Genomic DNA, 144,179 nt, shown 5'->3' on the forward strand with positions numbered 1-144,179 from the left:
TAAATCAAGCCTTCTGAAACATGGAGTCAGATCCTCGTCTCCTCCCTCATCCTCAGACCCCTGTGAACACTGTCACACCCCCTCCCATGGGCAGCTCTTTGGGAAGTGCTCCAAGTGTCCCTCTGAAGCTCATCCCAGAGACCAGAAGCCAGCAGGGATCCTGAGCCAGCTCCGCTGCCTTTGGCAGCACTTTGGCAAATGAGCTGCAGCAAGGGGGAGGCAGCAGTGACTGTGACTGCTGCAGGCTGGGGATGAAGGAAGGGCCATGGATACAAGTGCTGAGATGCCCCAAAATCTAGAAGGAGGCTGGAGAACTGGGAATCAAGAAAATCTCACAAGTGCTGAAATGATGGAACTTTGTGTGAAGTTCCCTGGAGGAACTGACAGGGAGTTACTTCTAGGATCAGCAGTAGCAGGAGGCAGCAGGATCTGCTCATTTTCCAGGCTCTGTTTTCAGGACACAGGCTGGGGTGGCCCCTGCTCCCACAAAGGCCTTGCCCATGGAGGCTGCAGGGCAAAAGCAATCCCATTGCAAAGAGAGGCTTTGCAGTTTGTTATAAATGAGAAGCTTGACTTCTCATTTATATTCAATATTCAAGCAGCAATCAATTTATTAATTGTTATGGTAAAGAATGAGCAATACAGCGCTGGGTACAGTGGGGGAAGTTTTCCCTCCAACTGCACACCAATAGTTGAGGGTTACAGGTATTTATAGGGGTACTCATCAGCTTTCTCAGCACTTTCTATTCCAAATTTTTACGTCAAAATTCTATACAATATTGTGATTTAGTTTTTCTCAGGATGTATCCCAGAAAGGAGTATCCACGGATGGTGGCGGTTTGGTTTCCAAAAGAAGGAAGAAGTATCCCATTTGGTGGAGTCCAGCTCTCCAGATGTGGGTCCACCTTTTAATTGCAAGGATTATAAATCCCAGCTTCCCTTGGTCAAAACTATTAATTCTTGAGTTGATGTTCATCTTCCTGTTTCAAGCTGCTTTTCACTGTTTTGTTAAGGTGTGAGATAAGCATGTTTCCTTTATATATATTCTAAAGCTATAGTTTCAAAGATCCTTACTACAAGCAATATTCTAAAATTATACTTCAAAAGGTTATTATTGCAAAACTCTTTAAGACTTAGCTTGAAGCAGAAAGTTCCTGTCAAAAAGCAACATCCTTAACGCTTTAATTCAAATGCTCCTAAATCAACTTAAGACTTATAAAGGTTAATTGCGAACAAAAGATAGGTTCAAAGGCCTTCTTCCATGCTTTACTTTCCTTAGTTATTATTAGAATTTGTCTTTATAACTGTCCTGTAGTCAGTTTCCACACATACCACAATCACAAATACACATGTTGCCTGTATGTACCTGACAGGAGACACAGCTTTGTATTTCACAAGTTGAAGTCCACTGCCCTTGTGTTGAGGGGATGAATGACTGCCCTGCCAAAGCACAGCAGCTGCAGGGCCCCTCTCAGCTCTGTGTGTGCGTTGCAGGCCTGCCTGACGTGCCCATGCTGCAACACCTGCGAGCAGGACAAAGTGACCTGATTGCATCGTTAGCACAGCTGCTGCTGGATCTGGTGGCACACTTCCCGACCAGCCAGGGCCAGGCCTCGGCCACAGCTCAGGCCTGGGCTGGGAGGAGTTTCCCCTAAAAAACCCTACAGAAGCCCGTATTCATGTCAGTTGGGAAAGTTTCTTAAAGTGATACATTTCTTGCAGATAACTTCACAAGGTTATGCAGAGCTAGTATAAGTGTCTTTGTAGTCTATTTTTAGCTAAATACTGATGGGCTTGATGACCCCAGGATTCATCTTGTAAGTCAGCTCTGGCTTAGGCTTGCTGCTCGGGCCTCAGCACATCAGACACTGAAATTAGAGAACCTTTTGATAAAGGTATAGCCCAATACTTCTTTTAGCCCGATACTTCTAGTCCTGGTAAATTTGAATTCTTCCTGTAATTTCTGGCAAACAGACCATCTAAAATTTTCACTGCTTATCAGTGTTTAAATTCTATCCACCAAAAGAAACCCAGTCACTTCCAAAACAAGCTTGAAATAAGCTACTATTTTAAAACAAAACCAAGACTTTTTTCTTGCTAAGTGAGAAGAGGAGTTTCCAAAACTCCTCTGTGAAACTAATGCAGATTGTTTGAAGTATCCATTTCCTACGAGGAGCAGAGGGATGGCAACCTGGGCAGAGTGCACACAAAGCTCATTTCAGTAGGAAGGTGATACAAGAGACACTGGGGATGGACAGAAGGGCTTTGCAGCTCTGCTGGGGCTGTTCAATTCAGGTTGCTGTTCTCAGCTGTAAAAGGAACTCTTGCTGCTGTAGCAAAGCTGTTTGAAGATTCAGACAGTTTGTTCATGAGCCAGATCCTGGTTGAAGAAGCATTTGTACCCCAAAATCTACCAGCAGCATTACCACACCATTCTTTAGCCAACTTGCTGCCAGAACCTGTAATCTCAGGAGCAACGTCCAGGGAAAAGAGAGTGGGTTCTACTCTCATTCCTTCTAACAGGTCTTATACCATGGCAGGAACTCCCAGCAGCCCAGGTTCCCCTTGGAAAGGCAGTTCATTCTCACTTTTCAGGATTCCTCATCATTTACAAACTTTACTCATACATTCTGAATGTTTTCAGCAAGATAATGAATAGTGTATGAGCCTGTGATGAACTCCTTTCACTTTGTATCTGGTATTTCCTGCAGGGAGGGGATGGAGGAAGGCAGGAGATTCCCTCCTTCAGGGAAGGGAGACAAACCTCTGACAGGTGCACCTTCCATGCAAATTAGGTTAACAAGGAAAACACTACACCCTAGGAAGAAATCAAAAACTTCCCATTTTGAGTTTAGGAGCAGACTTCAAATGCAGCCTCCAAGCACAGGGAGCACTGAGACTTTAAGCCACATGACATCTCTGCCAGAATTCCCAGCAGCCATGACAAAATGACTGCAGAAATAATGCAGCATCCTGGCTCTCCTGGGGGCCTTATTCCTGTTGTGTCAGGAATAAGGCACTGGGGATACAGCCAGAGGGACAAAAGTTGCTCTAGCTGAGCATATTTTGAAAGGAGAGGAAGGAAGAAATTGTGTCTCTGCTATTGAAGTTTAAAGCTTGTGAGAAATGTTTTGAAGAACTGGATAAAGAAAGGGAGAACAGACAGACAGTACCTAAGGCAGGAGAACAAGAAAAATAAACCAAAAAATAGCTTTAGTAAGAATTTGTGCATAACACGGTTAATCTTTGTGGTAAAGCTGCAGCAAAGGGATTCTGAAAGCCCTTTTCTGAGAAGGACAATGACAGCAATGCCTCAGCCTAGGGGAAGGTGAGCACATCAACCAGGGCTCCTGAGTGGAATGCTATTTCTAAGGGTCTCCAAGATCTCTCCTTTCTCCTCTTCTGGACATTTAGATGTGTTTGTTTGGGGCTAGGGTTTCCTAGTGCACCGGCCCTTAGGGGTTCTTGCCCAGGCTCAGGAAGATCACAGGTACCTAAGGAGTTGCTCCACTGAGTCTACAGATTCATTTCCTTGGCCTCTGTTGGACCTGGTAATTGAGAAACTCTTCCTTTCCAGGAGCAGTGCCATTCCTTGATGGGATTTAATTAGCAGAGCTCTCAAATGAAGCTCTCACAGATCTCTGCTGCAGCTCAGCTTCCATCCCACCAAGGCAGCGGCACGTTCCCACCTTGGCAGTGTGAAAGGGAGGGATGGGAAATTTCCTCTCAGGCACAAAGAACACACAAAAAACGAGGGCAAGACCAAAGGGACAGGGCCAAAGGGACAGAAGCAAGATCAAGAGTGTGTTTCTTTCGAGACCCTGAAGGCCGCTGCCAGGAGATGCTACAGCCCAGGCAGCAGAAGCTGAGAGGGAGGGAGGGAGGCTCGGCAGCAGCAGGGGCTCAGAGGCCTCAGCCGATGTTGATCCTGTGGGAGTCGCTGGCCCCAAAAGCCGCGCTGCACTTGGGGCACTTGCGCTGCCGGGGGCCATAGCGTGGCCACACGCACTCCAAGCAGAAAACATGGAAGCACTTGTTGAGCACTGCATCCTTCTTGTGCATGCTGCAGCACGGGCACGTCAGGCAGGCCTGCAACACACACACACACACACACACACACACACACACACACACACACAGAGACACAGACAGACACACTCAGACAGGCAGACACACCGACACACACAGACAGACACACACAGACTCACACATAGACACAGACACACACACACACACATACAGACACATGCAGACACACACACACACAGACACACACAGAGACACACAGGCACACAGACACACACATGCACACACACACACAGACACACACACACGGACAGACACATAGACACACAGACACACTGACAGAGAGCTGTGAGGGGCGCTGCAGCCCAGCTGCTGTGCTCAGAGATGTCTCAACATGAAGGTCCTTCCAATCCTCAGAAGGACAATGTGGTTTCTCCAGTGCCAGAGTACAGATGAGAGATGTCAGATACTGGAAGCGTGTCTGCATATCTTCTGACTAAGGTAAAAAGGGAAGCTGAGGGACACAGGTACTCATCTTGCAATCCTTGTTTTCCTCCATCAGGATCTCATCACAGTTGGGAACCATGTCAGGCTTCTTTGTGGTCTCCAGCCTTCTGCGCAACCCAGAAATATCTTCCAGCACAAAAACAGGAGACCAAGAGAAGGAGCAGTAAATTCTCTATCAGCTTCTTCAGGGACAAAAGAGGATATGCATCTGGCTAAGTCATACCACCCATAGTTTCATCCTCTATAATCCAAGAGGCAACATGTTTCTCTGATGCTACAAGTATTGTCAGTTATCAGGGGACAAAATCTGAAAGAGCCAAGACCTCCTGAAGCCAAAATCAAAGTGAAACTGGACACCAAGAGCAGTTCAGCTGAAACCCTCGGCAAGCTCAATGTACAAGAAGGACACCAAGGCAAACCGATCTTGAAGGAGTGTGCATAGGATATGTACCTCAGCCCTTTTGAAGTTGAACATCTCTTTCTCTCTAGTTACTCTGTTTTCCTCAATCTCTTCCTGAAAATCATGTAACTTCTTCTGAGCCAGTTCTAGCTGGGCCTTCAGATCATCTGCAAGCTGGGCTGCATCCATGGCCTGAGAAAGAAAACCAGTATATAAGGACCAAACATAGAAGAATAGCTCTAGTGGCTTCTAGTCCCTTGTTATTACCTTATTATCAACAAGTTTTAATCATTTAGCTTCAAGATTCCTTTGGGCAGAGCCAAACCTTGGCATGCTGCAAAGCACATCACTTAGAAAAACACTAGTGATCATCCAAATCTCTTCTCAAGGTATTTTCAGCCTTCCAGCTTCAACATCTTCTCTAATAAATTGTTCAGAGGCAGTTCTATAGCTGAACTAGACAGAACTGCAAGATACCTATTTCTAACAATCTTCTCTCTTCACCAGCTCTCTTCTGACTTTATAACCAAATGCCCTAATAACACTAATTGTCATATTAAGCACAGGTGACTCTGCTGAATTCTCCCTAGCTCCTCCTCACAGTGATATTCTAGCTTTTCTTTTTGCCTGTTTTAATGTAATTTCTGCATTTCTACTAAACTTTAACAACAAAGGCAGCACAAGACTTGGTCTTATTTTACTGGTAACACACCTACTTTACTATCTTAGGAATTTGTTAAAAGTGTTCATACTCCCCACCTATATCTCCTTTTGCTTACCCCATCTTTGCTATAAAAGCTTTCACCCCAGTTCATTAGGCTGCTGTCTTTTTCTTTACCAGAAAAACATATAACCTGCTTCTCCTTACCAAAACAAAACATCAGTCTCCAGTGCTTTAATCATAATTTTCTCCAGGACTCCTCAGCCTTCTGATACACTCATCCAAAACCAGGGAATACCAGGTTCTGTAATGCCAGTGAGAGCTCAGAGCCTTCCCTGCCTCCCCAAGCTCCCCCTCACAGCCCAAGAGGAAAGGAAGACGTTGCTCACCTTGTGTTTGTTCATTTCTGGGGCCTGTGTTTGCAGCCCCAGCTCCCTGTCTCCTGTTCCAATCCTGCTCTGCAGTAAGTGTTCCCTCTCCTCCAGCTTCTGATCCACCTGCCGCTGGGCATCCATCTTGGAAAGGGACACGGAGGGAACAGAAGGAATGAATGAATGCATGCTCTGTAGGTCTTCAGAGCTGTCATTCAAGCTGCAGCTAAAACTATCCCTGCTTCCCCATCACCAGGGAGCACATCTTCGGCTTGCCTTTTTCTCCCTGAACAGCTGTGCTTGTATCCAGAGAGCTGTACCCAGCTCTCTCTGGTCAACACTTTAAAAGTTAGCAGTCAAATATTTGCAACAAAGTCTTAAATTTTGGGCAGTGGCTTAAAGACTTGCTGTAAGGCAGTGAACAGTTCCACTTCTTTTGGCAACGTCTAGCAGTGCCTCACCACCCTCTGAGTGAAGAATTTCTTTCTAACATCTAATATAAGCCTGCCCTCTTTCAGTTTAAAACCCCTGCCTCTTGTCCTGTAATTGTATGCTCACATAAAAAGTTCCTCTCCCTCATTTTCCTAAGCCCCCTTCAGGTACTGGAAGGCTGGAATGAAGTCCCCCCTGAGTCTTCTCCAAGCTGAACAGGCCCAGCTCTCTCCGCCTGTTCTTGTAGCAGAGGGGCTCATTTCTTCTCACCATCTTTACAGCCTCCTCTGGAGGAGGAGGAGCCCTCCAGAGGTCCATGTGTCTTTCCTGTGCTGAGGACCCCAGAAGAGCTGGATGAAACACTGCAGCTGGGCTCTCACAAGGGCAGAGCAGAGGGGCAGAATCCCCTCCCTCAGCCTGCTGCCCACGCTGCTTTGGATGCAGCCCAGGATGCAGTTGGCTTTCTGGGCTCCCAGCATGCGCCGCTGGGTCAGGTCCAGTCTCTCATCCAGCAGAATCCAAGAGTCCTTCTCTGCTCTGGTGCTCTCAGTGATTTCCTCTCCCAGCCTGTGCCCATGTCTGAGATAGTTCAGACTGAACCATCGTTTCCTGTAAGAGCCAAAATGAGAGATGCAGGACTCCAAGCAGCTCTCCAAAATGCAGTTTATTCCATCCAAGATGTTACAGCAGTCCAGGTGACACGGGTGACAGAGCCTGTGCCTACAGCTGTCAGCTCCAGCTGTAGGCAGGCCTGGAGACCCTTTGGTTTTGGTTACAATGCATTATATACTTTTCTTTGCTGAGCATCTTAATACAATAGAACCAATTTATACCTTAACTATTATCTATAGTCTATCATAACTACTATAATTACCATATTTATGTTACTAGTCTCCAGTCACTAAAAGTTAGTATGTCACAGTTTAAGCTAGAAGTTGTTTTCCAGTTTTCTTGCAGTGGAAATTCTGAGACCATTTTTCTACTTGTAACTTTGCTGACTTGTTTGCCTGTGCTATCTTTCTTCTTGGTAAAAACACCTTCTTGTTTGAGGTGGGTTTATCCTTTGCTCTAAGTCATAAAAACCTCTTCTAATTAACATACCCTTTGCCTCCTTGGTTATCCAGTAAGACTGGCTTAGCAATTCTTTTCTTCTGTGGGAAAAGGGCTGGTGTTGATTTTCAGGGGCCTGTGACCTGAAGTGGCTGCTGCCTCCAGAAATTCCACACTGTGCAGGATGCCTCCCAGGCCCATGCTGGCACCAGTGCCAACTTGGGCTGCTTTGACAGCAATAAGAAATGAATACTAATAGATGAAATTTGGGAAAAAAACCAGCACTTTATTAACAAGCAGAATGCCTGAAAAGCAAGAAAAAAGGCCAGTAGCTTCTAGATATCAAACTGTCAGACCTCACCGTCCCCCCACTGGAACAAAGACCCAAAATTCCAGAGAAAAATCCCCTCAGGACATGCGTTACAAGATGGCACTGGGTTCTCCTTCAGGAAGAGCAGGAGCTATCATGGAGTAGTTCCAGCAGCAGATGAAAGTTCAGTGGCTTGTCCAGCATTGACCTTCTCCCAGTGCAGAGCTCCGTGGAGTGGGCACGGCAGGTGAAGCAGCTGGGCTGGAGCCCCTCAGTGTCTTTTCTCCCCGGTGTGGCTCAGCTCACAGACTCTCGGGCTGGGAGCAGGGCTGCTCCGCTTCTGCCAGCACCATATCCCTGGGCTTGGACAAACAGATTTCTGCCAGGAGAGCCCTGCAGACTGACACACATATCTTTCATAAAGGCCACAAAAACAACTACAAACTCTCTGCCTACAGCAGCTTTCAGAAAGGGCTGCAGAATTCCAGGACAGCTTAAAGTGGGAGGCAGAAGGCTTTTGTCTTGATCCTGCCTGCAGAATTCTTGATGATCTGATGCAACTTTATTCAGATGTAACATGAGAGCTGAGTTTCTATATTGGAATATTTCATGATGAGTGACAAGCCTTGGGAGGACAAGGTACAGGACTGACGTGTGAAACCAAGAGCCTGTCCTCCAAAACGACCTGCTTAACTGTCCATTTTATTACTCTCATATTTATTCCACATTAATAAGCAAAACCAAGCTTTCCTTGGAGGTAAAACAGGCATGGGATACACTACAGTCCCTCGCAGGGTCACCAGGGCTGGCAGTGACAAAGCAGGCAGTCTGCTTCATTGTGAACCACTACAGAGCTACATCCCACTGTGTTTTTAAGTAGCATGGTATTATTAAGACCTTCTTTTCTGCATGAGATACAGAATGGAGGTCCCAAATTATTTTCATGCAAGCATGCAGTAAAGAACTTATCCTGCTCTCCTAATGAAGCTTTGGCTTGGGCAATTACACTCTTCCCATTCATCTTTTGATGCAGACACTCCAGGTTTTCCCCCACACCCCTGCAAGGCTGGCAGTGTCTGTTTTCCATTTACTCTTCTTCCCTAGAGCCAGTACAGTGGCTGCTTTGAAACTAAAAGCTCTGAGATCTGGATATCATGAAGGAGCATGAAATGCTAATTAAGTGCTCACATTGGTAATCCCCAGCTCTGCCCTTCGCAGAGCTCTGAAGCAGCGGCAGGAGGACCATGCATCATGCATCATTGCTGTTTATGGATGTTCATATTTCTTGGTGTGCAAGAGCAGTAGCTTTGAGGAGGGCCAAAAATGTCCCTCTTCAACCACTGGCTGTGCAAGGAGATGTGAAGTTTCACAGCCATTTTTAGGATATTTTAGAAAGATCTAAGAGACTGTTGTGGCATGGAGCAGGCCCCCAATCTTGTCTCCAAAGAAATCCCCAAAGGACACATTCACTCTGCTGCTGATGGCAACCCCATAAGCTCATGGAGCAGTTTTCCCTGCAACATGCCACCCTGCCTGGGCTTTACTAGGCCAGGACTAGACCCATAGCTAAGCAAACACATGCAGGCACGTGGCACATAGAGTTTTTCCTGCAGAAAACCCAATTAACCCATTCACATGCAGTTCCTTCTGTAACATCTGAAGCTGGCAGCCATGAGGATTTTGCTGTTAAAAGGTTACAGAATGCTCTGGGCCCAGAAGTGGTTTTCCTAAGGCAAAGCAAATTGAAATGTGAAGTATAAAAGCTTCAAATTACTATGAAAGGAAACTGTAGAATAATTTCTGGAAAGGCAGCATTGTCAATGATCATGCAGCCCACCAATAGCTGGAGTGAAATACAGAATTGCTTGTTCCAGCTATGCAGGAATTCATTACCCTGGCAAGCACTGGTCCATGGGAACAAATGATCCCCTAGCTCTGGGCTGAATGGCACCCAGTGGAGTGTAAATAGATTGGAGGAACCCTTGTCACTCATTATTGGCCTCACAGTCCACTCATCCCTCAGCAAGCAAGTTGCAAACAACACAGTTAGACTGCTGTCCTGGGTAAATATACATACTGGTGACTTTTCCAAAGCTGTGCATCATTTTCCAGTGAAATACACAACTTCATCTTACCTATGAAATTGTGATTGAAGACACCTGTGAGCCAGATCTGTGTGAGATGGAAAAGGAGCAAAGCTTTGCCATTTGGGCACACTCCTCTTGGTTTCTTTGCTCAGGCCTTTGGTGAGCACAGAATAAATCTACAAGGAAAACTTTTGACTGGACAGGATCTTTTGGGTCCATTGTCCCCCAAACATGTGAACAGGTGGTCCCATTGTAATGCCAAGTAACAAAGAGCAGCACAAATGACACAAAGAAGCCATGGTGGAAGAGGAAGCAGAGCGGCCCAATGAGGAAAGCATGTGGTGAGACACTGTCACATCGAGTGAGCTGCACTCCCATAACCTCTAGGCTAGCAGGTCCTGGTCTCACATTCTCCTTTTGGTTCATTTCAATTTTATTTATTTATCGAAAAGCAGGGCACCCCCAACCAGAGAATGATTGGCATAGACTCCATTGATTCAGAAGGCTAAACAATTGCTTTATTAAAAGTACATGATATTCTATTATACTATACTATATTAAAGAACACTATACTACAAATAATACTAAAGAAAAACCTGTGACTGTCTGGAGACAGCCAGGATACAGCATTGACCCAATAGGCCAATTAATATGAACCACCGTCACCGGAATCCAATTAGAAACTCAATTCAAGTAAACAATCTTTCTAACACATTCCACATGTGCAAAAACAACAGGAGCAGCAAGCAGAGATAAAAAATGTTTCCTCTTCTTCTCTCTGTGCTTCTCCAGCAAAAATCCTCTGAGAGAGAATTCTCTCTCTCTCTCTGTTTAGAGAATGTGAATGCCACATTTATTTAACTTTTTTAAATCATCAAAGAAAAATACAATTAAAAATAAGTAATCAAAATTTCAAGATACAATGAAAACACAGTTATTCAAAACTACAATTCTAAAAATCTGAACATAGGTACACCTGTAATTGTAAAGCCTAACATATAAATTCTAATCTTCAGTCTTCACACAGGCGGCAGCTTCTTCCTGTGCTTGGAGGAATGACAGCTCTTCCGACAGGATGCAAGGACTTCCTGGTGAAGAGACAACAGGAAGCGTGCAGAGAAGACTTCTTGGTAAAGAGTGTAGCCAGTCAGGCCTGCAAAGTGGAAACACAAAGTGTAACAGAGGCTGCAATGTAAACCTAAAGCAGCTAAAGGTACATGTTTCATGGGATACATATCCTGGAAATTTATAAATAGTTGCGCAGGGAAACATGCCCCTGATGGCAGAAACTTGAAGCAGGCCAGGGCAAAACCCTGCCCCACTTCCCAAAAGATACCACAAGAACAGCTTGGTCTCTGGGCTGCCCTGGGACAGCAGGGAGCCCAGAGCCCTGTGCTCTCCAGGAATGCCTCAGATGCACATGCACCCTCCTGCTCCTCTCCCTTCCCCACAGCTCAGCAGCCCTACAGCTCTAGGGGCACTGGCAGCAGCACAGCTCCTTGCAGGGGACACATGCAGGGCACAACTGTTCCTTGGCAATGTGCACACCTCTCTGGGCTGCCACAAGACCCTTCTTCCCAGCAGAGAGCCGCCAGGCTCCCACCTCACCTCTGTGTGAGGCTGATCCATGCTTGGTCTTCAACTTGTCCTCAGTCTGGAGTTGCTTCAGGCCCCCCATGCCATGACTAGGAAGGGTGATGGGCAAAGCGGGGGCAGATGCACGCCCTTCCTTAGTGTTTTATCATTTTCAGCACAGCTAAAATGTCACATCCGGTGGTGTCCAACTCAGCACTTGGTCAGCTTTCTGGAGAACATCAAACCTTCACCAGCCCAAAAGGCTGGAGAGGTTTTGCTGCACCTGTGGAGGCTTGCTGTCAGCACACTTGATCAGCTGGGTGCTCATCACCTTGCAGAGGGCACAGGCCAGCTTGGTGACCACAGCGCAGACGTTGGCGCTTCACACAGGCAGCACCTTGTTCTCCAGGCAGGACCAGAGCACGGGCAGGGCGTAGCGCTGCACCATTTCAGGGCTCCTGGCATGAACCCATTCCACAAGCACTGCCGGGACAGACACACAGCTCCCTACCCACCAGCCTCGATGCAAACAAGGATCTACCTCTGCTTTTGCTTCTCGGGAGCCTCTCTGGCCAAGATCAGTGAAACAGCACTCAGAGCCCCATTACCCAGAAATGGGCATTGCAGCTGATCATCCTTGAAACAGAACCACCAACCCCTCAGGACTAATTTCTCCAACCAGAGCCTGTGGCAGATTTTGTACCTTTACTAAATCATTTCACAATCTGTTTCGGCGTGAACAACGACTGAAATGTCAAACTTCCTTTTTTTCCATTAAGTTGTCTAAACCCACACAGAAGATTTGGAAATGCGCCCTAGAGAGGCAATTGAGAGATTTCTAATAAATTCTAATAAATTATTCCATTTTTGTAACTTTGATGACAAGAGGCAAAAGTCTTATCTGGCTTTTGCTCTGTGGCACACAGCAAAGGGCAGTATTAGAATACACTTCAAAACTCCAGCCCACCAGAGATGGCTGCTGCTTGACAGCTGGATGAGAAAGATCAGTGACTAGCTGGTGTCTTTAGCAGAATGCTTTTGTGACTTCCAGCAAAGAGCTGTGGCAAACCTCAGGGTGTCTTAAAGAATTACTCAGACCCCATTGCCCTGGCATTTGAGCATCTCCACATTTTTATGGCATTTCCCCTCTCAATGTTAATAGCATTTTCCCTTATCATGTCCACTGAAATAGGGGCAATAGAGAGAGAAAAATAATACACAGGGGACTGAAATTTAACCAAAACACAAGTGTTCCCTAACATCATTGTCTCTGAAATCTGCTCTCTGCTCATTTTCTGAACTATATCAAACACAGACAAAAATTGACTACCAACAGGTTTCTTGCATGGCAGATTTGGCTGAGAGACCAAAAGCTGAAATATGCTCTGGAGACCGTTCTTATTTTCTGATCAGGCAAAATGTTATGCAGTAGCCATTTATTATTCTGTGGTGGAAGAGACTTCATTTTCTCTATGATGTTAATCCACCAGCACCTTAATGTAACAATTCAACACTGAAACATCTCCTGAAAGTACCCCAAACCAATTCTGCTAAGCAGAAAAAGGGTTATGGTACCCATTTTATATTGGGAGTTCATTTGAATTTAAATGTCATTTAAGAAATTGGTGACTACGGAACATGAGGAAGGAACAGCTGTCTGTTCCTACTAAATCTCAGAGAGAACATCTGCTCTTTCTAAAGCAGTCCTAATTTATGCTTAATTCCTTTCTTTGAAAAAGAGATCAAAATAACTGCAAAACTAAATTCCCTATTGCTGGAGATCTACTTTACTCAAATGTTCTTTAAAGGGCCTTTGACATCCTAATCATTGAACATGCCCTTTTGAGATTCCCAGTGAAGACACCAAGTGTATTACACCTTGCATTTAAAGATGTTGGCATAATTAGCAGTGGATTTAGCCCCAGTTCATGCAAGGCTATCAGTTATCTTCTCTACTATCTATTGAGATTATAATTTTTCCATTCCTTGGCTACTGCTGACATAGCAAGCTCCTCTGAGGAATCAATTATCAGCTGCATTTGTAGCACTTTGGACAGTGCAGACACAGGAAGACACAGTTTGCACACCCTGAACTGCTCAGTCCAGTGCCACTTGGACAGCACAGGCAGGGAGCCCCAGCACTCTGCTTCTGCCCCCGTGCCCCCAAAGCCTGCCTTGCACTAAATCTGTGCCTCTATGACCTGTGTTGAGTTTTGACCTGAGCTGTGACCCCCTGGCTCTGCCAGCTCTTCAGCTTCAAAACTTTGCAGGAGAAAAACAAGGATTCTGTGAGAACAAAACAAACCAATTCCCTGAAACAGCTTTTGCCACCATTTTCCCTTAAGGACCACAGACATCCTCAGGCTTCCAAGAGAGGAGCCAGCTGGGGTATTTTTAGCCCCTCCCTCTCCTGCAGGTGGGTTCTGAGATGCCCCAGTGAGAGCTCAGCCCTGAGGCTGAGCGCTGCCCCCATCTCAGATGCTGCCCAGCTCTGCAGCAACCAGGGAAAACCTGCCAAACCCACCTGCCTTGGCTATTGGGCAGCAGGGACAAGCTCAGCCCCTCCTGATTAGGAGGAGCTAGTCTGCTGCCTGTTCACAGGCATTCCCTGTCAATACTCCCTCAGAGACCTCTTGCCTTAGAAGGGGAGGCCATACCTGTGATATGCTCTGTGACATCCAGCAGGGCTTGGCCACTCAGTTTGCTCCATTGGTGGCTGAGCTCTTTCATCAGTGACACTTCATCTACAAGTGAAACACACGTTTCTGCTCACTTGTGTGAGGTCATAGCAGAAAGGAGAGTGAGGAGGAGGAAAAGAGGAGGAGCAACCCCATTTTATACAATAAAATAAACTTCTGCTTATTTTTGAATCCTTTTTGTCTTTCCTTCCAGCCTACTTGGCAGAGTTTTAAATTCCAAAAGAAAAGCTCTCCTTTCACATTTGTAAATCCAAAGTTGTCTGCTGTACCAGGAGCTATGTTAAAATATTTCACATCAGGGACCTCAACAGTTCAATCACATGGAAGCACTGAAAAGGTTTTGCATCCCAGAGCAAAAAGGAAGAAACCCATATTGGGACACAGAAAGGCACTGAGTCAGGCAGTTTGTGAGTTCACAGAGCAGCTGAGGTAGAGAAAGTGGAAACTCCCCTTGAAGACCTGCCTCTTCAACACTCCATTTTTCAGGTGTATTCCCCCAGTGTGGCATTTTCAGAGCTGACATAAATCTGTGTGGCAAAGGAATTTACAGCAGCCCTTGCCTATGCAGGTATTTGCTGTTGCCATCTTGCCCCATGCAAAACAACATCTGGAACAAGGCATCATTGACAGCTGGATTGAGACCTGTTTGTTCTAAAGAAATTAACTTGGTGAATCACCAGTTCCTCTTTGGAAAAAGAAGACAAAGAAGAAAAGTGGGAAATAGGCAGCTAATGCCTCTAATGTAGAGCCTTCCAGGTGGCTACTCTGCAGAAGCTCTGATGGGCCTGTGTCCCTTCATACCAGCAGGAAAGCTGTTCATTTGGGAAGTCAGATGGGGCCCAAGCAAACTCCAAAACCCCTTTGTCTCTGAACTGTAGCAAAGTTCTAGTCCACGACTTGCTCTTCAGACCAGCAGCACAGAGCCAAGGGAGCCTGGGACTGTTGGGAAATGCTGCTGCACATTCCAGCCTGTTGGGGACTGGTACATAAGGACTGCACCAGCACAGCTTCTGGTGGGTGTCAGCTGGAGCGTTCCACAGACAACAGCTCCCAAGGCACTCAGCGCTCTCTTGTGTGGGACAGACAGAGACACAGTTGAGAAGAGTCCATGTCAGGGCTTAGCCTTACCTAAATGAGTAACAGATTTGTCCAGTGCCTTCACAGCTGCAGCATGAACCCCGGAATCCTTTGCGTTCAGGTTCCTTGTTATCCCTTCCACCAAACAGTTCATCACCGGGTTCAGGGCACCTTCCAGGAGTCCTATGATTTCTGCCAGCACGTCCAGTGCTTTCTCCTTCACTCTCTTGTGGGTGTCATTTATTCTCAGGACAAAATAATCAAAAATCTGTGAAGAGAACAAACAACATGAAAGCTGGATTAAAATGACCTCGTTTGAAGAGAGGATGTAGAAATGAGCACTTGGCAATATAGAAGATGAAAGTGATCCTTTCTGTCAGGTCAGCCCTTGCTTGCACAATTTCACTGTTTTCCTGTGGGCCACTCACTGGAATGGTTGCTCAATCTGATGCTGCTGGAAAGATTTTCTCCCATTTTTAAGAGGTTTGGTTGGGGACAGAAAAGTTCCTATGATATTTCTCTCCATCTATAAATCATTAAATCAATTCCATTTATTACTGTAAAAGTCTACCTTTGCTTTACAAGTATGGAAGCAGATATTTACCGTGCCCATTCTTCTATATAATTGCCTCAAGTACTGAGGGCAGTTATGATTTTATCAAAACTATGGCTGGAGGAAATTTAAGCTTTATTTTGTTTGTCTCAGAACCTGTGTCTAGAGAAGGACAGGCCTCTGATCAACTCTTCCAGGATCCAGACCATTTCTCTAACAGGTGGATTTCTGAAATGTAATGTGCTGTACAGCTCTCATTAGAGCAGGTTCAGTCCCTTGACAGCCACATTATCAGGCACCATTTTCTGGAAAGGGATAAAAAACAGCTACTGGGAAGAGAAAGGATAGATCTGTCCTTAGCTGTTTTCCTCCTTTTCCAAAGAAAAATAGCATCCCCCCCAAGAAGAGTGAGCACCATCTTTACCAAGAGGAATAGGGATGAGGTTGGAAATGAGTAGCCAGAGTTTTGCCTGAGCAAGACAAGATGGAGTTTACAGAAGTACCCTTTTAAAAACATTTCGTTTAAACCAACCCAGCCTGAAACTTCTCTTCCCCATGAAAAACTATTTTTTGTGTAGAGAATAATTGCCAGGCTTTCAATGGCTGGATTCCCTTCACTTCACCCAACTAGCAGTAGGAGACAGCAGCAGTTACATCAGCAGAAAATTCTGCCATCATCTGATAAATGGCAGCAATAGGCACCTGTCAGACAAATACAGCTGGACTGAAATAACTTGTCCTGAAGCCTGGACCTGAATTAAATTTTTTCTGGGTAAGAGGGACTAGCCAGTCCCAAAAAGCCAGGATGTAGTGCCAAGACACACTGAATTAACTTTCTTCTGCAGGCTTGGGAAAGGAGCAAAAGGAAAGGAAAAATGAAGATACCCTACATACTTGGACAATGTTAGTGGAGATCAGCTGGGGGCTGGATTTGCACAGGTCTAGGAGAAGTGCCACTCCTTCCATCCGTGTCTGAAACCCCTTGGCTTCCAGGAGGTGGTAAAGCTTCTGGAGTGACTCCCTTCCTTCCACAGCTGCAGGTAATGTGATCTGGGCTTTTGCACAGTGGAGGAGGTGTCCACCAGGGGCAGACTTCACCCTGGAAAACAAAACCAAATTAGGAGCTGTTGCCCATAATACCTTCAGTTAATTGTGAGCCAAACATCCTGACAAGCTTTCCTAATGACTTCAAGCTAGAAAATCATGAAGCTCTGAAGAACAACGTGGACCTCATGACAATTATTACGGGAGACAATCTGCAAGTGACATTCTCACCACTGCTCACTCAGGAAAACCAATGATGAGATGCATCTGATCTATCTTCAGATGCCTTCCAAGGCACATAGGTCACATTGCTTTGTGGAGAAAGGAAGACACTACTTCCAAGTTTAAATGCCTCCTCATATGGCATGTGTGTGTCCTATAGTAAGGAAACTCATCACTCTGGAGAAGTGTCTCTACAACCAGGCATGACAATCTGGAAAAGTAGTTCAGATGCATCTGAACAGGTGAACAGGGATATATCTGAAGGATCCAGAAAATCAGTAACAGAGATAGAAGCAGAAGCCAGACATCCCACGACTATGCTCACATTTCCTTTTCTTCTCTAGAGACTAGATGCAAAGCTTAACAAACCCTCTGGGAATAATCCCCTTGGATCAACCTGTCTCTTCCATGAGCACAGGAAAATGCTAGCCATGCTACTGAGGCATGTGGTCACTTTCCTGCTACCGCTGAGCAGGACAGAGCTCAATAAATTCTCTCTCTTATCAGAGGAGAAGTAGGTCTGCCAGTGGCATGAAGAGACACCAAGGACCAAATTCCTGTCTTAAATGATAATTGCAGCACAGGGGAAAATAAACCAAACATGCTGTCCATCAAGCAAACTCTATGAAGGAAAGGAATACCAAGATAAAAGCCCACATTGAAACATCTGTTGACCAAAATGGCTCAGGAATTGACTTGCTCCTTACTACTCAAACTTGGCACTGTTTGAGGGTAAGAAAACCATGATTCAGCCAAGCCAAACCACATGGATGGGAACTGCTTGTTTGGGGAATGGCATCTTGCTTTTAGACTGGGACTTCTCATCAAAACACCCATCTAAAAAGGGTGTTTTATTTATCATTCCACTTGGATAAAAAAAAAACCTGTTTGAATTTACTTGTCTCAAGTCAGGCAGCAGAAACTCTGGCCTCTCCTAACCTGCACAGCACTGCCCTTGCCACTGCACTGGATCATCTGAGCTGCAGCCAATGGGTATCTTTTTGTTGCCCAATTTTTGTGGAAAGCCCTCTAGAGAAGTTGTGTTCAACACAATGCAGAAGGAGACATTTTTTATCCTAGAGCATTTGTAGAGAAAGGAAGCAATCTCTGGCACTTGTCATCTACAGCAGAAAGATTTTCCTGTGGAAGAGGCATGTAGAGCTTGTCATGTGCTTTGTTACATCTGACAAAAGTGCTCTGTACCATTTGCTAGAAGGCAATGGGGACTGGGGCTCCTTTGAGCCATCGTTCCTCTCCTTCACTGGCTCCTTTACAGATGGGCATTCAGCCTTCTGGTTTTCCATCCCCTACAAAGACACAGAGAAACCCCACGAATCTTTAGAATATAAAATAGGAAATTCCCTCTTTAAAACACAAGTTAGAACCAGGATCAATGTAGTACCAAGGCTTAGGGAAACATTTCCTAACTTACAGAAATAAACAGACCAGAGATTCATTGGTGCCAACTCTTGGTTTTCAATAGCCCAAGGCAGGTTATGGGTGCTAGCACACTGAGCAGCAGTCTAAAATCCCAAATTCATTAGTCTTGAGCATAAATGGGAATAATGCAAACTGATAGGGGGTTGGCCCATTGTGTTGGAAGTCGATTTGGTTCAACGCTCACTCTCCCTGCTCCTGCACAAAGGCACACTCCCTTCTGTGATGTAGATAAAAAGAATAAAATCCCACTCCAAACAAACAAATGATTTTCCACTGGATGCTGCTGAATTCACCAAGCTTCTTTCAGCTCCACAGGGCTTGATAGCAGGGCAGTATTCCCAAAAGACAGACAGCAATTGTAGCAACTAGGATTGACTTGGACATCTTTTGTATATTTGGAAATTTTCTTGGCACTACTACTTCCAGTCTCTTTTGCAAAGACAGTTATGTTCAGAAGCACTATTCTACTTAATTGCTTTACTGGGGGCAGAGTAGGGAGAGAGTGGTGGGGCTGTACACGTGAGTGTAAACCAAATTTTCTCTTCTTTTCCTCTCCTCTTTGTGACCAATATTCAAAGTATTGAAAACCCCACATTTCCCCTAATAATAGCAGTTCCTCTGTGGTCTTCAGATGAACAGGCTGAGGATTAACAACTCATTCCCAGGAGCAAAATGATTCAGCAGAAGAGGAATGAGATAAACCACATTGGGTATGTTTGATCTCATATTAGCAGTGGAAATACTTGCACAAAGGAGACATTCCTCCTGCCAAGCACTTACTTTCTTCTTAATTCTTGTCAGGATATCTTCCAGGTAATGCGTGGAAAGAGATTGTTCCAGAAGCATTTTAAATTTTTGATGACTCAGCAACATCTACACCATCTCCTGTCCATCATGCCTAAGGGAGGATGGAAGGAAGGAAACAAAAGAAAAGTGAACAAAGGAAGAGTTTTAACAGAAGAGGCTGATGCCTTAAACTCATCAGGTGCAATGCCTGCATGAGAAGGCACTACCTACTCAGCAAAGAGGGAGATTTACCTCACTTGACACTGCACAGTGTTGTCAGCCGAACACAAGAGGGAGAAGGAGAATGTAGGGCAAGAGAAAAATACCATTTCCCATTTCTCTCTGAAACTGGGGGTGTGCTTCTGTGGGATCAAAGGATCCCAGAGAATAAACAAACAAATCTGCTTTGCTGTCACAGACTATTAGCAGCGTCCTGCTGCCATTGCACAGAAATTTACCTTTCTTTAACTGTCAGGGTATGGAGAGTCTGGTTCAAGCATGGCTTAAAGAAAAAGGCCATGAAGGCATACAGTTGAGAGAAAAGTAAAAAGGTAGTTGTAAAGCAGTTCCCAAGCTTGATTCTATAAACAATTAGGCTCTCTCAAGCATCACTTTATGAACAATAATGTTCTCAGACAGTCTTCCCATAACAAGCTAAACACTCTGTCCCTGGGCTCTCTGGGAAAAGATAGCTCCCTGGGAACAGATACGGAAGTTTTGGGAACCTTTCATATCACAGTGGGAATGCTAGTCCTGTTTTTAATAAACATTGTAAAACAAAAGGAGTGGTTAGAGTTTTCTCTGTTAACCTATCGTGAGCTTGGATTTTGCAATATGCATGAAGTTAATTAACACTGTTATATAAAGTGGCTGATCGATCAATAAATTGGAGTTCGATGCATCAATCGGATGGTCGTCTCCCTTCACTTCAATATCAGGGAAGCCAGGACAAGACACCCCCTCCTTGCTTTTGATTATTCTATACTAGATGTATGCACAGGGACAGCTAGTTGTTCTGGTGTTCTTGGCAGCTATTAATGGGAATTTCATCATCAAAGTAAGGGGATTTTGGTGGTTTAGGGTGATTTTGCTGGTAGGAAACCACAGTTTTCTTCAACAAGAAATTTGGATGTCACTGAGCCACAGAAAACAGCATTCTAGAAATCTGCAGAAGTGGCTTAGAAAGACTGAATATGTAGCCTAAAGACCTCTGAAATATTTCTAGGGAAGTCTTAAGTTAATGTGAAATAGATGTGTGGGATCCTTCAGTGATGGACATTAGCCAACACTTTGGCTTTGTCTTGTGCAATCAAAACTGTTAGACAGGCTAATCTGATCTCTTTTGATCTCAGTAAAGAATCCTTCAAGTCACAAGAAGTTGGCAATGGTCCTTCTTGCTGGCCAACCTCAGGTTACCCAGTACAGCCATTTCCCCAGGAAACCCAGAGCAGCAGTCGCAGCATCAAGCCTGACAGAGCTCAAGAAACATTTGGACAATGTTCTCAGGCGCATGGAGTGACTCTTGGGGTGCTCTGCACATGGCCAGGAGATGGACTGGATGACCCTGATGGGTCCCTTCCAGCACAGCATATTCCATGATTCTATGACCCTTAGCCACACAGTGAGGTCACTTATTATTTGCCTGAGTTTCCACTCTTTTGTGCTTTTACCTTTAAAGCCAAACACAAAATGGTTTTCCTGGTTTTGGAGGTGAAAGGGGGATCGTTACCTTGTGTCCTTGTGACAGTCCTGAGCAAGCTTCCCTGCCACGTGTGCCAGCCTCTCAGCCCTGGGGGTGCCTGCGAGCTGGGTGACTCCCATTTTCTCCATCAGGAACAGAAGGAGTTTGGCCACACGCTTCCACACCTGGACATGGCATCTCCTGGGAAGAAGAGAGCAAACCCTGGGCACAGGGACAAAGAGCAGCAGCAGCGGTGGCCTTGGCCAGAGCCTGCTCCCTGCCCTTGCTGGGGAAAGGAGCCTGGGCTCTCCCTGCAGCTTCAGACACCTGCAGAAGGTTCAGTCCTCAGATAAATACTAAGTTAACATTGTACAGAAGGCCTGCCTGCACGGAAGAGGGAAGAATTCAGTCTCCCTGCACTAGCTGATATTCCATTTCTTTCCCAAAATTTACTCGGAGAAAGATTCAAGTAATAGATCCCATATGAATAATTTAGAAATTAAGGAAAATTCATGCTGACCCATCAGAGGGCACCCACTACACAGAGCTGCAGCAGAATAAGGCTCTTTCCACCCGCTTCTCCCCACATCTGCAGACCTCTGGGATAAAACAAATGCAGGGAAACCACACTCTGGGGTTTTGAAGTGAAGTTGTGGAATATCCAGCAATGCAGCTTGTTTCTTTTGTAAAGTTTAGCAAGGGGTATGTCTGAGTGTTTTACCCTATTCTAAAGCTGAGGAGAGGGTGGCAGTCAGTTTAGCCTGGTTGTCCTGTTCTAGAGACTGTCTCTTGAGAACTATCAGGCCCAGCACCGACACTTAGGGCAGCATTTGCTTCAGCTATCCCATGGCACTTGGCCTGTGAAGGTGCCTGTGAAGTGATTCATCATCTCAAAGCCAACATGAAACTTCATTTTGAACAAAAAGTCGAGCTCTAAGGCCAGCACAGTCACACAAGGCTCCTTTTGGCAGGAGCTGCGCCTGCTGTGCAGGCTGTGCCACACCCAGCATATTCTCCCCCATGTGCTCCACGCCCCAGCAAGGACCCTCCTTATTTCTCAGGTTAATGGCATCATGAGGATACCTGGTTTTCCCCACGGCATCTGTGGTTAGTGCTGTGAAATATGCAACAGTGCTCACAGCTGCAATTGCAATTGTCCCTTTTCCCACACAAGCACAAGGCTCTATCCTTAGCCTTTGCAGGCATTTGCACTTCCCCACCATTCACATCTAGGAAACTGACAGACTGGGAGAACTCCAAGAAGCAGCAGGAAGTTGACTCAGAGGAGCTTTAGTTTGGATATCAGGAAAAGGTTTTTCACCCAGAGGGTGGTTGGGCACTGGAACAGGCTCCCCAGGGCAGTGGTCACAGCACCAAGCCTGATAGGGTTGAAGAAGCATTTGGACAACAATCTCAGGCACACAGTGTGACCCTTGGGCTGTTCTGTGCAAGGCCAGGAGCTGGACTGGATGGTCCTGATGGGCCCTTTCTAACTCTCCATATTCTGTGATTTTGTGACCTAATGGGCTGTGGAAGGGCAGAAATAGGTGGCAAGAGGAAAGAAATGAGATTGATCGGAGAATCGAGTCCCTGAGTTCACAAAAGATGCAGGATACAGGACCCTTCCTTCCAAGCATTCCCATTCTCTCTCTCGGATCCCTTCCCCCACGTGCACACTGGAAGGTGAAGGATAGCACTAAAAGAAGAAGAACCTACTTGACTCCCCTGTCCATGAGGGCAGTCATTGCTTGTGCAGGAGTCACGTTCTCTACCATCATCCCCAGGCTCTGACAGGCTGCCTTCTGAATAAACTTGGGGAGTTCCACACCATGGGGAGAAGGACCCCAGCAATCTCATCAGCCTCGGAGTCCATGTCCTTCTTCAAGATTCCAAAGAGCTCTCCCAGAGTGATGATTGCAGAGCAGGACACCTTGGACTAGAGGTTGGTCACCTGGGGAAGTCATGAGGGGAAACATAAGAATCACCTTGAATAGAAAACCAGTTTCCTTAGCCAAAACTCCCAGGAAATCACAGCATGTCCCGCTGTGTATAGAGGAACATAAAAGCACAGGAAGAGCAGAAGAGCCCAAGCACAGAAAGGCACTTACTCTGGCACCAATTTCTGGCCTCTCACCTGCTTACTGCAGGCATAAAAAATATGTTTCACTAAAGTATTCTACTTAACCCTTCTATAATGTCAACTGCTTTGATTTTAGGCCCTTGGATTTGAAAAACAAAGAAGGATATTAAAGCAAGGGATGCTTTCAAACCCTAAAGGCACAAGTCATAAAAATAAAGTCAGGTGCTCCTGTTCAAAAAAGCAACACCTGTAGCTGAAGCACTCAGACAGGAAACAGAAAACACAGGCTCAGGTCTACAGACTCATTTGCAGTGTTGAATTACAGCTTGGGCAGAGACTGGGACTCTGGCATATAATGCCATTAGTGTCTCAGTTTCTGCCTTGCATTATAATGGCACCACACTCAAAGATAAGTGCCAGATACCCGACCTGCCAGTAAATACAGCTGCATGTACACAGAGATTCCAACAGATAGCTGACAGACATTAGAAGTAGAAGGTCTAAAACCAGAAATTAATTCAGTCCCTGAGCACACATAGAGATGAACAAGCACATATCTACTCTACAAGCCATGTATGAAGTATGGGGAACAATTCAAAACAATGTTCTCACCTCACTGGTAACTGCCAAGCAAATCTCACTAAGTCAACAAAGCAGGACTTTTGCATGCGACTCAGCCAGGCGTGTGATGTTGAAGAGTCCCTTCTTCTTCGGTTCCCTGAAAGGCAAGTACCAAAAAGATTGATATTCCTTTCCACCCAAGAGCTAGGCAGCACCCTCTGAAATGATCAGGCTGGCAGCTCAGTCAAACAATGGGAGGTACTTTTCAAGGAGGACTTAATGAAATCATGGAACACATTGCCACAGGATGCTATGGCTGTCAAAAGCGTACACAAATCCAAGAGGCTTTCAGAGTCCTCATTTGTGGCCTTTCTGAAAATCTCTGCTATTAAGTCCCTCTGACACTGCTTCCTAGAAGCTGTGAGGCTGGGCCATGCTTCTGTTTCTTGTCACCTCCCTGTACCTGTCCCTGAGACACAGTCCCATGGGGCTGTTAATGGGACATTTTCCTTCTTTGTCAGCCCCAGCATGCAGTTCAGCCCTGAGAGTCTGCACTGCCACTCTGGAGCTGAGTTTCCACTCTGCAATCTAGGCCTGAGTGTCACCCACTCCACTCCACCTCACATATTCCCCAAAAAGCAGCAGAATGTCCCAGAAGACTAAGATTCCACCCCTGGGAAGAACTGTTGAAACTCTGGCTTTTCCCACAACACTCCTACCTTAAACCATCTCCACAACAGCAACGTTATTTAAAAGGTGCAAACAACTCCATCTCTCAGCACTTGCTTTGTGCAAGCCCTCAGCCACAGGAAGGTATATGAGGCATCAGGGCTGCAGCACAGGGCTGGCAACTGATCCCACAGGCACCCTTGACTGTCATCAGGACCCCCACACCTGCAGCAACTGTCTGCACCTCACAGGGCACCAAAGAGAAATGGGGAAGAGAAAGCAGAAGAGAAAGGGCAAAGCAAAGGAGATGCATCGTGGCTGAATTTTCATGCTTATCCCTGTGAGAATAAAGCATCCACTAGTGAGTGGATGCTAACCCAGACATCAAAAAGATAACCAATATCACCTCATACTTGTAGGGTTATCACCTCTGGGCTTCCTTCTGTCTGTGTAGAATTTTGGGACACATTGTTGACAAAACATCTCAGGCCCATATGAAGCAGTGAAAAGGAAGAGTTGAACTCCAAAATGCAAGATCCCTAGAGGATTTTATTTCTTTTTCCTTCTCTTCTGCCATGAGCCCTTCAGGAGTAATGGCAGGCTGATGGACTTGAAAGCACAACTCAGTCAATTTTTCAAAAAGAGGAGCTCCCTGGAGCTGCTCCTGGGACTCACATGCAGGAGTCCCTGCCATTGTTGTCAGCAGTGGGAGCAGAGACGAATCTTGCTCAGCCCCGCTGGGCCAGTGGCCCAAGGCACCCAAATCTCTACACCCAAAACTGCTGCCATCCTGCTTCTGCCTTCAGCCAGCAAATCATCTCATCCCACAGCTTTCTCTCTTCCCACAACATTTCCTTTGCAGCTCCACGGAGCAGCAGGTAAAGCCAGGAAACAGCACGGGTCTGCTGCAGCACTGCTGCAGAGCAAGGCCAAGAAAAGGCTGCTCTCCAATTTTTATGCTCTCCCTGCTCTGCAGGGGTATCACCAGTGCCCTTTGGCCCTCTGGGGTTTCAGAGCTCCAAGGCACGAGCAAGACATGCTTCTGACTGACCTTAACACTCAGAGGGACACAGAGGGAATGGGGCCTTTCTTACCAGTCATCGCTGCCCAGCATGGAGAGTGCCTCCTGCAAGGACTGCTGTGGGTCTGAAGAGGCTCTGTCCTTCTGCCCACGCCCACAGAGCAGCTCCTCTCGGCGCTTGGCGCCAGTGGCCGTCTGTGGGGTCACTGTTAGGAGAGGGTAGGCCATGGGCGCTGCAACCCCAGGCACAGCACCCGCCATGGCGCGGCCTGCAGCCCCATCGCCCAGCCAGGGCTCCGTGTGGCACACACTGCCACTGCCTCAGAGACTTCCCTGCTGGCTGGATCCTGAGGCTCCTTGCTTGCTCCCAGCCTCCCCCAGCTGAGCACAGCTCCAGGCTGAACCTGACAATTGCCCCCACAGTGCCAGCTCCCAAGAGCCACAGGTGCCACCGCCACTGGCAGGTTCCTGAGGCCACAGAGCTCCCACTCCCTGCCAGACAGTGCCCACAGCAGGACTGGCCAGCCCAGGAGGGAACCCCTCAGGGCCTCTTTTGTCTCAGCGCCCTCATATCCCCCAGCCCTGAGGACAGGGGCACTCTGCAGTTCCCTGATTAAAGACCTGCAGCTGCCTTGTGACAGCACCAAGCTAAGCCTGAACAACCCAGCCCTGCTGGGCCTGGCTCAATCCCCAGGGAACAGCCATACCTGACCCTTTACACCTGACAGCACCTCTGTTTCCATTGACTTCAAATATTCTGGACTATCAACTTTTGAAGTAACTCAATAGTAGATTTGCTGTTCATTCTCAGGACAGGCTATGGACCAAGATCCCAGCTGTGCTGGCTGAGGCAAGAGGCAGTTTGTGCTCCTTGTGCAAAGACAAACCCATGCAGGAAAAAGCTGCCACGGAGCAGGCTTACCTGAGGAGCTGCGTGGGAAGCTGCCATCCCCATGGAGGGTGGATGTACTGGGCAGTAAGGGCACGGTGTCCTGCTTTCTCACAACCGATTTCTTCATGGCACTACCAGGCAGATTCCTCTGCACACTAGGAGCTGTGCTATTGACAGGTGGTAGGCTAAAGTCTGCAGGCACCAAAGAGTAGCTTGTAAGTGGAGAGTGCTGGACAGGGTGACAATGGAAAGGGCCAGAAAAGTTGCTGGAGCTGGGTAAAATCTCTTTGTTATCCCAAAGAACTTCAAGTATAACAATGGCACACTAACATGGGACAGGGATCACAGAATCACAGAAACCTAGAGAGTTTGGGTTGGAAAGCACCTTTAAGCACCATCTAGTCCAAACCCTGTGAGCAGGGACATCTTCATCTAGATCAGGTTCCTCAGAGCCCCATGTAAACTGGCCTTGAACACCTTCAAGGATAGACCAACTACAGCTCTCTGGGCAAATCCTGCCAGCTTTTCATTCCCTTCATTAAAAAAAAAAAAATCTCCCTAATATCTAATCTAAGTCTACTCTCTTCTAGCTTAAAAGCAAACTGCAGTGATGCTTCTCCTAAGAAACAAGAAAAAGCCAGCATTGCTTTGCTTTTGTTCTGTTGCACAGGCAGGCAGAGGAAGTTCCCAAAGAAAGTGCAGATAACCCTGCGTGATGCTCTCGGGCTGAGTGCTGCCTCCTGAGGGCACTGCAGCCACGCTCAGGCAGCGCTCACAGCCCTGCAGGCAGAGCCCCTCCGCCGGGATTCATTTCGGAACACTGCTTGCTCCTGGGGCTACAACAGAAGCCCGGCCTAGGGCTCCAGCACAGCTCTGCAGCGCCAGCTCCTCAGCAGGGAGTGGCAGGAGAAGGACCTCTGATGTTTACATCAGAAGGAATTGAATTTTGTTTCTTCTAGGTTGCAGCCTGGTTGAAAAGCATTCTTTTGGACTTACCTTCCCTGGAGGCTGCTCTCCAGGAGAGAGTCTGAAGCCCCAGTGTACTTTGCAAGATAGAGTTTTCTACTTTGAAATAATTTAGAGGTGAAAGTGGGAAGCTGCTATTCTGTTACTGACTCAGTGAGGCCATGGGCAAGACACTTCATGCCTCTGTATTTTTCTTTAGGAAACAGAAATAAAGCCTAATGCAAGCTTCCACTCAGATGCAAGGAGAACAGCCCCCCACTCTGATTGCAATATTGTGCAAAGGGCAAGTAAGTGGTCAAAAAGGACCACCACAAGTGTAGCCTCCACTTACTTGCTTCAGCTGCATCCCCAGGCTCAACTGCTTTAGGAAGAAGCTGCAGGGATGTTTTATTTTGTCTCCTCTGTTGCCTTCTGATGCAAGGCAAGGCGACCTGGTTCTGAGGAAACGGCACGGCGACCCAAACTCTCCAGGGTCACTCGGGCCAAGAACACACGCAGGCACCAGTATGGTGGACGGTCCAAAGGCCTTTATTGTCTCATCTCATCGGGTTTTATACTCGGGAAGGTTTTTCTCTACGTCAGGGGGTCTTACCTTACTGTAATTGGTTAATAAGGAATCAAAAGTTATTAATGTTAGGGGGGACTACATTCTTGGGTGATCCCTTATCACTAGGCGTTAGTGGGAGAGGAATCCTGCTGCTTTCCATGACATCGTGAGATTTTCTGAGCGCCTGATCCTATCTACTACATCTCCCCCCCTTTTTCACAAATGAACGAAGTAGTCATATACATAGGTACTGAAATGAGGCATGAGGTTGTTGACAAAGAAAGGGTTTGGTAAACCTGGGTAGAAAACCTTGTAACTGGCAGTGTTCCCTGGTCAAATTCACAGCATTTGTTGCCAGCCTATGAACAGGATGTTGGCCCGCTCTAGGCGGGTCTGAATGAATGAGACTAGCTTGTTCAGCAGGCATGGTCCGAAGGTGACAGCTAAAAGTAGCATTGCCAATGGACTTATGAGGGTAGAAATTAGGGTGGTCAGCCATGGTGATCGATTGAACCAGGACTCGAACCAACCCTGTTGGGCTTCCCTGTCCTTCTGTCTTCGAGCCAGTCTGTTTCGGAGTTCTGCCATGGAGTCTCTCACGACTCCCATGTGGTCTGCAGAGAAGCAGCACTCCTCCTTCAAGGCAGCACACAGGCCCCCTTGCTGCATGAACAGGAGGTCTAGTCCTCGCCTGTTCTGCAAGACTACTTCTGAGAGTGAGGAGACTTGACTTCTCTAGAAAGGAGATGGATTTCTCGATCCTCTGCAGGTCCTCGTCAATTGTTGCCTGCACCTGTGACAGTCCTTGGTGCTGTGTCGCTAAGGCTGAGACTCCTGTGGCCGTCCCGGCTGCTCCTAGGCCCAGCAGCATTGCGACAGTTATACCTGTTACTATTTCTCTTTTGTGGAGCCGGCTGGGTTCCTCAAAAAGGTGGCACACTTCTTCATCTGCGTGGTACAGGACCCTAGGAACAATCAGAACTTGGACACAAAAGTTGTTAGAGTCATCAAATTTGGCAAGGAACAGATAGGGACTCACTCCAGATCGCTGGCAAACCCACATCCCAGATGTGGATGGGACTACCCACTTGTTGTTTTTCCTGTTGGGTTTGACAACTTTGGTGCAGACATTGCCTTTCTGCCTAGCTAGGGTTGCATTGCCAAAGCATCTGCCCTGGCCTGTGACTTGACTCAGGGTGATTCCTTTGCGGGGGGTGTCCCATCTACATTGGTTGGGTGCATCTGCCGTGGAGTAACTGAAGGGAGTGTTTAAAGCGACTCCTTCGTAAAAGGGAGGTTCGACATCATAACAAAGCCAGCAGGATTCGGTTAGGTTAGGGTTAGATTCGTTTAGGGATAGGAAGGTAGCTTCTAACATACGAAGGATTGGGTCTGAGTATGACTCGGCTGAACGGCCTATCTGAAAGGCTTCTGCATGGCCGGTCGGGATATCAGCGACCCTCGTGGGCAAGGCTTTGGGGTGGGTCGCGTTTCTCCCTTTCGGCACGCTTTTAATCACTTTGTTGGGTCCGACCGCTTGGGGTGCCGACGGTTGGAACCTGATAATTCGCACATTCACTCTCTTTTGACCCTTGAAGGACTACTGTCCACATTTTGCCTATGGCCCAACTAGGGTGATCTGGCTGCAAAACTGTCATGTTGTAGTCTGTGCATTTCCGAAATTTGGTGATTTTATGGCGATATCTGTCGACGGAAGGAGACCCAGACATCCGTTTGATCATCACAGGCCCAATTTTATTGATTAGTACGGCGGGTTAAATACAGTTAATAATGAGCTTCATACATATTGCAAAAGTTGAGCTCAGGATTGGTCAGCTTACATATCAGCATCTACGCCTACTTCTACATTCCTATGGTTCTACTTTTGATACTTTCTACATATTCTCAGGATATTTCAGAACTAATCTCAACTCCCTATCCTCATGTTGCAGCAAGGTCACTGCTGACCTTTCCTTTTAGCTTGCTGACTGCTGACTTTTCTCCTTCAGCTTAACCAGCGGCATTATTTCAGCGTGGCCTTTCTCAGCTAACCAATTATTAATAATACTCTCCACATTTCCCCCGTTTTCTTCTTGCGCAAGGAGATTAGTTTGCCATGTTTTTGCTATTGTATGGCTGACCATGTTTTGAATACAGTTAAAGATACAAGGCAAAATAAGCAAAAACAGTAAGATTATACCCAGCAGGCCTATAGCATAGATCACAAGGTTCCTCAGCCACGGTCCAAGTCCTAGGCCTTTAAGCCATTCGTCAATTCCTAAACCGTCTTCTTCCTTAAGTTTGTGAAGTCCCTGTTGCAATTCTTTTATCTTAGTGTGAATGGACACCGAATGATCAGACAGATTCATGCAACACATTCCCTCAAACCCTTCACATCCATGCCCTTGTGCTAAGAGCAAAAAATCTACAGCAGCTCTATTCTGCAAAACAGCATGGTTAACACTTTGCACATCTGCAGTTAACATGTCTAGAATTTGTGATGTCTTGTTCAGCTCATCCCTTGCCCAGCATCCTAATTGTTTTGCTAAATTCATAGCTTTATTGGCAGATCCTCCTGGCAAGATAGTTGAAACCACCACCTGTTTGAATGTGCCCCAAAACCGTGGATCTCCTATCTTGCTGCAGTCTAAGTCATGTATGCTACGTTTTTTCCTGTTTGAATTTTGACTCAACTGCATTAGCAAGGACACATTAGGGTGAAACAGTGACAATTTTCCCAAAAAACAGGGTCCACCCTGTGGTTTAGCTGGTATACCATTCCACGCCCTGTCTCCACAAATCAAAAATATTCCTGTGGGTAATTTCATTGGTGCTGTGATATTTGTGCTGTTACATTGACTGTAATGCTGTGGAGAGAATTCACTCACATTCAGGGATGAATCTAGGGTGGCCCATGTTTCTTTAGGTTGGTTTAAATTCTGAGCACCCAAAAGTCTGAAGCTAAACCATCCGCCAGCTGTAGTGTTAGATACGCTGGCATTTGTACTTCCAAAAAGATCCAATTCCTCAGGAGGAGAATGCAAAGAGGTGTTAAGTGATTGGATTAGTAAGCATTGACGATAGCCATCACTCTAACCTGCAGTATACCCTTGTTGTGGCAATGTGATGTTTGACATGCTAGACATACATAAGGTTTGATTGTTTATCAAACTGCAAAATTCTCCAGGAGACCACACCGGAAGTCCCACCAGGCATGTTCGAAATGGGTTAGTGACTCCTCCAAGACTAAGACAAAGTGATGATTGGTTAGTTTGATTAGCAAGTGTCACCCATAAATTTTCCCTTGGTTGACTAAAGTGTGTTATTCCTACTGCTTCACTTGCTACAGCATTGAGAAGTATAACAAGAACAAACCTCATTTTTCTTTCTGCTTGCTTTGCTTCTCCCTTCCTTCCTTCTGCTTGCTTTGTTTTTCCTTTCTTCGCTGTCTTTTCCCTGGTTTGTTAGATTGTCTATTGTAAGGCTGAGTTAATTTTTGAATATACTGATCTAATTCTAAATCAGCATCCTTGCTCACAGGTATAGCATGAGGTAAGTTTGAAGGCAAATCAGCTTTACAGCGAGCTGCTATGATGCGTGAGGCTTTAGTAATTTCAAATACTCTAAGGTTTTCCTGCAACTTCCACCTAAGATATGCTATAATCACTTGTTCTGCACTCTCAAAAAGCTGTAATCCTGTCCGTCCTGGCAGGCCAGTACTTTGTTCAAGAGCTCTAACCCAGAAATAATTTCGAATCCACCTTCAAGAACAAGGTTTACACCATAAATAATCTACTAACCTCTGTGAATACCAATAAACCTGATTACAATCTGCACAATGCAAAGCTACCCATGCATAGCATTTATCATTATCCCTTTTGCAAACATAACAAGGAAGTGAATATAAGTAAGGACCAGTATGAAATTGTGGTTCTTCAATCCAAAGCAACCAATTCAATGGCGGTGATCGCAAAGCCTCTTCTGCCTTTTTACTGTATGAGGCTAACAGCTCAAGGTCTCTCTTTAACACAAGACGTATCTTATTTCGTAATCGTAGTTCTTGTTCATTATCCTCCTCAACAACTATATCTTCCCGAGGGTCCCACAACTGTAAAAGTGTTCTAATCATAGAAAATTAATTAGCAATCACTGATACCCTTATTCAAATGAGACCCTTCCCCTTTTGCCTTCTTTTTCTTATCTGTCTTTAATCTTGCTGCTCCTGATTTCACTGGTCCTGCCACTTGCAAACTCAATTTTTGCAATTTGTCAATGCAGCAATCTAATGCTCTATCAGGATCCCCTTTGAAGGGTCCTACAATTGAATGCTGTGTTAAAGGCACTAATTTCCTACACCTTATAGAAACTATACGTGATTTACTTTGAACCTTAATTCTATTTACAATACATTGTACTTCCCATCGATAATAAGCAAGAATTTTCTGTTCAGGAGACTCATAAAGATTTAAAGCTATATATGCATTTTGCCCTGTTTGTCTCCTTAATTCATCTTGCCAGCTTTTACCCCACGTGTGCTCGTGTTCACAAGTATGACACCACAAATCCCACAATAGTGATTGTTCTATCCAAAAAGTTCTTTCACAACCCCCACAACGTAGGGCTATCCAGGCAGCACAATGTGGATTGTAACAGTCAAGGCAATGTAGTTTCGCTGGATTCATTAAATGAAAAGTTGATAATGAGTCAATAAAACCAATCAGCTCCTGGGCTGTCCGATAGTGACGTGTCAGTGCTCTGTCCAACGCTTCCGAGTACCCCTTCAATTGTAACAGTAGCGGTTGTAGGACTAGAAGCAGTTTCTTCCCCAGTCGCTCCCTGTCCTCCTCCGTGAGGCGATCCACCAGAGGCTGCATCAAAAACAGGTTTAGTCCACTTAGCAGGCACCCACAAAGGTCCTGTAGGTGAGGAAACACAAAGATACCCCCGACCCCAATATAATAATTTTGCAGGGTTTTCCCATAGTCCTGCACTCGGGTTCTTATACTTAACCCAGACCTCTGTTTCCTTAGTATTTTCCTGACCTGACTTTGGATGATGTTTCATTGCAGGAGGGGTATCATCTTCCCCAAAAATGCATAAATGATTAATCACATACAAAACCTTAGCCAAACATGCCTGTGGATCTGCCAAATCTTGATGTTTTTCAATACACTGCTTAAGGGTACCGTTTGCTCTTTCCACTATTGCCTGTCCAGTAGGAGAGTGTGGAATACCTGTCACGTGCTTAACAGACCACTGATTCAAAAATTTCTGAACCCTAGCACTTACATAAGCTGGACCATTATCGGTTTTGATACTCTTTGGAACTCCCATAACAGCGAAACAACTTAACAGGTGTCTGATAACATGTGTAGCTTTCTCTCCTGCCTGAGCCGTAGCCCATATGTAATGGCTGTATGTATCTATGGTGACGTGCACATGCTTGACTTTACCAAATCTGGCTATGTGTGTAACATCCATTTGCCATTTCTCATTTATTTCTAAACCTCGAGGATTTACCCCGATGCCTAGACCTATCCCACCATTATGATAACTACATGTTGGACATGCTCTGACAATGGCCTTGGCTTCTGACAAACTCAGCTCAAAGTGTTTTGCTAAACTTCTTGCATTTTGATGATATCTACTATGTGCTTCTCTGGCCAATGTGTGCTTGTCAATAGGACAAGAATTATCAATGAGTAGGGTAACCAATTTATCTGCACGTTCATTCCCTTCTCCTAAACCTTCAGACCACTTATGACTCCTAATATGAATCACAGAATATGCTGCATTTCTTTCTCGTAAAGCCTTCCTTAACTGTATCAGTAACTCATACAATCGTTTATTATTCACTTCCTTAATTGCTGCTTCCTCTATTCGTTTGACTACTCCTGCAACATACATAGAGTCTGTGACCACATTTAAAGGCTCCTGTAAGTTGGACACCGCCCATACTACTGCTAGCAATTCCAAAGTTTGTAAGCTATCTGCAGGGTCTGCTGTGAGGAGTTGATGCTTCCATTGTCCCTTTTCTTGCCAGGTAACAGCAGCACGCCTTGATTTCTTTCCTGCATCCGTAAAAGCTGTAATAGCTCCTTCTATGGGGTTTTCTTCTCTCAAAGGTCGAGTGATCCAGTTCCATTCTGTCATCCATTGCAAAACTCTAGGCACTAATTTACTAGTCTCTACTTTAGCAGGTGACATCAATAATGCTTCTTGTAAATTCTTTGAATTAATCAAGTACCAGTCCAAGGTTTCTTTTTCCATAGGCAATCTAATAGTAGCAGGTTCTCTACCATCCACTTCAAGAATTCTGAGACGCCCCTTTTTGATTAATGCAGCCAATTGTTCAATTTTTGAAGATATTGTTTTCTTATACTGTAGTGGTGGTGATAACCATTCCAACACCCGTATCTCCCCCGTTTTCTTTTGCAACTGAGAGAGAGCACCAAGCAAGTGGCAAGGGCTATTCCAGATAGTAAGGTCAATGGGGTGGTCGAGTTGTTGACGAGAGACATACCCTTGCTGTACACAGTTACTAATTTGCTGCAAGGCAAGCTGATGCTCCTTTGTCAGGTGTACAGGAGTAGTAGGGTCCACGCCTCTTAACAGAGGCCGTAGGGCTTCTAGTAAATGATTTGGTATTCCCACAATAGGCTTCAGCCACTGTAAGTCTCCCAGCAACTTTTGTGCATCATGTAGAGTTTTAATGTCCAATTGTAATTCCAATTTTTGTGGTATTACTATTTGATCCATCAGAGTCCATCCCAAATATTTCCAGGGCTTTGTAGTCTGAATTTTCTCTGCAGCAATAACAAGCGAATATGCAAGGGCTTGTGGATAAACGTAGGTGTCCCTTTTGTATATTGTTCCTGTACCAATTCATGGGCATGCATAAGACTCTCCCCTTTTAGTGGCCATTGCTTAACCATCACCGGTGTATCCGTTTTCCAGGTGAGTGGAATGGGGAAAGTCCAAGCAATGGCAATTACCCCAAAGGGTGATGGTTAGTTAACACCACTCCCAATTGTGTTAAAATGTCCCCTCCAATTAAACAAGAAACTGTAGGAGGCAGTTGAACAATTGAAAACACAGCAGATATTTGTTGATTCTCAATACACACAGACAAAGACAGAGATCTGCTTGCCAACGTAAATCCTCCCACTCCTGTGAGCATGTTTGATGAAGGAAATAGAGGCCAATGTTGTGGCCATGCTTCTGGAAAAATGATGCTGGTATCTGCTCCTGTATCCAATAATCCATAAAGGGTTATGCTTTGATGCCCATAAGTAATTTCAACCTTTTGTTTAGGTCTATTTTGTAAATCCACAGTTAAAAGTGTAACACCAGTAGAGCCAAAACCTTTTTCATCCCGTGTTTGTCCAGTAAATGATTGTATTCCCGATATCATTTGTGACAGTGGTACCAATTGTGCAATGCGTTGTCCTTTTGTAATTTTAATCGGAGGATAAAGGGTGTAAACCATGATTTGTATTTCCCCTGTAAAGTCTGCATCGATAACACCAGGCAAAACAAATAATCCCAACATGGTTGTAGAAGAACGTCCCAGCAATAATGCTCCACATGTTTGTCCATTTAATATAAGAGGGCCCTTTACTCCAGTGGGTATCCTCTCAGGCCGGTTCGTCCTTAGTGTGACGTCTACTGATGCTGATAAGTCCAACCCGAGGCTCCCTGTTGTTGCGGGTTGCAGACAGGAGGTAGCAGCGATGTTACGGCAGCAGCTAACACCTGACTCTGAGTAGACTATGCTTTTGCAACCCTAATCCTAATTCCTTTAAGGCTTCTACTATAAATGCCTGTGAAGCTGTTGGCATTAATGCCATTCACTCTAATGCTTCCTCAATAGCCCAATTTGCCCCTAAAGCAGCTAACACTCTTTGGGTTGCTGGATTGCTATTTTGCAAGGCACACTACTTCAATAGCACCCTGCAACACCAACCCGATCTGTAGCAGTAGCTGTTCTATCAATAAAATTTCCAAATGATTCTTCTCTACCTTGTTTAATGCCCATATAAGCCGGTAACCCTCCTGGCTCTTTAACCATGTCAATTGCAGCACTCACTAACCACATAGACTCCCTAAGTTTATCTTCTCCCGATATCATCTGTGCCTCTGTACGTAAAAATGCCTCTAAGCCCATCAGCTCCTTTACTGTTACTCCATGTAATGGGTCATGTGCATTACACAACAACTGCTGATGCTGAGTGAATATCAACCGAACTATTCCTCTTAAATCATTAGGACATAAAACCTGAGTATTAAAAAGATAATCTAGCATTTGCTTAACAGGTTCACTTTTTACTCCAAACTGACTAACCGTAGAACGCAGCTGAGTTAACAGCTTCCAATCTAAGGGAGTATATTCTGCTATATTATGCGTAAGGTTCCCCTGTGCATCATACTGTGGTGTGTATGTTACCGGACATGCAAGACTAGAGGCTATTTCCACCGCTTCACCATCTCCCATTTGCATTACTTCTTTTGCCAAAGCAGCCCAAGCTTCCCTCCTCTGTTTAGCCATCTCCCCCCATGGATCACGGTGTGCCCCTGGGATGGGATCTGGCTCTTTAAGGGTGCTATGCTGCTGGCGCTTCGGTGCAGACACCGAGTTTTCGCACGGGGAAGGCAGTGAAGCAGAGGCTAGCTCGCGCGGGGGAAGCACCCCCCCCCCCCCCCCGCTGGAGCTGACAGTGAAACCGGAGCCGGCTCAAGCTGAGCCGGGCTGCGGGGGGCAATCAGCCCCCCCGCTGGAGCCAACAGTGAAACCGGAGCCGGCTCATTGAGGGGAAGCGGCGGAGGCAAAGCTGGCGGCGGAGGCAAAGCTGGCTTGCTCCCACCCCCACCGTCCGACCCGCCTGAAGCTGGTGGCGGAGGCAAAGCTGGTTTGCTCTTACCCCCACCATCCGACTCGCCCTCCCCCTCTGACAGGAAAGGTGCAGACGGTTCCACTGCGCCTATAGGAAAATCCTCCACACCACTTTGAAGGGGACCCTTAGGCATAAGTATCTTAGTTACAGAAGGTGCCAGGGGATCATCCTCACGACCATACCCTATATTCCTCTTATGAGCTTCTGTTGCCCTTTCTGCTTCCTTCCTCTCAGAGACCTGCTGAAGTAACGTGTTATACACCACCCGCCATAACTTCCCGAATTTCTTTGCTGACTTATCATCGTCTAACACTGTATCCCACAATATTTCATCAAACTTCTTCCACTCTGCTAGCTCATGAACTGTATAAGGATTAGAAAAGATACCCTTAGCATGGCCATAGGCTAATAACCCTGGTAACTCCTTTTTTAAATCTATCCCTTTTATCTCTCGCCACTCTAAATATGGGGCAAATAAATCATATGCCGCTTGCCTATTCATACCTATTAATCAGCGCGCGCTGTTGCAGCTCTCCAGGCTCCGGCAGACACGTATTGGCTTAAGTCACAGTTGTGAACCTTAAGGGTGCTTCAAATTCCGGCACCGTCCCTGCTGCCGGGACCCAAACCCAACTTCCTCGACTGTGGCGTAATCCCTTTTTCTTTTAATCCGAGAAAAAGGGCAGAGATTCGGTTATGTCCGCATTCTCCACCATTTGTTGACGGAAGGAGACCCAGACATCCGTTTGATCATCACAGGCCCAATTTTATTGATTAGTACAGCGGGTTAAATACAGTTAATAATGAGCTTCATACATATTGCAAAAGTTGAGCTCAGGATTGGTCAGCTTACATATCAGCATCTACGCCTACTTCTACATTCCTATGGTTCTACTTTTGATACCTTCTACATATTCTTAGGATATTTCAGAACTAATCTCAACTCCCTATCCTCATGTTGCAGCAAGGTCACTGCTGACCTTTCCTTTTAGCTTGCTGACTGCTGACTTTTCTCCTTCAGCTTAACCAGCGGCATTATTTCAGCGTGGCCTTTCTCAGCTAACCAATTATTAATAATACTCTCCACAGATATCGATGGAAGTTTCCATGAAAGAAGAGGGGTGTTTTGCAGCCGATGGGTCCCCAGGTGAATTGTAAGAATTTGTCGAGCTCTTGTGGATCCCACCCAGGCCCCGATGGTCTGGCATCTGTGACAATGGTTTCACAGCCCCAGTGCCCACAATGTCCCCACCCTGGGTGATTGCAGTAGCTTTTCCCAGGGTTTGGAGCTGGGCACCAGTAGGATAGGTACATGTGCATGGAGTGTGGGGAATGGGGGTCTACCTTTGGTTGTCCTGGAAACAGGTCGGTGATGCGGAGCACGAAGGATGGGGCATTCGGTGTGGTGATTTCTCTGAGCACCTTGTCACTACTAAGGTGTTGCATGACCCACCTGAATGGCCGATGGGGGTAGTGATCTGGGCTGGCTTGCCCTCTGGCAACAAGCCCCAACAGCAAAATCACACAGAAACACCGTTGATGCTTGGGTCTCACCCGTGCGGGTCTCTCGGGCGCTGCCTGACAGCTTGGTGGTCTGTCTCTTTCCTCTGGAATGGGGATGTACGCATCACGAGGACATCCCACGAGCATGTCCTGTAAACAGAAACTCGCAACTCTCATCAGTCTCATCCTGCTCGCTGTGGAGGTCCGGCTTAATTGACTTAAGTGGACACCACCTGATCTCGCCTACCCTCTCCCCGTGAGCATCAACCTCCAACCCAGTTCCCATTCACCTAGCTCATTTTTAATTACAATCTGAGGGCCCTCCTCTAGCGTTTGGGTGGCCCAGTGTTTTTGAACGGGACTGTTTGTTTCATCTCCCCTAGGGAATTGATTCAATGCCAGCAGAGCGGTTGCCAGTATACGTGCCTGATCTCCTGGGGAAATGGCATTGGCAAAGCCCTCTGCTTTCACCAACACTTCTATCTTGGTTTTCAGGGTCTGATTTGCTCTCTCGACTATGGCCTGCCCGGTACTGTTATACGCGATACCTTGCACTAATGTGATGCCCCATTTTGAAGCGAACTCTTGCACTGGTTTAGAAGTGAAATTGGAACCATTGTCAGTTTTGATCTGCTTGGGGATACCAAGCCAGGCCATGGCTGTCAGCCAGAGCTGAATTGTGGCCTTGGAGTTAGTTTTATGGTGCCGTGTGGCTATGATCGTTCCGCTTTAAGTGTCTACTGTCACTGCAAGCCATGCTCGGGGCTTCAGCAGTTGACACCAAGTGAAGTCCCACTGCCAGATCTCTGAAGGCTTGAGACCTCTCAGGTTGACCCCGCAGGTGCATAGGGGTGACTTCTGGCAATGAGGGCAGGTGGCTACCATATGTTTCGCGTCCGCTGTCGAGATTTCGCATCTCTTCGCCAGTGCTTTGGCTCTGATGTGGAGCGACTCGTGCAGTTGACGGGCTTCCTGCAACATCCATACGCCTTTCACTGCAGCGTCCGCTTTGTCGTTGCCGATCTGGAAGTAACCTTTGACTGGGTTGTGGCTGTTGACGTGAATGACTGACACAGTGCCCTGTCGCAAGGAGAGTGCTTCTTCCAGCATTAGGGCTGCTGCTGATGTTGACACTCCTGGTCCTTTTTTTGTGTGAAGTGTTAAAGCCACCAGCTGGGTGCTTTTCCACGCCCGGGACTGTCCTCCCACTCCATTCACTGGAGGGACTTCTTTGAATTGCCAATGTCCAGGCCAATGTGCTTGGGGAAAAATCATGCAGTCTGATCCCATGTCCACCCAAAACTGGAGTCCTATGATGTGGGGATCCTGACTGCTGTAAAGGCGGCATGTCCCCCACACCATCAGGGGCTCCTTCCCTATTTTCATGGCCAGGCCACCCAGGGATCCCGCACTGGGGTGTCCCCTGCTGGTCCTGTGACACCGGCGCAGGTTGTGGCGGTGGGGGGTGCGAGGGTACTGAGGGTGCTGCATAACTCTGCCATTGTGCTGCTGGCGGGGATGCGAAATTGACTGCTCCCTGTGGGGGCATTGGGTATGAGGTTCCCCTGCCCCACTGGGGGATGGCATAGATGGACTGTCTCGCATTTGCAGCAGGAGGAGGCTGAGAATGGCCCATGCGCCCCCTCCCTCTCCCGTTTCCCCGGGGCCGGGATCTACAGTCCCTAGCGAGGTATCTTCCCACAGCTCCTACAGGTCCCCCTCGGGTGTGCTTGGAGTGAGGGTGCTGCCAGGGAAAGCTGTGCCGGCTGGGGACAGCTCGCTGGGTTGCTGCCCTTCCCCAGAAGCCTGGGCTAACGCGGTCGTCCTGCCACTCCTGCTTAAATACAATCCGCCCCGCCCCATCAAAAAGCATGCGGCTTATTTGCGTAATATCAAAAGTGAGCAGATCGTTATTGCTAGAAAGTTCGTCCTCAAGAGTGGGTACTACAGCTGAGTTGACCCCTTTTTCTGAAATCGCTTTGGCTTCTTTTGGGTTAACTGGCGTATATGCCCTTTGTTGGTTCCCCCGCGCTCTGGCAACCCCCACCGGGAAAGCGTGCATGGAGGCTGCCGGTGCCCGGTCCCCACAAGCTGCTTTTATTTTTCCCCAATCGGTGAGTTTGTGTTGCGATTGTTTCCCGATATTGTTTAAAGCTTTATTCGGTTTCGCTCGAAACCACATTAATTCTGCTCTCTCGGTTTGCGAGTCCCAGCCGGACTCGGTCGGCTCTTCCGAGCTGTCTGAGCAGCTGTTACTTGAAACAGGGAAACATGTTCCTGCTGGCAGACACTTGAGGCAAGCCAGGGCAAAACCCTGCCCCACTTCCCAAGAGATACCACAAGAACAGCCTGGCCTCTGGGCTGCCCTGGGACAGCAGGAAGCCCAAAGCCCTGTGCTCTCCAGGAATGTCTCAGATGCACATGCACCCTCCTGCTCCTCTCCCCACCCCACAGCACAGCAGCTCTGCAGCTCTAGGGGCACTGGTAGCAGCACAGCTCCTTGCAGGGGACACATGCAGAACACAACTGTTCCTTGTCAATGTGAACAGCCTCTTTGGGCTGCCACAAGACCCTTCCTCCCACCAGAGAGCAGCCAGGCTCCCACCTCACCTCTGTGTGAGGCTGATCCCTGCTCACAAGGGAAGAAGTGAGTTAGGTGAACTCCCACCTTTACAATCAATCCATCTAATGGATGAGGCATCCAAGGGGTTTTTCACTATTCAGAAGATCATTCTGTTTTTATTTTTCATGAAACTAGCCTCACTAGAATTCTTCTGAACTGTATGGAGATAGCAAGCCAAGACAGAAAGCTTCTACAACTTTGCCTATGTGTTGTTCCTTGCTCATCAACTACTTTGAAATCCCTTTCCTTCTAAACTATTGTCAATCCACAGTGGTCTCTAGAATTCGACAATTACACCTAGGAAGTGATTGCTTTGTGAAGCAAGTGTTCATGGCCTTTGTTTCTGTAACAATCCACTCAGTTCTGGGTTGGGTTTTATGGGTTCATTGCATTTATTTCTCTTCAAAACGAAGGAAGTGCTGGCACATAAGCAATGGCACCTCATGCTGGAAGAAGCTTTGCAATCCACATTATATATCCACAGGGTTCAAGGAGTCTGTATCTGCAGGGAAAAAAACTGGCCATCCAATTGCAAATTGCCACTTTTGCTCTGCTTCATTGTAGCATGGGGGTTTTTTTCCTGCTTTCTTTCCTGCAAAGACACCCAAAACCAACATAAAATATGACCTGCCTCAAAATTTCTGCTCTTGGCTAATTCTGGCAATTCAAAATTTTCTTAATGGAAATAGCAGAGGGCAGGTCATTCTAAATTACTATCCAACTGAGCTGTTAATATTTAGAGAATTAATTTTTACATGGTTTCGCAAAGGATAAAATCATGTGGCATCCGAGCTGTTAGAGAGGAGCATTAATCTTAAAACTGGGTTTCTTTCCCTCTGAAGAATGTCTCAATCAGGATTAAAAGAGAGACAGTTAAGGATTAATGAGATAGTTCATTCCTGATCTAGAAGTAATCCAGCAAAATTGGCAATTCCTTTGATGAGCAATACTACTCCCTACCAGAATTAAGCATTCCAGCCGCAGATCAGCAATGAAGTCAATCCAAGGGGGCCATACCCAGGAATTGGCAGAACTAAGGAACCAGAGGATCTGATCCTTTTTTATCCATCAGCAGGATTATTTCTTCAAGTCTCATCTCTCCTATCATTACCAGCCCACAGATGCCAAAGGAACAACAACAGTGTCAATGAGGCTTCCAACTTGAAAGCATTGCCTGACCCAGAGGCACCAGACACGGCATTTTGTCTGGCACAATTCCACTTGGCAGCGATCAGACAAGGCAGGAACAGGGACAAGGCAGAAGGCATCTCCTGCCCCAGCCTCAGCCTGCAACACTGACACAGGCAGAGACAGCCGGGGAAGAGATTTGTCACTGTGAACCTGCCACAGGTGGCGTTAGGCTTGTGCTGTCAGAGGATGACAAACTCACACCTTGCCTAGGCCACATCCATTTGGAGGTCTCCTTCTCCTACACTGGAAAAGCCAAATGGACTTTGTATCATAGGAGGTTTCCCTCTTCCTCCTAGTTCAAAACCAGGCAATATCCATGAATCTCCATCACATCTCAGAAGGTTCAGCTCAAAAACAGCCCAAAGGAAAGGTTTTCTGCTTTAAAAGCAGGAGGAAGGAATGGGAACATTTCTCATTTCCTGCTAAATGCCTTCCTTTTCTCTACTCATTTTGACACTAGAAAGGCTGCAGGGAGATAAAAGGCATGTGCAGGATGGAGAGGAATATTACCTTCTCCTGCACAGCATTTCCAGGACACCAAGGTACCCCTCCTTGAGGCAGGCCAGGGGGAAAATCCTGACCCACTTCCCCAGAACTACCAGAAGAACAGCCTGGCCTCTGGGCTGCCCTGGGACACCCACCCCCAACTCCACCCCCTTCCATTCCCTTCCCAAGGGCAGCCAACCCTAAGCCCAGCCAAGCTAGGCCTGAGGCTTTCACACTGTCTAGGATATAGACCTTTTCCAAAGCTATTTTCCCAGGCCTTTATTTCTGTAATTCACACTCAATTCTGGGTTGCAGCTTGTTGGTGTGGGATTTGGTTTCTTTCTCTTCACATCAAACAAAGTGCTGGGACACAAACAATGGCACCAGGCAGTGGAAGTTAAAGCAGCTTTGCACTCCCCAGTAGATGACCCCAGAATTCAGCTGGCCGAGAGCTGTAGGGAACAAATTCACCATACAATTGTTCCTCTTTTGCTCTGCTTGATTGTTACAGGCATTTTTTCCTGCTTTATTTATTCCAGAGACAGCCAAACCTTACATAAACATGATCTGCCTCAAAACATTTCTGATTCTGGCAGTTCCTGACAATTCTAAATTTCCTTAATGGAAATAGCACAGGGCAGGTCATTCTAAAATGAGCAGATAAAACTAATCCTGCTTTATTTGAGAGAACTAAGCCTGAACCATGGGATCTGAGGTCGGATCCCTTTTTCTGCATCCACAAAATTATTTCTTCAAGTTTCATCTCTCCTATCTGTTCAAAGAGGCTTTGCACTCTGCATCAGATCCCCCCAGTGTTTAGTGGGCCTATATGATCATTGTATCTGTAAGGGTGTAAACTTTCTTCTATATCAAAACTTGCTTCCTTATCTATTCCTTCATCCAACTCTACATTTAAAAATCATTTGCTAAGCATACATATCTGTGAAACTTTCTTGTCAAACTGTCATCCCTCCCAACAGTTTCCAACTCCTCCTGCTTGTTACCAGTATATACAGCTATAGGTAGAATATACAGGCAGAAGTACTAGCTATAGGTAGAATATACAGGCAGAAGTACTATTCCAACAGGAAAAGAACTTTCCACTTTTCCTCACCCATCTGCTCTCCATAGCAGTGAACCTGTAGGACATTGTAATGCCCATACAGCAGCTTCTGTTCCCTACAATGACAGGCTCCTTTGAATCCTGATGCATTCCCAGGCTGGTAAGAGGAACACACCATCCTGAACTGATTCTGGTGAGGACAGTTAATTCTCTTCAGAGTAGCTCACATGCTGCTATGTTTAGCATTTTGGAGCAAAACACTGTGAGTAACACAGCACTGTTTTAGCTGCTGCTGAGCAGTATTTACACAGCACCAAGACCTTCTGTGTCTCATGCTGCCCACCAGCACGTAGGCTGAGGGTGCCCAAGAAGCTTGGATGCCACACAGCCAGGACAGCCGATCCAGCTGGCCTAAGGGGTGTTCCACACCCTACAAGGCTGTGCTCAGCAATAACAGCTGGTGGAAAGGAAGTAGTGGGAGGATGTTCAGAGCTGCAGCATTTAATAACAGTAAGACCTGATGAAGCCCTGCCTTCCTGGAGATAGCTCAACTCCTGCCTGCCCCAGGAAGTAATCAATTAATTAATTCCTTGTTTTGCTTGTATAGACATCTCTGCTTTAACTGTTAAACTGCCTTTATTCAGCTCACCTGTTTTCTCACTTTGTCCCTTCTGATTCTCTCCTCGTTCCCTCAGTGGGGGAGAGAGCAAACAGTTGTGTGCAGATAACCCACACTTCCATCTCCCCACCATCTCTCTTGTCCTCTCTCCTTTTTCCCTATGACCTGTTTTTCAGTGTCAAAACTTCTTCTGCCAGCTCCTCCTTTTCCTCTTTCAGCAGCTTATGGATCTGGTTGGACTTGATACATTCTGACATCAGCTTGAAGTTGGCATCATCCTTCTTCTACATCCAGCTGCTACATCAGGCAGATGTTCTGCTCTTGCATGTCTTCAAAGGCTTGGCCTGTGACATCCATTTCTGACAGCAGGGCCTCTTCCTCCTGCAAAAGAATCACAGGCTCTGGCCAAATTGTGCTCTGGTCCCCCTAGAGTGAGCCTAAACATTTTATTCAGAGACACCAAACCTAGCAAAGATGGAGGAAGATTCTCGGTGTCAGGGAAGACCGAGAATCCCAAAGACCAGAAAAATGTATTCTCTACAAGTCTGCACCACAGCAAAGATAGTCTGAATTGAATTTGAAGGTGCAGAGAAAAGATGGTCACCAGTCACTTGTCTGGCAGAATCAGGTTTGACACAGTCGTTGCCAGAGCTGGGCAGAAACTAACACCCAATTCCCAGCAGCTGAACAGCTGTCAGATACACCAGGGCAAAAATTCTACATGTGCACAGCTTTACAGCTTCCAACTAACAGGCTGCCAAGCTCCTTAAACTCACTTTGGCCACTTCAGCATTGACAAGACAGAGCAGTTCTGTGCTACAATAACAAGAATCCAAATTCTAAGAAAGTACGTGTCAATTCATTGGCTTGCCTCTATCCTGCTGAGGCGGTTCTGCTCTCTCATTGGACTGAGCCTTTTTTAGCAGAAGGTATGTACCACTTCCATGCAAACATATTCAGTAAATATTACAGTGACCTGATGAGGTCTTCAGGGTGAGAGAAGTGGACGAGAATCTTGGTTCATGATCAGAAGGCTGGATTTATTGATATATGATATATAATACATTATAACTATACTAAAAAGAATAAAGAGAGAAGTTGCAGAAGCTGCTAAGCTAAGAATAGAATAGGAAAGAATGAATAACAAAATTCTGTGTCCAGCAGAAAGCAAGGACAAACTCTCCTGTGAGTGGTCAGCAAATCCAAACACTCACAGAAGACCAATCACTGCTGCACCTGTTGCATTCCACACCAGCTGATAACAATTGTTTACATTCTTCTTCTGGGGCCTCAGCTTCCCAGAAGATGAACAAATCCCAAAGAAAGGATTTCTATGAAAAAATGTCTGCGACATCTCACCTTTCTAAATTGTATAAATTAAAAAGAAAAATGCTGATGTGAAATGAACAGGAAATTTCTTCACCTGTAAAATATACAATACTAACAAATCACTAAAACAATCCTACAATCTAAGAAAATGCAAAAAACAATGCAAATAAAATTCAAGTCCAAGCAGCTGAGTTTCAGGAACAGTCCATGAGCTGAAGTTGTTTCTCTTGGACAAATCTGAGAGTCCTCTTTGGTCCTGAAACAGACTTGCTGCAAAAGTCCCATCAATAGTTATCAAAAGCCGTTGACAGTCTTATAACAATTTCAAACAATTTCAAACAATTTGAACAATTTTTGGAATGTCCTTTTCTGGCCCTTCAATGCTTCAGTGCTTCAGAGCTGCTGCCCGCTATTTTCAATCTTTTTTACTTAATTTTACTTTTTTTTTTTTTTTTTTTTTTTTTTTTTTTTTTTTTTTTTTTTTTTTTTAATCAAAAAGAGCAGCAGCAGAGCAGAGCAGTGCCAGAGAAGAAAAGGCCCTGGGGGCCCTGGCCCATGATGGACCAGGAACCCCAAAACTGGCCCACAAAAGGAGGGGGCCAGGACCAGTAGGAGAAATCACAACTCCCAGAAACATCAGGAGGCCAAGTGATGGCCCTGGCCCAAACCCATGAAGCAGGCTCTGCATTCCCACAGGCCTGCACCCTGCTGCCAGTACAATGGCAGCACGGGTGGTGACACGCTTCCTTTCCCCAAAACCACTGAGGCATGCCAGCAGCAGGGAAATAGAAGCCTTCCCCAAAAATCCCATCTGGGGTCTGGAGATATTTGTTCCCCACAACAAACCAGCTATGGTCTCCTCCATCTGCGCCCTCTTCCCCTGCAATGCAAATGCATCGGGTTTGTCTCTCATCTGCCCCATGGCTTCATCCCCACCCCATCCGGGCTGGGGACCAAAGGCAGAGCTTTCGGGATTCACCTGCACCCCGCCACTAGGGCGCAAGAGAGGTGGCAGAGATGGCAGCCTCCATGGGACAATCCCTGAAAAAACACCCCCCAACCCGCCGAGAATGCTGATCTTGAACACAGGCAGACGCACTGCCTCTGCCCCCAGCTGTCATGCACCCCCCGCTCCACGGAAGGGTGACCAGCCGCCGGGGCTGCTGCAGGGGCAGTCCCGGGACAACCCAAAACACTCGGGGGGGGGGGGTCACGCTGGGTGTAGGAGCAGCCGCGGGTTGCTCCGAGAGTCCCGTGGGTTCAGCGCCGTCTTCAACACCATCCTGAACAGGGACTGTCTGGGTTTGAGATGGCGGGAAGGCCGGTGGAAGCGGCGGGGGGGGCCAAGGGGGCTGGAGAGAACTCCTCCTCCGCTGAGCCAGAAGCTGGAGACGCATCGTTGTTGCCTAGCAACAGTGACTCAGGCGCAGGAAGCGCTGTTTCTGCATTCTCAGATGCAGGCGGGGAAGCCAGTGAAGCCGCAGGTGGGACCGCCTGGAGAGGCGGAGACGGGATCACCCGGAGTGGCGGCCGCGCTGGTGGGGCGGGTCTTGGAGGCAGCCGCGGGGCTGGCAGGGGCGGGGAGGCCTCGGGGACTGGTGCCACCCCCATCTCTGAACGGGGTGGGGTCCGAGAGGCCGGCTGTGGCGGCGCCGCCTCCTCCCATCCCCCCGGCGAGGGAGAAGGGGGGGGAAGAGACAGTTCCATCCGCACATGCCCCAGAGAAAAAGTAAATAAAACTTCTTCACGTGAAGTTTCATACCCCCCCCGCCGCGAAGCAGGGGGGGCTGGGAAGCAGAATCTCATCCCCCACCGGGTCTTCTCCGGCTGAATTTGGAGGGAATGGAGCCAACCCATAGCAGTTAGAAGTCCATGGAAAAATAGCTGATCTCCATTTCAAAACTGGGAAGAGCTTTCTAAATGCTGGGTAGACAGGAGGGAAATCACACCCCTGACCCCAAACGAATCGGAAAATGGAGTCCATGCATTCCCACACGAAAACATCCAAAGCGTATAGGACATCAGTAAAGAACCCAAAAAGCTTTGCCCATCGAAAGAACTCATAGAGATCTGGTTTTGACAAGAAAAATCCGTCCTCTCCACACCATTTTTGCCAGAGGGCAATAAGATTCTCCTCTGAAGGAGAGAACTGAACCTCTTCCTCCAAGGCATGTGTCCCCCATACGAAGAGCCACAAACTTCTGAGGGCTGGTTCATCAGGAAGGGAAAAGCCAACAGTACCTTTTGAAAGAGTCCAGCATGCTCTGGCCTGCTCCACGGTTCTGCTGCTCTTTCCGAATATCTCCCAGAGGATTTTCAGGTTCACTTTGTGGTCAGCCTTGGCTGTGAACTCTGTCCAACTTAGGATCTTCAGTTCTTCAGCTCCTGGCTTGAATCCACTTCTGTGGTCACTTCAAAGCAACCATCAAATGCTACACATACAGGATTTTACCCACTGCAGCAATTTTGCTCCTCTGGTCTTATCAAATTAATTTTTCCTCTGACACAAGGGGTCACCAAATATTACAGCGACCTGATGAGGTCTTCAGGGTGAGAGAAGTGGACGAGAATCTTGGTTCATGATCAGAAGGCTGGATTTATTGATATATGATATATAATACATTATAACTATACTAAAAAGAATAAAGAGAGAAGTTGCAGAAGCTGCTAAGCTAAGAATAGAATAGGAAAGAATGAATAACAAAATTCTGTGTCCAGCAGAAAGCAAGGACAAACTCTCCTGTGAGCGGTCAGCAAATCCAAACACTCACAGAAGACCAATCACCGCTGCACCTGTTGCATTCCACACCAGCTGATAACAATTGTTTACATTCTTCTTCTGGGGCCTCAGCTTCCCAGAAGATGAACAAATCCCAAAGAAAGGATTTCTATGAAAAAATGTCTGCGACACTAAACGAACTGAGGAGGTAATAAATCTTAAAAAGAAATTGTAATCTCTTCCCTTAATGGCTGATAAAGCCAATTTCTCCTCTGTGTGCTTCACCACGGCCACATGTTTAACTGTTTATTTAATATTTAATTGTTATTAAACATTTCCCACCATGGCCTGCCTGTGATATTCCAGCACTGAGGGTGGAGGGGGTTATTTTGCTGGTGGTTCTTTTGCTTGCTCAGTTTTCTTCCTTTTTGGTAAACAAGCACCAAACTCCCATCTCTGGCCCATACAGATATAAATTCCTTCTCTCTTCCTGGACGTAACCTGAAGGCTGCTCCTCCAGTTGCCCCAGCCAAAAGAGGAATTTTTCATCAGGAATTTCTCACCTGCTTAGCCCTGCCAAGTTTCTTCTGTAAATATTCAATCTGTTCTTCCACTGCTCAGATCTCATGGAGAGCATTCTCATCAGCCATCTCCTTACTCTCCTTTTTTTCCTTGTCTTCCAATTCTTCCACCCTCTGCCTCAGTTTTTCAAGATACAAGAACCAACCAGAAACAACACTAAGCTCAAGGATATGCACTGAGCATTGTTCAGAGCCTGTTTTCTCCAAAATTATCTGAAACACTCAGGACTGCCTTCAAAGCATGGCAAGAAAACCCCAGGTTCTCATGGGAAAGATGGGCAGTCAGTACACAGTTGTCCGGCTCAGCCTTGCCCACAATCATCACAGCCTGTCCTGTCCTAGCTTCTTGTATCTTTTACTAAGTACTGCCATGTAATCTAAGTCTTTACCCCATGTGTGTGTGCTGCACAGAGGAAGTGCTGCCTATAGGTGAGACCTGCTTGTGAACAAGGCAAGAGGGGATTGGAACCACAGGGGTTCCTTTCTCTCTTTCCCCATTGGCTTAGGTACTTGACAGGGACAGACTCCCTGATACGCCTGATACCAAAAATTCCTCTCTAATGGATAACCCTCCCTTTTCACTTTTAATTCTTATGGAATTTAGGAGTTTTTCTTCCCCATTGTTTCTTTCATCTTTCAATGTCTAATTTAATTTATCAGCAAACATGAAGTTTATTTGTAAAGGCAAATATCTTTTTCCATTATCTACCAGTGGAATCCTTCCCATTGGTTTTTTTATCTCCCAGTGCTAGCTTTATCCACCAGCAGACCCACAGCTTGTTTGTAAAGACAAATCCACTACTCCTCTCAATATGGAGTCATCCTTGGGTCATCTTATCCTGGTAACGTAAAACAGCAGCTGAATACAGGCTGGAAAAGAAACATGTTTAGGCACATGGGATGAAATGCAAGAAGTAGGCTGGAGATAGGTACCCTAACAATAAGATACAAACTATCCACCTCTTCTTTGGGAACCATATAGGACTGGGAACACAGCTGTGTCCTCTATTAATAACCTGCTGCTGTGAACTTCTATCCTATTGTTATGACACCAATAAATCAACATTACTTGACCCACACTATGAAGTATCTTCTTTGGTAATTCATGCTTTAGGCTACTGCACTGACCACATCACAATCAGATACAGAGGGTGTCAAGAAACTCTCTTGGTTCCAAATTGCAGTGATGCTGATCCCATAAAAGCAAGAACATGTAAACACCCCAGGCTTGGGGACTGTTCACACAGGAAAGGGAGAAACAGCAACTCTTACTTGAGCTCAGCCTTCAGCTGCTTGATCACTTCATCCTCCTTCTTTCTTCCATCTTTATGCTTCCCTTTCTCCTTCTTTTTGGACTCTCCTTCTTTGATTCCTTCTGCTTCTGCTTTTCCCGTTCGCACTCCTTTTCCTTCTCTTTCTTTTTTTTCTAATTCTCTTTCTCCTTCTCCTTTTCCTTCTCTTGTTCCCTCTCCCTTTCCCGTCTCTCCTGCTCCCATTCCTCTTCATCTCGCCTGGCCTTCATCTCATTAACATTTTCAGAAGCAGCCCTGGGAACAGTCACTTGGGCAGAAGGATCATCAGGCTCCTGCTTGATCTCTGCAGGTTTCTCCTTTGTGTCTTCAGTGCTGGACTGGGACTGGAGGAGAGCACTGCCACTGTAAGAGCAGATCTGGCGTGGAACAGCAAGAGAGATGACCAAGAAAACAAATGTTAAAGTTCTTAGCCAGGAGTCTTCCTCACCCCCTTCTCCCTTGTCTTCCCAGATCCATGCTTCCATGCCCCCTTTTCATGGAGCGCTACACAGCTACAAAGGAAAAGCATTCATTTGGTCAAAGGAAGCAGCAGAGTTCAGAGCTCCACAGAAAATTTCACTGCATCCTGCACAGCGTATCAGAAAGGTTGGTACTCCTGGCAAGGGTGACAGCATTCCCCCTTCTCCTAAGCCTTTCCCCTCTTTTCTGGCATTTCCTGTTGTGTTACCTTGCTCAGGTCAACTGGGCCTCTCTCAGTTTGCGCTTGTATCTCAGCACCTCTCCCTTCAGTGGTGGTTGTGATTCTGGAGGCTGCTGATGAGGTGACACATCTCCCAATTAATGCGCCCTGCAAAAACAGAAACACCTCTGCAACAAACCACACTTCTGCCAACCTTCTTGAGGATTGTCATGGAGATGGAGAGCAAGCTAAGTGACAATGACAAAGAACAAAATAAGACTGTTATCATTCTGCCACATAACAGAGCAACACTTTTGTCTGAAAAGAAGTCATGCCAGTTTTACACCCAACCATGGCCTCCCAATAAAACAGGTGAAGAGCTTTGGTTTTTGAGATGAAGAGACCTGCCAGAACAAGTATTTAACAGTAACAAAGAATCAACCCAGATGTTCTAGTGCACTGTAGCCCCTAAAGGGCAGTGTGGGTGAGGTAGTGGTCATTCTTAAGCACAGCACAACTCCATACCTTCTTGCTCACTGACAGCCTTGGACCTGCGATAAACAATATTCACCTCATCAACAAAGATGGACACATAGAAAAGTGAGAGAATATAGAAAGTGCACGTGCAAGTAGGCATTATAGTAGCCTTCTACCAGTAAGACATAACAACTAAAAGGAAATTAATGAAAAAGAAGTACAGAATCTGAATCCTCCTTAAAAAGACAGTGAGCAAACTATTGTGGACTAGCAGCAGTGAAACAGACACATATATACATGCATTCACCTTAGAAGTAATTAGGAGGGAAAAATGTTGTAAGCTGAAGGCCACTTATCTTTAAACAAACTCATGCAGATAAACAGAATTCAGAGGTGCCTCAAGACAGTTTCCAGCATCAGATCTCTGGATTTAGGTTATGGGGATATTTCTTATAACTGGCACTGACCACTAGGAGGAAATTTGGATTATTCTCCCCACCATATATTTACATACCACAGCATCACAGCTTATAGTGTTACCATCTTTAAAACATCAAAAACCCACAGGCTGTTTCCTATCTATCCATCCCCCACAGTGGGAAAGACAGAAATTCTTTGACTCTTTCAAGAGCCTCTCTCCCCACACAAGTTCCCTGATTGTTTCTGTTCTCTAGTTCCACTTGCACAGGGCATGGGGAAGGTGGAGGAGGGATCACTACTTGTAAAGACATGAATACAGTTTTAACCAGACATGGTTAAAATGGACTCAAAGATCAGAACGGGACACGGACAGGAAACCATTACAATTTCCAACGGTGGCCACGCGGTGTCACCAATGCACTGAGGTGCAAGTGGAGCCACAGACCCGCTCAATTGTACCTGGAGTAAAGAGCAGGCTCAGAACAGACACTGCAAATGAGGTTTTCTGCACACACAGCACCGCAAAGCTGAGGGCAGCCCATCCCACAAAGTTACAGATGTCTCACCTTGAGCTTTTCATTCTGTGTTGTTACTTCCTCAAGATCATTTGTGGCACAGGACCTAACAATTATCTAAAATAAGTATCTAAATTCTTTTCAATTTGTGGGCCTTGTTCTCCTTGAATGTATTCTTCCCCTTGACCACAACTAAGCTCCTGACCTCATCTTGTGGGCATTAATGGTGACTGTTCCCCCACAAAGGCTGCTCCCAGCTCCATACACCTGGTAGCCTCTGGAATTTACCTGCAAAAAAATGCAAAAGATTTCTTCAAGACCCAATGAAACACCTACAAGAATAATGCAGCAGGTCAAAGACCGAAGAAGGAATGCTGCAGGTTCTCAGCTCTCCCAGCAATGTCTCAGAGAGGATGTCACACACCCATCCAACACCCTTCCCACTTCCCAGGTCTCCTGGCCAGCGCCTTACTCATTCCAGGACATCGCCAGGTGGTGGTTGAGCCTCTGCTCTCTCTGATCTCTCATTGACAAGATCTCTTGTGGATGTTGTCAATGTCCCACTGAAGGTCATCAATCATGGTCTCCAGGACAGACACCCAGGATTCTGCTGTCTCCACCCTCTCCTGCAGCTTGGAGAACTGCAATCAAAGGAGTGCTTCAGCCAGCACTTTGCATAGAGCCAACTTTTCCTGATGCTGCTCAGAAGTAATTTTTCTCTTATCCATCATGTGCTTTTCATCTTTTGTGGGGTGACAGACTATTCCGTGAACTGTCCCAAATTTTACACTGGCCAAATCCCAAGACGGCAACAAAAATAAGACAAAACTGAAAATGGAGAAAGAGCAGGAAGCTGGTAATATCTGGCAGAATACAGATGCAGCCATCTCAGCTAATTCAAAGGGGTTTTTTTGGTTTTTTGATTTTAATCTTTTTAATCCCTATGTCCACCCCCTCAACAGAGCACCTAAGTGCTCAGAGGTCTAAGGCTAAGCAAGACCATCATAAACACAATTTTTAAATGAACTGAAATCTCTCAAACATATGCTGCTACTAATGTGAATCCTTTAACAACTGGGAACATCTTGAAACTGGTATCACTGTCAAATGACACAGAGAAAACCAAGGAATTCAGAATGACAGGTGCCATTTTCCTTCTTTCAGCAGCAGCATTTAGCTGCTGGAATTCCAAACTCAAGTTAGCTTGGTAGTAGAATGTTTCCATATTCCAAGTATGCTCATCGGTTCTACATACATTTGGAAAGCTGGGAGGAGTGAAGTTTGCTAACTTGCAGGGAAAAACATTCTCTCCGGAGAACTCAATTACTCACCTGAGGTAGTGAATTTGCCTAAAGAGGTAGAAATAAGAGCAGTTAAGGGACATCAGGCAGGGTATTCAGAAGGGACAACAGGTAGTCAACAGCTCAATGGAGATGTTCAGAAAGCCGTGCTTCTGCCAAAGGTCTCTGGGATCCCCCCTTTGCCCCCTGTGACTGAGCTACTTCCTGAGGGGGAGGGGGGAAGGGGTGGTGCTGGTGCTGTCTTTTCCACCAGAGGAGTTGGAGATAATTAAAGGTAGTGGGGCACAAGAAAGAGGGGAGAACTTATTAATAAAGGGCAGTAAACAGTGGATGCCAGGAGCTTTGACCCTGCAGGTGTTGGGACAGCCTTGTAATATGTGGTAGGGATAATTCATGCTATTAATGTATGGTATAAAATTTTATAAAATCCAAACCAAATCTTTTGACCACCCCAGCTGGGAGCAGCTGTCTTATTTAGATTCAACTAGTGCCAGGACACAAGTTAAGATAACAATTGATGCCTTAATGTAAGAATAGAAGCTTCTAGGATGATTATCACCGGTTTCCTGAGTTATTGGGAGCCACCCAAGAGCGATTATCACCTTGCCAATTGCATCTATCAAGACAGTCAGTGACGCCACGCCGATGGCACACCTGGACTCGGCCTTTGTCCAGCCCTGCACATGGAAAGAAACAGCAATGCACGTGAAGAGACACAAAGGAAATTTGGTCATCTTTGCCTTGGTCAGAATAAACTGTATAAAATCTTGCCGTGCAAAGCACCGAGTGTGAACAGGGGGGACTCTGACACTCAGGAGGTCAGATCCGTGTTCACCCAGTGCGAATCCCGGGCTCAACGCTGTCTCTTTGGCTGTGGTGGTTTCAAAGACCAAACTTCAGTATTGCAGACAAATTAATAAATATTCGCTAAATATTTTTAAAATTTTGGTGAACGATTTGATAATTTATAACAGCCTCATGGGGTGAGTCACTGAGACTTTCAGGGATTGGCAGAGACATTCATCAAGATGATGAACAAAAAGCCTTGGGTCTTTTTGTTTTAGCAAAACAAGCTATTAAGGGGTGCCTGGCTAAAGTTCATAACCAGACTACAAAGGAAATTGCAAGGCAAGGAAAATTACCTTGGGCTCTATGTCCTTTCCAGGGATGCTGGGTGTATTTTACTGAGATGCTCTGGGCAAGAGGGCTTAGATATCCTCTGATAAAGGTATGCCAGCTGGCAGAGTGGCCAGAAGAGTTTATAGCAGCTTCAGCAACTATTTGATCAGTGTGAGAAACGAGGCTCACTCTTTGAGAGAAGCAACTGCCTACTTTAAAAAATTTAAAAGGTTTATTAAACCTTAACAAAAAGTACAACAAAAGGACCAAATAAGGAAAAACAGACCTGGGAGCCCACCCTGCCCCCACACCATAGCTACCTACCACGCAGCTCACTGCTCTTCAAGATGGTACTTTGCCTTTTATACCCCTGGGGGTTGCATCAGCCAACCCCAGCCCCTCCCAAAGCCTGTCAGTAAACTCTTCTTTGCCATTTATTGGTGGAGGCTACTTTCTTGCAACTTGATTGGAGGGTTGGGTATTGTCATGCTTTGCCCCTTCTAGCAACGAGCTTTTCCATTCTCAACTGTCCAAGGTGTTATAGATGGATAATGAGATGATTGGCTCTCGCAATTAAAAGATAACTATTGTATAAATATTAGGAAAAGCTTTAGTGATGTACAGTTATGTTATTGTAGTTTAGATGTCCCCTGTTCTCCCCATAGTTCCCTTTTCTCCCCCTGTATTGTGACCATCAGACAGCTGGTGTTGTCTAGGACAGGCAGAAATAACGTGTGCACACGTGCCCCTTGTATGGGGAAGTTGGGAATGGAAAAGCTTGTGGGTATTGAAATAAAACAAGGGCCAGGAGACTTCTTCTCCTGTTTAATGCCTTTATTAAAAGTGATCAGCTCAGGATTGGGTAGCTCGGCGGGGCTGCAGTCTCCCGTCGTCTCTCCCAGGGCGACTCAGAGGAGGAGGATATGCACAGCTCTGTCTGCAAGGGGCAGAGCTGGGGGAATCCAGGCCTCGCTGGGAGCCTTTGGGGCGTGGTATTCCCGTCAGATCGTACCCCTCCCATTCCGTCAGCTTGGTCTCACCACTGGGGTCAACTCCCATGGTCAGGGCGAGAGGGTCCGAAGGTGTTCCGCGTCTCTGCAGGCTCAGCACTCGGCTCCTCACGTCCAGACATCACTCCAGTCTCTCAACTCTTAGGTGGCTCGTTGTTTTTGGGGTTTCTCCGTGGGTTTGGAGTCGGGGGTTCCACAAAGCATTCTGGTCTTGGGAGTCACTTTGCATAACCCCCCCCACCCTCTCAGGTGTCTTCACTATTCTGGGAAAGGTACAACTTAGCCTTGGGAAGGTCCCCACCCGTTACAGTCTCAGGAGAAGGGCCGTTAACTCGCCCCAGCCAGGGCTTTTACTAATACAAAAACAACCATTAACGACAACGACCCGTGATTACAATAACAAAGGCAGCAGCCCAGCAGCAGTGGTAACTTTTTCTCACAGAAAAAAATATTAACTGAATTTTTGTTCATAACAGTCCCCTCTCTTTTTCTTTGATCGAGCTTAAATTCTAAGCTCGCATCAACTCCCAATTTTTGTTTTGAATCTACTATAAATCTCTTGTGCACTTTGGTAATCATGGTTACTTAACCTTGTTACTTTCCTTGGTTTCTTCAGGTTGGTCTGCACGGCACATACTATTCTACTAAAACAGATAAATAAGCATAGTAAAAAGAGCAATCCTCCAAGTACACACACAGCGAGAAAAACTACCTTTTCCCACACATCCTTTTTGAAAATCTCCAGGTTCTCCCACCCACTGGGATCAAGTGTAGGAGTTTGTTCTTCATTATTTACACATGCTAACCTTTTTATTTCATTTGAAATGTTCCTAATAATTGAATTCTTTATTTTTAATACTGCCCGGAGCCGGATAACTTTGTTTAACATAGATATTGGGATCCGAATTTGGCTTTTACAATTTTGGATTTTCTCAATTTCTATTCTACTTTGCTTGTTCTGTTTAATTTCTCCCAAATCATTATATATAGGAACTCCCAAACTTGATCCAGTTTCTTTGGGTAATAAGAAAATTGGTTTTATCACTCTAGTGGTGCACCTGCCAGATACGATCAAACCTAGGGGTTGAGATCGCCTGAAATGTGTTCTAAAGGGGTTTATCTCTTTTCCAGTACACTCATATAAATACTTGTAACAAACAATTTTTCTTACCATTTTCACCATTTCTTTGCTTTTCACTAGATCTGCTGAGCTTGTTTCAGCAGCATCACATTCAAAGCACAACCAGGCTTCCCCTATAGGGCACTCTCCTAGGAGTGGCTGCCTAAAAGTGGCAGTATTGTATGCTCTCCAATACACTCTCATTTTTCTGATAAAAGACCAATTGGGAGAGGTTAACAAAATCAGGGTTAGAACTGATGTGGACTCTCGACAAGGAGCTTACTTCCTCCTCACAGAGGGGTTGGTAGCATTCATTGCACGGCTCAGCTGGGCTCCCCTGAGCACCACCAGCAATCAGAGCCATCAGTACTACCCTTCCCAAGAGTCCGGTATGGGCCATCTGCCTTCCGCCTGCCCACCCGGCCTTGCCTCTTGGGGAATTTTACTGAGGAAAAGCTTCCAAGCTCTTTAGAGTCCCTTCTACCCGCTTCTCTGCTTAAACCTCTCTTGGTCTGTTCCCTACCAATTTTGGTTTCCCCTCCCAGGGGAGTGCTCTGTAGAGGATTAACCTGGAGTCTTTAGAATTAAATTGGGGAACTTAACCAGACTTACTTATTTACAGTCTTAAACTTTTTACCAACATAGTTTACACAAAACAGTCTTAAAACATTTTAAGCAATATTAGAACTCTTAACAAACAATTTTTTCCACACAGTTCAGTCTTTTTGACTCTTCCTTCTGAGAGTCAACTTTAAATCTTTTGGTCCTTTTACCACAGTGTACTCAGGTGATTTAGCTTGTGAAGCAGATGAATCTTGTCCAGCGCCGGGGGGTGAGAGTGGTGTGGACTCTGGTCCAATGCCAAAGGGGGAAGCTGATGTTGGATCCGGTCCCATACCTGGGGGTGAGACTGGCCCTTTTATTCTTGTGATATGAGTCCAACCTTTTTCTTTGGTCCGCACAGCTGAATTTGTGATCTGGAGCACCTGGAAGGGGCCTTCAAATTTAGGCATTAATGTTCCCGTAGTCCATGATTTTATCAAAACCCAATCTCCTGGACTAATGTTGTGAACTTTTGTGTCGAGAGGGGAAGTTTGAGGAAGGTATCCTTTCTTTCTAAATCCCTCCAGAGTTCTTCCAATTATTTCTAAATACTTTCTGGTAGCTTCTTCCCCTTCCAGATAGTCTCCTGTGCTATAAGGTGTTAACAAGAATGGCAGCCCAAACATCATTTCATAAGGTGAAATTCTTATGTCAGCCCGAGGTCTTGTTCTGATGCGCAATAGCGCTAGGGGCAAACACTTCAGCCAATTCATCTTTGTTTCCTCAATCAATTTAGTTAATACATTTTTGAGAGTTTTGTTCATTCGCTCCACCCTCCCAGAACTCTGGGGGGGCCACGGAGTATGCAACCTCCATTTCATTCCTAAAGCCTCAATTATATTTTGTAATGTTTGGGACGGAAAATGTGGACCTCGGTCTGAGTCTATGGTGTTCACAATACCATATCTGGGGATAATATTCTCTAGGATTGCTTTTGCCACGACTTGAGCTGTTTCCCTCCTGGTCGGGAAGGCTTCTACCCAGTGTGTGAGATGATCAACTATAACCAGTAAATATCTGTACCCTTGCACTGGGGGCATTTCAGTGAAATCTATCTGTATGCTTTGGAAGGGTCTCAAGGCTAATTCCCTTCCTCCAGGTGCTACTTTTCTCATAACTTTCTGGTTCACTTTTTGACAAATGATACACCCTCTGGTAACAGCTTTAGCCAGGCTATATACCCCGATGCATAGGTTATTTCTTAGGAAATGATCACATAGTCCTTGGACTCCCCAGTGAGTTAATTTATGTAGTTCTGTTAGCACTGTCCGAGCCAGTGCTTTTTTCAAAAACACCCGTCCATCTGAGGTTAACCACTCTCCCTGTTGTCCTTGATGTAACTTTAAATCTTTTATTGCTTCTAATTCTTCTTCACTAAATATAGGTTCTTCCCCTTTTTCAGGTGTCATTTTTTGTCTTCAAAATTTTTACTGGATCCCCTGGTTCTAGAGCTGCTTCTTTGGCTATCTGATCAGCCAGTCGGTTTCCTTTAACTTCTAAACTGTCTCCTCTTTGGTGCCCCTTTATATGGACCACTGCTATTTCTGTAGGTTTTTGTAGGGCTTCTAGTACTGATAGGACTAGGTTCTCATGGGCGAAGCTCTTTCCCTTTGAACTTAAATACCCACGTTCCTCCCATATTTTCCCAAATGTGTGAACTGTCCCATATGCATATTGGGAGTCCGTATAAATGGTGCCCCGGTCCCCCTCCAGTAAGTCCAGTCCCCTTTTCAGGGCATATATTTCACAACTTTGGGCTGACCAGCTTGGGGATAGTTTCCCTTTTTCTTCAATTTGTAATGTTTCTCCATCTATAATGGCATAACCTGAAGCTCTTTTTCCATTTACTACTCTCGAAGAGCCATCTATGAATAAGCTTCTTCCAGTAGCTAGAGGCTGATCTTCCAAATCTTCTCTTACTTTTGTTTGGAGATAAACCAATTCTAGACAATCATGTTCTAAATTCTCTATAGGCTCTCCCATTAGGAATTGTGCTGGATTGAGGGCATTTGATGTGATAAATTCTAAGTCCTCTGTATTCATTAGTATTATCTCATATTTTAATATTCTAGCATCGGTTAACCACTGCGGAGCTCTCTGTCTCAGTACTGCCTTAAGATCATGAGGAGTATGCACTTTAATTTTTCCCTGTAAGGTCAATTTTTGAGTCTCCTCTATCAGGATTGCGGTTGCTGCTACTGCCTGTATACAAACTGGCCAGCCTCTAGCCACTGGATCTTACTATTTGGAGATGTATGCCACGGGTTTCCTGCACCCTCCCCATTCTTGAGTTAATAGTCCATAGGCAATACCTCCTTCTGCACTCACAAACAGGTCAAAGCCCTTCCTGAGGTCTGGTAAGCTTAGGACCGGGGCAGAAGACAATTTGTTTTTTTAAGTTTTCCAATTGTTGATCATCTTCAGCTGTCCAAATTAGGGGTTCTGGATCCACTAGTTTATTATACAGAAATTTCACACTCTGTGTGTATTGATCCAACCATAACTTACAATACCCAAACAAGCCCAGGAGTTTTCTCACATCTCTTTTTGTTTTTGGGGCCGGGAGAGCTAAAATACCTGAAATTCTGTCAGGGCTCAGTTTCTTATACCCTCCCCCTATTATGTGCCCCAAGTATGTTACTTCTGATTGCACAAATTGTAGTTTCCCTTGGGAAACTTTTAGTCCTTTCTCCCCCAGAAAATTCAAAAGTTTAATACTAGTTTGTCTGACCTGATCTTTTTCCTTTCCTGATACCATCAGGTCATCAACATACTGCAAGATCTGCACTTCTTGTTCAGGGACAAATTGTTCCAACAAACTCTCTAAAGCTTGTCCAAAGAGATTGGGGGATTCAGTGAACCCCTGTGGTAATCGGGTCCACCTTAACTGTTGTCTCCTTTTCGTACTTGGGTCCTCCCATTCAAAGGCAAACCAATCCCTACATTCTGTTGCCAGAGGACACGCCCAGAAAGCATCCTTCAAATCTATGACAGTGAACCAAGCATGTTCTCTTGGAATTCTGCTTAGGAGACTATATGGGTTGGGCACAACTGGATGTCTGGCAATGGTTCTTTTGTTGACTTCCCTCAAATCTTGTACCAGCCTATATTTCCCTTCAGCCTTTTTAACTGCCAGTATAGGGGTATTATGTGGTGACATGCAGGGTTCTAAAATTCCCTCCTGCAACAGTTGCTCGATGACTATAGCAAGCCCCTTCTTTCCTTCTAGGGAAATTGGATACTGTTTAACTCGTATGGGTGAGGTATCATCCTGCATTTTTATTGTTATCGGTGGAATGTCTAATAAGCCTCTCTTTCCCCCCTCAGCCCATACCTCAGGATTTATCTCTGCAACATCTCCTTGAGACAGCTTCATCACTTGTACTACCATCCTCCCTTCCCTTGGAACAATCCCAACCCCCAAATGGACTTGCAGATCCCTTCCTAACAAACTTTTTCTAAGTTAGGCAGATAAAGAAAATTAGCTTTACATTGCCTTGAGTTTCCAATTATTTTCACTTCTTCAATCACTGATGCTCTAAATGGTCTCCCCTCTGCACCCAATACTTCACAAAATTGTCTCCCAATTTCCATACCTTGTAGTATTTTGTTGAGACAGGACTTATCTGCTCCTGTATCAACCAAAAATTCAAATTCCTCATTTAGGGGTCCCACTTCAAAGTTTACCAAGGGCTCTTCTAGATGTTTCATCGGGTCCCCTATAGTAAAAAGCCCTTGACACCCCTAGTCCTCCCCCTTAAGAATCCTTCCTAAATTGTCCTGTTCCTTGGCTATTGCCTCATCGAGACTGAGCTTTTTACAAAACCTCCTGATGTGTCCTGCCTCCCCACAGTAATAACACTGTCGTCCTCTCAAAGGAACTTCTTGAGGTCTCTCCGTCCTTCGTGCACCGGTCAGTACTGGCCTATCCTTGCCTCCTCCTGGTGGTGGACCTGCCCACCCTGCCCTTTCTCTAGCTACAGCAACCATGATCTTAGCCTTGGCCTTTGCTTTATCTTCCTCCCTCCTTAAATACACCTTCAATGCCTCCTTTAATAACTCATTAATGTCCTTCTCTTGCCAATCTTCCATCTTTTCCAGTTTTCTCCTTATATCAGGCCAAGATTTGGTAACAAATTGGACTTTTAGCAGCATTTGACCTTCTGAGGTGTCTGGGTCTATTCTAGAGTACAACTGGAAGTTCCGCCTTAGGCGATTAAGCCAGGCAGCAGGAGCTTCATCCTTCTCCTGTGTACCCTCAAATGCCAATTGGGTATTAGTTCCTTTGGGAACTGACTCTTTGATCCCCCGTATTATCAAAGACCTTTATTCCCTCATGGCCTTCCTCCCCTCCTCCTGGTTAGGGTTCCAGCTGGGCTCCGTTAATGGCAATTTCTGTTCACCTGTTGGCACCTGGGGTCCTGGACTGTTATCTTTCTCCCATATTCTTATGCCAGCCGCCCTTATCATCTGGACCTCTTCTGGGGAAAATAATATACTGAGGATGGAATTCATCTCCCCCCAAGTAGATATTTGGACCTAGAAATTGATCCACTTGCTTGGCTATGCCCACTGGGTCCTCAACTAAATGCCCCAACTCTTTCTTGAATCCTCTCACCTCAGAAGCAGTTAGGGGAGCATTCACAAAGCCAACACCTCCCGCCACTCCTCCCATAGGAACCTCTCTGAGGGGAAAGAGTCTCTCTGTCTTCGAGGTCTTGGATCTGGTGCTACAGTATGGCCCATCTTCAGATGCCAAACTACTTTGAGGGATATCTGGGTTACCCTGAACATTCTGCCCATCAGCAGGTGTATTTGCTGATAGCTGTTTATCGGGCGAGGAGGCATTTGTGTCCCAACTAGGAGGAGGTAAAGGGACAGCAATAGGAGGGGGAGAGGGACCTGAGTAGATATTAAGCAGAGCTGGAGAAGGGGTGGAGAATGCAGCAAGTGGAGTAGGCACTTGTGATGCAGAAGGAACTGGAGGAGATACTGGGTTCATCATAGCGGAAGCTGAAGAGGTAGAAGGAGGAGTTTGAGCAGGTGGCAATGAGATGGCAGCCGGGGGAGGAACCGGACCTGCCATTTGAGGTGCTTGAAGAAGAGGATCATAAGGTGGAGGGGCAGAAGGAGGCAAATAATCCAGTGGGTCCCATCTTTTACTAGTTCTATCATCCCCTCCTTCATTCCCCTCTTTCTTCCTCTGTACCTTACAAATTCGCACCCCTTCATCCTCAACAGCACTCTTTAACCAGCAAGCCACATACAATAATTGCTCAGGATCAGTATCTCTCACATCCACTTATCCTTTGTCCCACACCAAGGCCATCCTCCTTGCAACTCTAATTCTGGCCACACTTCCATACAATAATGGATCATTTTCACTTTATCTAATCCCTCCGTGGCCTCTATAGAATCCCATTTTACTAACAGTTCTCCTAAGGGACTACTAGGAGGTATATCCCTCAGTCTCTTGCCGGTCTTTTTACTACTACAACATCCCATTTTTCAAGTCTCAATAAAAAAAAGTCCCAAAGGTGCCTCTACTGACCGGGAATTTCAAAAAAAACCTTGTTTGAGGAGCTTCAGCCTCCTCCACTGAACTTCAAATTTCTGCCTGATGCTCAGGACTTTATACTGAAACAACTGCCCAATCTCTTGATTGCCCAACTTCCCAACGTCAGGTCTTATATCTATCGGGACTTAAACACACGAAGCCCCGGCCAAGAATCCGGGTCGTGCCTGACTCCCTCAGTCAGGAAAACAACTGCCTGATTTTTTTAGTTCGCCTAACCTGCCAATTCTTAGGCTTCACCGTATCAGGACTTAAAAGCAAACCACAGCCTCCTTCGCTGGGGTTTGTGCCTGACTCCCTTTGCCAGGACTTACTTTGCCTGCAGGGCTTGTGAAACACCCGAATCCTTCTCGGGACTGACAAATCTTACTTGAATCCTTCTCGAGACTTACAAAAGTGCCTGACCTCCCTTTGTCAGGACTTTGGGGTGCGTGCCACTCATACACAGTAATTCACTCCGCACGCCCGGAGTGGGGGGGCCCTTTATTCCCCCTTGGGAGACGACTCACTCACACTAATTCCACTCGCTTTCCCCTGTTTCCGGCCTGCCCCTTCGCAGGTGTCAGGAAACGCGGTACTGAGGGGTCCCTCTCACTTCGAAGGTCCGGCTACCAGCCCTCGTCTCACTCACACACATGCGCACGTCTCCCACTCCCGCCACCGGATTTCTCACCAGTCCGGTGCTCCTCTGCGTCGCTGTCCTGAGCCGGTCCCTGGTCCTGGTAGCCAGCTGTCCTCTGAAGATCCAAGATGGCCAGTCCTGAGTCCTCTTGCGGCGTGGCTATTCCCCACGAGAGCCCCCAGCTGAAATAAAACAAGGGCCAGGAGACTTCTTCTCCTGTTTAATGCCTTTATTAAAAGTGATCAGCTCAGGATTGGGTAGCTCGGCGGGGCTGCAGTCTCCCGTCGTCTCTCCCAGGGCGACTCAGAGGAGGAGGATATGCACAGCTCTGTCTGCAAGGGGCAGAGCTGGGGGAATCCAGGCCTCGCTGGGAGCCTTTGGGGCGTGGTATTCCCGTCAGATCGTACCCCTTCCATTCCGTCAGCTTGGTCTCACCACTGGGGTCAACTCCCATGGTCAGGGCGAGAGGGTCCGAAGGTGTTCCGCGTCTCTGCAGGCTCAGCACTCGGCTCCTCATGTCCAGACATCACTCCAGTCTCTCAACTCTTAGGTGGCTCGTTGTTTTTGGGGTTTCTCCGTGGGTTTGGAGTCGGGGGTTCCACAAAGCATTCTGGTCTTGGGAGTCACTTTGCATAACCCCCCCCACCCTCTCAGGTGTCTTCACTATTCTGGGAAAGGTACAACTTAGCCTTGGGAAGGTCCCCACCCGTTACAGTCTCAGGAGAAGGGCCGTTAACTCGCCCCAGCCAGGGCTTTTACTAATACAAAAACAACCATTAACGACAACGACCCGTGATTACAATAACAAAGGCAGCGGCCCAGCAGCAGTGGTAACTTTTTCTCACAGAAAAAAATATTAACTGAATTTCTGTTCATAACAGGTATGACATGGCAACATCTGATCTCCAATCAAGTTCCAAGAAAGCAGTTTCCACCGATAAATGGCAAAGAAGAGCTGACTGATATACTTTGCGAGGGACCAGGGCTTGATGTAACCCCCAAGGGTACAAAAGACTGAGGATCCATCTTGAAGATGAACTGGCCATGCGGTGTGCATGAGGGGTGTTTCCCAGCAATGTAGCTTTTTCCTTATGTAGTCCTTCTGTTGTATTTTTGTTAAAGTTTAATAAACCTTTTAAAATTTTCAAAGTGAGCAGTTGTCTCTCACATATGCAAGGGATATTTGTGCATGCCTTCTTTCTACCTATCCTAGATACCCCAGACTGTCTGACAGCCACAGTACAGAATGGGGGGGGGGGGGGTGAAGGAACTATGGGAGAACAGAGGACATCTAAACAACAAACTACAATAACATAATTATACATCAATAAAGCTTCTCTTAAAACACGCACAATATTCATCCCTTAATTGCAAGAGAAAATAATCTCATTCTTTATGTATAACACTCTTTACAATTTTTAAAGGTTTAATAAGGGAAAATACGGGATAAGCAAAAGTAACAGCACTGGGTGCATAGCCAGAAGCACATGGTTAACAACTCTTATATACTTTTTCAACAGCTCTTATATACTTATATACTTTTGCATTAGTCAAATGCATATTTATGAGAATTACACATATTCAAACATTCCTTCGAGTTTACATGTTCCAGGAATTCTTTCTCTTAGTTCAACCCCTGACTTCAACTTCTTAGAGTACATGCAACAATGCAAATGTGATTTTGAGAGTCTTGTATTTTATTTCCTCAAGAGGCCCCCTGGTGTGTGGTTATAGTTATTGATAACCAAAGGGTCACTGGTAGATTGCTCCTTGCTCTTTTGGTGTTATGTGCCTGATTCTTTTCAAAGTTATCCTATCACACAGATGTTCTAGCCATTTTTACGAGTACTTCCAATCAACATTAGCTATTTCATTACTTGTCAGTTAGTTACAAAAATAAAGGCATTAGTTATTATTTCCCAGCTACAATTACTTCTGCAAAAGTTAATGTTATAATACACATTATATAGCCAATATTTTGTCAAGGCCTAAACTATAATATATATCACACCAAAGTATACTATCTACACAGGGATTAGGATATTAACCATAAAAGCCTGACAAATTATACTATATCTAAAGCAGTTAAATAGAGATTACAAACTGTACTACATCAAAATAGTTTACTGAAGCCAATAATAGTGAAAGCCAATAACTACATAAATTATTCCTAACAATCAGTTAACAAATGGTTTCTGAATATGAGATTGTGAAGGCAGTGCACTTGGATGGGGGAAGCTCATTTTACAGGGGGATCCTTCAAGGGATTATGGCTGCTTTGAGATTTCAGTGGGACCTCCATATTCCCTGGCACCCTGAGAATTCAGGTCAAGTATGAAAAAATGCATATTTTATGATTGGCTTTTCACAAATATTAAAATGAATATTATATGTGTTATGTTAGAAAGTTATGCTGTAATAATTCTCTTAACTAGTGTGTTAAATATAGTTTTAGGTTATAACATAATGTTAAAATAGAAACTATGCTATGTAAGATACTTTTCAACTAGCTCAAGAAAAGGATGAGATAATCAAGAAATTCTTTGCACAGAGATAGCAGCAACAAGACACTAAAAGAGAAAAATTATTGCCTCTTTATTGTGAAGAACTAGTCTTCTTGCAGACTCAATAGAGTCTGACCATGATTTACAAGAAGAAGGAGAGGAAGTTGACAATAACCAAAAAACACCCTTTGTTTGAAAAGAATTTTTGAATAATGTATGAGATGTATGAATATACAACAGGCTCTTGCTTTTAAGAGTTAATCCTTTGTTAGCGAGCTATGCTTTCAAGAGGAAAGCATCCAAACATACATAATTCTTTGCTTTTATCATCCTTTATTGTCCTCTGATTGTCCAAAATCTTATTGCTCTAATTTGTATTACTGTTTTTATAACCATTTTAGTACTATTAAACTTTTAAAATTTTAAAACAAGTGATTGACATTTTTCACAAGCAGAAAGGACGAACGGAGGAATAAACACCCTTTGAAGCTGGTGACAGAACTAAGATGCCCTGGGCATGGCTTTTGCCATTAGCTTTGGCAAGAATAAGAGCCAAAGCTGAGGGAACATGCAGTTATTCCCCTTTTAATTGTTTGGGATTCTTACCTTGTTCATTTTCAAGCTAGCAGGGAGAAGAAGATGTATATTTAAACCAATGTGTGGCTGTGTTTGGTGAAATCTCTATTGACACAATGCCCAGTTAGCACAGACACTGCCTTTGGACTTTGCAGTTCATAACATCCAACCAGGACTGCAGAGAGAGCAGCCAGGAGAGCTGAACTCATCCGCAGATGGAGGCGCAGGCGGAGCCGCCCCCACCCACACGTGGCCCCGGCAGAGCGGCCGCCTCCCTTCTCGCCCCTGGATGGAGCCATGTCCCAGCTGGTGTGGGTGGGAAGGGCATCCCACATGGTGAGTGTGGGCAGCATGTTCTGTGCCAGCCATGGTGTGGCGGCAGGGCCAGGGCAGTGATTGTCCCCCTGCATTCAGCAATGGAGAGGCCATGCCTCGAGTGCTGTGTCCAGTTCTGGGCCCCATAATCCAAGGACACTGAGGGGCTGGAGTGTGTCCAGAGGAGGGAATGGAGCTGGAGAAAGGTCTGGAGCACAAGTCCAATGATGAGTGGCTGAGGGAGCTGGGGGGCCTCAGCCTAGAGAAAATGAGGCTCAGGATAGACCATGTTCTCAAGAACTCCCTAACTGGAGGGTGCAACCAGGGAGCAAATGACAGGAAAAGAGGAAACAACCTCAAATTGTGCCAGGAGAGGTTCAGGTTGGGCATTAGGAAGAAATTCTTCACAGAAGGGGTGATGAGACATAGGAAGAAGTTGCTCAGGGAGGTGGTGGAGTCACTGTTCTTGGAGGTGTTCAGGAAAAGACCAGACGTGGCACTTAATGCCATGGTGTGGTTGACAAGGTGGTGTTGGGTCTTAGGTTGAACTCCATGATCTCAAGGGTCTTTTCCAATCTAAATGATTCTGTGATTCTGCGGAAAGTGTGAAACAGATACATGTGCATACACTAGACAGGTTAGCTAAGACTGAGCTAACAGATAATGCAAGTCTGAAGTGAAATTTTAGTGGTTAGGTTTATTATCCTAATCTTTGCAGAAAAACATGAAAACACCTGTCAACAGCATCAGGTTGACAAGGTTCCTGATTTATTTGCATTTCCCAGAGATGCTGGAGATGTTCCATCCCTGGAATTGTCCAGGGCCATGTTGGATAGAGCTTTGAGCAACCTGGTATAGTGGGAGGTGTCCCTGCCCATAGCAGGGATTTGGAAAAAGATGAGCTTTATGTTCACTTTCAACCCAGACCATTTTGTGATTTGATGTTTAAAGTTTGAAATAGGTTTGCACCTCCTAAGCAGCACAAGGTTTTTGAGGAAGTACAAAGTTTGCTTTCACCCAGCTCCACTGTAACTGTCAGCACTGATAATGCCAAAAATAAGTACAGTGCCTGTGCTGCAAATCACAATATAACTTGCTGCTATGCCCAAGAGCCACAGACTAACTGAATAATACACAACAAGACTTCAGGCTGGATAAACATCTGAGTTGCAACACAGCTGTTGCAACTTTGTGAGTAAGTGTGAGAGCAGCTGGAACATAGATGTTGACTAGCTTGGCTGAAATCTGTTTTTACACAATACTGTCTAAAAATAATAAATAAAATAAAATAAAATAAAATAAAATAAAATAAAATAAAATAAAATAAAATAAAATAAAATAAAATTCATATAGCAGGGCTGGAAAGCTGGATACCTTGGGGATTTCTTAAAAGGTTGTATTCAGACCTTCACTAGTTAAAAAATACAAGCCACAACGAATTACAAAACATTAGCAAACATGTTTTCCACCTACAGCATTTCTTTACAGCTGGAGATCACTTACCTAAGTCAGAAGTGGTTGATAAGTGATTGATTCTTAGTGCGGTCAGTTGTTGACCAAAATGTTTGAAATCAAAAGGTGCTTTTATGCTTCATAAAATGGACTCCAAATGAGAGTTTCCATTCAGCACACCTTTCAGTTCTTGCTTTTTTCTTGCCCTTTCTTTATATTTGTTTTTCTGTCCTGCATATTTTTGTCTCAGGTGTAGGATCCATGCAGAATAGATTTATGTCCTTTCTGCAAAGCTCTAAGTGAAATGGGGACAGCCACGACCTTTTATTTAATTTCATGCCAGTGTCTTTTATCTCTGTGCACCTTGGCATTTCCTCTATTTCCTGCATAGCACTCCTACCCTCGTACATTCAGTTCCATATCTGTCTTAATCACCATGCTTTAGATAAGCATACAAACAGACTTTGAAGCCACATTTTTATACAGCACATACCACGGACCAAAGTGTTTGGGGAGGCCCTAAAATGGGACTTAAAAGGGAAAGTTCTAGCTGCCAGCTGGATTGCGATGCTAAAAAACAAATGGCTATGCTGCAGGATACATGTGGATTTTCCACACAGCCTGCAAACTCAAGACTGAGGCTCTTGTATCCCTCCAGTAGCAAGAATGTTCTGCTTTCCTCAGTGTTGTTGCTAGATTAACTGTCACCTCCTTGCGAATTGTTGTGCAGAGATAACACAGCAGATGAGGGAAAACAATACAAGAAAAAACTGAGTGGTAAAGAGACAAAGAGAGGGATTAATAATACTTGTATTAATACTTGAGATACTTTTGTGAAGAAGATGGGAGAACCCAAGCAATCCAATGCCAGTGCAGAGGAACTGCAGAGAAAGTCTTGCAGCAATTTGCAATTACTTGGAGTCAGGAGTGTGACAAATGCGGCTGCTTTTTCCTGAACCTCATAGTCCTTCACTTGCAATTGCTACAAGAAAGAGTGGAGCACTTTACAAAATTACAGTTGGTTAAGAATTGTAGTGACTGAAGCAGACTGTTTCTTGGAAAGGATGTGCACATGTTTTTAGCATAAGCAGAGGGGAGCCTGGTATTGAGAAACCACCAAAGACCCAGAGATGAACTGATCTTGTGTAAGGAACAGCCTACAGAGGAGACAATTTTTAGCTTGCAGTGTTGGTGTGCTCAGGCTGCGGCCACAAAAGGAGACTTGGATGGACTGAATCTCCTGTAAACAAGAAATGCACAGCCTTGTAACCAGGGTGTGCTGAGCATCACCCATTAGCTGTTCCAAACCTCTGTTCCAAATTAAAAGGACCTACAATACCTCAAATACTGTCTTTCCCTCAAGATGCAGGAGTAGTAGTAGCCACCAAATTTGCTATGAAAGCCCAACACATGGGTGTGAAATGCATCCTCTTTGGTAAGGTAGGGAGGTAGAACACAGCATTATGAACTATTCCCATATTACCCAGATGTGTCTGCAGATGTGCAGGTAAATTTGGAGCTTTTGCATACCTGGGATGGTACCTAAAGTGATCTTTGATCTAGCAGAACTGTGCTGCTTCCAAGAGGAAAGGCCCTATGGGAAATGGTCTGGGAACTGATCTCTCTCTCACCTGTTGCTGAACCTGAGGTTATCTTGAGCAGAAGGCTCTGCCCTGGAGGGCAGAGGGAAATCCTCTCTTTTGTGAAAGATTTTGTGTGCCTGGAATCTCCTGAGGAAATAGCAGAGCACAGATTTCATCCCAAAGGTGGGAACAGAAGAGCTTTCGCCAATCAGCTCCAGGTGCTGTCAATGGCAGATGAAGAAAGGGATTGCAGGTTGTAGGCTCAAGGAAAAAGGTTGGACAAATGGGCCCAAGAACACAAGAAGCAGCCATCCTAAGATAATAAAGAGAAAAAGTGACATTTTCAGGCAACCAGTGACTAGGAAAAACAAAATAGCAGACCAACTGTGTCGCAGATATTTTTAATGTAAAATCCTTTCCTTAGGATTTTTTTTCCTCCTGAGAAGCTGAGAGGCCTCAGGGACAAAATGTAAACAATGGTTATCTGCTGCTGTGGAATGAAACAGGTGGATCTTTGGTTGGCCCATCTTGGATGTTTATAATTAATGGCCAATCACAGTAAAGCTGTCTCAGAGAGAGTCTGAGACAGCTGCTTTTATTATGATTCTTGCTGATTCTATTCTTAGCTTAGCTAGCCTTCTGACATGAAATCTTTTCTTCTATTCTTTTAGTATAGTTTTAATGTAATATATATCATAAAATAATAAATCAAGACTTCTGAAACATGGAGTCAAATCCTTGCCTCATCTGAAAACCCCTGTGAACACCTCACAGTTGGTGACTCTGAGTGAGGAAATTCATCACTTGGTGAGACCCCAGATGAGCTGCTATACTGGGTAAACCCCGAGTGTGTGGCATTGATGGTCACCTCACAAGTGACCACAGATGTGGATTTGCTGTGATGCAGCAAAACATGAAGCGATGCTTATGTACACTACAGGTTCCTGGGCTGGCTTCTCCCCTGCAGTCACTGAGAAAATAATTTATGTACAACCATTAGGGCACATCAGATTCAGCAAGCATTTGCAAGCACAAAAGCCAGGAGGAACACCCTCCTGCACATGTGAAATCTGCTGATTTCTTGTCTGTCCAACAAGGGCATTACTAATTGTACCACAGATTATTTTTCAGCTTCTGCATTTACCTCATTTTCTCCCCTTGGGGCTCAAGCAGATCACCAGGATCCCCCAGAACCAGGGCATTCCATTCACCACACCTTCCCGTGCAGCATAAACACTCTGGCTCTTGCGCTGTGGGAGGAGGGGAGGAAGAGGGTGCATATTCCTCACGCACAAGTGGTGAATACAGGGAAATCAATAGTTTAGCAATAGTAGAGAGTCTCTTCAAAGAGGAATGCTTTTTATCAATATGATGACACTTTTTTCTTTCAAACAGAGTTTGAATCAGAATACTCTGGCTGTTGTCTGGTACAGTTTTGCATTTTGATTGTTAAATAGCCCGGTCCCAACGGGAAATTTACAGGTGTGTTGTCAAAGACCTTTGTTCACAAATATTCTGTTTCCTTATTCCTGTGCTTTATTCTTCACAGTCATAAACAACAGTAAAGCTACAACATCTGCTACAACATCAGTGTTAGCAGCCATCACCACATCTGTTTCGTTTTCTCTCCCTGCATTCTTACACCTGCAACTCTACTGGCACAGGTGAATTTTTAAGATAATTCATCATTGTGGGAATAACAAAAAGGTGTTATTAATGATTAGATAATAATCAAATTATACTTAATGATAAAAAATGCAGATTGTGATTAAAGAATAATTGAATTATAATTTAACGGTGATTTAACAATAATTAATAATTAAGCTGTAACTAAATGGTAATTAATTGAACCGTGTTTTAGTTTCTGATTTCAACAATGATTTAAACCGTGATTTAAACTCTGCTACTTACTACACTTCTACACCTAAAGCTATAGCTGGCTATATAAATGTCATGAGGATACAATATACATTTACACTAAATGTAAAATGTGTTACCTCATTATAGACATCAGGTGTTGGGTAAGGTGGTCTTAGCCTCCAGGAGTATCCTTGAGCAATGTCCCAGCTCACGGGGTGATTTCCACCTGGCCACACAGGAGACCTTGGTGGGCTTGCAGGGGTCACAGGAATCCACAGCCCACAGGGACTGAGGGAGCCAACACCTCTTTTGTATAGGTGCAGGGGTGAAGCTGTTGCAGCTCCAGTTTTGTCTAATCCCAGCTTAGGTGGGTACCTTTAGCTCCTGTAAAACATGGCCTAGACACCTGAATTCCTGGGAAGACAGGCCTGGCACAGTCACAGAATGAGACAGCTTGGAAGGAACCACAGTGAGTTCCAAGTCCCACCTCCCTCCTCCAGCAGGGTCATTCCAGGACACATTGCAGGATTGTGCCCAGGTTCTGAAATGTCTTCAATGAGGGAGACTCCACAACCTCTCTGGGAAATCTGTTCAGTGCCCAGTCATTGCAGAGGGAAGACATTCTTCCTTACATTCAGGTGGAGCTTGCCAGACATCAGCTCCTGCCTGTTCTTCTTGTCCCACTGCTGGACCCCATGTCCATCCCCATCCATCCCCCAGGCCCCTCCCCCAACCTCTCCCTGGAGAAACTGACAGACGTGGATCAGGTTCCTCTCAGCCAACTCTTCTTGAGGCTGAGCAGCCCCATCTCCCTCAGCCTTTCCTTACATGAGAGATGTTCAAATCCCTTTATCATCTTCTGGAGCACAGGTAGCTTTTCCTCCAGCCTTTCCAGTCAAAGGGAAGGGGATTTGAAATCTGGCAAACAAACAAATGGTCACAGGATTGGTGTCACAGCCAGGGGTGCATCTTGGACCATAGGAAGTACTTGCAGAAACCTGTTGGGACTGCTGGGGTCCTTTGACACAGAGAGGTAATTTCAGTGACAGACTCACCAAGTTGGTAAGGGCCTTAATTTAAACCTGCTGTGGCAGGGGAACTTCAAGCATTTCAGTTTAAAGCCAGGGCTAGCAAGAGAGGCCCAGAATATGGGGAGGGATCACAGATCAGCAGGAGGGCATCTGAATGGCAGCACAAAGGAATTCCAGCCACTCCAGCCACTACTTTGCCTTCATCAGAGTCCAACTTACCTGCCTCTGTGCCATGGCATGAGGAATGAATATGGGAAGCTGGAGTCACAGGCACACCTGCAGGGCTGGCAGCTCCTTGGGATCATGGCAATGTGCTGGGGTGGATCCTGAAACTGCAGTGGTGGAATGGAAGGATACAGAATCTTTAGCAAGGGCAGGTGGGGGAGATAAGGAGGGGTCACTCTCTATGCCAGTGACCAGCTGGAGTGAATGGAGCTCTGCCCAGCGTTGGATGAGGAGCTGTCCAACAGATGATGAATCAGGATTAAGGAAGGACAGGGACAGGTGACTTTATTATGGGGGTTTGCTACAGGCCACTGCACCAGAACGACCGAGTGGATGAGTCCCTCTATAGATAGACAGACTCTTGTGATCACAAGCCCTGGTTCTCTTGGGGCACCTCAACCCCCATCCACACCTACCAAAATCACAGATGGCCCTCCAAAGTCATTGCCTTAAGTCTCTGTGTTTAGCTATTACCTTGCAGACCTCTTCTCAGGCTCTCCACTCCCAGTTCCATCTGATCTGACTGCTGGGTAGCAGAGGGAGCACTGCTTTCTCATGGGATTGCCCTGCAGGGAGGCAGCCAGATGAAATGGCTGTGCATGTTTATGTGACAGAGGAAAATCAATAAACATGAGAAACAAGACAGAAGTTGGGGAAATATCTGTAGTGAATATATATTGAGTTCACAGCTTCTTTCACTGGTGGCATAGTCTTATCCTTTTAGTTCAAACAAAATGGGCAAAGTGTCATTCACCTGCCACAGCTATGTCCCTTGTTTCTTAGTTCAGTAGCTTTCAAACTGTGCTTCATGGATCTCCAGGGATTTATGAACAACCTGTAAAAGTTAACTACACTCTGATGAGAAAAACAAGCCAACCTATGACGGAATTTACATTCAAGTTTTAACCCTGCAGTTTCCTGTGTTACCTAATTGGTCACGGTTACACCCTGAATATTTGTGCATTTTTACTGTTCCAATAGTGCTTAAATTCCATCTCCTTGGACAGAGGAGGTCTGTACATTCACTGACAGGCCTTGAGGAATGGCAGATCAAAACAGACAGCAGTGCCTTCAATTTCTATCTCATGCACCACATAATTTTTGCAAATGGCCACGTCCTCTGCGCCTCTCTAGCCACTTCTCTTACGCTTCAAGCTGTCATTAATCTGTTAACTGTGACAGTGTTACATCTATAGTACACAGACCATAAGAAACAAAAGTTCTAAGAGAGCTGAGAGCTTAAGTGCAGGAGCCCTGATCTCTTCCTGGTTTACCTGATGATAAGATAATAGATGCCACTCATCATCTACAAACAAGCAAGGAACAATTGCTTTCAGCAGTGCTTGAGGAGGTGAGAGATATATTTGGTACCTGCCACTAAAATGGAATCAAATACCTACTGGTCTCTTACCATTAAGGTTCCTCTGAACATTTTTAGTAGCACAGCTATTGCTGGGATGGTTGTATTTTCTGGGGAGTCCAGCTCCCAGTTTGGCATGGAAGTGCAGCAATCAGATCTGTGGATGCTTGGCTTCTGCTGGACACTAGTGTTGTCAAGGGAGGCCTGACACATTGCAGGAATATTATCTGGCAACTGACCTACTAAAAGCTGTCAGAAAATAAAAGGAATTGCAGATGAGAAAAGCTGGCCATCTGGCCCAGTAATAGGGATCAGTTCTTGGCAGGGACCTCAGGTTTTGGAATTTGAAGATATCTGTACAGTCCCTGTCAGCATGCCCATATGTTACAGGAGATCTCTCTATGGCTCCTTGGGAAGCTTCCACTGACTTCCTCAGATTCGAGCAGGACATTTGTCACAGCACCACAAAGGCCTTATCTCTGCCAGAGAGGGTTCATCAGCAGGGGAGCTGGTCCTGAGCTGGCAGCTCTTCTGCATGGTGTTAGGCTGGGGTGTAGAAAAGCTTTTCACACAAAGGTTCCAGCTTGGGTGCTGCTGTAGGTTCAAAAGTGTAAAGTACCATTTGTGTGAGCACCATTACTCCCACTACTGCTATGGCTGAGCTGGGACTGTGACAGCCCATGACATTTCCATGACATTTTCCAAGAGCCTGCCTTTGTTTCCCTCTTTCATCCCTTTGTAGAGAGATGACTCAATGGCTCTGACCAAATGACTTCATCCAGCTGTTTTTATGTTAGGAAAGAAATGGCTTTTCCCACTGACACTGAGAAGAAGTGTAGATAGGCCAAAAAAAACCATTTAATAATGTAATTGTACAGGAAGAGTTGTGTCTCTGTCTCATGGTGCAAGAAGGAGAAGGCAGATGGTCTCTCTTATATTCTGGAGGAATCTAAAATTTTGCAGCTTTGAAACATAAAGGGAACATTTTTTTTCCAGGAACAATCCAGCAGGTTAAAAGCAAGATTAGTGACATAAAGGAATTCATGTGAACAGTCTAATTGCCCAAATTTTTGTGTAAGCTTCTGAAAGCCAGGCTGTGAGGTGTTCAGGGCAGCCAAAGAAACAGAACAGAAAAGGCAAATATGGCAAACTCTAACTTGTGTGAAGGTGAAGGTTTGCTTAAAGTGAGTGTGCTTGTATGTGCGTACAAAAATATTATATATTTATAGAAATGTTTCAGTTTAAAATTCAAGGCATATACTTTTAAATTGCATTCTTTTAAATAAGAAGTAGGAGTCAATGGCTTAATTACATGTTCATGTTGCTGTGCCCAAGTATTTCACAGAGTCTAGTAAGGAGGAGACATCTGAGAGAAACAGGCACACACATTATCCTTAGCATACATAGACCCATGCTTCAGACTTTGGGGAGGAGAGTGAAAAAAAACCACATTTGGAAGTGTGTGAACAGCAACAGGGAAGCATGTATGTCTCCAAAGAGGTAAAAGTTTGTCTCTCCTATATGTGCTAGACTAAGATACAAGAATTCTGGCTTTGCTTTGTGGCTGTGATCTAAACATTATTATGTCACTGTCACCAGAGAGGGGTACCTAACCTTTAACAGAAAGGGATTTCCACACACCCTGCATCCACCTTGCCTGTTGTTACATGTTTGAAGCACAGTAACAAACACACTAAGTCCTTTTGAGCTTGGTTAGATCAGAGTTCCGATGTGCTAAAAAAGCCTTAGGGGTCTATTGCCGGAAATTAATTTTGGCTCATCTGTCCTCAATGTCCCAGGACTATTCTGTGATGCCTCCACCATACAGGATTCCACAGGGGCCTTGTATTTTAGCTTACCCAGAGACTAGTCCCCTGCTTTCTATTTTCTCTGTCAGTTCCTATTTCACTAACCATGCTTTTTCTTCCTTTCTAGCCTTGGACAACCTGTGCAGGTTTGGCAGCAATGGCTCCAGTGGTATCCTGCAGTCCAGGGAGAAGGATGCATTGGAGGTAAAGGATTGAGGGCATGAGCAGTGCAGGAGTGCTCTCTTTCTGCAGTAGTTATGTTCCACCGAGCCTGGCAGCTCTGTGGGAAGTGGTGCTATTGGTCCAGCCCTTTCATTCATCTCCTCACCCTGACTGTGGTGACTTTTGGTGTGCTGGCACCTTTGATCTGCCACCTGCGGTGCTGGCACCTGAACCCCATGAGCCAGGAGTTCCTGGAACAGAACCAGCTGGAGGGCCAGGATGCTCTCCATTACTTTGAGAAGATGCAGATGCCAAATGCCTCCAAGGCCTCTGGCAGTGACACCTTCCAGCCCTTGCTGCTGACCACCATTATCACTGTGCAGAGGCAGAATGTTTTCCACTACATCTTGCAAGTGGCCTCCCATTTCCACTGCCTCCTCCAGAAATGTGGGGCGCATTGCCAGAGCCACCGCATGCTCCTCAGTAACATGGAGGTGGACCCCAGCTGCTGAGCAGCCTCTTTCCTACGGTCAGTCATGACAGAACGGGAGAGAATCCTGACCCCGGCCTGAACCAGTTTGAGAAGGAGAAGCAGGACTACATTTTCTGCCTGGAGCAATCACTGTTGATGTACAGCCCAGAGTACATCCTCTTCATGGAAGATGATGCCGTGCCAGAGGAGGAGATATTTTCTGTCTTGCAGCACCTCTTCTTGGCCCAGTTCTCCAAGCCCTACCTCAGAGACACTCTCTACTTCAAGCTGTACTGTCCTGAGAGGCTCCAGCACTTCATCAACCCTGAGCCCATGAGGATCCTGGAGGGACTGGGCCTGGGCATGTTCCTGGGGCCGGTGCTGAACTGCGTGTACTGCCGGGCTGTGGGGCGGGCGGGCCCCGGCTGGTGCCTGGTGGCATTCTTCACCCTGTACAGCATGACACTGTCGGAGCTGGTGGGGCAGCACTACGGGCTGGAGCTGCGCCGCCTGCACCCCATGGTCTACAACGTGGCACTGGCCAGTGAGTGCTGCATGCCCGCCATGCTCTTCCCCACTGCCTCCGCCCGCCGGGCCTTGGGATACCTGTGGGGGCTGCACTGCCACAGGGCTTTGCCAAGGACATCGCCCTCTACTCGCTGCTGCAGGGCAGGGTGAGAACGTTTTCATGGTGGAGCCCAACCTGGTGCAGCACGTGAGGATGTACTCCAGCCTCCGACTGAACAGCGACCCTGCTGTGAGCTGCTCCTGCCTTGCTGCACAACAACACCCAGCGCACTCACCATGGGGCAGAGGGACAGGTGCAAACTCAGAGTCTGTGCTGCTTGTCTTCACATGGACAAAAATAACTCTCTCTAAAAGTACAAGTTTTCTTAAAAAATCAGCTTTTGTTTATGGAGACCCTATTTAATATGATCTTGGAATTAATGCATCACCATGCAGCACCTGGGAGGGAAGTGAAGGATTCCAGCTTACTCTCCTTAGCCATTCCAAAAGAAAAGCTCTCACACCAACATGCACAGCTTTCCTGCCTACTCTTCCTGGACAGTGGTTACAAAAATCCTCACCTTAGGGCAGCAGCAATGTTGGACAAAGTGAATGTTTCAAATTTAAGCTACTGATGAGGGGAAGGCCTTATTTCCCTGTCCTTACTAAGGTCTTATCTGTGACCTGTCTCCGTTTCAAAGCTGTGGTTTTGAGCAGACCCATCAAAAGCAGAAGTCGTTGCCGGAACTTTCCCACAAATTCTGCCTAGATACTTCAAAGTTTTGAAGTTACTGTCTCCCTATCTGTGCCTTCACCATTCCCACTTCTTTTACTTCAACCAGAGGCTTTTAAAAACAAAACCTCTGCTGCTTCATTAAAGGTCACCTCTGAGAGTAGGGATAGGAAAACAGAATCAGAGCCACTGATGTCACACAGATGGGCTCCAAAGGCACATTTTCATTGATACACAACACACATTCTACACAATGTTTGCTGTGTTGGTCAGGGTCATCACTCATTGTTCTGTATCCATTAAAAGAGGTCTTGTCAGCCATTGAGTGAACTTATACATTCAACATGAATTTACCTTGACTTTCCATCAGCACAGAGGCAAAGGAAAGATTCAGTCAGGTGCTGTTGTGCAGGATCCTTGTTCATTCTGGAGCTGTAATTCACAGCTCAGCTGGAGTGGTTCATTCACTACTCCTGGCAGAAAGCAAAATGATGGTGGGAAACAAAGACAGCTGTTCACAAGAGCAAGCAACAATAGCACAGCACATCAAGGGGCTGTCACTCTGACAGTGACCAGTCTCCTGGTTGTTAGGCATCTGGGAGAGGTACTTTGCACCAGGGCTGTGGGCACAGTTAAATAGAAAACCTTGCAACAGACAGGAGATCTCATACTGAATAAAAAAAGGCAAAAATTGGGTGTATCTGATGAATAGCCTACTTTGGCTTTAGTTAGTTTTGAATCAAATTCATTTTGAGGTGGCATCTGGTTGAACAATTTTAAAAACCATATTCCTTGCTTTGGAATGAACCAAGAAAATATTTTTGTTGAATTTAATCAATGGGGGTTGTTTGGTTTTTTCTTTTTGGTAATGGATGGGGTCTGCTTTGAATTTTCTTGTCCCAGCTCTCTCCCAGGTGACTTATGCCTTAAGCTCTTAACAAGTCTGATTGTAGGTGAGAAATACCTAAAGCTCGTGAGAGATGAAACCAAAGAAAATGGCAACCCTCCCTGTATCAGCACGGTGGGCACCAGTTACACAGCACAAAGGCACAGAGCAGGTTATCTGAGAAACAGCATCACAGCAGTGCTTTGCTCTCCACTAATCAGCTGGATACTTTCAGAATATCTTTGGAAATTAGAGGGAGTAAAAACTGCTTGTGGGTTCCATGTCATTCCAAAGGCCCGGCCTTTAGGCCTCCTGGCAAAAGACACCAGGAAAATGGCACAGGCAAAACCACATTTTGTTCCCAGCCACTGGAAGCCCCGGAGATGCCAGGGTAGTCACACGGTAGCAGGTGGGCAAATCTCTCCTCTGGCTTCACGGCCAGTGAAGAGATTTGTAGGGTTTGGGTGTCAGGATTTGAGTGTCACTGTGTATTTATTCCACCTGCTGATACAACCGGTTTCTGGATCTTCAGCTATGAATGTTTCAGAGCTTGCTTTTCTCTCTTTAATGTCCTTGTACTGTAAAAATCCAGGACAGTGCTCTGTTCTTTCCATTCATATTCATTCTTACAAAGAAAATCTCACAGCAAGAAACGGGACAGACAATGCAAAAATGAAGAGGGGAAAGCAAGCAAGCAAGCAAGCAAGAAGCTGTATCCAGATAATAAATGTTATCTTGTGAGGAAATGATTTATCCATTTGTCTCAAAGTTATTTTCCTGTTTGTCCAGTAGTACTTAATTTGACATTTCAAAAGTCCAGGAGAGGTCAATAATTTCACTAAGCCTCGTAGCTGAAAATTAGGAACATAAATTTGAGGCATCCCTTCTAAACCAGAAGACAATTTTCATGGCATAAGAGGTGACAGAATTTGACTGCGAGACCAAACAATGTGCAGAGGGCCCAGGGCTTGAACTTTCCAGTGTGAGAGTTTCAGATAAACCAGGTGAGAACAAACCCCTTTGTGCAAGAAGCAGGTTAAGAAATTCTTTATGTCCTTCTGGGACAATTTCCTAAAGTACACAACTCAACTTCACAACAGAGGTGCTGCTTTGCTGAGCCTCAGGAAGATGTTCTGAGTTACTCAGGTACTTGCACAGTGCCCACCCTGCCAATGGAGCATCCCAGGAAAGGGCTCCTGCGGCTGCCTTCCAATCTCCCAGAAGCAGATTGAGTCTTCTTTCTCTTTTCTGTGCTGCATGTTTTACTAGAAATTAGAAGTCAGAGAAGTGCATGTCACACTCAGAACAAAGAATGTGAGGCTATGGTGAATTCTTAATTCCTGTTGGATTCCTGTTGGATTTTGTTCTGCAGTTCAGGCTAAAAATGCAGTATTCAAACACCCAAAAGCCTTTTCCCTCTTTTTTCTGTGAGAGGAGCAGAGCTGAGCTGCCCCATCTCAGACTACAGAAGCTCAAAGCGTGGTATTTACTCCCTGAAATGTGGCCTTAAGAGCTTCATTTCTTTCACTTTAAAACAAGCTTAGTGACTATTTTGAAACAAACAGTATGGATTTGCTTGGGTATTGGTTCGTTCCCAATAGTTCAGAGACTTCTTCAATGCAACAGCTGCTGCTTGCACAAGAGGAGTCTTTCTTGATGGGCCATCAGCAGGACCCAAGGCTTTACTGTCCAAGATAGTTCAGGGGGAGTTATTAACTTAAACAAAAACTACATTTGTTTCCAAAGCATGTCCAACGTAAGCATGACGCAGGCAGAACACAGGGCATAAACTGACAGGTCTGTACTAGATCAGAAGCCCAAGAAGATTTTCGGACTCCAGTAGGCATCAATGTCGTAGTCAGAAGGCACTGAATTTGAAGAGAGAAAAGCCTTCCTTCCTGTGTTGAGGAGCTGTGAATCACCAGATTGGGTATTTCAGCAGCAATTTGGTCTGGATGCAGGCCAAATTTTTTAAAAATGAAGTTATTTACAAGAAAACTTTCTACAAAATAAACAACCTTTCTATAAAAACTCTATTAATAGTCTCTTCTTTCTATGTCCCACTGTTTGTTTTCCTGATTGGCAGATCCATCTTTCCTTACCATATTTGACAAAGAAGGATACTCCCGTGTTCATGCAATGGCACAGATTTTATAATTTTGATCCAACCCCACTCAAAGCAGGTCTTACTAGACCAGATTTCTCAGGCCCTTCTCCAATCAAAATTGAGGCATTTTAACAGGGACCTGAGGTAAAATCAAGCTCTGAGTGCTGGATTTAACCTTGGCTTACTTTTGTATACAGAGGGTACATATTTCACAAAATAAGGAAAGGTAATTTTCTGTGAGAGACAATTGTAGTTACAAAGGCATTGGCAGTTTCTCTCCCAAAGTCAGAGTTTCATTTTGTGTATTTTCACGACAGCTTTACAGACATTGCATATGAATTCAGCAGATGGCAGGGCCTAACATGTGGCTCTGAATAATCTTCAGTAAAACACAAACCTGCCAAAAATGCATGGAGAATTAGGTACTCCATGGTCTGTGCTTCTTCACTGCATGCCTCCATTCTGGAGTAACTTCATTTCCACTGATGATCTGTCCTGACAACTTTGAGAGAATCCACCCCATCAGCCAGTTTATCCATGTACCTACAGGCTAAGGATCAACAACATCAGTGTCCCCTCCCATGACTTTGTTCTTCATGGCAAGCTAGAAATGCCATGTTGGCAGAACCAACATGGAAGCTAGGAACAACAGTGATTTTTAAATGTTGATGAAGAGTTACATTTAATTGTTCTGTTTCTAAGCCTCTGGGCAGCTGTGCCTATCTTCTCTTTGAATTTCTGCCTTGGTGTCCAGTGTTATGGACAGAAACCACATCTACAAATGGTCCTTTCAGCAAGTTTGTCCAGTTCAGACATCTACTGTGGTTTGTGTTTTGCAAACTTAATGCAAATATTAACATGCAGCACCTAATTGTGCTTTTTTTGGAGGGATCATGTACTGCTCAGATAAAGAGATAATAATTAATTAAATGCTTCCCTTCATAGAAGCCAAGTGTTTACCTTTTTGCTTTTTTTAAAACAAAATGTTGGGTTAGTTGTTTGGTTGAATGTAATAAGTGCACTGTGTTCCCCTCATGATGCAAGTTTATCCCTTTGATTGTTTAAGGACACACAAAACCACTGTAAGATATTTTTTAGAGGCACAAGTACCCCCAAAGTATGATTATGTGTCATGGAAGTATGTACTCTTTTCCAGTGTAATTTTAATATCACTGTTATTTCTGCACAGTATGGTCAGTGTGATGGGTCTGCATACTAACAGTGACATCATCTACTATGATTCTTCATTCCATTTTCTGACTTGAAAAGACTCCCATTCCTAAACTAAGTGAAAAAGATCATATCCATTCATCTTTTTACCTCTGTGTTCTCAAATATTCTGTGAGAACCTGTAATCCTGTGCTTGGAGTGCTGGATTGAAGGGTTGGAAGGCCTGGAAAGGCACACACCGGCTATTATCCATCTGGAAATACATTTATGTACTTCTGAAGGGTTAAGAATGCAAGGTGGGCTGCAGGGGATTATTTAAAATGTCTAAATGTCTGACACTGATTTTTTTCAAGAAGACTCCCACAGATTTTCTCTAATAGCCCATGAGGTCATATTGCAGATGACATCAAGAATAAAACACTTCCAAGAACTTCCTTCCTACATCAGCTTCTAACCAAAGCAGGAAAAAAAGGACTCAAACTGACTCTGACTTTGAGGAAGAAGACCACCATTACAGCACCTTCTTTGTCTCAAGAGGGTCTTAGATAAGATATTTAATTTAAAATATTTTTAATCTATATTAGATGCTTCTGTTGTGGTGGAGAAACTTTAATGCACCATGGGGTTTGTCTCTCTGCTAGGATGGGAGAAATGGAATGTAAAGCAAACACTGTAAAGCAGGGAAGGCTTTATGCCCATGTCATGTGCCACAGCTTCCTTCATCAAAAAAACCCACGGATCAGGAGTGCGGGGAATCAGGAGCCCACGCTTACCAAGGAAACCATTGACCGCGGCAACTACGTCCAGATATGGACAACACTGGACAATCCAGATCACAAGAGCTTTTTTTCTATTTTCAGCACATCAGTCTCAGGACATTGTTAGACAATGGAGACAGGATGTTAACAGCCTGCTGATCCACAGGGAATGCCAAGAAGGTGGAGCATTACAGCATAGCATAAAACCATCTCAGCCTAGATTTCAGCCGATCATACATAGAACAACACATATTGACAAGCATTCTATCCAATCTTATAAAACACACGTAATGGTAATTAAAACAAAGACTGGTTCATAAGAGACAAAGAACAGAGCTCTATTCATGCTAACCTTCTAAAGATATACATTAGATAACCTTGTTGCCATCCATAAGCCAATTCTACAGAGGCCTATTGTTATTTGTCATGTATGCTCTACTGCTTGGGAAACTTTTCTGCTGTATTTGCAATGCTAACAAAACTTCAGTCTGAGGCCTGTTCTTTTTTAGCTATTTCCTAAAATCCCTCTAATTTTATGAATTCCAGCACAGGAGGGGCAGCATGGAGGAAAACAGAGGAGCAGAAGCACAAAGCCTTTGACTGGACTGCACTGTCAGGTCCTTCCGAGGTTTCTCTGCTGACTGGCAGCCTGGCAGGCTCCTCAGGTTTCCTACAAGCACTGACCTTGGCATGCAGCTGCACAAGAGAGGCTCAAGGAGAAAGACAGTGTTGTGGAGAGAGAAATCAGGGTCTCATCTGTCCTTGTCAAGGCCAAAGGGTCACTGCAGCAGCCAAACAAATGGAGAAATGACATCATTCTGCAGGCAAACACTGGGTCTCTCTGCTAAAAACATGCCAATGTCCAAGGTTGCAGAGGGTGATGTTGCTGAGGGTATGACGCTTGCCCAGCAGTCCTTGTGCTATACTTCCCTCCAGGAGTACTGGCCTGCAGGATGGGGAGGAAGAAATTAAAGCAAATAATCAAACCTATAGGCCTAGAGTTGGTGAATGATTGTAGTGTGGATTCATATAAACTGCAATGCTGATACACCATTTATACAGCATCAGTATTTTTCACTAAAAAATTCTGCTAAGCAACTGATGCCTATATGACTTAGATCAAAGTTACAAGGTGCTTATTTAGCTTGAGTTATAAGATACCCATATAACTTGATATATCTGTATGACCTGCTATCAATATAACCTAAATCATGACTTTTTATATATCTATATCACCTGAAACCTATATAACATGAATCGCAGCTTTTTATACCTATATAACCTGAGTCATAACTTTTATATCTATATAACCGGATATAAATAACTTTTTATACCATGTAATGGCTAGTGTATGGTTAACTAGTTGCTTAATACTGAATGGACAAAAAAAAAAAGGAAAAAACCTCACCCCATGGATAGTTTCAGAGACAGATAAGTATAGTACTAATGAAAAATTGGCAAGTGCAAAGTCAATTAGCCACAAAACAAAGAATTTAGGCCAGTTAAGACCAGACAGACCAAGGAACAGCATAACTGTGCATGCTCCAAAGACAAAGCTGAAATGACCCCGGAACTGGGGAGGTGCAAGCACAGTGCAAAACAACTATTTAGAACCCTGAGATCACGCTGTGTCAATTAGTTCTGGCATGTATACGATGATGTTTTAATGACACAGTAACACTAAGCAATAGTTACTATACAAATATACCACAGTACTTGACACAGGCGAGTGAGTTAGGAGAAATCCCCCTCACCTCCAGTACTGCAATAAACAAATACCTGCTCTATAGACACAGGTCTATGTGCTTTTATTTCCAGCCTCTCTTTCAGGCATCACAACAGAGAAGTTTGCATGTCATTGCAATATGGGTGGGTATGTGGAATTTTGGGGAAATTGTCTTGCAGCTGTGCACCTCAATGTGGGCCTTTGGTCTGACAACCATGATTTTCACATGCACATTTTGTTACAGGACATCAGAACTTGCTCCTTCATTTAGCCTGATACTGTAGCATCACGTTTTGCTTTTCCATATACCATCTGGAAAGTATGTTTCCATGCTAGATTTTCCGGTGAGGAAAAGCAGTGTAACACGTAGGAAGTCACCGAAATGGCACCAGCTCCTGATAGAGCTCAAGAAGCATTTGGACGATACCTTCAGGCACATGGTGTGACTTTTGGGAATGGTGCTGTGCCGGCCAGGAGTGGGACTCAATGGTCCTGATGGGTCCCTTACAATTCAGCATATTCTGTGGTTCTGCAAAATTTCAACACCCGGGCATCACTTACAGCTTGTTGTCAGCTTGATTGAATCTCCCTGCTTGTTGATTAGGCCTGAAAGCGCACAAAGACCAAACAGCAAAGAACGCGTTTTCCTAAAGAAATTTCCACACATTCCGTTTCCCAGGGAGGGGGCTGGCTTGAGGGGACGGACTACATTTCCCATGAGGCTGTGCGGGGCGCGGCAGAAATGCGTCACTCGCGGTGGCCGCGGAAGGCGCCCGGCGCGCTCCCAGCATGGCGGCGGTGCGGGCGCTGCGGGTGGCGGCGCGGCAGAGGCCGGGGCTCGGCCCTGCGGGGCTCAGGGCGCTGTGGGGTGGCCGCAGGTACCCGCAGGGCACAGGGTGGCTTCCGGGGGTGGCTTCGGGCCTTGTCCGCATGCTGGGCCTGCACCGGGCCGTGGGTCTGTGGAGGTCATTTAGCCCGGCACCGCCTGAGCAAAGCCCTCAGGGTTTGTCTATGGCTTTGGAATGTCCTTAGGGAAGGAGACTCCACAGGTTCTCTGGGCAAGCAGAGCCCACCGAGGTGCACTGCTGGTGGGGGTGCAGTGCTGCAGGGCTGGAGCCTTTAGAGTTGTTACTGCTTTTGTTAGTAGTGGGAAGTGAGAGATTTCGCGGGAATGAAAAACAGTTCCTCTGTAACATTTTGCGTGAAACCGCGCATGGGTTATTGACTATATTGGGGCATATGAGAAATCAGAATTTTTTACTTAGAAACTAGTACTGATTTTTTTTTTTTACATATGGACAGTGATTTTCTTCTGTAGTTGTGGTTATTTTCTGATATGCTTTTTATTCACAGCAAATTAGAAAACGGAGCTGTAACAGAAAATAAGTAACTAATCTTGTTAAAATGCTGTTTTCACTCAGAGCCATGATAGAAGGTGGGTGGGTGATTGGTCTGCAGAAGTGGCCTGTGCGCAGAGCAGCACTTGGGGAAGGCCTGTGCACTTCTGGCCAATAGACCTGATGGGTCCATGGGATGTGTAGAATGTCTGGATTGAGTGGTTTAAAACACCACGAATACAAAAATGCTCTGATTCTGTCTTGAGTAGCCAGAGGCTGAGAATGTGTTCTGGTGCCAGTAGGAAGGAGGAAAGAGAAGTGGAAGCAGACGGAGCAGTTCTTGAGAAGGAGGAGAGGAGCGAGCCCAGCCTGATACACTCCCCGCCCTGCCGCCGGAGCTACATTCCGCCCGAAAACCTGCAGAGCTGCCTCGAGTCCCACGTCAGGGAGGTCTTTGGGCCCTCTGTTCCCGAGGACTGGCAGCAGGCTCCCCTGCAGGAGAAGAGGCTGAAGCACCGCCTGCTGGCCCGGCTGGCCACAGAGCTGGGACATGCCGTCCCCAACTCGCAGCTGCACCGCATGCGCTGCGCTGCGGACGTGCTGGGCTTCTACCGCACCCCTGTGAGGGACAGCACCAAGATCGATGAACTCACGGCTGCAGAGCTGCCCCTGAACCTGAAAATCATCTGGCAGCAGTGAGTGCCCCCCATGCAGCATCCCTGTGCCTGGCTGGTGCTGCAGGGCAGCAGCAGAGCTTTCTGGCTGGGGTGAGATCTGTGAATTTCAGTAATAAAGGTTCACTGAGCTGTGCTCAGGTTTGGCTGTTCCTGCTCTGCTCTTTTTTTTCCTGCAGACCAGTTCTTGTGAGGGGCAGCGTGGGCACTGCCCCTGCCCTTGCCCTGCTGCTGGGCACTGACAGGAACCAGTGAGGATCAACAAGGCGGCCATTTCCACAGTTTCTACTCTGCACCTCTGTATTGGTTTTGGCTGAGGTGGAGTTAATTTTGTTCCCAGGGGCTGTTATGGGGCTGTATTTTTGACCTGTGCTGAACTCAGGGCTGATAATACAGAGATGTTTTTGCTATTGCTGAGCAGGGCTTGCACAAAGCCAAGGCCTTTCCTGTTATTCTTTCTGCCACACAGTTGAGGGGATTGGGGGTACATGGAAGGGGACACAGCCAGGACAGGTGACCCAGAATGACCCAAGGGATATTCCAGACCATATGGCATCAGGCTCAGTGTATAAAAAAATGGGGGAAGAAGGAAGCAGAGGACATGTGGAGTGATGGCATTTGTCCTTTCAAGTCACTGAGATGTGCAGTGGCACCCTGCTCTGCTGGAGGTGCTGAACACCAGCCTGGTCATGGGAAGCAGGGTATTCCTTATTTTGCTTTGCTTGTGTGTGCAGCCTTTGCTTCCCGTAATTAACTGTCCTTACCCCAATGCACGACTTTCAAAGCTTTTACCTTTCTGATTCTCAGGACCATGGCAGTGTGCTTCCCACTGCTCACACTGTGGCTCACAGATGTCTTCTGCTTTCCTTCTGTTTCGCTGCTGTGAAAGCCAACGCCTGTGTGGCCACTCTGGGAATGCGCTTGGCAAGCACTGGAGCACAGATTCCAAGCTCTGGAATGTTTTTTCCAGGACTGATGAATGGCACTGTAGCTGTCTGCCTGCCTGGATTTCTTTATACTGTTCCTGGTTGGCCCAGATCTGGGTGTCAAAGCAATTGAAGGAGTTGCCAGCAGGACTGATGAGGATTAGTCTGTACTAGCCTTCAGGATGCTGTGATCTTTCCATTTCCCTTTCTCAAAAGGAAAAAACAAACAAAATATGAAAATTTGTTCAATTGACCTGTTTCATATCTTACTATATGTCAACAAGAGCTCTCATGGACTGAAACACTCAACAAAGTCAAAATTTATGATTTCTTTCCAGAATATGAAGTTTGGTGGGCTTTATAACACACAATTCAGTTGAGTTTTATTTCTGCTTTTCCTTATATTTACTTTCATTGAAAGCATCAGAACACTGCATAATTGCAGTACAGTGTTGCCTAAGTAATCCATGAATTTGTGGAACATGCCGCCAGACTTTACAACTTTACATCCCTGAGTTGTGGATCAGGGATACATTTTCCTTAAGCACCCAGACAATTTCTACATAAAGGAAAAAGTAACCATTTAATTCTTGTCTCTGGAGATCAGCTGTCTGCTTTTAGCTTTTTGTTTTTTTGGTGTTCGGGGTTTTTTTTCACAAATTAATACAGAAATTCCTGTACATGAAAGAGCAGTTTATATTTTAATCTTTACAAAAGTGCAATCACAGAAAGCATAACAAATCTTCATGAAATTCTGAAGCAGAAAACGGTAAGTATTTCGCATAGCATTTTCTATTTCTAGAATGCTGTTAGTAAGTCTGACTCTAATGATTGGGTCTCCTCTTCCTGGAGATTTCATGCCCTTAGAGAAAGACAGATCCCTGGAGAATAATTTATATCTACATAATTGTGGATTCTTTGGGGCTCTTTTTGCTTCTGTTGGCAAATGGAACAGTGAAATATGAGGAACACAGAATTTACTAACTGGTTCTTTAGGCAGTCAGATTATTAAGGAAAATATAGACAAAGGTCATAAATTCATAATGGAAAGCTGGACAAGGACACCAAGCCCCAAGTCTTTATTTCCCTGTCTCCTGAAGCTGGAAGTTTCTTTCTTCCCCTGCTAACCAGGTGGCAAAATCCGCTCCAGAATCAGTAACAGGATCTTTTCAGTTCATGGTCTAGAATCAGAGCAAGGCAGAAAAGCCGAGGATTCTTAAAAAAAAAAAAAAAAAAAAAAAAAAAAAAAAAAAAAAAAAACCAGTAAAGAGTAGAAAAAAATGGTCTTCATTTGCTGATAGGTGTGCCTGGAAAAGGGTAATGCTTGTTTTGTGTCAGCTGGGTGAGGAATTGGGACAAAATCAAAGTACTTTGGAGGATGCAGTTCAGCCTGTTTCCTGTTGTGCATCCATGAAATGGATTCATCTGAGAGTACTGACCATGGCATTAGCACTTGATAAAAACAAAGACAGACAGATAAAATTAACTTTGCCTTTAATCTGTAGCAATTAGTCTCTAAAATTTACAGGCCACAATAAAGGATGGAAATTTATTGAGCAAACATATTGCCTACAAGGGATGTAAGACTCAGAGATCACAGATAGTAAATATGGGTCTTTGTTCACAGTATGTGCACCCGATGGGGCTGTCTTCTGCTCTTTGGAATGCTTTTTTTTTTTTTTTTTTTGGTTTTTTTTTTTTGTTTTTTTGGTTTTTTTTTTTTCTTTTTTCAAGATAACACAGCTGAACACAGATGGCTGGCTGAGAGAAATGAAAATGATCTTGCCTTCTTATTTTCATATCGACAACAGTGGGGGGAAAAGAGGAAAAAACATGGGAGAGCAAGAAATGTGCCAGATAAGGTTCTAGTATGTTAACGTGAAGGAAACTGCAACAAGTGTTGACAATTTTGGCATTCAGAACTTGCTTTCACAGGGGTCTATGTGACGGAACGCGAACCTTCTTCACTTTCTTCTGGTGAAATACTCGCTATGAAGTGTAAATGAAGACCAAAGAGCTTTTCGCTACATTAGCTTGCCAAAACGTCTGGATTTGTGTTTAAATAGGTTGGCAGCACCGGGTTATCCCCCGGAGAAGACAGCTCTTTCCCAGCCACACCAACCGCGCCGCTCCCTGGCATTCCACACAGTCCCGCAGCGTCACGTGACAAGCTTGAAGCGCTCCACGGGAACAGGTCCTGGCAGCTGCACGGGTGTCCCAAAACACTCCCCCTCGGCAGCGAGGCACGGAAGGGGGTCCCGCCGAGCTCGGAGCTGAGTTTCTCTGCGTTTCGGGTCGGGTTCCCGGCTCGGTGGCGGGCGGAGCGCGGCGGGACCCGGTGGAGCGCGGCAGCGCGCGCAGCTGCCAGGACCTGGCCAAGCGCTGCTGCGCATGCGCGGCCCGTGATCGTGCTTCTCGTCCGCCGCATCTTTCTCCTCATCCTTTTCCTGATCTTTTTCCTTATTTTCCTCTTTTCCCCGTCCCTGCACCTCTGCCGGTGCGGCCATGGGGAAGTTGAACGTGGTGATGCTGCGGTACCTGTCCCGGGAGCACTTCAGGGTGCTGACCGCGGTGAGCGGGCCGGGGCGGGCCTGTGGTGCCTCCGCTGGGGCTCCGTGCTGGCCTCTTGTGGGGAGGGCCCGGTTCGGGCCGGTGTCTCCTTCGGCCCCCCGGCTGGGGGGAATCGGGAGACACAGGGAGTTGTTGGGGATGCTTGGGAAGTCCCCCGGGGATGCCCGGCTGATCGCAGACCCATCACGGTGAGACAGCGTCCCAGCGTCTCTTTCTCGCTGCTCCCCGTGACTGGGACTGAAATCTAATTAGCCGCTCGTGTCGTGGCTGGCACTGAAGAACTTCCCCGGGTGGGTTGTACCTAGGCTGCCAAGGAGCACTGAAGCAAGTGGAAAGGTTTGTTAAGGCTTAAAACGTAGAAAGTTAAGTCTTAAACTCTGTAGTCTTTAAAAATTGCCTGTTTGAAAAGAGATTTTACTCTTGAGCTGGATCTGTACTTCATTGTACTTCAACACAGTGCTGAAAAATATGTTTTTAATTACTCTTTTAGGTGGAAATGGGCATGAAGAACCATGAAATAGTTCCTGCTAGCTTAATTGCTTCCATTGCCAGCCTTAAACACGGTGGCTGTAATAAAATTTTGAGAGAGCTGGCGAAGCACAAACTTCTGGCTTACGAACGAACTAAAAGTAAGTTTGAATTTTTGTTGGACTCCCTTTCTTATCTTGTCCCCAGTCCCTCACAGTGGCACCTGCCGAACAGGTTGGGATGTAGGAGTGCCCAGCATGTTTGCTTTGCCTTCTCTTGGACTCAGCCTGGAAATGTGCGTTTGTGCAGCACCAGATGCTGTGTCTGCTTATATCTTTAGAAGTAAGAGACAGAAAAAAGATGAACAGTTAACTTTCTTTTTTGCTCAGAATAAGGTAAAAAGAATCTTCACTTGAAGCAGTATTTGTTATGTGACAAGGTGGTGCAGGTCTTTCCCTATTCCCTTCAGCCTTTTAGTTGGATCTGGCCCTACAAACACAGTGGGGATGTCTGTGTTCTCCCTTTTATCCCAGTTCTTCTGAGGATTGAAGGATTGCTCCAATCCAATTTAAATGTTTCACCATTCAGTCAAATGGGGCTGGTAAGAGCCAAGGGGTGAAATATTACTTGGGTGCTGTGTACTGCAAGAAACAAGACTAAACTGACATTTATTTTAAATGGTATGTGTGCATAACAAGGAGTGAAATGTGTTTTCTTTTTACCCAGCTGTCCAGGGTTATCGGTTAACTAATGCAGGATATGATTACCTGGCTCTGAAAACTCTCTCTTCCCGACAAGTCATCAGTTCTGTGGGGAACCAGATGGGTGTTGGCAAAGAATCAGGTAAAGTAAAATAACATTTTTTAAAATTTTTTAAAGCAAACACATCTGTAATACTGCAAATATTTTGCTAGAAGCTAGGGGAGTTTTCCTCTGGGTAGGCGATCAGTTAATCTGTCAGACACCGAGATGTATTTGAACAGAGCATGTTCAAGTACTCTGTGAGGCTTCTGGCTGCATTTGAGTATTTTTTAACAACAGTGTAATTTCATTTTGCCCAATTTGTTTGTTTCTTAGTTCATTATTTCAAAAGGTACTTTGCAGGCGGGTGCTGCTTGTGTTGTGCTTTGTGAAGAGTTTCAAACCATTTAACAAAAAGATAATTTCAGCTTTTTCGTGCCACTTAAAGATAAGGTAGTAAAGTAAAATAGGCTCAAAACTATTGGAATGCTATCTTGGTTCCTGCTATGTTCATGTAGTTTGACACAGAATGTGACTTTTGTAGTTGGAGAAGGGGATTATTTGGGACAAATACTAGAAATTAAGTTTAGGGTATTTGTTAACACAAAATTAAGTGTCTGGTCCCTTGGGTTGTCTGTCTGTTGCTCAGGAAAGAAAAGCTCTTCCAGGATGTAGTTAAAAGCACCAGACCACTGAAAGATACTTCAGATCCCATCAGCATTTCTTCTACTGGAGTACCTTGAACTCTTTAACAGTAATTTCTTCATGTTCAAACGCTGTATAATTCACTGCCTTTGCTAAAACTTGTAGGTCAGAAAGGGTGAGGAGTGAGGTAACAATCTTTCACTGCCCTTTTTCATCTGGCTTGTTAGATATGATTAATTTCTTAGATCTGTGCTGTGACATATTTTCTAGATATTTATATTGTTGCCAACGAAGAGGAGCAACAGTTTGCACTGAAATTGCACCGGCTGGGGAGAACCTCCTTTCGCAACCTGAAAAACAAACGTGACTACCACAAGCACAGGCACAAAATGTCCTGGCTGTACCTGTCCCGGATAGCAGCAATGAAGGAGTTTGCCTACATGAAGGTAGATGGTCATTCACACAGAGCCAGCAATGGTGGGACAGGCTGGAAGATGCTTCTCAGGCTGTCTTTTGATCACTTTGTGTTCACAGTACTGGCAGGATTTATGCTTCATTTTATCTCTCCCTTCATGGACTTCAAAGTATACATTTCAGAAAGTTTCAATGCAACATGCTTTGTACACTTCCCAATGCCAAAATTAAGCTTTGCCATTGAAATCACATGGAACAGATTCAGGTATCATGAGAGAATTTCAAATTAATGATGTTATTTATGGATAGATAATCTATATATCACCAGTTCTGCAGTTTTTCCTGCAAAATTTATTGCATAAACCGGGAAGCGCTTGTCGTTTCTTAAAATTAACCTGTTTTTTATTTTACCAAGCTTTCACTTGTTGCTGTGCTGTTGAGGAAGACCTTCCACATCAAAACTAGTGTTTTGATCTAAAAAGGCACACTTAGTTCTGTGCTGTGAGAAAAGATTTCATTATATTGCTAATCCTGAATTCTGTGGTTTTTTTACCTTCTTCAAAAATCCACAGATATTGTATAGTGATGAAAGATGATAGCTGAAAACTAATTACTAATAAAAACCTAGTTTTTGTTTCTCCCTTTTGTGTTATTCAAGAGTAATATTTACATGAAATTATTTTCTTGTTCCTGTAAATAAAGAACCATGATTAATTGTCTCAGTGGCCTCCACAGAGAGAGAAAGAACTAACACCATCATTTAGATCTTCTGTCCAGGTGGTCCAGCTGGTAAAACCTTATGTGGTCAGAACTTGTAGGAATGTTATTGTGGGGGTCAGGTTCCCTGAGCAGAGGACTGGAGGAGGTTTAATTGAGTGCTGAAAAGAAGAAATACTTAAGTAACAGATACTGTGTTTATGTTGCTTTAACTTAGGACTCTCTAGAAAAGTTCACTGGTAACAACAGAATGAGTAAAAATAGAATAAACTCATAAAAAAGTTGAGTAAATCCAATGAATGACTAAATTAGTGCTAGAAAATGCAAACAGGAGAGCTTCAAAATATTATGACATATCTTTGGTTAATCTTAGTGTGGTATAAAGCTGATTATTACTGTTTAGGAATGAACTTGTGTTCACATACACAAACAAACACATACTTGTATTTACAGCAACTGAGTATAGATTGGCTAATCAGGCAGGAGTGTATTGGCAGCAGCTTAGTGTGGAATTCTTTTCTAACGCCAAGCACCCCATTTCCTATTTCTACTACTGATTCCACAGGCTAATGTACCAGGTGAGGTTGTGTCATTTCTCCAGTTTGTTATGATTTTCTTCTAGATGCATGATAATTAAACTGTAGGCAGTGCATTCAGTGTCTAAACTTCTGAATTTTATTGTCTTTGCAGTGGGAGGTCCAGTGGCTGTGAGGCTGTTTTCCTTCCTAGGCATGTGATTTGGGCAATATTTGCTGCTATCACAGTGATATGTACAGCTTACCTTAGGTGTTGGTTTGTCAATATGTGTAATGTTTCCTTAACAATTTAATTTTAATTTTTCATTGTGTTGTCTCTTTCCAGGCTTTGCACGACAGAGAATTTCCTGTTCCGAAGCCCATAGACTACAACAGGCATGCAGTTGTTATGGAACTTGTTGATGGATATCCTTTGTAAGTAGTGAAAGCTTGAATCCTCTGTGTTACAGAGACCCTGGCAACCTTAGGAAAAGTAGCAGGGTTAGGGTTTTTTCTTGTTTTCTACAGAGAAATTGCACATTCTATATGTTACTTTGTATATAGAGTATTAATATCCCTTTTGTTCTGAGCTCCACTTTATGATCCTTGCTCTGGTAATACAGATGAGTTTGTAACTCAGTTCTGCACTGTTTATAACAGACTACCATGTCTAATTTGGTTTTGCACCTTTGAGAAAGATTATTTTGCTTGAGCTTTTCAACCTCTAGAAACATTAAATATTATTGAGGTTTTTAGGTGAAGTGTTGGTTTGGATTTGAGTGCAAAAGCATTCAAAACCAAAACCTGTCTCTTTCATACAATAACCCAGGTGTAATCCAGAGATTTAAAGTTTCTAGTTACAGAATAAACAGGTCCATTGTCTTGTATAGGATTCAAGATCTTAAGTTTAATCAAAAGGGAATTAATTCCAAAGTAAAATAGTAGAAGAATAATGTGGAAAAGACTTCCCACCCTCATTTGTTAAATAATTCCACATCCATTGTGTAAACAGAACACTTCAAGTTCCTTGTGGCAGTCTGCAGTGGAAGTTTAATTTTTCTTCTTTTCCTAACATAATCTAGAAAATCTGATTTTGTGTAAGAATCAGATTCTTATGCGCCATTTGAATTTCAGCGTAAAAAGATTTAGCTCCTACTGACACGATTAGATTACCTAAAACAGGAGAAACATATAAGTTTGCTGGTCCATTATTTACATAATGCATTATGACAGCCGTGCTCAGTGGGAGACAGTGAGTGAGTTCAGGTGAGGTTTAGCCTTGATTTAAGGAGGTATTTTCTCCTCTTGAGGACAGAGAGGCAGTGGCACAAGTTGCTTGGGAAGGTTTCACTGTCTCTCTCCATTCCCAGAAGTTTTCTATCCCAACCAGACAGAGACCTGAGCAGTCTGGTCTCTCTCTTTCAGGAGAATGCTGGACCAGAGACCTGAGGGCCCTTTTAATTTGAATTACTCTGGCATTCTGTCAAATGTATTTCATATACTTTATCTGTATTTTTAAATGAAGTCTTTCAAGGTTGAGATTATTAATTTTACTTAACTTTTCAGGTGCCAGGTGCGCCAAATTGAAGATCCAGCTGCGGTCTACAGTGAGTTAATGGACCTGATTGTAAAACTTGCCAATCATGGTCTGATCCATGGGGATTTCAATGAGTTTAATCTCATCTTGGATAATAACGACCATGCCACTTTGATTGATTTCCCTCAGATGATGTCAACATCGCATGCAAATGCTGAATGGTAGGTTTAGATCCAAAGATGTTTTCCAGGTGAATTGACAAATGCTGATGAAAGCAAACAGTCAACCATAACTTGTTTCCATGAGTCTTCTGCTGAAGAGAAGACATTTTCTATGAGTGTTGTGATGCAGCACAAGTAATGTTCCAAACAAAGAATGAGTAGAAATGTCTCTGCAGAATAAATATGTGATTAATTCCTTCTCAGAGATAATATTGTTTGGTTTAGTGACACTCAGAAATGAATTGTATCCTGTTTCCCTTTATAGCCTTTTGGCTTGAGATCACTCATGGAAATAATTTTCAAATAAAACCATGTTGGAAAAATGCTTGTTGTTGCAGTAGACTTCACTTATTTTTTGTTTGTACAATTCTGTACTTTTTACAGGTATTTTAACAGAGATGTTAACTGTATTAAGGAGTTCTTCAAGAAACGCTTCAACTATGAGAGTGAGCTCTTCCCAACTTTCAAAGACATCAGGTGGAAATGACCAGATGAATATGAGTTCTACTTATGGCACTAGTGTTGGTATTCTGAGAAAAGTGAATTCCTGTGAGAGATGCCTGTGGGAGAAACTAAAAAAAAATAGGCCCGACTATATAATTTTAAGTTACATTTTTCTCATTTCTATTGTGTTTTCCTCAAAGTTACTGTAAGTGGTTTTCAAGTGTGCTTTAAAATCCTCTGCTGCCTTGTCTTTCTGCAACCAAGGAAGAGAGGTCAACCTGAAAGCTTGATCCAAATGATGAATGTCCAGGAAATTTTAACAGTGATGCAGAATCAGACTGTTTGATTTTAATTAACAGTTAAATAATCTAATATATTGAAGATTAATTTGGGTTTCTGTTTCAAAATTATTTTAAATGCTTGTAAATAGAGTGGCTACCTCCTTAGGGATTATTACATTTAAACTTCCTAGAGTCTTTTGCTCCTTCTGAAAAGTAAAATTACTTTTCACTTATTTTAAGACTGAAACTTACACTGAAACTGTGTAGAGACTGAAACTGTTAAAATGAAAACTGTTTTATTTCATTCTGAGCACTTTTCCTAAGGATTTCTACACTTTAATCAGCCTTTGTATGTCAGACCCTTTAGTATTCTGTTTGCTTAAGCATGAACATAAACCAAAATGTTATTCCTGCTAAAGTAGAACAATTTCCTGAAAAAAACCCCAAGCAACTATAAATGCAGGTTATGGAGATGCAGTCATCTTCTGGAGGAGTTTTCTTCTCTTGAATTACATTCTAAGTTAATATTTCACCTAAAGCTCAGCACCACCATGTATTTTGTGTGATTCAACAGTGTATCTTTTTTGTTAATAGTGGGTAATTTTAGTCTAGCTTAGTTAGCATTTTAAGCCCAAAATGTAGTATATTGGTAACTTGGCTTATTAAATTTAGCTTAAAAGAAAACATTCTTTTTCCACAGGAGAGAATGTTCTCTTGATAAAGAGATTGCTGCCAGTGGCTGTGCAAAGGAGATGCAGGAAGATGGTGAACTGCTTTACCCCACGGGTTCTGATGAGGATGACAATACAGAGATGTTAGAACTTCCAGAGGATGCTGAGAAAGGGCTCAGCTTCTTCAGCAGAAATGAACAGAACAGTGAAGACTTCACATGTGAAGTGGGTGATTTCTCTGAAAGCAGAGCCTCTGACAGCACTGCAAGTAGCAGTGAGGAGGAGGCTGATACAGCTAAAAGCAGGGAAAATATGCAAAGACTAAATATGGCAGAGTTGAGTTCAGCCTTGGAAGAAAACGAAGGGCCAGCTGTGCCTTGGAAGTCCAGTGAAGGTGCTGAGAGTTCTGCAATTACTTCTTTTAAGGGCAAAAGACTAACTGAAAATGCTGCTGAACTGGAAGATCAGGCAGGTCAAGGAGGGTGCCATGAGGCTAAGGAGAATGAAGAGGAATGCCCTGAGCTGGTCAACTCATCAGCTTTAAATGAGGAATTCAGTCATTACAGGTAAAGATTCATTTACTGTCTTGAAGTCTCACCCTTTCCTTGCCTCCCCAAAGTAGCTCAAGAAGGACTGCTCTTCAGCTGCCCTTGTTTAAACTGAAGACTAAAAATTAAATTTATTTTGAAAATGTACCAATAAATACCCTTCCTATTGGTGGTGTGGTTGTCCACCTCTGTTGTATTTATCTAATGAGAAAACAAGTTTTGAATTTCAAAGACCAACCTATTTTCTGTGGTGGATTTTTTCCCCTTTTTCTTCATTTCAGCTAATATTGATAATGAAGGAGTTTGTGATGTTAAAATACTACTTCTAAATAACTTCCCTGACGAAGTTTATAATTCAAATACTTTGTGTCAAAGGCAAATGTTCTGCTATTCACTCAGCTGAAGTTATCAAGAACAAGCTGTTTGGAGTGTTTGATTCAAATATATTGTATTGTATGTTGTTCCAGCTTTTAATTCCTTTCCTGATATACTTAGAAATTCCTGCTTGCCTTCACACTAACCCCTTGTGTGTGAAATTATATTTCTTGAGTTTGCCAGCCCACCGTGTATGTGGATGCAGAAATCATACTCCTCCTCATTTGTTTTTGCTTTTCAATTAAATATCATCAAAACATTCTGCAGGATCTGAAGTGTTTTAGTGCCCTGGGGTTTCTCTTCTGGTGCTTGATACTTACATGGCTGTTATGCAACAAATTCTTCTTTCACAAAGTGCCTGTCTTGAACAACCAGTGTTAATGTTTAAACTGGTTGTTTAAACATGTAATGTTTAAAACTTGCGTGTTTTGTAGCAAGTTTTCAAGTTGTAGCCCAGAAAGTGAAGACTCAAACAGGGTGCTCATAAAAGCAAAGGTGTGCTTATCTTGCTCATGGGATAATACATTGATTTTTGTGTTTCAGTAATGAGGAGTGTATTGTTCCCATTGCTGGGCACAGGACAAGGACTAAGAGCATCACATCAATCAGAAGTGTTGGGAGCTGTTCAACTATTCCTCCGGTAAATATTATTTTGTTATGTTGTCATCTAGTTTACCCTCAGACCACCTTAAATTGCGCATAACTGTTAGCCCCTGTTTCTGAAATTCTTCTCTGGCATGAATCATCTTTAAAAACAGTTACCATCTACCTCTCCAGTGTCTATCTCCATTCCCACAGAAAAATAGGACTGATACCGTTGTAACTGCTTACAGGGAGTGCTTTCCAGCACTCTTCTTCATATTTTGATTTTTGGTCTCTCACTGAAGCTCCATATCAACACTAACAACTCTTATTTACCCAATAACTAATTTATATTAATAAATGTTAATGTACTAACAGCATCAGTTCATTGATTTTTGTTGCTAGCGACAATTAATATTATTTCTTTTGAATGTGGATCCTTGAGTCTAGATTTAATTTTGGCTTTCTCACCTCTCTTTTTAGAGATTTCTTCAGATTCTTTTCTGAAAGATTTCTGTGAACTTGCCATCAACAGAGATCTCTTTGGCAATTTGAATTTGACCTTCTAAATTACATAAATCAGGGCATTTTCAGCAGAATTTAATGTGCTTTTCTTTAACTCCAGAGCAGGCAGTAGGTGATAGGTGTACTTGGTATTAGGAATTTTGGAACACATGTAGGATGTGATGGTGGAAAGACTGATGAGTCTTTACACCAAGTGCTGCAGTTCAGCAATAGAATTTGGTGAAATTACATTAGATTACATGTGATAATGGTATCTGCCTTGCAGAATTTATTCTAGCGGGTTTCCAGCAAGATTTGACTCCACCATGATTGAATAGATGAAAATAATTTGATGTCTCTTTTTCATCCAAGAAAAAATACGCAAGTGTGCACTTGGCATCAGTCCCAACTTGAGCTGGGACCATGCCAAAATCTGCAAAATCATGGCTTTGTTTTTGTTGTGGGCAGATATTGCCATCACAATGGAGAGCAGAACTCAGAATGAGCCACAGTGCAAGTAACAGATGAGATTTCATGGAACTACTCCACCTTGTTGGAATGGGAAAACCTGGAGGAGGAGCTATAAATCACTAATTCCCCTTCTCCCTTAGCCACACTTGTGTTACAGAGTTGTTGTTTTCCCTTAGAATCAGTCATATTTTTGTAATCTAAACTCCAGAATAACCAGGGTGCTAAAGAAACAAGCACAAACCAAACAATTACTGCTGGGCATGGAATGATCTGCAGTATAATCAACTTTTACATTTTTGTGTAAGGCCTGTGTTCTGCACTGAGAGGTGTGGGTCCTTTAGCATCTCAGTGGGAACACACTTGAAGATTAACTTCAAAATTATAAATATATTTAAAATTCTATTTTTTATAATAAAGACTATCAGAGCACACACACAGCACTCCGTGCAGACCTTGTCCATAGCAGAGGATCTCCTTTTTCAGTCAGTTGAACTGTTTTATGATTTTCTTACAAGGAAAGAACTCTGTTCATTTCTACAGTCAAGGTGAAAATCATGAATCATGAATGTTCATGCTGGTCCTGAAAAAATTCTGACATCATGTCATGTCATTCTGCTAAATGATTTAAAGAAGTTTTGATGACAAATTGCCTGTTTCTTTGTAGGAGCTTGTGAAACAGAAGATAAAGCGTCAGCTGACCAAGCAGCAGAAATCTGCTCTGAAACAACGGCTGCAAAAAGGGGAGGCAAATATTTACACCAAGCAGCGTCGAGAAAATATGCACAACATTAAGTCAAGCTTGGATGCAGCCAATTTCTGGGGATAATTTATTAAAGCTCCTGTGGAACATGAGGAATGTATACAGCTAATTTACCAATAATTCTTTTATGTAAAGGAGCAATCTCTGCTATGCAAACCAGATGTTTTTCTGGGAGTTAATAAATCTCATTCTCATTCCTGTGACTTTGACTGGGAGGTTGTGTTATGTGTTTCTGGTCAAAACTGTTGATTCTAATTTACATTATATCAGTAGTATTGATTAAGATTATGACAGGAATTTCCAGTAGTGTTTTGTCTTAACTGAGTTGTGGTGTCTTTGTTGTGCAGAGGCACAAAAAGCCTTTTTCTTCAACTGTAGATGCACAATTATTTCCATAAATGTAAAATGGAAATAGTTTTTGCTAAGTTAGTGACAGGTGACATTACCTTCTTTTAGCTTTTTTTCCAAAACTTGGGAACTTAGTTGTAACAATTCCATTGGCTGATTCCATTGGCTGAAATAATCATTTAGTGCACAATGCGCCTTGTCTGCTGGAGCTTAGAAACATAAATAGTAGAAATCATTAAAATATTTATTGGCACAAGCACATTTTGAAGTGCTGTTCTACAAAACAATACTGAAGCACAAAAAATCCTACTGCCATCCAATTACTTTATTCTAAAGATTAAAGTAGCTACAGTAGATATAAAAAGTTAATCTTAAAATAATAATGAAATACAGCTGACAGAGATCTCTAAAAGCAGTATAGAATTTTTTCAATATTTTGCTTGGCAGAGTGTTCATCCCTCATACGTCTCTGTCATTTGCACAGAGTGCTATCTCAACACGATTCCATTAATATTTCTGTTTTAATCATCAGTACTGGCAGAGCTGACCAACAGGAATTTAGTCTCATTTGTGTATCCATTCTGATTAGTTTTGGAGTTGTTTGGTTGATGGTTTGTTGTTTTCTGTTTTTTTAATATGCATGTTAATATTATTATTCATGTAATATTTAATATTCTTTTTTTTTTTTTTTTTATATTCATGACCTGGACAGTACTCAGTAGGCAAGAAACCCCAAACATTAAAAAACCCTAGAATACAATCCCTACAGACACAGTGCTTATTCTTGATGGCAGGAGCCCTTCACAAACACCAGAACATTTATCTTCCTAGGCACCATAAGCAGACACTGCTGCTGTTTTACAAGAAGTAACAGGAAGTGATGTAACTGGCAGTTTGGGGTGTTAAATGTGAAAATTCCATATTCTCATTTTTACTGACACTGTCGCTGGATATTCTCACCTGCGGCTCCCAGTTGCCTTCACTCTACCCACGGCCAGGGTGCGGCAGAGGCTGAAGCCTTTCCCCGCCGTGCCCCGAGCCGTGCCCCTCCCCGGCTGCTCGCCCGCCTCCCCTTCCCGCCGGGATGGCCGCGGGATGGGGAGGTGGCGGTGGCTCTGGGCTGCCTGGCGGGGCCGCCGCCGCCTCCCTCACCCGCTGGCGCACCGGGAGGAGTGGGCGGCACCGACCGGCTCAGCCGGCGAGGACAGCGGGACGCGCTCCAGGGGTAGGGACGAGCCGCGCTGGCAGCCTGAAACTCCTCCCCTGCCTCCCTTTCGGTCCCCCAGGCATCTTCCCACCCAGAGCCCCTTCCCCGCTGCCGCCCGCACCGGGGGTCTTCGGGCATGCCCCCGGTACATCTTCCCTTCCCTCGCTCTTTTGTATGGCTAAGGAGGGATGTTTGACAAGTGAATCCTCTGTTTTCTTCCTTGCTCAGAAGTTGCATCCTCAGGCTTGTTTGCTCTGTAATTCCTCTCAAAGAGGCAGTGTTCTAGGGATCTCTAGTTTCTGGAGGTTCTAAATGCAAAGAAGGGAGGGTGAGAAGTTGTAAATGATAGATAGGCATAGATGACAGATATTTGTCTTTCCATACAGTGGAAAGCGAAGTGCTAGCAGAACTCTAAAATAGCTTTATTTCTTACTATATGAATTAATTGTAATAGATATTTACATTATTAGATCAATATTAAATACATTCCTAGTATCCTAGTACAGTTATAACTTTTCATGTTCTATTGAAGATAAAAAGAAAACCATGCTGTATTTAAGGAAATTCCTCCTTCACAACACTGGTTTCAAAAGCCAGTTGCTGACCTTTTCTCAGATGTCTCTTTATAGGGAAGATTTTTTTGTTATTTAACCACTACCTTAAATTATCCACTATCTTATGGAGGAATCTTTCAGGTGTCTTTTTCTATGGCCATAAATCTCTGGCTTCAGAGAAGCAATTCCTTTCTAAAAACATCCATCTCTCTGCTGTCACAACACGGAGCCCTGTATCCTGCATTTTCCTCTCTGTGCTGCACTCCCTCCCAAGCAATCCTGTCACATTGGGGTGAGATACAGAGGAACCTGCTCCTGTTATCCTCACTCTTCCTTCGGTACAGGTGTGTCTTTCCAGAGTGCACCATCCTCCAAGCTCTGTGTTACTCTGAATCTGAAGTTTTCTTCATAGGACTGACAGTAAGTGACCTTTTTGAATGAGCTAGAATTTTGCCTTTCATCTGCTTCAAGACTTTTGAGTTGTCCCTCCTCTTTGCATCTGAAATATAAAAACTCATATATTTTGAGATTGTTTCACCCTTCATGTCTTGTACCATAAATGACAGAAAGAATATAAAAGAATAATCCTGGTTATTTTTTGACCTCATTTTAGTTAAACTGATGGATCATATTTTAATGTGACTTTTTAAATATCATACTAACAGAAATATTGTGTACCTAACGTCGCAATCTGAAGCCCATAAAGTTTCCTGGCTTCTGAATATGTGTAGAATGTGATATCCACAGTAAATTAAAAGTTTAAGAGAGGCCTCCCAGCTAAACCAAGGAGACATGAAAACAACAAAAGCTAACAATAGAAGAGACAGATACTTTCTAGTATTGAAATTGTATCATTGTATCAGAAACTGTAGGATGTTTTCTTTCTTGAAAAACTTTTTTTTTTTAAATTCTTGCTGATTAAAAGCTGGAGATCATGATCATAAAATTAGTTCTCGGTGCAATTTAGAATTTAATCTTGTCTTCACAAAGTGGAGAATTCCTTTCATTATTTGACTGCTGTGAGCACATATGACAGGCAAACTTAGGCGTGAGTATGAAAGATGTTCCCTCTCCATGTTAGAGTTGAGTATAATACATCATAAGCAGAGTAAAGCTATCTTTTTATCTCCTTTTAAAAACACAGTGTGACTGTGGCACTAAGATTAAGTGGATTTCATTGTTCTTTCTGTTGTTCTGTCTGCCTGAGAATAATTTCACTTATCTATATTAACATATCTTAGCTAGTGAAAACTTTCGTAATGTTATTATCTTACAATATAAAGCATTACAAGTGTTTTTTAAACTACAGATTTTCACACTAGTTAAACAGAAATACCTTACCTACTAGTTAAACAGAAAATGAAACTCTGTTTCATTTTCTGAAACAGTAACTTTTAAAGGAGTAGTTTTCCTCTGCTGTAATTGTCTGTATTTTTTTCTTTTTAATATTAATGGCATTTCACCCCAAAGGTATAATTTTATTCCTCAATTGTGTTATGCTTTTGCAATACCCTTCTTTGCCAGTCCTCTACCTGAAGTTACTCGGCTCATTGTCTAAATCAAACCTATAACTGACCCAAAGCCATAGTGACTTCTGATACAACCCCATTTCTAAAATACAACACAATAATGACAAGCAATATTTTTTCAGTACTTTCTGTTAATATTTTGTTGGTATTTTAAAAATGCAACTCTGTGATGTCTTTCATTCTGTCTCTTCTCACACTTAACACTTCCAGAATTTAAAAAAAGAAAAATATAGGAAGATGTATAGAATGTATTGGGAGAAAAAAGGGTGGGAGCTGCTTCTAAAATAAGCAAAAGAAAAAACCTAACAAGGGCACTTGTAACAAATCCAGTTTTATTGATGTCTCATGGAACAATTTCTATTTATTTCAGCTGGATTAACGAAGGTCTTCCATGGAGAAAAGGAAAAGCTCCTGAATGTCTGGGACCTGCTTTTTGCTTCAATGTTTTTTTTAGTAATAAATTCAGGGTTTTGCTATAGCTTGGTGAAATCTTGGTGCAAGATTTTAGAAAAAAAGCAATACAGCAGAGTCACATGGGGTCAAGAACTCTGTAAATATCAGTTAAAAATTTAAGGAGGGAGTTATGCTGAACAGACAAATTGGGACTGAGGTACTCACTACTAATCTGCAAAGAAATATAAAATCTTATATGAATATAAATCTAATATTTCTGTGTCAAACTGATCCTGGTTACCAGAAGCTGGGTGGAGAGTTTAATTCCAACAGGAGGGGAAAAGGATGGTTGATCTGTGGACAGGTGGCTGTATGAAATTCTGGGCGTGCAGGAACCATAAGCAATTCAACAGGAAGGCAGGTTCTTGCAGAGAGGTGTCTGCACAAAAATGACAGTAAAGCCCAGAGTGGCTGTGGAGACTCGATTCTTGGAGGGTTACAAGACCAGGCAAAGACCTGAGTGACCTGGCCTGCCCTTGTCTCTCAGCCTGCTCTAAGGAGAAGATTCTAATAAGCAACCTTCTGAAGTCTATCCCAACCCAAATTTTTCTAAGATTCTTCCCATTGAGTTCCGATTTCCACGTTTCCCTTCTCCGACTTCTCTCCAAGGCAGAAATCAATGTTACTCAAATTATACATAATCATATCCCAATCCACCACATAATTCCCTCAGGAATTAATTTCAAAATTTAGTTTAAGTTATACATGTGCTGTGATACATCAAGATACATCTTGGAACTATTCTTTAGAGGACATTATAACTGCTTACAACATAAGCTACAAATACACTGTATATTCCAGAAAAACCCAGTGGTTTGTTTGTTTGGGTTTTTTACCCTTTTTCATTGTCCAAAAAAAAATAGAAAGTCAGCAAAATTAGGACAGAGAACCAGGACAGAATGAGAGCATGGATATAAGGAAATGTGCTCATCAGACTAAGAAATTGCAGAGGGAGCCAAACCAGAGGAATTGGTGAAAAGCAGGACACAATCTTCAAAATGTGAGAGAAAAAGGTGAATACTAATAAAGGCATGCCTAGAACACTTAAGGTAACAGAACAATCTCAGGAGAAAGAATTCTAAGAGCATTGCAGAACTACAGAAAATGTATTAAAAAAACCCAATTAACTTGTAGAATTGCACTATCTTTCTGAGGAACCACCAGCACTCTGCCTTCAGGAGAGATTTCATTCCCTTCTCCAGTCCCAGATTCAGCTGTTGCCTAGAAGTGCTCAAAGACAAGGGATCCACAGAAAAAGAGAGTTTGCTGTTACATCCCATTTGTCTGCTTCTTTATACCCCTTCAAATTTTAATGACAGCATAAAACAGCTTAGAAAAAATGAACACAGTATCCCTTACATTAATGCTGTAAATACAATTGTTTACATTTGTGTAGCTTAGAAATAACACTATTTTTCTTCAATGACAAAAATACTTTGATTCAGTTCTATTAGGAAAAGGTCACCTCTGAAGACTTACTGTTTGTATCAGCAAGTTTATTTCACATCTAAGACTTTAAGAAAATCCACTTTCATACTTATTTTGCCCTGCTAATAATAAAAAGTATTTGGTATTTTAGAAAACTCAACATTGTTGTGGAAGATTTGTAAAGAGAATGACCTTGTTAAGTAACTTCTAAGTTTATTATGGAGGAAGATGGATCAGTTAAGGGATCTAGCCAGGCTGACTACTGGCTAAAGTTCCACAGCATTTTCTCAACAAACTGGACTAAGTCTGGGTGAATGGATCAAGGAAAAAGGCACAGACAGAACATTTTATCATCAACATCCACACACTGGTAAAATACATAAAAAATTGAAGGCAGAGTAGGTCCTGAAATTGCACTGTTATGAACAGCACATACCTTTTCTTCAGCGACACACTGCTCCAGACCAGTCCATGACCATGCATATTCCCATAAACACCTCTGATGATCATAACCCTCTCACATAGTAGGGATTTTTAGCAGGTTGGAGCAAGCAGCTCCCCAAGAATAAACACAAGATGCAAGGCTTTAATTTAAGAAACAGAGACAACCATAATCAATTGGAAAATTTTTATTCAAGCAACAAAATTAAAACCTATTTTACCACCAGACTTTGTGCAGGAAGAGTCAAACAGCCAGTGAGACAAATAGCAGAATCAAGGAGCAAAAACTGTAGGAAGTGACAGCCTTCTCCAAACTTACTTCTACTTTGCGTAAATAACTGCAAAATCAGCACCCAAAAAACCCTCAGTAATATGTCCATGTCCACTGCAAAGCCATTTTTGTTAATAAAAGTAATTCCCCAACACTCAAAGTGCATGTTAGATATCATGCATGTCTCTCACCTACCTGGTATGCTTGCACAGAAGCACTGCAACTAGCCTACATCAGGAAGTGAACAATTTCACTATTAACACCTTGAACGTGTTATTACCTTGGAGTTATTAATACGTTGGAGCCATAGTCTGTGGAACAGTCATCATGGGCTTCTGACACTGGTGAGGCGTTGTTATCTGAATTACTTATTTATCTTCTTTGGTTTCATGTCTCTTACCACAAGAGCTACAGCACATGCACTCAGTGGGGACTGTAATGTAAAAATGTAGGAAAGGAAGACCTTTTTGCTTTCCAGGTTATCCAAAGACGTTCTGGGCCCAGAGGTGTCTACATCTTCCCCTCCTTAGTGTGTCTGAGTCCCTGGGAGACCTTCACAGATAATATTTTACAGTAAACAGTGCAGCACTCTATGTCTGCCTTAGGACTCTCACAAACACAGATGCACAGAAGGTGTACAATCAAGAGTGGGCACATTCCCAGTTTCAGAGGCATAAACAGTGTTGCTTACTGATCATTGTGACAGAATAAGGGTCATAAACTATCCTTGATAAATACACTGAAATGAGAAAGCACAAGCAGTAGAATCCCTTGGAATAAAAGTTACCTGACAGGCACCCTATAGTATTTGCTGAGACCCTCGTGGCAGGAAGAAATGATGAATCTGACTCCATGTTCTCAGACGGCTAATTTATTATTTTATGATACTATATTATATTAAAGAATGCTATACTGTACTAAAGAATACAGAAAGGATACTTACAAAAGGCTAAAAAGATAATAATGAAAACTCGTGAGTCTTTCCAGAGTCCCAACACAGCTTGACACTCATTGGCTCCTGAGTCAAAACACTCACAGCAGAAACCAATGAAACAATAACCTGTGGTAAACAATCTCCAAACACATTCCACATGGGCAAAACAGAGGAGAAGCAAATGTGATAAGAATTTGTTTTCCTTTTTCTCTGAGGCTTCTCAGCTTCCCAGGAGAAAAATCCTGGGTGAAGGAATTTTTCAGAAAATGTGAATGCCACAGCACCCCTGTGGAGAAGCAGCTGGGTGCAGCCCATCAGCCTTCCAGTATACACAGGGCAAGTCTCCTCTGATGCCCTCCCCTCCTATGCTGTATTTATAGTTTTCTTTGGGGGTGGGGAAAAGAAAAAGTTCCAGCTGATGTAATTTTATGATTACATGAAGACTGAGTGATTTTAGTTCACACATGTAAAGCACGTAGAGTCTTTACTTTATTAGCATATGCAGGTATGAAAAGTTTTTTGTATTTTCAAGCCAATAAAACAAAATTCAGCTTTTGGTGACTGGTTGGGCCCTTCCTTGGCTTAGCTCCCTTTGGCTGCATTGCTTTAAACAGAGCATGGCCACAACAACTCCATGCCACTCCATCCTTTGTTTCCTGTTTCTCTCAGGGCAGCACACCAAGCTGCCTCAGTGTCCCTGCTCCTGGGGCTGCAGACTTCTTGTTTCTGTTCAACTACTGCTACCATGGACTTCTCTTTGCTCAGACTTGTCTTTTAATATTTCTCCACAAGGACTGAAGTAAAATGTTAGCTCATGGCCCCTGTAAAGCTACAGAAAATGTATGTGAAGACTCCATCACGACCAGATGGCATTGTTGAATGGGCAGTCACAACAGTAAAAAAGCATCTTCTGTTTGCAGTGGTGAGAGAATACACCTCCACAAGATGTGTATATGCAAAGTGTCTTACCTGGAGAGTTCTCTAAGAATGCATACTATTCAACATAAACATAATCTAAAAAAAGAAAATAACTAGTTCTCTTCTGACCAGAAAGAACAGAACAGGCTACAAGCACACTAGGGGGCACCTAAATTTCACTCCACTTTATAAGAGAATAGTCTCCATCCACAAGAATCATATTGGCAACACACTGGAGGTCTTTAAAAGCCTCTGGACACAACCTTGAGTAATGTGCTCTACAGGACTCTGCTTAAAGCAGAGAGGCTGGACTTGATGACAACCACTGGTCCCTTCCAACCCCACCCATTCTGTGATTCTGTGATAATAAACAGCAAGTCCAAATCCCTTCTCATAGTTCCTGTTCGCTTTCAAACCATGTTGTTAACATTGCTCTCATGCTCACAACTGCATGAGAAAGAGGGGGAAAGACACAGCAAAACACAAAGAGCAACTTTTTTAGGCATTTCCTCAGTATTTATTTGTATTACTTTGCATAATCTCAAGTACTTTCTGGATGCTGAGATTAGTTTATTCACTATGCAAATGAAGAAGCTCCTTCTGCAGGTATTTACATGATAAAGCTATTCCCAACAATCCTAAAAAGTACCTACTTGGTACTCCATATGACTCACTAATTCTAAGGTCTTCCGCTGAGCAAGAAGGTCAAGGATCTCAAAGGGGTTTTTTTGATATCACTACACCTTCAGCTGCACTAACAAGTCTGGGGTTTTCCAAACAGCACAAGAAGTACTTGGCTTCAGCAGCAACTTACTTTACAAGGTTTCTCATAATGTTTACAGAAGACCCTCTGTACCCTGAACCAAATGGTTCCAGTGGTTCATGTAGTGGAACAGCGATAAAGCTTCAGGTGTTTCTCAAACCCTGCGGCTCTGGAGATTTTACTGTGATAAGCAGAATAAAAAGAACTCTTGAAGCCACCAAACATCCCAGCTATTGCAAGATCATACTCTGAATGGCCTTAGAAAGAAGCTGGATCAAAGATAACTGGACTAGAATCATCCTCAGCTACATTTCCTCCCCAGAGATCCCCATGCAGGAGAGAAGGAATGATTTCTACACCACAGAAAAAACTGGGTATCTTCACCTGCAGGGGGAAGCGCAAGACATGTAAATTACCAACACCATTCACCTTAAAATGTAGAGGTTTATCTGCATACTTTAAACTTTTAAAAAGTCAATTAAATAAACCTGTAACTTCAAACAGCACAGGACCAAGTTAACAGAGATGCTGAGCAAATCCAGAGGATTTCTGTTTTTCATAAAAGCCAACTGCAGAACAGTCAATCAAATCTCTTTTAGGAAGACAATAAAGAATTTTAAATTGCATTTGGTGCTGTAATATTGACCAGATTCAATAACAACAACTACCACCACCTCAGCATTAGAAGGCTCAGGCATCTCTCAGCAACCTCGAGGAAGTACCAAAGAGCTAAAACTGCAGTCACTTAACAAGATGCAAACAGAAAATCAACAATATGTAGAACAGCCCTGCTTATGTACATTTCTCATTGTAGAAGTGTTCCAGGGAGTGAGAAATATGATTTCCACCTGTAAGATTTCCCAAACAGTCAGGCAAAGCGCTGGCACTTTGGAATTCACTCTGTATTGTTAGCACAGGGTGATGTGGCAAAAGCCATTACACCCTAGAATAAAGGGCATTTTGATCCCTAAAAACTGGAGTCTCCTACCGACAGAACCTGGTGCACACCAAGGAATAGGAGCTTTGTTTTAAGAAAATAAAATCTAGATAATTGATACCCAGCTGTCACTGTAATGAGAACTGAGAGAACTGCTTGTACCTGAAGCTGTGCCTAAAGTTCCCTTGCTTTCCTGTCTCCTGAGCTCCTTTCAATCAGGTCCATCTGGGGGCTGGATCCTTTGTCTGGCAAAGAAACTCACCCAGTCATTGTGCCAGTTGTTCACCTCAAGGACCACTGTTGCAGATGTCAGTTCTATACCACACAAAAGGCAGATTTGCTTCTTTTTCAAATAAATCTTTTGAGGACCACACAGCCTTTGTGCTGGTACCATCCAGGACAGTAACAGCTACCATTTAATTGAATGTTATCTTAAAATGTTAAATTGGAGGAATAATTAATTTTCTCTCAGTGATTAAAACCCCAAAAATTGAAGAGCCATCTGTGTCCAATGCAGCTATAAGTGCTGTCCAAAGCACTATTTTTCTTAGCAGGATAAACCATGATTTTCTTATTCATGGCTCCACAAAAATTAATTTATTTACATTATGATAATTTTGACCCCTTTTTTGTCACCAAAGGAGAAATGAGACAAAATTCTATCAGTCTGATGAAATACAACCTATTTGTGGAAGATAACCACAGCAGGTAACTGTATAAAAGCCAAACTAATCCACAAACTGGACTTCCATTTGCCCTTGTCCTTTACCTTTCAATCCAAAGACATAAATTCAACACCAATGACAAAATACTAAGCATCCAAAATGCAAATGAACCTTAAAAACTATGCAAGGGTACGATGCTGCTTCCATTGAGAATAAAAAAGTTGCACTTTAATATTCTTTTTTTCACAATGGTTAATGTTCTTTTGTTACAATAGTTACTACTCCTGGTAACCATGTGATACTGCTTATTTTTGTATTTTGAGGTGCTGTATCTCTTCTGATACCATGTTCTTGTAGAGATTGTGGTTCAGGCTTCCAAACTGAACTGATCACAGACATCCAAAACAGGGCAAACAAAAGCAAAAATAAGAACACTCCCACCTGTGTGTTTCGTCCCAACCTATTCTCATACTATCTTTAGTGGAAGAAGATGAACGTGTCCTGAAGTGGCAAAAGCTATTTTAATTATTTTGTAAATTATTATTCATTCAGTTAAATTTGCAAACAGCTGTGTACTGTACCAACTGCACTCCTTTTTTTCATCATCTCTCTAAGTTGCTAGTTATGAAGGTGAAGATCAGCCAGCCAGAGTTCCAAGCAGTGCTGAATATCTAAGAAACAAAGATAATGTTAGCAGCTCTGACACATGAATGAATCCAGGTCTTGATATTCCAGGAGTTACTTGAAAATGTCTATCAAGCAAGCAGTAGTTCTTCAGCTCTAACAAAATATCTTCCCAAAATTTCCCAGTATTATAAACACCTTGTCTTCCTATCACGACTGCATATTAATACAGATAAAATGTACTTTCCTGGCTGTTTCTGACACCACTATTGAAAGTGAAATCATAAATTTACTTACAATAATAAACTATCAATTCTAATCCCTGTGTGGTATCACTTCCCTAAGCATTTTCAGTAAGGTATGTGTAAGAAAGCATGCACATAATGTGGAACATGTTATGCCTTTTTTTTAATTTCCTCTGGCAAACTGTCTGTCAAACCAAACAAGGCTGATCCTCTTCCTTCTATCACTGTCTCTGGCTGCTCTTCTCTAAAAGGCCTCAAAGAGGGGTGTCAGGTAGGCCTGGTTTATTATCTATTTTTAAGAAAAGCTGATCCTCAACAAAGTTCAGGAAAATCTTGTAGTAATTGCAAACAAGACTTACAGCCAGTTGCTCCCCAAATTATGTTCCTTTTCCTTTTCTTGACCTTTCTGAACTTTCTCTATTCTAAAGGCAATGTCATTTAAAGCAAATTTAGTTCCTCATTTTGTTCCTGTTAACAGATAGTAGCTATCCCCCAGAATCTGCACCCCAAAAATACCACTTGAAATCCAAACCAGCAAGTTCTCTGTCTTTTCTCTGGGGACTCACTGAGGGCTCTTCATGAATCAAACCCTGGCAATGAGCAGGATGAGGGACAAGACTTAAAAGTGGCTACAGAAGTTCTGAAAATGAGAAAAGAAACATTGGTCATGATCACCTCCCCAGAGGAATCAGATGGGATTCATCATATTAAGTGCTAGTCACAGAGAAGGGTCAAAAGTTTGAAACTATCGAAATGAAGGTTAAGAGTTGCAAAAATATTGAAATCAAATTAATTTATTTGGGAAAGTGCCTCTGCAAACTCATGGCAAACATTACAGCACAGGTTCTTATATCAAAGGCAAGTACACAAAACAGGTGATCACGTTGGTAATTTTCCCTACTGTAAAAAGAAACCTTATTGTAAAAACCACTAATTACCTAAACAAACAAACCAAAAGTAACCAAAACCCCGAGTCACTTCTTGATGTATTATCAGTTTGCTAGGTGAGACATTATAAAGTGTTTTATACAATTCTCTGCAGTATAATTTATCATGTCCCTTGACATGCTTTATAAAAGCTTTTCTTTTATAAAGGCAAGTGATTTAATTGTCATAATAGCCAAAATTTCTGTTCAAAGGAGGCAAAAATAACTGTTTTCCTGTGTAAGCTCTTCATTTCCAAATGTTCCATCACCTCCACAGTATTGTCCCCAGGCAGTTCTACAACCTTGATGGGTTTAGGCACTCTTACTGTCTGTGTTTTCAGGATGGCTTCCAAACTTGCCATTTCTCCCAGAAACATTTGTCTGACCTGCCAGATATTAAAGAAAATCATTGGTCTCTATAAGCATCGGTCACAGTTAAAATAAAATAAAATATAAAATAAATTAAAAATTTGGAACAAATATTTAATGATGCACAGGATACAGACAGAATTGTACCATCAGGCTTGATGATAATTTTACATCATTTACATTTTGCAGAAATTTTAGTTTGTAAAACAAAGTGAAAATCAAGTTAGGTTCTAGCATTCTCTATAACTTAGAAACTCTCTTTACAGTTGAAGGAGTGCAAACTGCATACACACAAAATGTGTGCAGTATTCTATTAATACAGCAAATGTCTAGGAAGTCATGGACAATATACACCATCAGTTGGCAGGCTAGAAGAATGGTGCTGACATTCACAGACACCATGACTGTCCAGACCGAGAAATAGAGTCAAGCTTCAAAAACAGCTCTGTTTGCAGACACAGAATCACAGAACCATGCAATCGTTAAGGCTGAAAAAGCCCTCTAAGATCCCTGAGTCTAACCACTAACTCAGCACTGCTCTGGGCACTCCGTCAGTGCCTGACAACCCTGCATGTGAAGAAATTTCCTCCAACATCCAATGTAAGCCTCCCCTGACACAACTTGAGGTTGCTTCTTCTCACTTGTTTCCTGGGAGCAGAGCCTGACCCTGGACCCTCCTATCAGGGGTTGTGCAGAGCCACAATTCCCTCCTGAGCCTCCTTTTCTCCAGGCTGAGCTGAGCCCCTTTCCCAGCTCCCTCAGCCGTTCCTGGTGCTTCAGCCCCTTCACCAGCTACGCTCCCTTCTCTGGTCATCCTCCAGCCCCTCAATGTCTTTCTCGTCATGAGACGCCCAAAACTGCCCGCAGGGTTTGAGGTGTGGCCGCATCAGTGCCCAGCACAGGGGACAGTCCCCGCCCTGGGCCCGCTGCCACACCTGGACTGGCACAATCCAGGGATGCCGCTCCCCACGGCGGCGCCCGCCCAGCCCCGGCAGCCCCGATCCCCACCCTGCCACAGCTCCCCCTCGCAGCTGCTCCTCACGAACCCCCGGCCACGGCCCGTGTCGCAGCTCCAGCCCGGGCTGATGCAGCCGCCGCCCGAGGGCCCGGTCGGCCGCAGCACCGCGGTGGCCCCAGCTCGCTTCAGCGCGTCCCCCATGGCGGCCGCTGTGAGGGGAGCCACGGGTGGGAAAGGAATTAAAAGCACGGGAAAAGGCAGGGAGAGAAGGAGCGGGCAAGGGGCAGCTGGTGCCGAGAAAGGGCGCTTGAGGGGGACAAAGGGAGTCGGAAGGGAGTCAAAGGGCAGCTTAAGTCAGCAAAAACGGCAGCAGAAGCGGCTGGGGCGGGTAAAGGAGCTGGGCTGATGACCCTGGCCACTGTTGTCAAAGGGCTCTCTCGCTCCTCATAGGCCAGTTTCAGTTTGCCTGTTCAGTTTTGTTCTTGTGCTCATGTCAGAATCTATTACAGAATCGCAGAACATTCTGCGTTGGAAGGGATGCACAGGGTTCGTCAAGTCTGACTCCTGCCCCTCACAGGACACTACAACAATCACATCGAGTGCCTGAGAGTGTTGTCCAAATGTACACCTTGAGCTCTGTCAGGTTGGCGCTGTGACCACTTCCCTCTTCCAGTGCACAAAGACCTTCTGGGGGAAGAAGCTTTTCCAAATATCCAACCTAAACCGCCCTGATACAATTTCAGGTCCCCTTCGGGGTCCTGTCACTGGGCACCACCAAGCAGAGATCAATGTCTGTCCCTTTGCTTCCTGCGCAAGGTTGAATACAGCAATGAGGTCTCTCCTCTGACTAGTTGGGAAAGAGCTCTGAGATCATCATGTCCAGCCTGTGACCAGACACCACTTTGTCAATCGGACCATGGCATTGGTGTGTCACAGACATCTTTTCATAAAAATCCTTTCTTTTAGGATTTGTCCTTTCTGGGAAGCTGAGGCCCCAGAAGAAAAATGTAAACAATAATTATCTGCTGATGTGAAATGCAATAGGTGCACCTGTGATTGTCTCATGTTCCATGTTTACAATTAAGGGCCAATCACAGGACCAAGCTCGGGGACAGATTCTCAGAGAGCTCTCTTGTTTTTAGATTCTATTCTATTCTTAGCTTAGCAAGCTTCTGAACTTTTCTCTCAATTCTTATTAGTATAGTCATAATGTATTATATATCATAAATTAATAAATCCAGCCTTCTGATCATGAAGCAAGATTCTCATCTATCTCTCTCACCCTGAGGAACCCTCACAAGTCACTGCAATATTGGTGTGCCATGTTCCTTACATACTTCCAGGGACACTGACTCTGGCACCTCCCTGGGCAGCTTCTTCCAGTGTTTAATCATCCTTTCTGGAAAGAAATACCTCATAATGTCCAACCTAAACCTCTGCTGGTGCAGCTTAAGACTATGTACTCTCATCTTCTCCCTTGTTCCCTGGGAGCAGACCCTGACTCCCACCTGGCCACATCCTCCTGTCAGGAGTTGTGCAGAGCCAGAAAGCCGCCTGAGCTTCCTTTTCTCCAGGCTAAGCCCCCCAGCTCCCTCAGCTGCTCCTCATCAAACTTGTGCTCCAACACTTCACCCATCTGTTGAGATGGTGGGTTTCTTGGGTTGGTGGCCATGAGCTGGTGATTACAATTTGCCCCGCCACAATTACACTTTACCCAGTTTGATGAGTTGCCCTTATTTTGTTCCTCATAATCTGGCCTTGTCTTGCCTGTGGAGAGTATTATTAATAATTGGTTAGCTTAGAAAGGCCACGCTGAAGTAATGCCGCTGGTTAAGCTGAAGGAGAAAAGTCAGCAGTCAGCAAGCTAAAAGGAAAGGTCAGCAGTGACCTTGCTGCAACATGAGGAAAGGGAGTAGAGATTAGTCCTGAATATATCCTGAGAATATGTGAAAAGTATCAAAAGTAGAACCATAGGAATGCAGAAGTAGGCGTAGGTGCTGATATGTAACTGACCAATCCTGAGCTCAACTTTTGCAATATGTATGAAGCTTATTATTAACTGTATTTAACCCGCCGTACTGATCAATAAAATTGGGCCTGTGATGATCAAACGGATGTCTGGATCTCCTTCCGTCAACACTTGCCTGTTTGGCCATGTGTCCTTGATTTGAAGATGTCAGCATTGTGTTATGTTTGGTTTTAGTTTATCTCAATTTACTTGCTTTTATTATTTTTCTGTAGCTTCTGCAACTGCTGAGACATGTTGAAATAAACAGGGCAGGAGACTTTTTCTCCTTTTAATGCCTTTATTAAAAGTGATCAGCTCAAGATTGGGCAGCTCAATGGGTCTGCAGTCTCTGTTGTGTCTCCCAGGGCGACTCAGAGGAGGAGGACGAGGACATGAGCAGCTTCGTCCACTAGCGGCAGAGCTGGGGGTCCAGTCCTTGTGGAAGCCTTTAGGGCGTGGTGACCCCTGTTGAACCCTGCAGCCTCCCCTCTCGGGGGATGCTGAACCCTGCAGCATCCCCTCTCTGGGTCCCAGTTTCGGGATGACTTTCGTGGTCAGGGTGAGGAGCCACAAAGATCTCCGGCATCTCTGCAGGCTCAGCACTCTGTTCCTCAGGTTCAGACATCACTCCGATTTCCCAACTCTATATTGGCTCGTTGTTTTGGGGGTCTTTTCAGTACGTTTGGAGTAGTAGCCTCTCATGGCATGCTGGTCCTGAGGTTATTTTGCTTTCTCCCCACCCCCCATCTGTCCCTTCTCTTCATTGTCTGAGGAGAAAAGCGGAAAAGCCATCAAGGTAGCCCCAGATGGGGCCTTTACTGATACAAAAAAAGAACCATTAACGACAATGACTTGTAATAATCATAACAAAGTGGTAACATTTTAGCAGCAACAGTGGCCTGACTAGTTTTTGCAACCTTTTTCTTCACAAAAAAAAATTGGCCGATTTTTTTGTTTATAACATATTTTAAACATAATTTATCTATCTGGAAGCCTGATGGTGCATCACAATCAAGTACTTGATTTCTGCCATGAGATTTAGTTTAGTTAGTCTGATCCCAAGGATGGAGCTCCTTTGCTATGGAGACAGATGGTGAGAGCTAGGGGACTCAACCAGGAGAAGGGAAGGCTTCAGGGAGACCTCTGAGCCCCTTTCAGAGCCTACAGGGACTCCAAGTGTGCTGGAAAGAGACTTCAAAGTCTGGAGTGACTGGACAAAGGGTTACATCTTCAGGCTGGAAGAGGGCAGGGTTAAATTGGCTATTGGGAAGAAATTCTTCCCTGTGAGGGTAGTGAGGCCCTGGAATAGGATGCCCAGAGAAGCTGTGGCTGCTTCATCCTTGGAAGTGTCCAAGTGCAAACTGGACAGGGCTTGAAGCAATCTGGGGTAGCGGAAGTTGTCCCTGCCATGGCAAGGGGATGGAGTGATGTTTAATCCCCTTTCAACCCAAACTATTCATGGATTCAATGAAAGCAAAGATCCACAGAGACCTCTGCCTGGCACTGCCATTTCTTGTGTCCCCTTTGAAAGCTTTCAGGTATTGCAAGTCTTTTCATTTTTTGTTTTGAGGACATTTCCCACTCTATCCTTCCGTGGTGCTAGTGAGGATGGAGGAGCAAGAGTGGGAAAAAGTGATGGGAGCAGTAATTGGCAATAATGATATGTACTTGATAAAAGAAACTCTCAATAGAAGTTTTTTTAAAGTTTTTAAAATATTCATGCTTTATGCAAATGAGATATAAACCTTCTGCAAATGAGGTATAACCTTCTGTTTATACTCATTTACCTCCCATTATATTTTCCAGTATTGCTGAAACTTGCAGAAGTTTTAGATTCTCAAAGTTTATGCTTTCAAAACACAAGATGTTCAAAGCCTATTTTGAGTTTTCAGACAAGTGATGCAGTTAAGATGTATACCCTCATTGAACAGAACTGCCAGAAAGACCAAAGGCAGGTTTCCTGTTGATCATGTGGAATGTCTTGAGTGGAGTGAGTTCTCTGCACTGGCTTGATGGTGGAGAAAAAAGAGCAGAGAGATTCTGTTTGATCACTGCTAGATACCAGCACAAGGATTTACAGCAGCCAGGATCAAGGATTAGTGAGATCCCGTGTGGAGTTCACCTGTCTACAGCACCTGCAGCATTGGAGTGGTGATGGAGTGGAATCCTGAAGGAATAGCGCTGGATTTCCAGCACCTTCTGAAGCAGCACACTTAGCCAAACGTGCCAGAACAAATCCCCTCTTCTTCACCAGCACATCTTTCCCATTTCCCTGCATGCACATGACAGCAGCACTCTTGCACACTTTATCAGCCACCCCAGCCAGCATGTCACCACAGGCAGTGTTTGTGTGTCTGTGTGAGCAGGTCAGGTCTACATGGCAGGCAGTAACACCATCATGAGCCCTGCTCCAGTGGGCTCCCAGCATTTGCTGAACAGCAATATCCACATCAGGTACACAAGAGAGATGCAGATTCACTGTTTTGCAGCACACAGGCTGCTGTGGACACTCACAAGACTTCAGAAATGCCCAGTGCAAGTGGAGTAAAACGTCCCATTAAAGCCTTGTCAGGTCCAATGATGAACTGCAGTGCAGGACCTCTGCAGCAGCACTGACTTCCAGCTGCAGTGTAGGCACAGCTTGTAACCCAGAGGTGCAGGCAAGTACAGGTCAGTGCTGTTAAAAGTAGAAAAGTTGCACATTTTTTTAAAAGCTTGCAGAGTTCACAAGTTGGGCCAGTTGCTGCCAGGGTGGAGTTCTAACTGTTTGTTGTTGTAATCACCTGTTGTTAATAGGTGATTACACCTATTCACAACATAGGTGTTAATAGGTGATTACACTGGTTGTTAATAGTTTTTTGTTAACTACCTGTTATTGATGTTTGGGAATTCCCCTTTTTTTGTCCAGTAACACCCTGCTGCTTCCTGGAAGATGGTACCCTGACGGTGGAGAGGACATCTGGGTTGGCATGCAAATGAAGAAGCCCCTCACCAAAACTAATAAAAACCCCTAAAAACAACGAGTCAACATGGAATTGAGAGATTAAAGTGATGTCTAGACATGAGGAACAGAATCCAGGGTCCATTAAGACCTTTTTACCCCTCACCCTAACCTAAAAAGACGTCAGCTAGAAAGAGGACCTCGAATGTCATACTGAAAAATGGGGAATCTCTTGGTGCACTCATGAGGATGGAAGCTCCAGCTCTGCCTGCATACCAGTGGACATAGCTGCACTTTTCCTCCTCCTCCATGTCACTCCTGGGAGCAGTGGCGGTGTGAGCATGACCAATCAGTTCTTCCTGCCCAAACTGATTTTTAATAAAGGCTTTAAAAAAGGAGAAAGATCTCCAGCTCAATTTATTTCAAGTGCTATGAAAGAAGGGTGAAGAAAAGAATCCATCAGCTGTGCTGGGTCTCAGTGACACAGCAACAGGTCTATGAATGGGCACACACAGAGGTGCTGTGTCCCAAGTGGCAGCTCACGTCAGACCCAGGCATGTGGCTTAGATACAGGGCAGGATGGATCCTAGTATGGAGAACTGCCTGTTTTCTGGAAAAGAAACATTTTCTGGCTCACAATGACACACAACATGGTAATTTGGTGCTAGAGATGAAGTCAGGTAGGCATACTACCAAAATCTGTGTCAAAAGCACCAAAAAAAAGATTTGAAAACATAAGGCTTCCCTTTTCACTTGGCAGCATTTTCAAATGACAAACGCAGTGAGACACTCAAAGGTTTGGCTCAGTTTTGACCAAACAATCTGTGCTTTCACAGGATAAAGTAAGCAGCAATTTACATTAAAATAAACCAAAAAGCTGCAAGAAATAAAAGTTTCTGCTATTTGGTAATCACAGTAGTTAATTGTTATAGACATGTCATTTTTGTTATATTTATGGCACTCAGGACAAAAGTCTTTCAATAAATATTTCATGTAAACAATACCTTATTTTCCTCTCTCTTTTCAAAAAATACTTGATAATAGCATATAAATAGATACTAACATGTTTAAGTTATAATCTTGCCCAAAACCTAGATATGTTTCATTTTTGTAAAACACTCATTTCCCCAATATTATTAAAGCTGAGGAACTACTAGATTGTTGAATGCTCTTATCTTCCACAATGGAAGTAGCAATTTTATAGGAAAAACCTACAGCTACAAGCAAATACATTTAGCCATCACTACAATGGGGGCTGAAGTTGTAGGGGTGAGTTTCTGCCTCTTTAACCCTCCAAAACAAGGTAATTTCTTGTTCTTTTCTGCAAATTTCTAGTCCCTCTATCACTCCAGGCAAATAGTTATAACAAGAGAGGAGAGAAAACAGACTTAGACTTATCCTAAAGTATTTCAATTTCCTACAATATTTTTCTTAAAATGTGCACAACTTCACAGGAGAATTATTGTGCCTCCAGTGTCTGCTGATAAATTTATTTCAATGCACAAAACCTAAGCCTTGAAAAAGACAAGAAAAAAGCAGCTTGAAATATGGCATAAGCAATAACAACAAAAGTAGTTACTGAAACTTCTTTAATACCAAATTTGGACACTAATTAGCATAATCTTAAATAATTAAGTTACAATTAAATAATGGCATACATAATCTTACAGGTATTAATCCTGAATTTTAAGTAAATAAGCTACCCTTGATAGACTGGCTGGCTGAAGCAGATGACTGGCACCAGGACTCCACTTCCTGATTGTCCAGTTCCTGTATTAATCTCTTCATGTTAACAGCTTGTTGTGGAGATACTGGCATCTATTCTTCACCTCAGAGTAGCAGTGGCCAAACTATAAAGGAGAGACAAAATTAGGGCATGCAAACATTTCTGCAGAGTTTAGAATTTCATGTTCTTTGCTTTAAATTAGCCTTGAGCGAGACTCAGAGTTTACTCCCTCCCAGAGACTGTTTTGTCTTCTGATACTCTAAGACTTTTCTAAGAAGTATCTTCAGGACAAAAAACCCCTATGAAGTCAATACAAAGAACATTTCCACCCTACCAGAAAATGTAAACTTACGTAAAACACTAAAAATACACTAAATTTGACACAAGGTATTTGCTTCTCTGTGAGCTACCATTTTCCTGCTTTGCAAAAACAAATCTCAACCCCCTGTGTCACCCAAGATCTGCAGTTAAACCTGTCAATAGGCATTCAAAACAGCTCATGCTTGAAGACTCTCTTTGGGATGTATCTCATGCTGCTGCATATCCCACAGACAGCTCAATCAGGTGGAATCTGAGGGCTGAACAACTTTTTTGGCAGGGTTTTGCAAAAATCTGAGGCAGCCCTTGGTTTCCCTTTGTCTGCTGGAGCCAAGCCTGGGACTCTGCCCTGCACAGCTGCAGACCTAAGAGTGTAGCTGGGGCACAGGACTGGCAATGCAAATAAGGCAAAAAAAGAGTATTGTATGGAGATCTAGTTCTAAACTTCAGAAGAATGGTGTGATGGCATATTCCAGGTGGAACTGGTACTCAGGAACACCCACCACTTCAGGGTGCTCAGAGACTGTAAGAGAAGCAGAGCTCTTTGCAGAATTTTCTCTTTTCTGCTTTGAAGTTACTGGTCTTAAAACTAATGGCTATATTAAAAATAGAGTCCCCAGAATCCTGTGGATCCTCAGGTGATCAAATGCTCCAGCCTCTGCATCTCTTCTTTGGTCTGCTGCTGGTGTTACATGTGTAGCACATTTACCTGCAGGGTGCTCCCTAAGGAGCTGACATTGCTATGTGCCAGTTCTTAGTTATGTCCTTGCTGTGAACCAAAAGGTATGGCTAATGTTATATATGGTAGAGATAATTCATGCTGTAGAAATAGATATAGGTATGTATGTATGTATAAAATTTTAGGAGAAACCAAACCTATGCTTGTAACTACTCTGGCCGGGAACAGCATTCTATTCACATTAAAACCAGCTCTTCAAACTTGTTACCATATGAATAGGGGAGGCCTGGGCCATGAGATAAGCCTGCAGTCACTCTGACCTAGGACAGAGTTATGCACCTTGTAACCAATTCCAATGGGACAATACCATATCAGTTACCATATGAATGAGACTGGCTTGGGCCATCAGAGGTTTCCTGTGGCACCATGCACTTAGAAGATATCATCTGGATCTTCCTGGAATAGAATGGCCTGAGGAAGCTCACAAGACTGGCATCTGGAAATGATTAAATCTACCGTGCTCAGAAGCTGGCATCACCTATTCCATGTGAATACACCTTCTGCCTGGGCACTCAGACATTCCTCTGGGTTTGGACTTCGCCTTCGTTTGTTTCTACACATGTATGGATCCAAATTTGCATACAAAGGGACACAAAAGAATATGTGGTCATCTCTGCCTCAGGCAGAATAAACTGTATATAAGTTGGCTGCTGAGAGCAATCGGTGTGAACTCCTGGGGACACGCTGTCACTTTGTCAGTGGACCCTAGTTTACCCAGCGCCTGTTTCCGGGGCAGACGCTGTCTTGGCTGTGGCTTGTTTTTCAAAATTTCTGGTTTTTTTGTTATCAATCTAATAAATCTTTGTTACATTTTTCATGAATTTGGCTACAGATTTGATAATTTATAGCACTAATTATATTATTGAGGTTTTTACAGACTAGTCTAAGAGAAGGCAAAAGTGTTCTATTTAAACTTTTTTAAAATTCTGTTTTGGAAGATTATTAATATTCAGAAACATTTTCTTTTTCACTTTTTTTCATAGTCTGCATTGTGTTTCAAACTTGTGTTTAGGACACCAATAATCACATTTTGATATTTGTTCATCATTGTTTATGAGGTGACCAAATGCCATCCATGCATTTTGGCATGAAGAGGAATCACATCACCAGAGACAGGCAAGTACCTTTTATTTCTAGTTCTGCTGAAGAAAGACCAGACCATGACTGAGCATTTTGAGAGGGGATAATAAAGAAGGTTCTGATGGCTAAACCTGCAAGTGCTTAGCTAGCCTTGGTGCCACTGGAGTGCCTGGACAATGCAGTTCTATAACCACAAAAATTAAGGACAAGCCGAGCTTGCTGAGGGTGGTGTCTGTTCCAGCTTCCAGGTCATTCACCAGGACATTAAATAATGTTTGTCCCCAGTATTGATCAACTGGACGCTCTAAGTATTGGTGAATAGGAAAACTTTATGCATTTTTTTTTTTTAGGATTAGTAGATGGTTTCATTTTTTTCCCTCTGGAGGAACAGTGGAAATTATTTATAAATAAATCATGCTAAAAAGCACAAGGAAAATCACTGCAAAACAGTGAAGAACAGAAGCAAGAGTTTCTGAGATGGAACCACTAGCAACACTTACAAAACTCATCATGAGACTTTTCTTTATTATATTTCAGAACTGATTGTGATGTTTGATATTGGACACCTTCTCTAAATTGCCTCAAGTCAATAAGAAATCTTCAAACTTGTCTAATGAAACTGACTGATTCTCATTACCTTTTAAAAAAGCCTGAGCTAATTGTAGCTTTTAGGTTTTTAGGGAAAAAACTGGGAAGGAGTTTACAATTACTTAAAGAGAAAAGAGAGAAAATCTATGTTTGAGCATCTGGGGATTTTCCCAAACTCAACTCCCGAACCTTTTTAATGGGTAAGCAAAGCAGAACAGTTACACAGTCTCAGAAAGCAGCAAAAAGTGTCCATGTGCCATCACCATTGATCCAGCAGGGTTCTAGAGATGACAGACTCTGACTTCAAAAAATCCTAGGAAAATCTGGTGTGGGCCTGAAAAGCCTGGATGTGATGGTCTGTCCGGGGGTGGGGGGAGAGAGGAAAAGCCCCATGAATAGAGACAAGGGGCTATCATTTGAGCAGGTGCTACTTGAGGCTGTCACTTGAGCAGAGACAGTGCCTGCGCTGCCCCCCCAGCAGTCCCAGCTTGCACCACCCAGCCCTCAGGCTCACAAAGTATACTCTTCTAAATGTGAAAAGGAGTGGTAGAGTGCTAATGACTCAAATGTGCTGACAATAGCTCGAGGTAAGAAGGGATGAAGGGACAGTGGGACCAACAATGGTGATGGTTCCTGGGCACTCTGGAACAAAGGCCCTTCTACCCTATTCAGGAAGGCAGCAACTCCAGCTCCTTCCTGTGGCTGTGAGACCAAGTTCCACTGCTGGTGGGTTTGAGGAGGACCAACACACTGGCTTCTAGAAACACGGAGGCTTGGGAAGTGGAGAGGGACCTAGCACTGTGGGCAAGTGCCAGTGGGGGTGGATAGGGCTGGAGTAAAACATTCCTTTCTGCTTCTCCCTGAAGCAGGAAATCAACCCACAGGGGTGGAAGACTCACCCAGGGCTGGCCACTGACCACCCAAATCCTCCTAATCCCATCACTGAACATGGAAAGGCAGTTAGGGACAGCTGCAGACACTCCATGCATCAGAAGCAGGGTCAAGACACGCAGCCATGGATGTGTGACACAGGTGATGAAGGGAAAGCAACATGGAAATGTAGAAGTTCAAAACAAGAAACTCCTACTTCCTTTTTCCTCCTGGCACTGTGCACTTGGAGGGGAGAGCATCTTGTCTCACATCCTGATGACATCACAAGTGACAGATTGTGACCTCACCAGAGGATGGATTCTGACATCCTGTATCTCACTGCTGATATTTGGGCACCAGCAGAGCCTGGGCCAGTCTGGTTTAAACCTTGACTCCTGCCAAGCATTTGTACAAGTGGGAGCAGCTCATGGTCCTCACTTCTCCCCAGCCCTCTGCAGAGCACAGAAATGGCCACAGGGACAGAGTGGAGCTGCCCCATCTGCCAGGACACTCAAAATGATGTGGCTTCTGCTTTGCCCTGTGACCACCAATTCTGTTTGGACTGCATCCTGCGGTGGACAAGGAGAAGTCCAGTGTGCCCACTCTGCAGCAGGCCAGTAGAGACTGTCAGGTTTCCTGGTCATGAAGAAGATGACTATATAGACATGGTCATCAGAGCCTCCGAAGAGTCATCACAGACCAACAGCCAGGCAGGGGCAGCTCCCTTCCTCCTGGATGAAAACAGCCCCAGTCATGCAGCTGTGCCACCTCTGTCTTCTTCACAGGAAACACTGTCCCCAGCGGAACAGGGGGCTGCAGGGCCAGAGCCTGTGGGTGGCCTCCTGCCCGAGGTGTGGGCTGGACTGTTCCGACAACAGCAGCACCTCCTGGACCCTGTGCAGCCATGCCTGCGTCAGAGGCTGGAGGGAATATACTGGGACCGGTGGTGGCTGGTTGAGGACATAGAGAGCTGCATCCTGTACAGCCTTTGCATCTATGGTCCAGATGTGGAGATGCTGGTCCAGGTGCTGCAGCCTCTCCTCAGCGAGCACACAGTGCCACTGATTCACGGCATCAGCAGTGTCATTGTGGGCCAGTGCAGCCAGGAGGCCCAGAGGCTGCTGTGCTCTGGTCCCGTCAGGGATGAATACATCAGCCCGATGGCCAGCTCCAGCTCCAGGAGCTCCAGCAACTGTAGAAGATCCAGATCCAGATCCAGATCCAGCAACTCTCAGCCCAGTAGCTTCTGGGAGGGGACCCCTACCAGCAGCCCTGCAGCCTCCAAGGTGGAGAAAAAGCCTGATATATCAGCATCTACCTCCTCTGGGAGCCCCAGCTGCTCCTCACCTGCACCCAACCCCTCAGAGTGGGACCAGAGCCAGGAGAGACTGCAGCAGCCGGTGGTGGCAGGTCCCTCTGCCCAGGGCTGCAGCCACAGCCCCTCTACTCTCAGCCACAGCAGGAAGCTCTTGCACAAGGGGTCCCAGGACCCCCCAAAGAAGAGGGCCCCTAAATCCCAGGATTCTCCTCCTCCCAGCAGGAGCCCGCCTTGACAGCAACGCTAGCAGGACTCCTGCAACCCTTTAGTCAGGAAGTATTAAAAGCAAATAAATTGTTGTTTCACTCACACAGTCTCTGGGATTCTCTCCCTACTAATGCCTTTACCCTTCCCCTTGTGCCCCACTGTTGGTGGCATCTGCATGCTGAGGGGTACAGCCATGGGCTCTGGAGCCTCAGGGCCATATCAGTGCGCCTCCTCCCACAGAAAACCCTGTTGCAGCCACTCACCCACAGTGCAGCAGATGACAAAGGCGGAGTGTGCAGGAAGGGCAAATTATCTTGGCACAGGTACATTGAGGATCCAACTGGGCATCACCCTTGGCTTCTGCTGGCAGCTCCCTGATGCCCCACTTGGTCCCAGTGCCTGGAGGTCATGCTGAGCTCTTCCCACCCAAAAGGAGTATCCCTGGAAACCTGGGCACCACCCTAAGGTGTCAGCATGGGGGTCACAAGGAGATGTTCCCCCACACCAGATGTGCCTGAGGGGCCTGGCAGGGGCTTCCTCTTGCAGCTGAGCACAGTGGCCTACATGCCTACAGCTGGAGGGGATCCTTCCTCTCACCCAGGGCTGGCCACCCCCACCCAAATAGTCCAAATTCTGGCATTGCACAGGGAAAGGCAGTGAGGGAAGGAGGCATCATCCAGCCACAGGCAGTCCATACTGATTTCTCCCACCAATTCCTGCTCATTGGGACACCTTGGCAATGTGTAAGGAGAAGGACAAGAGACACAGCCATGGATGCATGACACAGATGACCAAGGGAAAGCAACATGAAAATGTAGAAGTTCAAAACAAGAAACTATTTTTTTTCTTTCCTGGCTCTATGCACCTGTAGTGGGGAACATCCCATTGTGACATCACCAGGCTCTGGAAGGTGACATCCCAAGTAGCAGATTGTGACAACATATCTACTGCTAATTTTATTTGGGTACCAGCAGTAACTGGGCCAATCTGGCCCAGGCCTTGACTTGTGCTGAGGAAGACTGTGGGGTCTGCAGAGTCAAACCAGGCTTTTCCCAGCACTGGGGGTGTGTTGGGGGCTGCCATCAACATCTCTCCTAGAGTGCCCATCCTAGAGCCATCACTCTTATTTCCCTGCCCTGCCTGGTTGGGGCAGCTGGGTACTGCAGGTGCAGCGCTGAGTGTGAGCCGTGCACAAAAATGTCCCACTGGGGTGGCCATGGGGTGAGTGATGGGACCAAGGGAGGCGGGAGAGGGCTCTTCTTCAGGGGCCTGGCCGTTCCTTCCTCCCCTCCCTGGGACAGTCAGTGACTACAGCTTCTCCTGCAGTGTATGACACCAATGAAGGGGAGCAGCTCCTGATCCTCAGCTCTCCCCAAAATGCTGCCAAGCACAAAAATAGCCAGAAAAAATTACAGTAACTGCCTCATCTGCCAGGACACTCCAAAAGATGTGGCTTTTGCTCTGCCCTGTCACCACCAGTTCTGCCTGGGCTGCATCATACGGTGGACACAAGCAAATCCATCATGCCCACTCTGCAGGACACTGATAGAGACTGTCAGGTTTTCTGAGCGGGGTGAACAGGACTATTTGCTGTTTGCTGTCATCTCCCCTGAAGGAGAGACACCAGAGTCACCAGAGACCAGCAGCCACACAGGGGAAGCTCCCATTCTCCTGGATGAAAACTGCCCCCATGGGCCTCTGGTGTCTCCTGCACCTTCTCCACAGGAAACACTGTCCCCAGCTGAGCAGGGGGCTGCTGGACCAGAGCCTGTGGGTGGCCTCCTACCTGAGGTGTGGGCAAGACTGTTCCAACAGCAACAGAACCTCCTGGATCCTGTGCGGCCCTGGCTGTGTGACAGGCTAGAGGGAATATTCCAGGACCAGTGGTGGCTGGTACAAGTTGCACAGAGCAACATCCTGCATGATCTCTGCCTCCATGGTCTGAATGTGGAGAACTTGGTCCAGACACTGCAGAATTGCCTTGGGGAACACACAGCACCGCTGGTCCATGACCTCATCACTGTCATTGTAGCCAAGTGCAATGACGAGGCCCAGAGGCTGCTGCTTTTCATCACTGGCAGGGAGGAGATTGACAGCCCTCCAGCTGTCAGCTCCAGCTCCAGCTCCATGTCTAGCAGCTCCAGTTCCAGCAGCTCCTGGGAGAGGATTTCTGCCAGTGTCCCAGCAGGATTAAACGTGGAGGAGGAAGCAGGAGTAACAGAGGCCGCCCTCCAAGGGGGTCCCAGGCACTACCCACCTGTGCCCATTCCCACAGAGAGGGACAAGTCCCAGGAGGAACCAGAGCAGGCAGTGGTGGCAGGTCCATCTGCCCAGGGCAGCATCGGCAGCCAGGGGCCGGGCTGGGACCGGTCTCACAGGGAGCCTCGGTGTGCCCGAAAGAGGAGAGCCCCCAGCCCCCAGGATTCTCCCCCACCCAGCAAGAGGCCAAGGCAGGCATCTGTGCAACCCTGCAGTCCTGATGGGCTCTCATCAGAGGAAGAGATGAAACCTGGACCAAGCAATCCTACAGCAACTTTGGGAAACAACTGCATCTTCCCAGGTCTTGCTTCCATGCAGTGCCTGGTGAAGTCCCTGCTGGGGCAGTTCTCTGGTGCTGGGGGGTCCAAGATCCCTCAGTAAGTGACAGAACATGACGCTGAAATGTGAGCACATTTGAAAATGTAGTCCCAGATACAGCAGTGGTGCTGGAATGAAGAAGTTAACTTGAATAAATTAACCTTTTATACTCTTATACAGTAGGTGATAGTTTTGTTATATTACACTGTAATTATTGAACTGTAAGGAGTTCACTCAAGGGGAATAATGCACAAGAAGTATGTGGAAAACTTGCTTTCCTAAATGAATGCTCTCTTCATCTAGCTTGCTGAAAAGCAATTGCTGTAATTGAACTGCTTGGTAAAATTTATTACAAAGCATAGATTTAATAATGATATATATAAAGCAAAATACAAATGTTGACAAAGAGTCTACTACTGTTCTATATACATTCTATGGCTGGGAAAAATTCTTCTGGTCATTTTTTCAGTCCCACAATTACAAAGCATGCTACAAAGCAAATTACAACTGAATACTTCAGATAATGAAAAAAAAAGTAAAATAGCAGAAACAGTTACACTTGAGCTGCATTTTAAAAGCAGGTGGTTTGCTTTATTGCTTACATTAGAGAAGAGAAATGAGAGGATCTGCATGTTGAAAAAAACCATACTAGAACTGTGTAAATGCATTCTGTTCCTCTCCCAAATGAATATTCTCATATTCAAAATATCATTGAAGACTGAAGCAAAAAAATTCAAGTAACTTTATTTCTATCAACAGTGTTAAAACATTAATAAGAGCATTATTGGTCTGGATTAACAAGGGACTCAAAGAATTGTAAATTTTGCACATTCTGATACAACAGTGTGAGAGTCTGTCCAAATTTTCCCTCATCTGCCTCACAATTGTCCTTGGGGACCACTGAAGAGAAGACCCCCCCTGTCTAGAATATGGCTCTGAAGGAAAAAAGTCATATGCCACGGGCCCTGAGACCTGAAAGCTCAGTGTTAAGCTATTGTTTTTACAAGTGTGTTTGCTGTATGCTAAGAAGAGGGCACCATGCCCCGTTTGCAGCAATAGCAGCTTTGGAAGCTGTCCCACCTCTCAGCCTGGCTGCATTTCTCCTGAGTTTCAGGTGATCTCCCACCGAAGACCGTCATCTGTTTTACAACCACCGTGACAGACAGACGGAGATGTGAAAAGCTTCTCCACCAAGGAATGAGACATGAAACTCCTAACAGGCCCCTCTGCTCCTTCCAAGGACTGGGACTGAAACCCCCAGCCCAGGAGAGGAGTGTGTGGGAGGCAAGCTGACCGAAGTGAGATGTTTGCCTGCAGGTTGTGACCACTGGAGCAAGAAAACAATGACTCTCGCTTACTGCTGAGAATATGGACTACCTGTTACATCTGTTCCCTATTGTATCTGTTTCCCCCCACCTCACAATTTTCAGTAATAAAAACCTCTGAGTTAGCTAGAGCCTTTGAGATCTCCCCAGCGTAGCAGGCGGACCCTCGACTGGACTGGACCAAAGGACTTTGTTTCTGCGTTGGTAGCTATATCCCCCCCCCCCACCTCTCTCTCTTTCTCTCTCTCTCTTTCTCCATCTTTTTCTCTCTCTTAATCCTTCTATCGCATTTTTGCTGTGATTATTTCAATAAAACTGCATTTGATTTGATTATCACTGCAAACCCCCTTGTACCATGTTGGTTTTTGCACTCTGAGATCATTCCTATGAACCATCAGGTCATCTGTCCACCAGGACGGATCCTGACAAACAGGTGTCACAAAATGTTACTTCCTTCAATAAGTCAGATTTTTTTAAAGAGTTCCACACAGGTTGAATTAGGTTTGAGTCTAGGTTTTTTTCCTCCTCTCTAAAAAAAGAGGCTGAAAAAGCTCACATCTTTGTGTACTCAGTTCAAGGCAAACAGGCTCTGAGGGATCACTCAGCTACTACCAAAGCAAAGTCAGAGACTTTGGATTCTGAGCACTTCCAAAAAGATGTCCATGATTTTCATACTTTTAAGACAGAAAAAAATGTAATCAAAACAAAAATGAAATCAGTTGAATTTGGGCACTGCTTTGCTCTCCATTAAACCACAAACCTAAATGCTATCTTTCTCATTAATACAAACACAGAAACACTGAAAGCCTTGGTTTGCAGAAAAAAGGAAAGGAAAACTGTCAGTACCAGTCACCTCATCATGATGAGAGCAGTAATTGCTGGCAGTGCTGTGCTGCATTTAAATCTCCAGCCATTGCCTTGACTTGCTGCACTCAGATTCTACACCTCTGCCACCCAGGCAAGGTACTCCTGTCCCTCTCTCTGGGCTGAGAGTTATTTTAACACGTGGGCCTGAGCTTCACAACTTCCTTGGAGCTGAAGATGTAACAGTTATGGGCAAAATGTAACTCTGTTAATGTTCTCTTTGACTCCTTGCATTGCCCTCATCTTCCCCATTCTCAGTGAGCAAAGCTCAGACCTCTCTAAGGCTGAATGTGGGGAAGCAGAGTAATTTCTGCCAAGTCTGATACCAACAAGACAATTATCTACTGGGTATATGAAGAAATTTCTTCTGCTGTTGTTCTTCAGGTAGTGAGAAACAGCTACTGCTTCCAACAAGAGGTTTATCACAAACAAATGCTTCTTATAAAAATTAAAGGGTGTCATGAGTTATGTGTGTGTGTGTGTGTGTGTGTGTGTGTGTGTGTGTGTGTGTGTGTGTGTGTACATGTGTGTGCTGAGGAGGGACTGAGAGCTGTATAAGGAAAACTTCTGTACATTTTCCATACAAATAAACTTTTATAAAGGCACAAGCTTACACAAATACAGTACTGGCAAAATTGCCACAAGATGATTAGGTGGTTTAGTTCATCTGCTCTGAGTCAAATTATTGCCACAAATCGGTTATATAAAAGTCCTTAACACCAATTAAGCAATAAGAAGCAGGCATTCTTTATTTAGCCAGATGCACAAGGGGATATCTCCTCTGAAACACCCCACATGCTAATATAGAAAAACTTCTGTTAATATATTTTATTTACATAATCATTGATTTTCCTGTAATAAACATACATCTCATAATAATTTTCCCCAAATCATTAATGGGATTGTTCACTCTGTCCATGTGATCTTCTGTCCCAAGGGTCTCTTTGTGGGTCCCCGGTGGTCAGTGACCCCCAAGTCATAACTGACCACCCAAAAATTGGGTACTTATTTCCAAATTAGCAGAAAAGTTGGCATAACTGGGCTGTTTACTCTCCTGTTCAGTTAATGTTCAACATGGTCCTAGAATGAGCATTGTGCAGTTCCATAGGCTGGTGATTTTTGAAGAATAAGCATTGTATCAGCCCACCAGCTGAGCAAACAGCTATTCATCTGGTAGAAAGTTGATCATGTTGTGATAACTCTTGATGGAAAATACCAGTCTAATTTTTTTGCAATGTCACAATTCAATCAGAGCATTGGTTTGGTTTGGAGGTTGGCTGGGGTTTTGTTGATTTTGGTTTTTTTTTTTTTTTTTTTTTTTTTTAATTTTAAGATGGGAGAGTAGTGTTCTGCAGGCCAGACATTTTCGGCAACTAACCAGATTCTGGGAGTTCCTGTGCAGACCTAGAGAGGCTGTGCACTCTCCTTGCTTTGAGTTTTCAAGAGAAACTGGACAAAGCCCTGCGGAATCTGCCATGGTTGATGCAGTGTTGAGGAGGAGGCTGGGATAAAGACTTCCTGAGGTCCTTTCCCACCTCATTATGTGATTCCAGTGCACGACTTCAGTTTGAGTGTTCCTACCACAGTGGCAGACTCTGCTAAGTCTGGTCTAGCAGCAGCCAGTTCCATTCCCCTAGACTGTCCTTCGGAGTCCTTCACTACACATGAGAGTAAAGGAGCTCGATGTAGGGAGTCAGGCTTGCAGGAGGATGCTCCTTGGCAATCAGGGACCCACCGCATGACTCAGAATGATATCAGCCCATTGTGAGATGTTCTGCCCAGGGGAGAGGAGCTAAGCATCCCCACCTGAATATTATCTGGGGTTTGGGACACAACAAGCTGCCCTTACCCACTGGTTTCCAGAACCACAAGAGCTACCAGATATTTTCTACAGGATCACCACTTCAACAACACCATTTCATCTGGACTGCTACCACCACCATAACTAGCAGGGTGTCAGGTTGTATTTTGACTCTGTCAGTAGTTTTTCTTTTGTATTATTGCATGTATTTTTTTTCCCCTTTTCCTAATAAATTGTATTTTTGGGGTAGTGTGTTTCACTGGTTTTGCTTACCAGAATTAAATAACATGAGCTTTTTAGCATTTTACAGTAACAGAGTTACCTTCTGGTCCATCAACATGTAGCTCCCATTTATTTATTTAACTGAATCTTGGGGGTTAGAGTTAGCAGTTGGTCACAAGTACTGCACTGAGAATTAGAGTTTTTCCTTTCAGTTTCTGAATACCTGTAGTAATGATAAAAATGTTCTGCAGGTACCTAGAGTTTTGCTTGATTTACAAATAAACTATTAAACAGAAAGCAGGAAGAATGGTGGACCTTCAGTGTAGTGAATGTGAACACAGGTTTCAAATCTGTGATCACTTTACAAAGTGAATTTGATGTTAATGGATTTGGGTTAGGGGAGTAGAAAAATACAACAGGAAAAACAGTCTTTATGAATGAAAATAAAAATGTGTGAGAAGTAATGAGAGTGGTCATTATTAATCAAGTTCAAAGTATGACACAGTGCTGCTGAAATGGTGAGTGTAGAGCTCCAATGAGATTCCAGTGGAAAAGCAGTGTGGAGTCTCATTTGGAAAGTCCTCCAAGCAAAGATAAAGAAAACAACAGAGAAAGAAAAAAAAAACTTTAAAAGAGAAAGGTTGCTAATCTTACAGTGACAGGACAAAGGGCAAAAATTACTCTCCAATCATATTCACTTGCCAATTTAAGATATACTGGAATTAAACCCTTAGGATTTAAAAATGGCAAAATCAGAGATATTAGAACTGGTTGCAATATAATAATAGATTTCTTTGCTGTGAGTATATGTAACATTTGGAAACTATTCATCAGGGACTGTGTCATTAACTGTTTTCCAATGGAAAAAAAACAAACAACTGCTCTCTTCAGCAGTAGTTGAGAGATTAGATCTTTTTAAATGAACATTTAGACATTTAATTAGAAAGAAGATAAAAATTACTGTTTTGAAGAAAATATTCATTAAAATGTTTATTTTATACATCCAAAGCAGAATGCCAGAAATTAACAAATCCTAATGAAAACAAAAATCATCTGGAATAAGCCAGTCCAGACATAACTAAATGACCAAATAACCAGCCAACCAATCAAAGAATCCACAGACAAAATGAAGACACTCAGCTATCTGAAGTTATTTTCAGGGCATTGCCAGCTGTCCCTGACTAGCTGGTGACTTCTGGTGACCTTTCCAGGCCTGTCTCCATGGCTACGGCTGCCCCTTGGGCTGGTCCTGCTTTTCAGAATGAATTTTGATTCCTTATTTTAAGCAGGATTTCTGCTTATAGATCTACTTACTCAGTTTGATTTCTGCTTTGTCCTAATCCATTTCTCTCTCATTGAGGGGAGGCATCTTGGGGGGGAACTGTGTCAAAAGCCTTACAGAAATCCAAGTAAATCAGCAGACGGCTCTGACACATCTTCCAGGATAACCAAGTGGTGCACAGCACTCCTTTTCTCAGAAGTTCTTCCACCATCACAGCTGCAGGAAGATTTCCTGTGTGAGGAGGTGTTGCCAAAATGGTCCTGGGGTTCCAGAGGTGTCGGGAGTTTAGTTCAAGCATGGCTTAAAGAAAAAGGCCATGAAGCCATGCAACTGAGAGAAAAGTAACAGGTAGCTGTGAAGCAGTTCCCAGCCTGACTTCTATAAACAATTAGTCTCTCTCAGGCATCATTGTATAAACAATAAGGTTCTCAGGCAGTCTTCCCATAACAAATGTAACATCCTCTCTGGGAAAAGATGGCACCCTGGGAACAGATGTGGAAGTTTTGGGAACCGTTCATATCACAGTGGGAACACTGGTTTTATTTTGTGTAAACAATCAACGGTATTGTAAAACAAAAGGAGTGGTTAGAGTTTTCTCTGTTAGCCTATCGTAAACCTGGATTTTGGAATATGCATGAAGTTAATTAACACTGTTATTTAAAGTGACTGATCGATCAATAAATTCGGAGTTCGATGCATTATAGGATGGTCGTTCTCCCCCTCACTTCAACACAGAGGCTCTCAGCTGACGGTGGGGCGTAGGAGTCAGGCAAAGACATTAGAAGGAGAGGAAAGCAGGAACTTTGTCAGAGAAATAGAATTTATTTACTTTTTCTTGGCTAAAGGGTTCCTGGAATCTCACTAGTGCCACCATCAGAGCAGCCTCTTGCTGGGCTAAAGAGAATCCTGGGATCTGGGGGCTCTCCTCTTTTGGACATGCAGGGGATCCTTGAGAGAGTGGTTCCTGCCCTGGCCAGGAGCAGAGGGGCTGCAGATGCTGCCCTGGGCATATGGACCTGCCACTGCTGGTTGCTCTGGGTCCTCCTGGGGCTGCTCCAACTCTGCAGGGTCAGGCATAGTTTGGGGACAGCTATGACTCCCTTGGAGGCTGGCCTGTGACGTTCCAGCTTCCTCTTCCGTGTTGAAGCTTGCAGAGCCAGTGGCAGTAGTCCTCTGCTGCAAGCTAGTGCAGTTGGAACTGCTGGAGCTGGTGCTGGCCACAGGCCTGTTGTCCTCTCTGGTGTGATGGAAATGCAGCAGTCTCTGGGCCTCCTCACTGCACTGGCCCACGATGGTGCTGATGATGCCATAGACCAGTGGTGCTGTGTGTCTGCTGAGGAGAGGCTGCAGCACCTCCACCAAGGCCTCTGCATTTGGACCATGGGCACAAAGGCTGTGCAGGATGGAGGCCTCTGCAGCCTCTGCCCTCCACCACTGGTCCCCATAGATTTCTGCCAGCCTCTGGCACAGCCAGGGCTGCACAGGATCCAGGAGGTGCTGCTGTTGTTGGAACAGTCCTGCCCACACCTGGGGCAGAAGGCTACCTACAGGCTCTGGCTCTGCAGCCCCCTGCTCAGCCTGGGACAGTGTTCCCTGTGGGGAAGACAGGAAAGGGCCATGGAGGCTATTTTCAGCAAGGTGGAGGAGAGCTCTCCCTGCCTGTCTGCTGGTCTCTAGTGACTCTTCAGGATAGCTGATGGCAAATTGTATGTAGTCCTGTTCACCCCGCTCAGAAAACCTGACAGTCTCTAGAGGACTGTTGCAGAGAGGGCACGCGGGATTTCTTTTTGCCCACCGCAGGATACAGCCCAGGCAGAACTGATGATGACAGGGCAGAGCAGAAGCCACATCATTCTGAGTGTCCCGGCAGATGGGGCAACTCCACTCTGTCTCTGTGGCCATGTCTGCCTGTGGCAGCAGGAGGGGAGAGACGAGGACCAGGCATGCTTGGCAGGAGCCAAGGATCAAGCCAGTCTGAACCCAAGCTCGGCTGGCACCAAAATTCAAGTAGCGAAGGATGAGACCTCATATCCATCCCCCAGTGATGTCACAATCCACCACTCAATGGTGGATGCCACAGAGGGACATCTGGCGCCTAAATATAAACAGAAAGGAGTGCACAATCCACTCCCATGTGACATCATGGTCTACCACCCAGCGATGTTATCCTCCACCATCCAGTGACATCACAATGGGACGTCATGGCACACCTTCATTCCCTCACACCTCGGCACACAGGTCTGGGACTACTGGCAGACATTGCCATGGAGAGAGACATGGGAGGCCAGCAGCCAAGCTGGGTCAGTGCCCTGAAAACAGTCCCCATTGCCCAGTGCTCCTGGGTGGCCTCATGCCCAGGGACTGGGCAGGACCAGTCCATTGAAAACGGCCTCTTCCAGACTCTGTGTGGCCCTGGCTGAGACAAAGGCAGGATGGAATACACTGGGGCTGGTAGTGGCTGGCAGGGGCCATGGAGAATAGCATTCTCACAGTACAGCGGCAGAGATGCAGGAAGAAGCCAGCACACTGGAAGCCACCCCCACCAGGGCTCCCAGCAAACACCCTTCTGTGCCTGTCGCTGCAGAGCAGGACCAGCCCCAGGAACAGAGGATTTTCTCCAGTTTCAAGATAATCTAGATTCTCTTGCCTGTTTACCACAGGGAACTGATAAAAAAAAAATAAATAAGAGGAAAGTAAGGTATAAAACAAGTTGGTTTGTCACAGACATCTTTTATGAAAAATCCTTTCCTTAGGTGCCCACAGCCCCTCCCACCGTCGCCCCTCCAGCAGACCCAGTGAGGGCTCAAGCCGCGGTGGCCCTGTCTTCGTCAGCCATGCAGGTGGAGGAGGTTGAAGCTGAGAACATTGATCAGCAAGCGGCACCGACCCCACCAGCCCGCCTGGCGGTTCTGCCGCCTTCCGCCGGCCCGGTCCCAGTTTAAGATGATCCTAAAAATGGCGCCGAGCCCGCAGGACCGTCTTTGGAACTGCCTGTGGTCCCGCCACCCCCAGCGGCTGCAACGGCACTGGCGATCAGCCCCGCTTCCCCCGCGAGTTTTTCGGGCTGTCCCGAGGCTGCCCCTGCGGGGGAAGCTGGGACAGGGGAGGGGACGCCAGCCTGCCCTCTGGGGGAGGCGTGGCTTGCCAGCTGATTGCGGGTGCAGCCCGTCTGCCTGCTTTCAAACTCAGCGTTTTTCGTGGGCCGGTTCGCATTTGGTCGGGGGTTCCCCGTTGGGAGTTGGAATGCCTGACTCCCCCAGCGTGCCCCAGCGGTAAGAGGGAGGGTGGCTCCCGGGAGTTCTGCCTCTGGTCCCCAGCCCAGAGGGTGTGGGGGTGGTGCCAAGGGGCAGGAAGCGGGAACACTGGCATTTGCATTGCGGAGGCGAGAGAAAGTGGACAGCGACCATCGCTCGCTTGCTGTGGGTTCGAGGTGGTGGTCCCTGGGAAAGCTTCTCTTCCCCAAGGGCCAGTCTGTACCGGTAGTCCAGGGAGGAGGAAGCGTTCGGTCACTTGTGCTTCCCAGGCATTGGCAGCAGGGTGCCAGGTTGTGAGAACACAGAGCCCACCTCGTGGTCTGGGTCTGGGCCGTTTGGGCTTTGATTCCCCCGGCAGGACCTGGGCCACCATTCTGTGTGCTGGGTCTGGGATTCCTGATCCTTCCACAAGGGCCTGGGCTCCTGCAAGGCCTTAGAGGCTCCTCTCTGCTGCTGCTCTTTAAGGGGAAAAAAAAAAAAAAAAAAAAAAAAAAAAAACCAAAACAAAACAAAAAAAACCAACCAAAAAAACCCCCACCAAACAAACAAAAAAAGACATTAAATAAAAAGAGTTGAAAAAGCTAGTAGCAGCTCAAAAGCACTGAAGAGCCAAAAATTAGCCTCAGCTGAAGTGGTTCAATAAAGGGCTGTGGCCGAGACATTCTAGAAATTTTCTCAAAATTGTTTGATAACTGTCAATGGATTTTTGATAATCACTGATGATTTTCTTTATCAGTTCTTTGTTTCAGGATTCTGCAAGCCTGTTTCAGGACCAAATGGGAATTTCAGAGATGGTAAAGAGGAACATCTTCAGTCCATGGACTTTTCCCTGAAGCTCAGCTGTTTGGACTTGAAGCAATGAACTTTCTTCATATTGTTTTTTTGCATTTTCCTCTATTGCAAGATTGTTTCAGTGATAGGATAGAATTTGATGTTCTACAAGTGAATTATTTCCCTTCTCATTCCACATCAGCACTTGACTGGGGTTTTGACTGGCAACAGATAACCTGTCAAGTGTTTGTTCTTTCCTCTGCATGGACACAGCAGACAAAATTACAAACACTTTTTTTTTTAATGTAATTAAAATAAACAGGGTGATATGGACAGACATTTTTTATGAAGAATCATTTCCTTAGGATTTTTCCTCCTGAGAAGCTGAGAGGCCTCGGGAACAAAATGTAAACAAATTATCTGCTGCTGTGGAATGCAACAGGTGGATCTGTGATTGGTCTCGTGGTTGTTTCTAATTAATGGCCAATCACAGTCAGCTTGCTCGGACAGAGAGTCCAAGTCACAAGTCTTTGTTATCATTCTTTCTTTTTCTATTCTTAGCTAGCCTGTCACTATAAGACATGAAAGAATACAAGTTCACACCGCTGTTCTCAAGGTGAAGAAAAAAGGGAAGTTTATTTTCTGACTCCAACCTTTATAGTTTTCCAAAAGTGACAGCAGATTGGAGGGTGACAGTGCCATCTCTCCAATGAGAGTGGTCAACCCAACAGTCCATCAACTTTCTCCTTGTCCAGGTTTAGGCCAAATTTGGGGGAGAATCCCCCAATGGAGCTCCGGTAGGAGAGCAGATCCAATCGGCCCCTCCCCTCAACTGGTCCGGGAGAAAATATCCCCTTGGAGAAAGGTGGGAAAAACGGTTTATTAAACAATAAAACCTAAACAATATCAAACACTAAAATCCCTTGCCGCTCCAAAAGAGATAACAAACTGAGAAAACCCCATCCCCGGGTTGCAGTTGCACTCAGTCTCTGATCAGTCCCTCCGGTGCTGGAATTGTCGCAGGCCAGGCCCAGCCCGGTGGGCCACAGGTGCAGCTGCCGGTACTCTCCTGGGTGTTCAGTCCAGAGCAGGCTTCAAGAGGTCCAAAGAAAAGGGAAAAAAACCCAAAAGTCCAGGGAACTTCTTTGCCTCAGCTAGCTAAAAGTAACTAAAAGCAAAAGGGAGCTGTGTGCTGCTGTCTGTTCATCCACAGACAACAATAGTCCAGGAGCAGGAATGTGGAGGAGTGAGTGCAGTGTCTGAAAAAAACTGCTGCTTCTTCTCTCCCCCCACTTCACTCTCTGGAACACTCTTAAAGTTGAAAAACTTATTATTCAACATAAACAGAATAAGACTGTTATGAACAAAAATTCGGTTAATATTTTTTTCTGTGAGAAAAAGTTACCACTACTGCTGGGCTGCTGCCTTTGTTTTTGTAATCACCGGTCATTGTCATTAATGGTTGTTTTTGTATTAGTAAAAGCCCTGGCTGGGGTGAGGTAATAGGCCCTTCTCCTGGGTGGGGACCTTGCCCGAGGCTAAGCTGTACCTTTCCCAGAATAGTGAAGACACCTGAGAGGGTGGGGGGGGGGGGGTTATGCAAAGTGACTCCCAAGACCAGAATGCTTTGTGGAACCCCTGACTCCAAACCCACGGAAAAACCCCAAAAACAGCGAGCCACCTAAGAGTTGAGAGACTGGAGTGATGTCTAGACGTGAGGAGCCGAGTGCTGAGCCTGCAGAGACGTGGAACACCTTCGGACCCTCTCGCCCTGACCACGAGAGTTGACCCCGGCGGTGAGACCAAGCTGACGGAATGGGAGGGGCACCATCTGACGAGATCAGCAGGCCCTAAAGGCTCCCAAGAGGATCTAATCCCCAGCTCTGCTCCTAGTGGACAGAGCTGTGCATATCCTCCTTCTCTGAGTCGCCCTGGGAGAGATGACGGGAGACTGCAGCCCCGCCGAGCTACCCAATCCTGAGCTGATCACTTTTAATAAAGGCATTAAACAGGAGAAGAATTCTCCTGGCCCTTGTTTATTTCAGACATGATTGGGGATAAAAGCATCATATAGTCAACCCAAGACACTCCTCCTCCATAAGGGAATGCAAACCAGTGATTTATTTACAGAAAGTGTGTGAGAAAGTTCACTACAAGAATGTGAACACAAGGCTTAGAAAATCTTAAAAACCAGGGTGACATCAGTCTTCTGATGAAATCCTTTCTTCTATTATTTTAGTATAGTTTTAATATATCATAAAATAATAAATCAAGCCTTCTGAAACATGGAGTCAGATCCTTGTCTCTTCCCTCATCCTCGGAGCCCTGTGAACACGGTCGCATTGGTTTCTACTAATGAGGCTTTGATTACACCCATCCAGTCTCCGATTTCCAGTGTCTTAAAAAAAATACTTCTTTAATGCCATCAAATAAATTATTTCCATATCTAACCATCTCAATAACCAGTTAACCACTTACCTACTTAACAGCTCTCAGAAAAAAAATCACATTCAATTAAGTTACATCAAAGTTAATCACAGTCAAAGGCTTCAGCTACTTTTCACATTACACAGGAAACCATGTGTCTTAGTACTGTTAAAATCTGCTCGAAGCTACAACTTTGGATTTAGCATCTGCCCAATTTACCTGATGCATACTGGATAAATTCAATAGCCAATAAAAAGAAAAGATATGCATGAAATAAACCTGGCTAAAAGATGCATTGCATCAGATATATATCACTAATACTTTCTGAAAGACTAAATTTGGTGTGCAATAATTCTGAAGTTCATCAGCTGCCTACATATTTCTGTTCTTAAAATGTAAAATTGTACTGCTCTCAAAAGTAAGAACCTTCCTCAGGCTTTTAAATAAGAAGTTGTTTGCAACATATTACTTCAAACAAGAAGTGTTTCTCAAATATTTTAAAAAACTTAAGGAAAGTGTTCTCTTCTTGCAAAATTCTCATTCCTCTACAGACCCAAGCCAATTTTGCCTAAGCAATCATAATCACTCAAACTATTACTATAACTTCCTACACTACAAAGTACTCCCAGTCAGCTGAATGTCAGCACAAGAGTATCAGCCCTGGGCAGAAGCCAGTGCAGGGTTCCTCCTGCAGGAGAAGGGATCAGGCCCTGCTTGGTAACTTTAATTTTGGCCACTTCTGTTGACCAGGTAAGACAGGTCAAAATGAAACATTTTCCAGCTGTTTTCCTCTGCTTTATCTTTTTAGGCAACAAACCTCTGTGCTGCCAGTGTCCTGGGTGTGTGCAGAGCAGAGCAGCCCCAGAAACCCCTTGGGCTGCCCACAAGTTGCCATGCCTTGTTCCCAGGTGTGCCCAGCTCTGGTAGGAGAAGGAGCCCGCAGCGCAGTGGGCAACGTGCCCTGCCCAGCCGGGGCTCTCTGGCACAGAGCAGCAGGAGTGCCAGCACCATTCAACCTGCTCCTGCCTTGGCTTCCCCTGGGACACAGAAGCCTCTGGAAATCAGCAACGCCAGTGCCGTTCCCAGCTTGGAGCAGCTGCTGCTGGTGGGCAGATGCTGCCAGTTTGACTGCTTCCAAATTGGCAGAAAGGCAGAGATGTACATGCACTGGAGCCCTGGACATGTCCAATAAATATGCAAAAATGTGGGAGGATTTTTAGGAATTATTTCAGCTGTTATGCCAACAGTGGCTTCTCTCCTGGTTCTGTGTAACGCCTTGGGTCCTTTTCTGAAACCAGCAGTCACCCCTGGCTTCATTCCCTGGTTGCTGTCAGTTGCACGTCAAAGCAGGGTTTTGTGGGCTCCAAGTTCCAGCTTTCAGGCTGGAGCGCCAAACTGTGTTGTTCCTCTTGACTGACTGTTCTCTCACCATGTCACTGTGCTTGGAGCATCCACTTTTGCTATGATGTGGGACATAGAAAGCAGAGAATAAAAATGGCTTGGAAACTCTTTGCTGGGAACTGTATGCTAGAGCTTTCAGTTCTGTTCTTTTGAAGAAATATCTTCATTTTCTAAATGGAGGATGAAGTGTGTTTAGCAGGGCTTTGGGGAGTGGTTTTTGTGTTCGAAACTGATTCCTGATCCATGATCTAGAAAAAAAGCATGGCCACCCTCTGAAAAGTTAAATTTTGGAGCTGATGATATTAATAAGCAGGAAAAATAAAGCCTGTAATTTCAAAGAAATTTATCGTTTCAGGCATCTAGTCAAGCATTTCTTGTGAACTGTCCTGCCTTTCAGTCCAACACCATAGAGGATTTGCATTAGGCCAACGTGCAGTCTCCCAGATTCCACAGCCTGAGTTTGGCCAGCTGCTCCCTCCACTGCACTTTGTGGGCTCATGCACTGGCATTGGGGGTTAATGCTGGCCAAATGTCAGAGCACCCACAAAAAAAATTATTCACTCCTGGCTTTGGCCACAGCTGCTCATGGGGCCGGGATGACCCCCGGCAGCAGGGCCATGTGGTGCAGAGCTGTCAGTGCCTGTGAGGTGAGAGCGGGTGGAGCCCCAGAAGAGCCCCGGCAGAGGCAGGCTGGAAGGAGGCCCTTGGAGCTGCAAATGGCAGCAGCCGGGCCCTGGGTGCCTGTTCCTGGGAGCGGGCGAATCCTCCGCTCTCAGAGCCCAGGTGGTAGCTGGCTGCTCAGGAGTGTGCCCGGGAGCAGAGAAACGCCAAGGGCAGCCGAGGGCCGCTGGGCTGCCTGAGGATTCCTCCTTTTCTGCCAGCTGCCCTGCAACTCCTGGCAAAGGTCAGCAGTGTGTGCAGCACTCTGGGCACCGGGGCAGGGAGCCGGACTGCTCGGCAGGCTGGAGCACAGGACAGCCTCCTTCAGGCCCGGCCGGCACTTGTGCCAGGGGAAGCGAGGCCAGTGTGAGGCAGGGACAGCTTGGTAGGGCACATCTGCAGGAGCCAGCGCCTCACGCAGCTCTGGGAGGAAGCGCCTGCAATCCTGCAGTTCTGCACTGAGCCAGAGCAAAGGTGTGAGATGCAGAGTGTTGTGCAGAAATATTGAGGCCCACCAGGCCAGCTTGCTTTGTGCTCTCTGGCACACAGCAAGCGCTGTGCAATGCAGCTCTGAGCTGCTGGGAGAGAGGTGTTAGAATAAACAAACTCCTAGATACAATTAAATGGAGACAAAGTCATTCAAGCAAAAGAGAATCTTCTTAGTAAGGATTCAACTGCGCCAGCTGTGTATCTCCCTCTCCTGAGAGCTGAACATAGACGCATGCCAAGATAATGCTGCTTTTTATTGCTTTTCCCCGCTCTGGGCCATCCCTGTCCCCTTTCCCTTTAGCTGGGTACTAGGGAACTTCTATTCTCTCCTGACAGCCTTCTTTTCTGTCCCCTCTCCTCTTCTCCTACATCCCTTTTGATCTGGTGTTCAACACCTCTCCTTTTCCAGCTCACAGAGCAAATTACCTGGAACAAATGCAAACCATAACTAACACCACCTAGCATCAACAACTTTCATTCTTTTTTCTAATAACTTTTTGGCTGCAGCAAAATATTACCTCCTATCTCCCAGAGGGAATCAGGGATGAGCCTGAGGCTTGTGCTTGGGTAGTGAACTGATTTAGAAGGGAGCAGAAGGGTTTCAGAAGGCAGTTTGTGTTTTCTTCATTAATTTCTGAAGGAAAGAGGCAATGCAGCTTCAATCGGCAAAAGCATTTGTGAGGTGCATTGACAAAATGCTTGTGAGCAATTCCCAGAGAAGGAAGGTGTTGAGAAAAAGTTGAATTATAACAAATGCTGAATTCCTTTAGCTGTACCAGACAATGTTGAGCCCTCTATTCCCCCAGTGCAGTGATTAATGCGTGCAAATGGCTGTCTTAGCCTTGAGAACAAAGAGAGTGGTCCTGCTAAGAAGGTTTCTGTCCTTTGGTTTGCGCTGCGGCAGGCTCTTGGTGGCCTGGCAGGCAAAGTGTGTCGCAGGCCGTGCCCAGGTGGCGGTGGCTGCGTGGGCTCCTGCGGCCCTGGCCACTCTCAGTTTTGGCCGTGGGGCCTCCCCTGGCACCGGTCCCGGGGCTGCTCCCGGCTTTGGCCACAGCTGCTCGTGGCGCTGGGATGAGCCCCGGCAGCAGGGCCCGGCCGCCCTGATGGCAAAGAGCCCCCGACCCCCCGGGAAGGGGCTCAGCTGTCCCCCCAGCCCCCCTCGGAAGGCAGAAAGAAAGAAAGAGCTTCCTGCACCTTTTTTCCTCTCTTAAATATGTTGTCGCAAAGGCGTCACCAGCTTTTCTAATTGGTTCAGCAGTGGGCCTATTTTCAGAGCCAGTCAGTGATTGGTTTTGCCTGCACATAGAAAGAGAAAGCTTGTAGCAGCTCCTCAGAGAAATACCACTTTGGTGGCTGCCCTCTTTCCTCCTCTCCAAAACTTAAGCCATGCAAAACCAACAAAACCGGCCAGTGGTGGTCCTGGGGCTGGGGAACCTGGACACTCAGAGGACACTTGAAAAACTTGTGTGGAGCCATTCAAAAATCTCACATGGCTTCATATCCAGACACACAGCTAAAGCCCAGCTATTCCTCTATTCTTTTTCTTTCTAACTGAGAAAGGAAGTCACAGGTGTTGGGATCTCTATTCCACATCTATTGGAATAGACAGCTATCTCTTTAAAATGCTGCAGTACTTAAGATTGTCAAATCAGCACTTCTGTGAGCATTCATTTTGCAATGCAAACTCAATTCTGAGTAACAGTTGTAGACTAAAACAATAACATATCTCTGTATAAATTAAATCC

The 144,179-nt window shown here is 44.8% G+C and overlaps 3 protein-coding genes and 2 pseudogenes across 6 annotated transcripts; 3 read left to right on the forward strand and 2 right to left on the reverse strand.

The window, feature by feature from the left end:
• Positions 1–3,912: 3,912 nt before the first annotated feature.
• On the reverse strand, positions 3,913–63,813 carry LOC132087080 (E3 ubiquitin-protein ligase BRE1A-like; annotated as a pseudogene).
• Positions 63,814–76,330: 12,517 nt separating this feature from the next.
• On the forward strand, positions 76,331–84,865 carry LOC132087082 (post-GPI attachment to proteins factor 4-like). Its single transcript, XM_059493109.1, is given in 5 exon segments — positions 76,331–76,727; positions 76,730–77,332; positions 77,335–77,373; positions 77,376–77,464; positions 84,839–84,865. Coding segments are annotated over 5 exon segments (1,155 nt in total).
• A 469-nt stretch (positions 84,866–85,334) lies between these two features.
• Positions 85,335–86,753, forward strand: LOC132086696 (large ribosomal subunit protein mL50-like). 4 transcript variants are annotated; one of them, XM_059492557.1, is made up of 2 exons: positions 85,335–85,472; positions 86,234–86,753. In XM_059492557.1, exons 1-2 carry the CDS (start codon positions 85,384–85,386, stop codon positions 86,628–86,630), a joined length of 486 nt encoding a protein of 161 aa, XP_059348540.1. In that variant the 5' UTR covers positions 85,335–85,383; the 3' UTR covers positions 86,631–86,753. The 4 variants fall into 4 exon arrangements, with proteins under 4 accessions (XP_059348540.1, XP_059348537.1, XP_059348539.1 ...); XM_059492554.1 differs by having other exon boundaries at positions 85,359–85,472; positions 86,201–86,753; XM_059492556.1 differs by having other exon boundaries at positions 85,377–85,472; positions 86,231–86,753.
• Positions 86,754–89,937: 3,184 nt separating this feature from the next.
• Positions 89,938–100,199, forward strand: RIOK2 (RIO kinase 2). Its single transcript, XM_059492366.1, has 10 exons — positions 89,938–90,102; positions 90,593–90,731; positions 91,297–91,413; positions 92,227–92,402; positions 93,949–94,037; positions 95,169–95,360; positions 95,745–95,837; positions 96,786–97,322; positions 98,223–98,319; positions 99,901–100,199. The coding sequence occupies exons 1-10, from the start codon at positions 90,037–90,039 to the stop codon at positions 100,060–100,062; spliced, it is 1,668 nt and encodes a 555-aa protein (XP_059348349.1). The 5' UTR covers positions 89,938–90,036; the 3' UTR covers positions 100,063–100,199.
• Positions 100,200–108,889: 8,690 nt separating this feature from the next.
• Positions 108,890–113,767, reverse strand: LOC132086795 (ketosamine-3-kinase-like; annotated as a pseudogene).
• Positions 113,768–144,179: the final 30,412 nt, after the last annotated feature.

Source organism: Ammospiza nelsoni, chromosome Z (assembly GCF_027579445.1).
Source record: "Ammospiza nelsoni isolate bAmmNel1 chromosome Z, bAmmNel1.pri, whole genome shotgun sequence".
Lineage (NCBI taxonomy): Eukaryota > Metazoa > Chordata > Aves > Passeriformes > Passerellidae > Ammospiza > Ammospiza nelsoni.

Excerpts from the sequence above, each read along its gene's own strand:
- LOC132086696 (XM_059492554.1), top strand. The coding sequence starts at position 85,384 with ATGGCGGCGGTGCGGGCGCTGCGGGTGGCGGCGCGGCAGAGGCCGGGG. Across the intron at positions 85,473-86,200 it reads GCGCTGTGGGGTGGCCGCAG|CCAGAGGCTGAGAATGTGTT; the intron begins GTACCCGCAGGG and ends TGTCTTGAGTAG.
- RIOK2 (XM_059492366.1), top strand. The coding sequence starts at position 90,037 with ATGGGGAAGTTGAACGTGGTGATGCTGCGGTACCTGTCCCGGGAGCAC. Across the intron at positions 91,414-92,226 it reads GGGTGTTGGCAAAGAATCAG|ATATTTATATTGTTGCCAAC; the intron begins GTAAAGTAAAAT and ends CATATTTTCTAG. Across the intron at positions 95,838-96,785 it reads CCAACTTTCAAAGACATCAG|GAGAGAATGTTCTCTTGATA; the intron begins GTGGAAATGACC and ends CTTTTTCCACAG.